Below are 136,732 nucleotides of genomic sequence, written 5' to 3'. Positions count from 1 at the left end.
AAAGATTTGTTTATATTGCTCATACCACTGTTACAACATAATGTTGTAAAGTTTAGCAAAGTAAGTTTTTGTAACAAATGTTTCCTTAACTACCGACACTGTTTGATATATTAGATTTTTAACGTTTTTTATTTCACCACTTTCCGCATTTCACATCTTGTGTTTTATTTTTTAATTACTCTGCCAAGTAAGTGTTATCCTGGCTTGGCTGCTCCTCGCCGTTACATCAAGCGCTGTGTCTATTTGACTAAGAAACTCACTTTTATTTAGTTCGTGCTGGTTTGCTGTTGTGGAAAGAATAAAACCACAAGAAATCTTGAAGGAAACTTTAGTTGGTGTCGCGGTTCACCATTACTGTGCCATAAGCTTTCTCCAGTTACACATTGTTGTAAGGAGCAACTTCCATTTGCATTAATCTTTGCACCATCTTACCTACACATAGCACCATCCATCTTTCACCTCTGTCTAGGCTGCGTATTCCACGTGGGACTTCCAGACCAGTTCAACATAGAATGAAAGTGAGAACAGCCAAGTTAACATTGATGTCGTCACATAAACCAACTGAGTCACATATTAACTTGTTCACATAATAACCCAAACTATCAAACTCCAAATTGAAATTGACTTGTTTTTAAAGTCTTGCCTGTGAAATACTCATAGTTATCGTTTAGAAACAAGAAAAAGTGGTAATCTTGACCGAAATTTACATTGTCAGGAAAACCAATACAAAGATTAAAGTTACTACTTTCGACAGTTTATCCAGAATTCACGAGAAGTATCACTTCAATATGTCGCCATCTTCCGTCATCTATTCTCTTTTGAAGACCTTTGCTTTAGTGAGATATTTCCATCTTTAAACCATCGCTCTGAAGTAATTCATAGCGTGCATTGTTACACTTCATAGTCTTGTAAAGTTCCACCGCGCACAGAACCTGTGTTTGAGCAGTTATAAAAATAGAAGGTCAAAGGTCGAATTTCATTTCATAGTTCACACAATGTTGCTCTAAACGTCATCGTTATGAAACGTCAATCATCAGACTTGTAGCGACTACTGGGTCCTGGCCCAATACACCAATGTTTGCTCAAATGCTTTGGTTTAAATTCTAACTTCTCTTTCAATATTTGTTCTTCCAAACTACCAACAACCTCTATAAATTGCACTAATTTAATTGATTGATGAAGGCTGAAGCCCGAATAAATCAAATGAGCATTTATATGTGGCGGGTCCTCTACCAAGTTAATCAACGATTTAAGGTCAATATTAATAATTGGTCTAAAAATCTAAATGATAAAATGCAATAAAGTTTTACTAATATAGAAACCAATCTTTTTAAAAACGTTTCGAAATTTATAATTCAATATGGGACAGGTGCATTGTGACAAATATGTATTGGTGGTGTCATAAAATGAAATTACCTGGTTTCAGAGTTTTGAGGTAAATTATAAATCAATTGTCAATGATTATGGGTAATATGATGTTGCCAGTAAAACCACTGAAAACCTGTTGGAGTTTTTAATGGTTCAAGTGTGATGCAAAATGTCAGAAATATATAGAAAGGTCACGTTAACTTCCTGTCGTTCCAGATCTTCTGCTCTAACGCCCAGTCACAAACTATAGTAGGCCATAATGTAAATCAAAGCAATTCAATGAAACTACTTGAACGTTTTTAAAAATGTTCTCGAATGTAACGTGATAATCGACGCAGTCTCACAAGCAACAAACAGTTGCTCGAGCACCCAATCTAGAACGATGAACGCAGAATGGACTTGGAACCGCGCATCACACAAACAATCAGAGCAATTACGTTTCAACAAAAGCGAATCGAGCTCCCACCTCGGGGAGGAGATGGGTGAGTGACGATGTGCACGTGACACACAAACAAAGCTCGAACCGTGGGTTAAAGTTCAAACCTATCAGAGCTAAGATAAAAATAAACCGACAACTGGATGATACCAGTGGGGTAGAGTTAATATGCACTTCATTGTAAGAGAAATCTGTTACAAGTAAATGACCTAAAGAGCAGAGTAAAACACAAACATAAAAATACGACAAAAAGTCAAAAGTAAATATATTAACATGCAGAGACATATACAAAAGCACTAGAACAAATTCTTTGTGACACAAGTCTCATGTTTTCCTTTACAGGTTTGTCAAGTAAAAATATAAACACGTAATCTTCGGCCTATCTACTTGTAGTTCTATAAACAATAAACCTGCTAAATGTAGACAGTTTTGAAAACCAACTTATTTCAAACAAACGATATCAAACTCCACGGCGTTTAGTGCATTTATTATAGACTTGTAGTTATGGTTTTTAGTCAAAAAAATAACCTGGAATATTAACTGAACTATTATGACGTTATAAAAATTATGAAAGTGATCTTGTGACGTTCATCGAGATCTGTCGACTGCTTCATTTGAACATTCTGAACTTGTCTGAAGGCGATACCTTTATGCAGTAGTTTGGTCTTTAAATATTTGAAATTAAAACACTTTCCGGTGCGCGTTGACACATTTCATCGATTCAGTCGCACGATTATCACGTGATAGTTTCAATTTTCGTGATAATCGACGCAGTCTCACAAGCAACGAACAGTTTGCTCGAGCACCCAATCTAGAACGATGAACGCAAAATGGACTTGGAACCGCGCATCACACAAACAATCAGAGCAATTACGATTCAACAAAAGCGAATGGAGCTCCCACCTCGGTGAGGATATGCATGAAAGACGATGTGCACGTGACACACAAATACAGTTCGAGTCGTGGGTTAAAGTTCAAACCTATCAAAGCTAAAAATACACGGACAACTGGATGATATCAGTGGGGTAGAGTTAATATACACTTCATTATAAGAGAAATCTGTTACAAGTAAATAAAATAAAGAGCAGAGTAAAAAGCAAACATGAAAGGAAACGCGATAAAAATACGACAAAAAGTCAAAAGTAAATATATTAACATGCAGAGACATGTACAAAAGCACTAGAACAAATTCTTTGTGACACAAGTTTCATGTTTTCCTTTACAGGTTTGTCAAGTAAAAATATAAACACGCAATCTTATATACTTGTTCTTCAATAAACAATAAACCTGCTAAATGTAGACAGTTTTTCAAACCAACTTATTTCAAACAAAAATACCAAATCCCTCGGCGTTTAGTGCTTTTATTATAGACTTGTAGTTATGGCTTTCAGTCAACAAAATAACCTCGAATATTGACGCAATTATTATGACGTTATAAAAATTATGAAGGTGATCTTGTGACGTTCATCGAGATCCGTCGACTGCTTCATTTGAACATTCTGAACTTGTCTGAAGGCGATACCTTTATGCAGTAGTTTGGTCTTTAAATTTTTGAAATTAAAACACTTTCCGGTGCGCGTTGACACATTTCATCGATTCAGTCGCACGATTATCACGTGATAGTTTCAATTGCAAACCGCCGTGCATAAAAGTTGTGCTAGGACAAATAAAACAATTTTGGTCAAAGATCGATTTTTATTTCAGAGTTCACAAAAGTCAACAGTTGCTTTCATCTGTTTTGACAATTATTTATTAATAATTCGACTCGATGCATCTGGTTCCAGGACCCAGATAACAATGTTTGTTCAAATGCTTGAATTTAGATTTTAGCCTCTCCATGGAGTTTGTTGTTCTTGCATGAAATAAGCCGACGTTGTTGACATCGTGACCTTTGGTGAATGTTTTATCGCGTAATTATTGACCAACACTTACTGACGAATAAAATCGTGCAAGGTTCATAACAAAGTAATCAGCATTGTGAGAGCATCAATCGTTGTTAACTGAAACGTTATAGCAAGTTTAAGTTTTACTAAACATTCTCTTTGAATCTTTTGAGATAACTCGATTTCAAAATGGACCAGGTAAGTTGTGACGTAACTTTTTTATAATTTCATCAAAGGAGTTTAGCTGGTTGTGATTGTTCGAGGTAATTTCTATGTCGATTCACAATGATTAATTATGATTCAATGTTCGAAGCAGAAAATATCCGAACTTAATTAAATAAAAGTCAATAGAAAGGTTTTCAAATTTTCCATACATCTTACATCCTATGCTATAATGGCACAGCAGCTGCGTTTGGTCTATGACGAAGTCGAGGTCAAAGTGCGATAATCATTTTATATTTCACAGAATGTTGTCAGTAATATCAGTTATCTCACTGTTAGTGCCATGCCCGAGTACCTGATAACAATTTCTTGCTCAGTGACTTTCGTATATTCGTGAATTGTTTGATGATGCACAAAATCAACGACCTCGATTGACATTATGACGTGTTGTTTTATGTCATAATGAATAAATGTTAACCACATCCAAACCGGGCTTGCGACATCACTATCTTAACTAGGTGTGGCCGAAAAATTTTCAATCGCAAACTACTCGAAAACTATACGTTGTAAACTCATCGGATTTTTATAGGTTAGTAGCAAAAAACATCTGAATTCCTGTATACATCATAATTGTAAAACTTAAGAAAGTGCATTTAGTGTAAATTAAGTATTTCTAAAAGTGATACATTTCTAGAAGTTTTTTTTGTTACACCGCGCCCCCGCTGTGCGGAAAACCAGCCGACCACGAGAAGAGAACGAAAGAGAATAGTTAGTTGAGTTAGAGATGCGTAAATGAGTAAACGAAAACGATACGTCTCAATGCTTAGAGAGAGCAAAATTATGAAAATATGACAATATCTAAAAAGTTACAAAGTAGGCTGGTTTAGGAAAAAGTATACATTCTAGAAGGCGCTACCTTGAAGCCTAAACAATTTGACATGGTAGGAAAATTATTTAAACTAACGAGCGTAGGTGATAAATAGATAAATAAAAAGGTGCTAAAGTAAATAAATAGCGACAAGCGCTGTCGCTTTGATATCATCAAAGCAGGTTAACTTGTTACAATTTTGAAAAATATTCATTAAAACTTTTCTCGTGTCAAAACTGATATATTATGAAAGTTTAACAACGTAAAAAACAGATTTTGTTCAACATATTCTAGTAAAAACAAATTTTATTTTTGACATAAGTTGTCTACAACAAATTAAAGATGAAACAAACTTTGAGTTACCAAATTTACTAGCTTTCAACAATACGACTATGTCATTATATAACGCATCATTATACTGTATATGTCGTTATGATCAGGAAATCAGTTTCAAAATTATCAATAAAATATTGTATTTCTGCCGCAAGATGGTAGCAGGCAACCCGAGAAAAATTCGACAATTTGCGGCTTCTGAAATCTTGTGCAACATCAGAGGAAGCTTGCTGGGTAGAGGAAGTTTTGGAACTGTTCGGTTGGGACACCACCAAGTGTTGGGAAGACTGGCTATAAAATATCAACATCTGCAGGGATCATTGGCTGAGATGAGACAAGCAAAGAAAGAGTAAAACATTTCAAAAACATTGACATTTACTAAAATAGACGTCAAAAATGATTTAAAGAATGTTTTGTTCACGTGTATTAAACATAAAGTATGACATTAAGTTAAAAGAATATCTATTTTGTTGTAGATTGTTAAAAGAGGTTAAAATGATGTTGCTGGCTGCTCACAAACACGTCATCCGCATCGAGGGATTGATTGATGAGGAGGATTGGATTGGAGTTGTCATGGAGCACATGTCAGCCGGATCACTTTCTGACTTGATCTTCAACGAAGAGCTGGAAACTATTCCTCTTCCTCTCTTACTCCGGATGTCATACGAGACGGCTGATGCCATCACCAACCTCCACAAGATGCTCAAGGATCTCAGGATCGCTCATGGAGACTTGAAGCCCCAGAACATTCTTCTTAACTCGGACCTTCATTGTAAAGTGGCAGACTTCGGTGGAGCCGCTTTATCTCATCACACCAGGACAGCGACAGCGAGACCGGATAAAACAGGAGAAGGGAGCCAGTTCACTCTTCCATTTACTGCTCCGGAGAGGTTGGATCGAAATTGCGAGCGACTCACAACATCCATGGATGTCTACAGCTTCGGAGTGATCCTCTACATGATGATTGTTAGAAAGTATCCTGGGATCAGAAATGAAATGTTTTTCAGGATGACTGAGAAGTTTCAAGGCGTGTCCTTTCAACAAAAACTAATCAGCGACATCAAGGATAGACTGAAGCGAGATAAGGATGAGCAAGGTGTTCGGATTATTTCTCTCCTGGAGAGCATCATGACCAAGTGTGTGGACAAGAAACCTTCGAAACGACCAGCGATGATCGAGATACGTGACCAACTTCACCAACTGCTGGCAACCATCAAACCATCTACCATCATGCTCAATATAGCAAGTGTACTCGAACACGTGACCATCACCGATGACGCACTTGATAAAAGAGCCAGCAAACCAATAAGTCACGTGGAATTAGGAGTAGATGGTGAGATATGTTGTATAGTTTGTCATAAGTTGTTATCTTTCATATGCTAGCAAGTGGTGCAATGATCGTTGTCAACCAACCAAGTTTAATTTGTTGATGTTTCTAGAATCTTCATCAAAAAGATCGAGAAAAACAAAATCTTCCTTGGAAAGCTTCACAACCAATTCCGAAAGTAAAATACTTCAAGTTCATTTTTATGAAGTTTTGCGTTGGTAATGTTAGTGCATTGAGCAGTTGTGAAAAGTGAATATGCTAAGTTTATAATCTTAATAATTACGTCATATTGGAAAAGCTTAACATTAAATTTTTCCCTGACATAATACTAATAATAACTTTTCCAGACAATAAATTAAAATCACGACAAAAAAGTTTGAATCAAAACAAAAACATTTCATCCCTAAATATATTGAATATGAAGCACTTGCTACTTTATCATCTCTTTCAAAAATTACAGCTTCTACAAGTTCAACACTAGTTGGCGCAATAAAAGAAGTAGCGGGGTTAAAAGTTTCGGATCCGCTCACAACGAGTAAAACCCAATCAGGTTTGATTACGTCATTAAAGCGTTTTTCCAATCTTTAAAAAAGTCTCTTGCCAACATGGAGAGTAATATTAATGACAATCAAAGAAAGCAAAATTTGAAACTCGTTTTTCTGCGATTTTGCAATAAGTTTGTTTTTTATCGCAGGTTATGAGATTATTCAAAGCAAGATGAGATCGATGCGTGACATGATTTCAAATGAAAACTTTGACCGAGCACTCGACATTTGTGAAGAGCTGACCACCGCGATGAAATCCACTTCCTTAACCGAAGATGACGCAATCAACACCGGAGATGACATCATCAATCTGGTTTCGGATTTGCGCAAACACAAACTATCGTTGAAATTACTTCAACTTCTCAAATGTTGGTGCGACTTGAAAGAACAAATTGCCAACCCGCGTAAAAAACTTGAACTTATGAAAAAGTGTGCGGTGGAAAGTTATGACGTTGTACGAAGCACATCACGTGGTTCTGATCTAGCACAAACAGCGTCCAATGAAATCATTCCACGCATGAATGAGTTTCTTCAATCGATATCGTCAACGAGATGCGATGACGTCAAACTCGTCACAACGACGCAAGCTTATTGTTGGAATGCGATCGGAATATGCCATTGTCAAGTTCAAAAATACAAGGAAGCAATCGAAGTGAACAAGCTCGCCATAACCACCTTGGAATCGAAGCTGGGAGAAGGATGCAGAAAATTGGAAGTCTACTCAATATGCTGCACCAGTGCAGGTTGATACAATGAAGTTGACGACATTGTCGCAACATCAAGCTGATAGTGTTCACATTATTTTTCATTATTTAAAACTTTATTACGAATTCAACTTTGTCGTTTGTTGATTGTTACAAACGCAACAGCCAACTTGTTCATGCAATAATTTGACAATGATGTGATCACAGGAAGCTGACAAGGTTCTCATTAATAATTATTTTTAGGTACTTATTACAAACTCAACAACCAACCTGATGAATCTGAAACATTTTATATCAAAGCATTTCAGGCCGAGCAGGAAGTGGAAGATTACACCAGCGAGGAATGGAAGATGAAAATCATTCACTTCACAATTAACAGTAAACAATAAAAATACGTATTTATTCTAAAACAATAGACACTCAAATATATATTTACATTAATTTTGTTAATATGACGTCACAATAACGATGCAAATTTTAGAAATTAGTTTTCGTTTCCGACCGGATGACGAAATGCAAGTGCAATAAAGTACGAATGTGGCCAAAGTAACTTTTTGAAAAGTTTTACTTCAAATTTGTCACAAACACTATATTACGTGGTAATGTAGTTAATACTTTATTGTATTAATCTTTAATTTGGTGTGTGCCATGGGCCCCTTATCTTGTCTTTACTTTATCGAATACAAACTGAACTCATTATAAACGACCAAAACAACTTTTCTATTGAAAAATAAAAGGTAAACTCTTAAAAAGAGCGATAAAGGAAGCTGTGGGCACTTCATTGAACACACGTCACACTTGAGTGCTTTCTACGCTCTTGTCAACTGATTCGTGGATAAAAACGAACAAAAGGTAAAGATGAAGGAAAATTTTCAAATCCACCAACTCCAGCCTATACTAAAAATTGACATCATATTACTTCCATCGTTATTATTCGATAAAAAGTAATCACGTGTCAAGGTCGCTACAACCATGTCAGCACTCTCCACGTGTCTATCACCTGCTTTTCACAATTAGTTCCATTCACATATTTTCTCCTCATTTTTATATTTTCTCGAGTGAGCAGCAGGCAAGCGCATAATTAGTTCCCTTCGCTTTCATATTTTCTCACTTATTTTTCGAAATACCTGAAATTAAATTATTTGCATCAGCTCTGGCTCTAGGCTTTTAATTGTTATTACTTGTTGTTGACGATATTTTGTTTCAGTTTTCATAGCAATTTGTTTTGTTATCTCACAATAGTTTAAGTGACTTCACGATCTAAAACTGTTCCACAATCCTATTCTGAAACCTACAAAATTTGAAATGAAAATCTACTAATTACTACGATCAGATAAAAACATGATGTCATTAATATTGTAATTTTCAATTTCTTTCAGATATTTGCAACTTGTACCAAGATCATTCAACCATGACCAAAACGAAAGGAAATGACGTTTACAAATTCCTTCAAAAACAAAAGCAACTGACGGGATTTCCCTACTTTAAGAACAAATTGTTAACCTTATGTTTGATGATTCTTCTCAGTCTGGATGATGACGTGAAATCTATTTGCAAAAATCTCGCAACCATAGCAATGGATATAAGACCGCCACCTGGTGAATGCAATAACATGTGCATTAGACTCAAACAAACAGCTAAGCTCTTATTTTCGAAGAATGATGAGAATTCAGCGATGTCATTGATAAGATGTGGAATGAAGTTGAGTGAATTTATTCCCGATGCAGATGATGAACTTTATAAACTTCGAGACTTTGCATTAATTATGACAAAGCAAGCCAGAAAGCTCACATCTTCCACTCCATCTCATATTGCCACCATTGCAGGTGGATTCATTCCACTGTGTGAGGAGATCATTGAAAAGATAAAAAGATATAAAAACATCGATCAACAAATCAAGGACAAATGGTTAAGTTTAACATTGAACTACACCAGCCAATGTTACCTCACAATCAAGCTTTATGACAAAGCCCTGCAATTGGCCAACCAAGCCATTGATATCCTACCATTGGACATCGGCCAACATCAAAACCTTCGAGACAAGTTTACAGGCGAGATGTATTATGGCATCGGTGTTTCCAACTACAATTTAGAGAAATTTGATTTAGCTAAAAATGCTGTTTCTGAAGCGATCAAATTGTTAAAGAACTGGTCTGGACAAAATGATCGATTAAAAGAAGCTCGTCGATATTTGGAGAAAATAAATAATCTTTAATTCATATCATTGTGTAGTACAATGACGTCATAATCTTGCTTCATAACAATTCTGTGGCAAAATCTTGAAGATAATTAGGTCTGTTGTAGATTTTGTCATACTACTTATTGCTGTATCAATACAACTAGCTGCGTCACTGAATAAGTCCAAGTTTGCGAACTTGAGAAAGATGGCCATGAATCTACTTGTTCTGTTCGGGTCTACATACATTTATAAGCAAACATTTTCGACCATGAACATTAATAAGACAAAGCTGCGTTCCATTCTATTCAGGAATCCGGCCCGCTAAGTACTTCATTTTCTCATATCAGGCCCGCCGACCGAAGAAGTTGCCCGCCCCTGAACTAGAACATGATCTGACGGCTGGACTATTATTTTGATTTTCTGTTGCGTCATAAACGGATGTTTACTGAAGTGGAATCATTTTTGAAATCAATTTGTGTGTTCAGTTATTTGTAAATATTTATTAGTTTGTTGTATTTGTTTTGAAGTTTATTTCATTTAGTCATCACCTTCTTGGGCAATCTATATAACTTATGTAGTAAACTTATGATTGTTCGATATATTATGACTCAAAAATGTATTTTGTAAATATAATCTTTGTTCAAGTGAGAAACTAGGACAATAATAATGTTTTCAATTCATCGCAGTAAAAGAGCATTCTAAGTAAATGAGCATTAAGCCATAGTACGCAAATCTGTGTTAAATGTTGTTGGAATGGTGCAGTACATCGGGTAAGAAGGAAAGCTTGTCATAGACAGAATTATACCAAAAATATCACCAATACTGTGGAGTAGTAATAAGGTTAATAATGGTAATTGCCAGCATAGCACACAGTGATAGTTGTGCTGGACACAGTGATTGATGGAGGACATGATTGGACCTGAGCATTTTATTTCAACGAATTATAAGATCGTCAATGATGACGAAAAAACGAAACAATCACCCGAGACACATATTTTGTAAAGATTGATTGCTTCAGTTATTTTCCAGGTTTCATTGGTCAACTTTTTCAATATTTCAACTTTCCATGAAACAAACCATGAACCAAAAACACAAACTTTTCAAAACTTTATGTAACTGTTGAGCTGTGCGTAACTTCTAGCAAGCCAGTGTGTATGTGTGTGTGTGTGTGTGTCGTCATTTACATTTCTTCTCTATTTCGATGATTAAGGAATAAGTTTTTTATTGCTAGAATAACTTCACAATGGACAGAGTTTGGCGCAAGACATTAATCCATGGCGGATAAATTTGAACACTGTTCAAATATGTGCGCTATCCTTCTGTCGTTGTCCCTGCCCAGACATAAAAGTTTGAACAGGTTGGCTGCGTTTGATTTTATGAGGCAAATGTTTCAACTTTGACGCAAACTAACATCAGTTCAGAGAAGTAAGTCAAAATAAAACTTTCATTCGCATAAAATGTTGAAGTGCGAAGCCAAACAAGAGCTCATTTGTTGCAGAACGACGCATACGCAAAGTAGCTAAAGCAATTGAAAAATGCTACTATAAATGTGTTCAAATAAAGTGCTCAAATGGTATTGGACACCACATATGTTATCTGTTAAGGCTTCCTACTACAGCATAAATTCCTTAGGATCAGTTGATTCTGCAAGATGTTGGAGTCTTCAGATGATCCAAGATGCAACATTTGCAGACAACTAGGTGGCGATTGGTGGATAACTCTCCACCCGTTTAACTCGAATGTCAACCATAGAAGAAAGAGGTCAACTGAAACGACACAGAATCTATCAACGAACGATGTCGTGGATAATTAATCGTTTTATTTATGCTTGTGTAATTACTATTTATGTATTTGGTGTACTAGTGTCGTCAAGATGTTCTTAAGGGAAAAATTTGTTTATAATGATGATATCGCTGTTACAAAAGAATGTGGTTAAATTTAAAAAAGTAGGTTTTTGTAACAAATGTTTCCTTAACCACCGACACTGTTTGATATATTAGCTTTTTATCGTTTTTAAATTTCACCACTTTCCGCATTTCACATCTTGTGTTTTATTTTTTAATTGCTCTGCCAAGTAAGTGTTATCCTGGCTTGGCTGCTCCTCGCCGTTACATCAAGCGCTGTGTCTATTTGACTAAGAAACTCACTTTTATTTAGTTCGTGCTGGTGTGCTGCTGTGGAAAGAATAAAAGCACAAGAAATCTTGGAGGAAACTTTAGTTGGTGTCGCGGTTCACCATTACTGGGCCATAAGCTTTCTCCAGTTACACATTGTTGTAAGGAGCAACTTCCATTTGCATTAATATTTGCACCATCTTACCTACACATAGCATCATCCATCTTTCACCTCTGTCTAGGCTGCGTATTCCACGTGGGACTTCCAGACCAGTTCAACATAGAATGAAAGTGAGAACAGCCAAGTTAATATTGATGTCACATAAACCAACTGAGTCACATATTAACTTGTTCACATATAGCCCAAATTATCAAACTTCAAATTAAAATTGGCTTGTTTTTAAAGTCTTGCCTGTGAAATACTCACATTTATCGTTTAGAAACAAGAAAAAGTGGTAATCTTGACCGAAATTTACAGTGTCAGGATTAATTAACACAAATTAAAGTTAACACAAAGATTAAAGTTAAATTAAAGTTAAAAGATTAAAGTCAAATTAACACAAAGATGAAAGTTACTACTTTCCACAGTTTATCCAGAATTCACGAAAAGTATCACTTCAAAATTTCGCCATCTTCCATCATCTATTCTCTTTTGAAGACCTTTGCTTTAGTTAGATATTTCCATCTTTAAACAATCGCTCTGAAGTAATTCATAGCGTGCATTGTTACACTTCATAGTCTTGTAAAGTCCCACCGCGCACAGAACCTGTGTTTGAGCAGTTATAAAAATACAAGGTCAAAGGTCGAATTTCATTTCATAGTTCACACAACGTTGCGCTAAACGTCATCGTTATCAAACGTCAATCATCAGACTTGTAGCGACTACAGTGATACCTCGTTAATCCGGACCACTTCGTTTCGTCAAAAAATGTCAGTTTAGCGGGGTATCCGGATTATTGGAAAGTAAAAAATTAATCAATCTTGCAAATGCAGCACCGTGTACAAAACGCAGTATGCACCTTACTCCAATTCTAAGTACCAAGTTTCTGGCTGGACAGCAACTAAAATAAATTTATATTTTTTGTATGATCCGACCCAGTGTCGAACCCCAGAACCATCGTATTAAAGACGAATGCTCTAAGCAAGAAGTGACGAACATGCGGCCGCAAATCGGTTTGACAACCGCTCTTGCATGACGAAGCATTCCGGCGGGACCAGCAGTCTAGAACTTTCTTTGGCCTGTTTCCAATTTTTTCGCAATGCGATATCAGAAGCTGATAGCACGATTGAGTCGCAGTAGTATGTCTTCAATAGATTGCCGCACTCAACCTATGTAATGTACGTATTTTTTTGCGACCGCGGAAGCGTTGTTTGTTAGTGTTGATGAACAATTTATTTTTTCGTTTCTAAAATACTGTACAGTATTTCATAGTATGACTAAAAAGCTGTGCGGCTTACTCAGCTGTAACTGACAAAGTGGCTTGCCACAACGAATAGGCCCGTCACCGCTGCTACAACGTCATTATGCAACGCAACGTAATTATGCGTAGACAATAATCGGCTATTGTTTCGTCAACTGACTACCCAGTGTACATAGGATATTAGAACAATCGTGAATCATTTTCGCTTAACTGTTAATAATCCGGTTTAACGGATTTTATTGCTATTGATTTAGCACATTTGTTCCAAAACTTTTGTGTAGGAGTCGGACAGCGGGGTTTCCGGATTAAATGGGTAAAATGCATAGGAAGAAATCCGTTCCCGGCAGTTTTGTGTCGGATAGCGGCAAGGCTGCCACTCGTAGGGATTTTACCCTACGGTAGGGATTTTTGGCCCCTTGTAGGGTGTAGGGTGACCCTACGGGTTTTTCACCTTTATTCATAGATTTCTTTTTGTTTAAAGTAAAATAAAAATAAATTCAAATAATAAATTTACTGAATAATGACAAAAACATAGTCTAAGCCAGGGGTGGCCAAACTGCGGCTCTTTAATGAATTAGCATTGTTGAATTAGACATGCATTTTCCCGGTCTAGACGAGTTGTTTGATCAGATTATAAAACAATGCGTTCTATCTCATGTAGTAACAATAGACTCATTGTTGTAACAATGGACACTTTAGTTAAGTAAATTGTCAGATTGAAGCTGTACGTCAGGGATGACCTAGTTTTAAGTCTTGGTTATGGTTATACTAATAATTGTAAATTGCAAAAAGAGTTGGTGAAGCCCAGCAGGTGGAGACTGGAGAGTGAGACTGTGAGACAGCAGATGAGCAGAATCAGCAGATTGAACAGACAGGATTACAGGAATCAAGTGATCTTGTTTTGATCAAGTCAAGTGATCTTGAATACGATACTTTTATCATTAAATTACAATTATTCTGGTTGTTGACAAGTTGACAACGGTAATGCCCAAAGAGGTGAGATCCAAAAATTCTAGGTTTCGATCGCAAAGCTACAGAAAAGAATGGGAAAAGGAAAACTGGGCACAAGGATGGTTAAAAGTTTCGTCTCAGGAAGCATCAAAAGCATTTTGTCAATTTTGTGACAAGAACATTCTTGCTGGGAAATCAGAACTAATGAGGCATGCAAAAACTGCTCAACATTGTCAAAATGCTGCACAAGTTCTTGGAAGCACATCGATGGAGCAATATGTCACAAGTAGTCAAGGCTGCATCAAAGCTGAATTAAATACTGTGGCCTTAATTGCAAGACGCAATATTTCTTTCAATTTCATGTCATACATGGTACCAACCCTGAAGCATATTGCTAGTGATTCCAAAGCAATAAAAGATATGACCTCTGGTCGGACAAAAACAACATATCTACTAACAGAATGTCTAGCTGTTGATGCTCATGAAAGGTTAATTCAAGAGCTACAAGAAGCTAAAGGCTTTTCAATTCTCTGTGATAAAGCATCAGATATATCAATGAATAAAATCTTTTGTATAAACGTCCGCTACTTATACAATGGATCACCAAGAACACAGTTATACCAACTCATTAGGCTAAAAAGGGAAACACAATTAGTGGAAACACAAACGTCAGTAAATGTTGAACTACTTTAGTTCTGGTGCTTTTGAACTGAAACTAAAGTAGTTATAAAGTGCCATAAAACTGCCAAAATTTCTTTTTTTTTTGTTCAAACTGCGTAGGGAGATGTAGGGTTTTTTTAGGTGTGCTGGTAGGGTTAATTTCTTTTTTTGAGTGGCAACACTGGATAGCGGGGATTTCGGTTCATCGGGGTACGGATTAACGAGGTCCCACTGTATTTGGTCCTGGCCCAATACACCAATGTTTGCTCAAATGCTTCAGTTCAAATTCTTACTTCTCTTTCAATATTTGTTCTTCCAAACTACCAACAACCTCTATAAATTGCACTAATTTAATTCATTGATGAAGGCTGAAGCCCGAATAAATCAAATGAGCATTTATATGTGCGGGTCCTCTAACAAGTTAATCAACGATTTAAGGTCAATATTAATCACTGGTCTAAAACTCTAGTCTAAATGATAAAATGCAAATAAGTTTTACAAATATAGAAACCAATCTTTTTCAAACCGTTTCGAAATTTATAATTCAATATGGGACAGGTGTATTGTGACAAATATGTATTTGTGGTGTTATAAAATGAAATTACCTGGTTTCAGAGTTTTGAGGTAAATTATAAATCAATTGTCAATGATTATGGGTAATATGATGTTGCCAGTAAAACCACTGAAAACCTGTTGGAGTTTTTAATGGTTCAAGTGTGATGCAAAATGTCAGAAATATATAGAAAGGTCACGTTAACTTCCTGTCGGTCCAGATCTTCTGCTCTAACGCCCAGTCACAAACTATAGTAGGCCATAATGTAAATCAAAACAATTCAATGAAACTACTTGAACGTTTTTAAAAATGTTCTCGTATGCAACGTGATAATCGACGCAGTCTCACAAGCACCGAACAGTGTAGCTCGAGCACCCAATGTAGAACGATGAACGCAGAATGGACTTGGATCCGCGCATCACGCAAACGATCAGAGCCAATCAGAGCAATTACGTTTCAACAAAAGCGAATCGAGCTCCCACCTCGGGGAGGAGATGGGTGAGTGACGATGTGCACGTGACACACAAATACAGTTCGAGTCGTGGGTTAAAGTTCAAACCTATCAGAGCTAAGATAAAAATAAACCGACAACTGGATGATACCAGTGGGATAGAGTTAATATGCACTTCATTATAAGAGAAATCTGTTACAAGTAAATAACCTAAAGAGCAGAGTAAAAACAAACATAAAAATACGACAAAATGTCAAAAGTAAATATATTAACATGCAGAGACATGTACAAAAGCACTAGAACAAATTCTTTGTGACACAAGTCTCATGTTTTCCTTTACAGGTTTGTCAAGTAAAAATATAAACACGCAATCTTATATACTTGTTCTTCAATAAACAATAAACCTGCTAAATGTAGACAATTTTTAAAACCAACTTATTTCAAACAAAAATATCAAATCCCTCGGCGTTTAGTGTTTTTATTATAGACTTGTAGTTATGGCTTTCAGTCAACAAAATAACCTCGAATATTGACGCAATTATTATGACGTTATAAAAATTATGAAGGTGATCTTGTGACGTTCATCGAGATCCATCGACTGCTTCATTTTTACATTCTGAACTTGTCTGAAGGCGATACCTTTATGCAGTAGTTTGGTCTTTAAATATTTGAAATTAAAACACTTTCCAGTGCGCGTTGACACATTTCATCGACTCAGCTGCACGATTATCACGTGACAGTTTCAATTGCAAACCATCGTGCATAAAAGTTGTGCTAGGACAAATAAAACAATTCTGGTCAAAGGTCGATTTTTATTTCAGAGTTCACAAAAGTCAACAGTTGCATTCATCTGTTTTGACAATTATTTATTAATAATTCGACTCGATGCATCTGGTTCCAGGACCCAGATAACAATGTTTGTTCAAATGCTTGAATTTAGATTTTAGCATCTCCATGGAGTTTGTTGTTCTTGCATGAAATAAGCCGACGCTGTTGACATCATGACCTTTAATGAATGTTTTATCGCGAAATTATTGACCAACACTTACTGACGAATAAAATCGTGCAAGGCACATAACAAAGTAATCAGCATTGTGAGAGCATCAATCGTTGTTAACTGAAACGTTATAGCAAGTTTAAGTTTTACTAAACATTCTCTTTGAATCTTTTGAGATAACTCGATTTCAAAATGGACCAGGTAAGTTTTGACGTAACTTTTTTATAATTTCATCAGAGGAGTTTGCCTGGTAGTGATTGTTCGAGGTAATTTCTATGTCGATTCACAATGATTAATCATGATTTAATGTTAGAAGCAGAAAATATCCGAACTTAATTAAATAAAAGTCAATAGAAAGGTTTTCAAATTTTCCATACATCTTACATCCTATGCTATAATGGCACAGCAGCTGCGTTTGGTCTATGACGAAGTCGAGGTCAAAGTGCGATAATCATTTTATATTTCACAGAATGTTGTCAGTAATATCAGTTATCTCACTTTTAGCGCCATGCCCGAGTACTTGATAACAATTTCTTGCTCAGTGATTTTTGTTTATTCTGGGTGAATTGTTTCATGATGCACAAAATGAACGACCTCCATTGACATTATGACGTGTTCTGTTATGTCATAATGAGTAAATGTGAACCCCATCCAAACTGGGCTTGCAACATCACTATCTTAACTAGGTGTGGCCGACAAATTGTCAATCATTAATTACTCGAAAACTATACGTTGTAAACTGATCGGCTAAACATCTGGCTTCCAGTTACAGCATAGTTGTAAAACTAAAGAAAGTGAATTTAGTGTAAAGTAGGTATTTGTACAAATGATACATTTCTAAAGGTTTTTCTTGTTACGTCGCGCCCCCGTTGTGCTGAAAACCAGCTGACCGCGAGAAGAGAACGAAAGAGAAAAGTTAGTCTAGTTAATTAAGTGTAAATGAGTAAACGAAAACGATACGCTTCAATGCGTAGTAGAGAAAAGAGAACAACAGTATGAAAACATGACAATATCTCAAAAATTACAAAATCCAACTTTATAAAACAAACATGGACAGTTGACCGGACATTTGTTAAGAAAAGTCACCAAATTTGAAGTTTCTACTGCAAACACTTCAACTGTACGCCACGTTTTGCTGTGACTGTGTGCGGGAGAAGCCACACCTAGTGAAAATAGGGTTAACGCTTAGGAAAGAGAAGTATATTTGTTTGACATGTTTATATGGTTGTTATCAAACTAGTAGGCTTATTAGGACAAAGTATAAATTCTAGAAGGCGCTACCTTGAAGCCTAAACAATTTGACATGATTGGAAAAGTATTCAAACTAACGAGCGCAGACGAAAATAAATAGCGACAAGTGCAGTCGTTTTAATCTCATCAAAGCAGGTTAACTTGTCGCAATTTTGACTAAAAATCATTAAAACTTTTCTTAAGTCAAAACTGATATATTATGAAAGTTTAACAACGTAAAAGACAGATTTTATTCAACATATTCAAGTAAAATCAAATTTTATTTTTGACATAAGTTTTCTACAAGAAATTAAAGGTGAAACAAACTTTGAGTTACCAAATTTACTAGCTTTCAACAATACGACTATGTCATTATATAACGCATCATTATATATGTCACTATGATCAGGATATCAGTTTCAAAACTATCAATAAAATATTTTTATTTCTGCCGCAAGATGGTAGCAGGCAACCCCAAAAGAATCCGACAATTTGCGGCTTCTGAAATCTTGTGCAATATCAAAGGAAGCTTGCTTGGCCGGGGAGGATTTGGAACTGTCTGGTTGGGACACCACCAAGTGTTGGGAAGACTGGCTATAAAATGTCAACATCGACATGGATCATTGGTTGAGATGAGACAAGCAAAGAAAGAGTAAAACATTTCAAAAACATTGACATTTACTAAAATATACATCAAAAATCATTTAAAGAATGTATAGTGCACGTATATTAATCATAAAGTGTGACATTAAGTTAACAGATAATCTATTTTGTTGTAGATTGTTAAAAGAGGTTGAAATGATGTTGCTGGCTGCTCACAAACACGTCATCCGCATCGAGGGATTGATTGAAGAGGAGAATTGGGTTGGAGTTGTAATGGAGCACATGTCAGCCGGATCACTTGCTGACTTCATCTTCAACAAAGAGCTGGAAACTATTCCTCTTCCTCTTTTACTCCGGATGTCATACGAGACGGCTGATGCCATCACCAACCTCCACAAGATGCTCAAGGATCTCAGGATCGCTCATGGAGACTTGAAGCCCCAGAACATTCTTCTTAGCTCGGATCTTCATTGCAAAGTGGCAGACTTCGGTGGAGCCGCTTTATCTCATCACACCAGGACAGTGACAGCGAGACCGGATAGAACAGGAGAAGGGAATCAGTACACCGATCTATTTACTGCTCCGGAGAGGTTGGATCCAAATTGCGACCGGCTCACAACATCCATGGATGTCTACAGCTTCGGAGTGATCCTCTACATGATGATCGTTAGAAAGTATCCTGGGATCAGAAATGAAGTGTTTTTCAGGATGACTGGGAAGTTTCAAGGCGTGTCCTTTCAACAAAAACTAATCAACGACATCAAGGATAGACTGAAGCGAGATAAGGATGAGCAAGGTGTTCGGATTATTTCTCTCCTGGAGAGCATCATGACCAAGTGTGTGGACAAGGAACCTTCGAAACGACCAGCGATGATCGAGATACGTGACCAACTTCACCAACTGCTGGCAACCATCAAACCATCTACCATCATGCTCAATATAGCAAGTGTACTCGAACACGTGACCATCACCGATGACGTACTTGATGAGGGAGCCAGCAAACCAATAAGTCACGTGGTATTCGGAGTAGATGGTGAGATATGTTGTGTAGTTGGTGATGAGTTGTTATCTTTCATATGCTAGCAAGTGGTGCAGTGATAGTTGTGAAACAACCAAGTTTAAATTGTTGATGTTTCCAGAATCTTCATCAGAAAGATCGAGAAAAACAAAATCTTCCTTGGAAAGCTTCACAACCAGTTCCGCAAGTAAAGTATTTTAAGTTTAGTTTAATGTAGTTTTGCGTTGGTAATGTTAGTGAATTGAGCAGTTGTGAAAAGTGAATATGCTAATTTTATAATCTTAATAATTACATCATATTGGAAAAGCTTAACATTAAATTTTTCCCTGACATAATACTAATAATAACTTTTCCAGACAATAAATTAAAATCAAGACAAAAAAGTTTGAATCAAAACAAAAACATTTCATCCCTAAATATATTGAATATGAAGCACTTGCTACTTTATCATCTCTTTCAAAAATTACAGCTTCTACAAGTTCAACACTAGTTGGCGCAATAAAAGGAGTAGCGGGGTTAAAAGTTTCGGATCCGTCCACAACGAGTAAAAACCAATCAGGTTTGATTACGTCATTAAAGCGTTTTTCCAATCTTTAAAAAAGTCTCTTGCCAACATGGAGAGTAATATTAATGACAATCAAACAAAGCAAAATTTGAAACTCGTTTTACTGCGATTTTGCAATAAGTTTGTGTTTTATGGCAGGTTATGAGATTATTCAAAGCAAGATGAGATCGATGCGTGACATGATTTCAAATGAAAACTTTGACCGAGCACTCGACATTTGTGAAGAGCTGATCACCGCGATGAAATCCACTTCCTTAACCGAAGATGACGCAATCAACACCGGAGATGACATCATCAATCTGGTGTCGGATTTGCGCAAACACAAAGTATCGTTGAAATTATTTCAACTTCTCAAATGTGGCTGTGACTTGAAAGAAAAAATCATCAACCCGCGTAACAAACTTCTACTTATGAAAATGTTTTCGGGGGAAAGTTACGTCATTGTACAAAGCACATCATGTGGATCTGATCTAGCACTAACAGCGTCCAATGAAATCATTCCACGCATGAATGAGTTTCTTCAATCGATATCGTCAACGAGATGCGATGACATCAAACTCGTCACAACGACTCAAGCTCATTGTTGGAAAGCGATCGGATTATGCCATTATCATGTTCAAAAATACAAGGAAGCAATCGAAGTTAACCAGCTCGCCATAACCACCTTGGAATCGAAGCTAGAAGAAGGATGCAGAAAATTGGAAGTCTACTCATTTTGCTGCAACAATGCAGGTTGTTACGATGAAGTTTACGACATTGTTGCAACATGAAGCTGAAAATGTTCACGTTATTTTTCATTGTTTAAGACTTTTTTCGAATTCAACTCTGTTGTTTGTTGATTGTTACAAACGCAACAGCCAACTTGTTCATTTAATAATTTGACAACCTTATTTTCGCAGGAAGCTGGCAAGGTTCTCATTATTTATGATATTTTAGGTGCTTATTACGAATTCAACAACCAACCTGATGAATCTGAAACATTTTATATCAAAGCATTTCAGACCGAGCAGGAAGTGGAAGATTACCCCAGCGAGGAATGGAGAATGAAAATGATTCACTTCACAATTGACAGTAAACAATAAAAATACGTATTTATTCTTAAACAATAAATACTCAAATATATATTTAAATTTATTTTGTTTATTTTGACGTCACGATCACGATGATAATTTTAGAAATTAGTTTTCGAATTTGACCGGTTGAAGAAATGCAAGCGCAATAAAATATGAAGGTGGCCAAAGTAGCTTTGTTAAAAAGTTTTACTTCAATATCGTCACATTCACTATGTTACGTCATAATGAAGTTAATGCTTTATAGTTATGTTTTGTTAATTTTGTTAGTGCCATGGCCCCTTTGTCTTGTCTTTAATTTATCGAATACAAACTGGATTCATTATATGATCGACCAAAACAACTTTCCTATTGAAAAGTAAAAGTTAAATTCGTAAAAGGAGCGATAAATGAGGTTGTGGGCCCTTCATTGAACACACGTCACGCTTGATTGCTTTCTACGCTCCGGTCAGCTTATTATTGAATAAAAACGATACAAGGCTCAAGATGAAGGAAAATATTCAATTCCACAACCTCCAAGCTACACTCAACATTGACGTGTCAAGGTCGCTACAATCATCCAAATTAGGGTTTTCCAACCTTTTAATGACTGCGCGGGCCACTTGAGTGTTTACTGGTAATTTCTAATTAAAACCCATGCGCCAAAATTTTAATCTTAGAAATACGTATTATCCTCTTTTACAACAATAAACGTACCAAGACATAGTAAATTCAACAAAGTTTTTACTACACGTTGACATTTCAATGTGAAGTTTCGCATTTTTATTTCTACTAGTATATTTAGTATTTTATTTCTAGTATTTTTTTTATATTAACTCATACCTAAGTTCTAATCTTAGAAGTACGTATTATCTTCTTTTACAACTATAACAACAATAAACATACCAAGTTATTGTAAATTCAACAAAGTTTTTACTACACCTCGACATTTCAATGCGAAGTTTGTTTTTCTCAAACAAGTTTGGCAATATTCGGTGAGATGGACGATGTAGCAATGGGAAGCGAGTTTTCCATATGGCTGTCAGAAATTAGTAAACAAACAATAAATGCCAATTTCTCGGAATGTAAGTTCGCTATAAATTACGTAGGCAATTCAGTTGATAACATTTCGAAAAATACAGCGCGGGCTACTCAAAACATTCCTGCGGGCCACGGGTTGGACTATGGACACCCCTGATCTAAACACTCTCCACGTGTTAATCACCTGCTTTTCACAATTAGTTCCATTCGCAAATTTTATCTTCATTTTTATATTTCCTCGTGTGAGCAGCAGGCAAGCGCATGGTTAGTTCTCTTCGCTTTCATATTTTCTCACTTATTTTTCGAAATATCTGAAATTTAATTATTTGCATCAGCTTTGGCTCTAAGCTTTAACTTGTTATTACTTACTGTTGACGATATTTTGTTTCCATATTCATATTAATTTGTTTTGTTACATCACAATAGTTTAAATGACCTATCAATCCAAAATTGTGCCACAACCCTATTAATCATGCAAAACTTGAAATAAAAATCTACTAATTATTGCGTTCAGAATAAAAACGTGATGTCATTAGTGTTGTAATTTTCAATTTCTTCCAGATTTGTGCGACTTGTACCAAGACCATCCAACCATGACCAAAACGAAAGGAAATGACGTTTACAAATTCCTTCAAAAACAAAACAACCTGACGGGGCTTCCCCACTTTAAGAACAAATTCTTAACCTTACGTTTGATGATTCTTCTCAGTCTGAATGATGACGTCAAATTTATTTGCAAAAATTTCGCAACCATGGCAACGGATATAACACCGCCACCTGGTGAATGCAATAACTTGTGCATAAGTCTCAGACAAACAGCTGAGGTTTTATTTTCGAAGAATGATGAGAATTCAGCGATGTCAATGATAAGATGTGGGATGAAGTTGAGTAAATGTATTCCCGATGCAGATGATGAACTTTATAGACTTCGATACTTTGCATTAATTATGGCAGAGCAAGCCAGCAAGCTCACATCTTCCTCTCCATCTCATCTTGTCACCATTGCAGGCGGATTCATTCCACTGTGTGAGGAGATCATTGAAAAGATAAAACGATCTAAAATCGTCGACCAACAAATCAAGGACAAATGGTTAAGTTTAACATTGAACCACACCAGCCAATGTTACCTCACAATCAAGCTTTATGACAAAGCCCTGCAATTGGCCAACCAGGCCATGGATATCCTACCATTGGACATCGGCCAACTTCAGAACGATCGAGACCTGTTCAAAGGCGAGATGTATTATTGCATCGGTGTTTCCAACTACAATTTGGAGAAATTTGATTCAGCTAAAAATGCTCTTTCTGTAGCGATCAAATTGTTAAAGAAATATTCTGGACAAAATGATCGAAAAAACGAAGCTCGTCGATGTTTGGAGAAAATAAATAATCTTTAATTCATATCATTGTGTAGCATAATGACGTCATAATCTTGCTTCATAACAATTTTGTGGCATGTAGCTGAAAAAATAACGTTTTTATTGATTTTGTATTGAATTTTGTGGTAGGTTCCTCAAAGAAATTAAGGTTTTATTGATTCATCATTGAGTTGAAACAAATAGAACGTTATTTATCGGCTGAAATGTTACTTGTTATTTGTTACGTCATAAACGGATGTTTGTTGAAGTAGATTTATTCTTGAAATTAATCTGTGTATTCATTTATTTGTAAATATTTTGTAGTTTGCTGTTTCTACTTTATAGTTCAACTTTAATTTTATACAGTATACTTATCACTCATAATTCATCATTGTTCAATTGATTACACTGGTCTACAAAAACAAAAAAAATTTTTGTTGCATGAACTTTGATGATTAATTTAGGCTAAGTTTTGGTTGATGAATCCAATTCTGAGCTCAAAATTGCTCTATCACGTCAGGTGTTTTCGCTGCGCATTTTCCCCAATTTCATAAATTGATCAAATTTTGACTTTCGTTAGTGACGGTACGGTGAACGTATAACAGCAACAAATCAAATATTGTTATTGAAATCACCTATGATGAAACCTCGACTGGAAGTTTTGTTGTAACACAGAATGACAGGGTTTTCAGTAAACTTTAATCTAGTGGTTTTCAATCTTTCTTCAATCACGGACCTCTTTTCGAATTTCGAAAATATATGTGAACGCATTCATTTTTTCTTTCGTATCTCATTACTGAGTTACCGTCTATATCTGTATACATCCGCCCTGGAGACTTAAAAGGCCAATGCTTTTTGTGACAGCACCCTGCTCTTTAGTAAAACGTAAACATTGTCAACAATAAACATAACATTGTTCGTATAATGTAAAACAAAATTGACAGCTAAAAATGAAGCCTGAAGTGCGTGGTACTTCACAATGGAAATAAATATGCATCAATTCCAGTAGGACATTCTGTGACACTCAAAGAGACGTATGAAAACATTAAGGATGTGCTGGAAACACTGAAGTACAGTGAGCATGGCTGGGCATTATGTGTAGACATAAAAATAATGAACCTTCTGTTAGGACAGCAAGGTGGTTACACCAAATACCCTTGTTTTCTCTGCTACTAGGATAGCAGAGCCATAGATGAGCATTGGATAAAAGATAAGTAGCCAGAAAGGAGCAGTTTAACACCTGGTGAGAAAAATATCATTCATAACCCGTTAGTAGATACCAAGAAGGTCATCCTGCTGCTACTTCCCACCAAACTTGGGGCAATGAAATGGTATGCTAAGGTTCTTGATCACAATGCTTTGGAGTTATGGAGATTGCTTTAAGTACATCTGCTAAGCCTTCCCAAGTCTCAGTGAAGAAAAGAAAGAAAAAGGCTGTAGTTTGTAGTGGCCCAAAAATAAGGAAGCTGCTCAGAGATCCAAACTTTGCAGCATCAATAAACAGAGTTGAAGCAAGGGCTTGGAATTCTTTTTCTTTAGTTGTTAGTAACTCCTTTGGCAACAGAAAGGCAGAGAACTATCGAGACCTCTTAAAAGAAATGTTATTCAGCATGCAAGAGATGAAATGCAATATGAGCATAAAGCTACATTTTCTGAAAAATCATTCAGATTACTTTCCTGAAAACCTTTGGGACGTCAGTGAAGAACAAGGTGAGCGCTTTCACCAAGATATTAGAGTTATGGAAGAGCGCTACCAGGGCCGATGGGACTGCCACATGATTGCAGATTACTGCTGGAACTTGAAGAGAGAAAATTACACCACTGCCCATAAACGAAAGCCATTAAAACGAAAATTTTCGAGCTCTTAAAGATTGTGGCAGTTCTGTATCATTACATTGATTGTTCAACGGCTAGTTTCTAGTGATGTTTTTTAAATGATTTCGAGGCTTTGTGTTCGTGTTTTGCATGATTAAGCGTTCCAGCAGTTTTGATTAAAACAACCTCTACATTTCGAGGCGGTTTCTGATTTGCGAAATTATTTATACTAAACATATATATTATCTCAAAAACGTGATGTGATAGAAAAAAAATAATGCCAGATTCGGATTCAGCGTCCCAAAATTAGGTAGAAAGACCCCAACACAGTCTGCCGCAAAAATCGTGTTGACCAGTGTTATGATGCAAAAAATTATATTTCATAAATTGTTTGTTTAAGCTTAAAATTACACCGACAACAAAGTTAATTCATTGCAATAAACAAATATATTTTGCGTATACGTTATTTCTATAGAAATAAGTTAAAACCTAAATCTGAAATAAATCTTTCAAATCTTTGCTGACATATACATACGAGTTTATGAACAAGATTGTGCCAAAAATGCCACTAGTGACGTGTAAGGCGGTAATACATACAAAGAATGTCTTCACCTTGTTTGAAGTTTTAAATATATCATCAGAGCTACTTGTCATAACGATAAAAATGAAACATAATCATACAATCCTACTTTGTGTACAGAGAAGGAAACTCCTTATGTATAAGAACTACCTACATAGAGAGGGAAATGTGGAGTCTTCAACTGCTTCAAGTTTGACACAGATTAGTGGTTTGAGCGCTGGCTTCACTATATATATCAGTTTTGTGTTCCGTGCACGACATGTAGACGCACTATTACGTTGTAATGACGTAGGGATCCTGCAAACTATTAAGGCAAAATTATATTTTGCACAACTTTCCGTGTTTTCACCTGTGTTTTCTTACTATTTGTTAATTTTGTTAGTGTTACTTTGGTTATATCACATCATATCACTTTTTTGCCTACCGGGTCATTTAATTTTGCATAACGCTTCAGTCACTCGAAATAATTGAACTGGCCATTATGTGCGATTTTCCGATTGGTGTCCTACATTTACTTTACCTACGATTAGTTTTTCTGAGAAAAAAAGAAGGTGGCCTTTAGAGTTTCGACTTTCTTCGGTTCAGAGTTAGGAGTTTAGGACCTGTCTTATTTTGGTTGCTTCGGTCTGCTTTTGCAGTTTGCATTATATTTTACGATATTATCATTATATCGAAACGAATATTGCTGTCAGGAACATATAACTAAAAAAATGTATTCAGCATCACTGTAAAACTACTTTGATTGAGAGAGAAGCGGATTGCGAGTTGTATGGTGACAGACTCGCTTGAAACAGAAGTAATTCAAACCGAAATAACAGGTAACAAGGACCAAAATGTTGGTTGTGTTGGTGTTGTTGGTGTTGTTGTTGTTGGTACGTTGGTGTCCCAGGCTGGTAGCTTCTGAGGCGGAAGCTCCGACCATTTCAGACAAATTTGCCGCCAGTGGCATGGGATGTTGGTATGTTCCAGCGTGTGTACCTGCAAGAGGTGACTTGCTCTTATCAATCTCAGGCAAAGATTTGTTTTGTTGCTTTGAATGAGAACCGTTTCGGTTGTTCATCTTTATCTGCGACTTACGTTTGGATGCTGGTAAATTTGTAAAACTTCCTTAACAACACTGCTTTCAGAAACACTTAACTCAAAATGATGCTTTTTTAAAACTAAAATGATTAAAGAGAAAAACGCATTGTGTGTTGTATCGTGACAGACCCGCTTGAAACGGAACTAATTCAAATCAAACGCGCTCGGAACAAAAGCCAAAATGGCCAACGTTTGCAAATAAAACGCAAAAAGAATACCAACTAGCAGAATTAAAAGATTATCAAAGCTGCTCAAGTATTGTGTTAAAAATAAGGGTAATTATAACAATTATCACAGAAGTTCTTTGTGCACAGTGCATCTCAATAATCGTGACCCATGTTGTAAATCAGTGGTTCCCAACCTTTTTTGGTGTCGGGGCCGAATTTCAAACTTCAGAGTACGTATGGAGCCGCATGAAAACACTCAAGTAATTATAACGAAAATTTTAAAGCATGTAGCAACGAATAGCAACACTAACAAGAAAAATAAAACAAATCAATTTAATTTGCAACTTCGCATTGGCTTTGAACTTTAACAACTTTGTCAAAGCGAGGCGCAATTGTGGTTTAGGATTCAGGAGGCCGTTTATGATTCACAATAAGTAGACAATGGGCCATTCACAACAGTATAAAATAGGCTACAAGGTGTAACTGTATGGTGTAAAATGAAAAATTTGTAAACAATTTTGACCTAACGCTGTAAATTTAGACCAAATTTTGACTTTTTTTGACAAGTCAAAATATAATCGCCCTAATTATTATTAATAGATTTTTTATTTTTTTGTGGGATTTTCAGGGCTCATTGAGAGCCGCAAGAAGGCTAGCTTGGAGCCGCGGCTGGGAACCACTGTTCTAAATGCTGAAAATACAACCAAATCATCAACTTTTAACCTGGACTTGATATCAACGCTTAGATTTGTACTGGTTCAAAACTTGTTGCCGCCATTTTATTACTTTTGACCAAAGTATGAATATTATCAGAAAATTTTACCAGAGTTTAATATTTCTATGGCGCTGTTCGCTATTGTTTTGCAAAATCAGCTGACGAGAGCGACGGCGACACCAAAGGTTTAGACAAGTCTGGGTTGCGGCGTGGAATGTTTCTTGTGTCTGTAAACAAAGAAACTTACGTTCTGGGCAGCTGGCACGTGGATAGAACAAAGAACATTCAGATATTTATGAGGCTTTGTCTCTCGCAATCCTGTAATGCTCGATTGCATTGATTTTAGTTGCTTTTGACAGAATATTTTGTGGAAAGTATCGTTAAGCTTGACCTATAATATAACCAGTTTGTTACCTCTTTGCAGAAATGTTTTGCCTCTGTTTTTTGGTTCTCCTTTGCTTTTGCGCTCCTATATCGGGTTCAAGTATTGCGAAATCATTACTGCATAATTTCTTTTCTATGACTTCATAACTCTTTCTCAATCAGGCCTTCAAGTTTGTTGGCAAAAGTAAAACAATCCCGTTTATTTTATTTGCTGCACTTATTCTTTCCACAGTAAAAAGTTATTACCGGTAAGCTGTCTTACCTCGAATAGCTGTTAGCGGTGACCATATAGGATTAGGGCTTGCGATCTTTAAATTGGGACAGTTCATCTAACCGCTTTTTGCCTGACAGTGTTTGTATCATTTTAGACACCCATTGTCTGATAGTGGAGTCAACAAATATGTCCGCCGAAGATTTATGCCGCAGCAGTCACCAAAATATTTTTTGTGAATATTAGTTAGAATATATCAATACAGTTTATTTTAACAGTTTGCGGACTTATAAAATGCGTATCAAATTCAAAATTTTACACGAATCAAATTTGTTATCAAAAGTTTTTTACGCCTTTTGTCCAAAAAATTGCATTTATTTTTTGCAGTAGATTGTAGGCTAAAAGGCGCTAGATTCCAGCCGTAGCAGAAAGTGTTACTCAAACGAGAGATGCACGCCAATTTACAATAATCAAACAAAGAATAACTGGTTGCTTGAATGACAATTGAGATTTCTGTTCACGTTATCTTGCAAAAGTTTGCGTCTTTGTACGTGCAAGTTTTTGTCGAAAACGTTCTTACTTTCCACTCGGGGATTCCAATCTTGTCAAATTCTATGATTCATCATGATTGTCTGTTCTCTTATTATAATCTATGGCATTCTGACCCATAGTGGAAAGAACGGCAACTGCATCTTCGAAATTTTTCAAGTCTGTGCCTGGTACACCCAAATGTCTCCCTTTCTACCACCAAAAAGAGGGTCCACTGACATTGTGTTTCCGCTAATATTCATTGCAGACTGAAAAATGCACCTAGTCCACCATTTTGCACCTGGTGCACCTTGATTTTAGCCGTCGTGCACTTGGTCACCCCATTTTTGGTTATTCTGCCCCCTATTCCTTCTTTCTTTGCATTTCTTCTCCATTAAAGATATGAGGCTTTTGTAACAATGTTTGCTATTTTAACAAACGCCCACGTTTTTTTGCCTTCACTACCCTAATCAAATATTATATATAGGTTGTTATTATTTACGACGTCTTAATCTTATTATGCTGGGATTAAACTTGCTGTGTAGTGGTTGGAAAGAGTATGATAAAAAGTAGTTTTAACTCTACATGCGTCAATTTATAATAATAAATGCTGCACATATTTTACAAACGTACATACATTTTTAGTAACTTGATGATGACAATCTGTTATTTTTAAAAAATATTTTCAATTTGATTAATCTGTGATTGTATAAGACTACTTTCGTTGAAGCAATTTGCATTTTGTAAAGGTCGGTTTAAAAATGAAGTCTTATCCTGACCTAATAAATTGCCTCTTGTGTTCTTCTTATCTACATAACTCTTACAGACTCACTTTATTATACCTTCTATATATGATATAATATTTCTCGAAGCCGCTTGTACCTGCCGTTTATGACTGACTAGTTGCAACATTTTGATTTTGCTGCACATAAGTCATGTTGTTTTCAATCGATAGAGTCGTCTCTGTATCCAGTGTTTGTAGCATGTTGAGTGTTTGTAATTATTCCATGAATCACAACAAACAAACACAAAGTCATGCACACCAACAAAGATTGAGTCCTTGAAACGCAAACAGTGACAGTTTAGAGCCCCAGTTTGAAAGGATCTGATTGTTTAGTCAGTAGTTAGGATATTAATGCACCAATTAAGTTTAAATCCCCAAGGTGAATGTTCTATTTCAAACTATTTCTTTATTGACCTCTTTCTGTTCTTTCTTCCTTTAAGTAACAGTTTGAGGATGGCTTGTGTTGCTTTTTCCTCTACCAAGTTTGAATCTGGTTTGTTATTCAAGTTCATTCAAACGTGACCATCAAGCTTTCTCATACAAACAATGCCCAAATCTTTTTTGTCGGCATTTTTTAAAATATTACCTCAGCATTATACCCCCATTTGGTATGTAATCCCTTCATGATTTGTATTGCTTATATAACATGCAGTGAATCAATGTGTCAGACCACAACGTAGTTTATAGAATGATGTGCAGTAAAAGGCATTTCATTCCTAACAATGCTTTTGCTGACAGATTTTATGATAATGTTTAGCAAAACTTTGAGTATTTTTGTAGCAAAGATATATTTCAGTGTTCTGTGTTGGTCTTTTTGTTTGTAACCAGAGTCATTTAGCTCTTTATTTCTTGAATCTGTTCAGTTTATATTGTCTTATTCCTATTGCTGTAAAATATAGGTATGTATTATGATTTGTTTGTGTGTTTCTAAATTGTCTTTCTTTAGTTCTTAATGATTTTGCTAGCCAAAACTGCCCTCATCTGCATATAAGATGTTTACAAAGTTTTAAATGTTCGAGCCACTGCGTAAAAAGAAACGGAAAGTTGCACATTGTGATAACGTTCCTTCTATCTGCCCTGATAAGACTGAACCAGAACTCATTCACCCGTTCTCCACTCACTCACTCATGTCGTCGACAGGAACTATTCGACAGAAAATCGAGGTTGGTTTTGTGAGCAAGTCAACCCGTTGCATATTGTTGGGTTTATATTTATGTTTTTTATTTTTAACATAAAGCGATATGTGTATTGTGTATCATATGTGTTGTACTATGGTGGCTTGCTAAATCAACCTGTCCGACTTGCCCTGAAAGAAATTGCAACTGGCAGCATTAACAGGAGTCTAGTTGTCATGGCGACAGTACCATGACATGACATGACATACACTGCTCTTATTAGGCATTTCTGGACAATGAGGCAATGATCAACCAGAAACTGCCAAAAGAACTTCTTCTTCGTATTTTCTCGTACCTTGATATCCCTACTCTTGGCAGATGTGCCCAGGTAAGGTAGAAAAATATCACTGTATCTCTGCAATGTTGTTCCCTGTGCAATGTCTGTCATTCAGCCAGACTATGCTTGGTGTTTGGGTTGAATGTGGTGTCATACATTACGTATTTTGAATGAGCATTTTGTATAAGTATTGATAAGCTTGTTTTATATGATTTGAAAGATATTTCATACCATTTAAGTAAACATAAGTTTCATACAACTTCAAGTCTTCAACGTTGATTGCTTATTTGTAAAGTTCAGTAAAATAACTTTCCCGTCGAACTTACCCAGGTGTCAAAGAATTGGAATTGTTTGGCCCTTGATGGTAGCAATTGGCAAGATGTGGATCTCTTTGCTTTTCAAACAGTTATTGAGGTCAGTTATTTCCTGTTATGTCCCATCCTATCTACATTTATTGGTCTTTTTGTTGTTGCACATTTTGAAAACTGTTTGCAAGTGATGTTATGCATCACTATGTGAAGCGGCCTGTGATGTTCTAGTCTTGGAATAAGTAATGACTAAGATTTTTTGGTTTCTGAAACAACATGTGTCCAATTTAATCTATTTTAATGTGATTTTGTTGTTATTTTAGGGTCGTGTTGTGGAGAATCTATCAAAGCGCTGTGGGGGTTTTCTCAAAAAGCTGTCTTTGAAAGGCTGCGAGAACGTGGAAGACAGAACCTTAAGAATCTTCTCGCAAAACTGCCAAAACCTTTCTCAACTTAACCTTTTCAAATGCAAGAAGATTACCGACCAGTAAGCGTGAAACATAAACAAATCATAAAAAGATTTGTTCATTACCACAAGCATTCAATTTTTCTTGTTGAAACGTTCTGTGTTAGGACCCTATCAAGCCTGGGAAAGAATTCTCCATTGCTAAGTGATCTCAACATTAACTCATGCACACACATCACTGACCAAGGCTTGCAACATCTCAGGTTAAAAGTTTTACTTGTTTGTTTATGTATGTATGTATGTATGTATTATGTACATTTCTACTTGCTATGCAGTGATTAGTGTAGTGTATTTTGCCAGTGCTCTGTCAGAAATGTATATAACTTTATATACTGGATATATATGTTCATTGAGGCACTGATTTCTTTAACGATTTTAATTTACCCCAGCCAAGGATGCCCTTTTCTTTCGCATCTTGACATGTCGTGGTGTGAAAATGTCACCGATCGGGGAATACGTCACATTGCAGCCGGCTGCCCCAAGATCAACCATCTTCTCATGAAAGGAATGAGAAAGGTGAGATTTTGAACAAACTCTACCAGTTGTTTGCATGGTAATTGGTTATGTTATGTAATTTAGTTCATCTTTAGGAACATTTCAAACATTTCATTTCAAATATTTCAAACAAACATTTCAAACTATTTCATTAAAGCCAAAATCCAAAGTGGTCAAGTTTTGTTAAATCAAGAGATTTTTGTAAACAAATGAATAAATAGATATGAATACCTATTAAAAGCACAGGTCCACATTCAGTCAGTTGCTATTGCCAAATCACTTATTTACATTATGCACAGCGGCAGCAAGGCTGTATCTTATAAGCAGTGTTTCTTCAAGTCTTCAACTGGCAGACAAAGGACAGGCATTCAGGCTTACATTAATTATTTATCAGCAGCTGCGAGTTAGCGTCTAGGAGCACTGATATACAAACAATTCAAGCTATTTCCATGGCTATTGCCTGCTGTGTAGATAGTTCTGCGTTCTGACTTGCAACAACTCACAATGATTGTGACGTCATAATTAGCATGTGATAGACACCCAACACCACAGGTCATATTCGAAATCACCTGTTTATTAAACCTGTTTGCCAGCCAATCTGTTGCTTTGGTGAAATATTTCATAGTTGGACTGAAATCTTGATTTTCTGTTGTATTTCTGTAAAATGGTTTTGTCAGCATTTTTATACCAGCGTAAATTGCATGGCATCATTTTAAAGAACTATTGCCCAAGGACAAGGTACCTGTAAGCATTTAGTAATTTTGCTAATAATTGCTGTTACTCAGATTTAATTGATTTCTATGATTTTCAGCTACGGACTAACGTTGTGTTTACATTGTCATGTTCCTTGCAAAGTATCTATTAATTGTAAGTTTGTTTTTAAGATGTTTATGGTTATTTGCAGTTGACAGACAACGCCCTCGAAGAAATCGGCAAAAATTGTCCCAGCCTTGTCCTACTTAACCTTCACAAGTGCGGGGTAAGTTTTTATTGGGAGATTCTTTCTGGGTTGAGTTTGTAATATATATGACCTTTAACCTCTTTATCACTGTGCTTGTTGTCTTAACAGTCTTTGCATTATGGACAAGCTTCTTTAAAAGTGGACAATTACTTATGATCTATTTGAATAGACTGCAGGAGTAAACATACATTTTCCGTGCAGCTTTAAATGGTAGCCCATATTAAATTATTCCTTGACTTGGTAGAACATAACAGATGAAGGTGTGCAGCATATAGCCAAAGGCTGCAATAATTTAGAGTCACTCTCCTTGTCGGAATGCAGTGAGCTAAGAGACAACAGCTTACACGCACTTGCCCTCTATTGTCATTCCCTACGAACATTGGAAGTGGCTCTCTGTGCTAATTTGTCCGATACTGGCTTCATAAACCTCGCTAAGGTATTGATCCACTGCTGTAATCTTGTTTGCTTTTAAATGTCTTATAAGTTTCGTCCTGGTACCGCTTTTTCAAAGTACAGACATTCTGCAGTGTTACCAGACAGTCAGATTTATAACCTTTGATTTTTTTCAGTCCTGTCCTGAATTAGAACGCATGGACTTGGAAGAATGCATTTTAGTTTCTGATAAAACGCTTCGATACTTGTCATTACACTGCGTCATGTTAAAAGAACTGGTGAGTATGACCAGCAGCATTGACTAAGGAAGCTAATTTTATCTTACTTTCCATCAACACAGTGATGTAATGTTAGCACAAGCATAAAATTCACGACCTTCTTACTGAAAGCGAATATGGTGACTGCTATCTCTAACTAACAACTGTGTTCAAGTCCAACTTTCTTCCTGCAGACGTTATCCCATTGCGAGCTGATCACTGATGAGGGAATTCAAGATCTTGGATTTGGATCTTGTGCCACTGAGCACCTCAGCGTCCTGGAACTCGACAATTGTCCTCTTATTACAGACTCCAGCCTTGAACACTTGGTGGGGTGCCGGGTAAGCTGTGAAATCGAAATTGAGATGTCTATGTTTGTGCTTAATCGGTCTACGTGCATTTTTAATTTTGCTGCTGTGTTTTGTTATTTTGGTGAGGCTTTTCCACCCCATGTAATTAACATGTAATATCTTATCGCTGTAATGCACGCAAGAGAATTAATGATATTTGCAACTTTCTTTCCATTTTAGAACTTAAGTCGTCTTGAGCTATATGACTGTCAACTAATCACCCGACAGGGCATTCGAAGATTGCAGGTATGCAAGGATCTATGACTTCATTATACAGCAATTTGTAAAAGTTTTGGTATTCACCTCCGACGAAATGCACGCATTGTTTTTAAGTTAGCGGTTAACACAATGCAATGTTTTGAGATGGTTTAATTACAAGTATAGCATGATGATGAAATTGTACCAGCATGGTTATTGTATCGATTTCCATATCAGCTTCATTTGTAAATCAAGCTTAATGACCTCATTCAATAAATGATCCATTTCAATGCCAGCTCCTCATATAGTGGTTTCATTTTTGTTGCTTTTCTCTCGCTAGAAATGAGTATTTTTTGTTTAAATTTCTGTTTACACTCATTTTCCTGCCTTATTAACATAATTTTTAATAAACATAAAACATTCAATAATTCGTGACTTAACGGTGTTGAGTAGAAACTAATTGAAATTTTTTTTGATTTTTTTCGGTGTTTTTCTGTCCCTGCTCTAATGCGTTTTGATGCTGATGTCACGATCACTTCGTCCTTGCTGTAACAATGACGTCCAATGTGATGTAACAATGACCTCTGCTGCATGGGCTCGTGATTAACAATTGAAAACTTGGACCTGTGATTTTGGCTTGGTTGCAATCTTTTGTTTTCTTTGTTTATTTTGCTAAATTTTTTTCAATTGACCTAATAACCATTATTTTGACTCGCTTAATATAACCTCAAACCTATTAAAAATCATAATCATCACCACAACATCGCGTCCCTTCAACCTACCCCACCCGCAGTCTCGCAACTCTAAGCTTGCCATCCATGCTTACTTCACTCCTGACACCCCTCAACCTTCAGCCGGTCCCGCACCTCGTCGCCTCTGCCCGGAGTGTAATTGCACGATACTGTGACGTCATGCCAGGTGTGCACGCGCTGGACGGTTGATGTTTTGTTTCACCCAATCTTTTTACCTTATTTAACCTTTCACCTTTGACCTACTATTGTTTGCTGACAGTAATTTCAAGTTAATAATTGTGGCACAATCTTTGCTCATCTGGCCGCAATATCACTACATTAGAGTCGCAGTCTAATTCGAAACAGTTGAAATCCGAATCGGTGCCGGTTTAATTGAAAATTCTAACCTGTGAAGCCTTATGTAAAACGCTCTTACTTATCTGTATTTGCGTTTTGTATTGTCTGCCATCGAATTACACGACAGTTATTTTGCCAAAGGAATAACTGTATGGATCATTTTTTCACAGAACGCGCTTCCACGCATCCAAATCCATGCTTACTTCGCCCCAATCTCCCCAAATCCCTCCGTTGCCAACAACAACCGACGAAGACGCCGGAAATATTGCCGATGCTGCAACATCCTTTAAGATTTGGCATCTGAGAGCTGGGACGGACTCAAACAAAGATGATTCTTTGAACTCAGTGAAAAGCTCAGAAGATCACTTTAAGAGACCTTGACCGGCTGGTGTTCCGGAATATTTTTTATCATTTTCATTCCTTACACTTAACAAAGCGTTAGAAATCGTTTATCGCTGTAACGTAGTTCTTGTATAGTTAGGGTTTTTACTTGGTCTTATTTTTAAACATTTTCGAAGTTAGCAAGATTTATCATGTATTCAAGATTTCATCAAAGATTTTATGATCATGCCATAACCGCTTACGCCTGGAACTGTACGGCTCTAAGCTCAGGCTGAAATCATTTTGGTTTTCAGTGACTCGGTCTTAATGAGACAACGACACATGGTCCTGTACAAATCATTGCTAATTTTTCTTACCATTGAGCTTAACTATTCTTACGAAATCGTGTAATCGCCTTTTCTTCGCCCCGACATCTTTTACCGTGCACTAACATAACGTTGACAGATTTTTGCAAGTTGCCTTCCTGTCGCAAACTTGTTAGTTACGTTTCCTGATCGTCTTGTACCGCGATTCAGCGCCAGCATACTACTGTGCCTACCACCTTCGTGATATTAGGTGCATTCAATGCGTGTTTTCTTGTTGCTCGTCTGCGACTGGTTTTGGCTCAGTATTATTTGCGTAATAGATTGTTATAGTGACGTAATACATTTTTATTGTTATGAAATTTTACGCTGCAACGGTTTAGTCACAATACGCTGACGTCATATCGTATGAAATAGCTTGCATGATATAAATGCTGAGGTGGTGTATTTTTTGCCAATGTTTATGTAACTCGATCCAAACAATCTATCACTCAAACAACAACATCTCTCATTCTTGCAGTACAATTGTCGTTGTTGTGTGCTTAATGTCGTCGCTAACCAATAAATGTGCCGCTTTTTCATGCGTCGTCGTCTTGATTGCCAAGCACAAAAGAGTGCTTGGGACATTTTGTAGCGCATGCGCACTTAGCCTTTAGGGACGGGTCTCACCAACAGCGGAGTCCGTGGAAGATTTTCGTCAATCTCTCGGTTGTTATAAATACTTAAAATAGAAATTTCTTGGCTAATATAAACATACCAACTGGCGCTAGAAATGTGGCAATTGCCACACGCCACTACGTCAGTCCGGCCCTGCATGCTACAGTAGTATTGCAGCGAAATAATATAGTCGTTGTAGAAAGTTTCAAATGATATGATAAGCCTCGAATGATATAGCATAGGCTAGTATTTCCTCGGACTGAGAAAAATCACGACTTGAAAACTGGCGACGTAATAATAATTCTAAGCATTTCTATAGCGCACAATACCAGATTGAAACCGCTAAAAGGCGTTTCACAGAACACAGATAAAAACATAAAAGATTATAAACAGCAAAATGTTCTAAAAGCAACATTTAAAGCGTTAAAACATAAAGGCACACCGGAAAAGTGCGTTTTTAATAATTTTTTAAAAGAGTTTTGTTTGTCGGAATTGCGTTCGTTTTGTGGCAAGTCATTCCAGGCCCTGACAGCCGCAGCAAAAAGCCTTTTGTGACTTTTGTCACCATATATTTCTGTCTGACGTGATGTGAATTGCAATTATTTCTTAGATTGTGACCATAGACATCTTGTAGGCTGATAACGGCACAAACGAAGAGAAACTGGAAAAGACCACTAATTCAACACTCATAAAAATTAAAAAAATTATATTTTATCGAATATTACACCATCATTATAATGAAGTTACAAGAGATTATTTACGGAATCGTAATACTATCTCAATGTTATAAAATGTTAAACATGAAACGTAAACAAATAGCCTACATTTAAAAACCGATGGAAGGCAGGTTATTTGCATATACGGCGTTTCAAAATTGCAGCATGCATTATAAATACCGCTACTATTTTACATGTATATTCGAGAATAAATTTTTCCACTTCGATATATTTTTAAGGGTTTTTAGATGTAAAACAAAATTTGTTTTGAAAATTTTAGCCCGATTTCAACTAAATTTAAAATATGGCACTGGAAATGGGTAGCAATGTTTACTTCATCTCATGAAGGCAAAAAACCAGGCTACGTTATTATTTCAGTTTGTGAGAATAAACATCATGTGGTGTCAACGTGATCTGGAAATTAAAAGTTGATAGCCTGAGCGATCTTTAATCTCCCACTGGTTATGAAAGCTATTCAGCATTTTCAATAACAGTCCCTTGTCAAATTCCGAAAAAGCTGCCTACACTGCGTCAATAAAAGCTTGCCTGAAAACGATCAATCTAATTTGTCCTTGAAGCGCATGCAACATCAAAATACATTCTTTTCCTCGCGAGTTTTCGATTCCTCGTTTATCATTGCACTCGTGGAAAGCGAAATTCCAGTGACGTCATTAATAGAGTTTGACTTTAATTTGACGTGTTCCAACCACCAACACCCTTGAGGGCGGTATGTTGAAAAACGCACGAGCTTTGCGTGACGTTTACGCATAATTTGACCAAACTTACGTAATATGACAAAATATACTGAATGAGTAGACGCAGTTAAGTGATATTAATGACTAATGTAGTTTTTTGGTCAGTCCGACAATTTTTATGTTGATGTTTGTAACCCGACATCATCACAACAAAACATTCGCCCTTTCTGCTGACGTCACAAAGGTGTTATGTCAGCTGACAGGCTAGCTTATAGGTTCTGTGTCACAGCGTACCGTACCGTAGAAGAAGTTGTTTGCAGCCGTTTTATGTTGTTCTGTGATGTTTGACAGCATTTGTATATCTTTTACGTTGGCATAAGAGAAGAGTCATAATTTGCCTACACTGTAAGGTGAACCCGTTTTGTGCTGGTCGTTGTGAGGCGTCGGAATCAGTAGGAAAGTCAAGGCAATCACTGAATCACACACTTGATCAGTGCACTGAAAGCCTGGACGACTGCTGATAAGTTCGACGAAGCGAAACAACTGCAATACCCATAACTGGACCAGCAGCAAAGCCAGAAAACGTTTCATTTCAAGATAAACTGTTTTTAATTCAATGGCAACAAAAAAATCCGAGGAAAATCCAGACAACAATGACGAACCATGGACAAAAAAGGTTTTATGCAGGTATGAACGTTGCATGATAAGCTTGTCTTTAGGCTCCCCGATGTAACATAATCTAGGATAATTTCCATAAAACGTGCAGTAAAAATTTAAGTGTGGCAGTAGGCTAATTACCAAATACCATCGATACTATAAAAGCGCTATATACCACTATATACCATATACCACTAGCCTATCGCACTGGATTGTTTTGGACTTTTTGACAAAAGCTTGTGCAAAAGGTTTAGTAGTGCAGGTTTAATTAAGTTGTGTATTTTGATGCTTTAACAAACCTCTGCTGTCTCTGTACTGCCTGTTATTTAAAATATATTAAATAATGTAAAAATGCTTAAATTATGTCCCCTATTGATTTGCTCCACCTAAAATGCGCTACATATGATGGTGTAGTTTCACAAAAATTGCACTTGGGAATGCTCTTGCAGACCGGCATGCATAACACATATGTGCATCAGTCAGTCTTGAACTTCTGCCATTCTGAAGAAGTTAATTTAAAGCAGCAGAGAGATCATAGAGGTTTTATTGTGCTGGTCATTGGTGCATTTTGAAATGAGCTTGAAGGTCCCAACACATGACATGACTGTTAATTGTAGAAATCCTTCAACCTATAAGTCACAAAGTGTTGATGTTAAATCCAAACCTGTTTAAATACCAGTGGCGCAGAGAGGCAGATGGCAGACATGTGTTAGGATTAAGGATGTTATTAATTATTTGACCTGGCTGAAATGTTTAAAAACAATCAGAACATTAAAGTTAAAAGAATTTGTTCTGAATTGTCAGAATTATGCGTAGGTTAAGCTTGCCAGATGATTTTCTTATGCTACTGCATATAATGAAAGTGATTTTGTAATATTCTTCACTAAGCTTGGTCCCATTCAGTGGCTCTAATAAACTATTCCAAATATGGTAAAATCGCATAGCATTTAATTAATAAAAAAATGCTTCCATTTAGTTGGTGCGGTGCTTGGGTGGTGAACATTTATGAATGAATTTAAAACTTCTCATGGTTATATCCATGATGTCGGTTGCTGTTAACTATAATTTTGCTTACACAGGTACTTTCTTCATGGGATTTGTAAATATGGAAGCTCATGTCGATACTCACATAACAGAGATACAGCCCCAGACTTAGTTTGCCGTTATTACCAAGATGGCCATTGTAGTTATGGTGAACGCTGCAGGTATAACTTTTGTCTTTTTTTGATCGTCTATATCTGAATGAATTGTATTTTCAACCAGTTCTTTTTAGCGTATTTGTTAGCATTTTGTTGACTTATTAAATTCCCTGTACCGTCCGACCTCGTTAATCCGGACCACTTTGTTTCGTCATAAAATATCGGTTTAGCGGGGTATCCAGATTATCGGAAAGTGAAAAATCATTCAGTCTTACAAATGCAACACTGTGTTCAGAAAGCAGTATGCACCATACTCCAAATCAAATTATCGAGTTTCTGGCTGGACAGAAATTAAAATAAAATTGTGTCCTTAGTGTCGAACCCCAGAACTACCGCATTAAAGACGAATGCTCTAAACATTATCTCAGCGCCCTTAATGCATAGATAATAATTGGCTATTGTTTTTGTCAACTAACAACTGTTTCTAGGACAATCGTGAATCATTTTCGCTTCACTCCTGATAATCCGATTTATTGGATTTTATTGCAATTGCTTTAGCACGTTTGTTCCAATGCTTTTGTGTTTAGTCGGACAGCGCGGTTTCCGGATTAAAGTAGTAAAATACGGATAACAGGGATTACGGGTCTTTGGGGTCCGGATTAACGGGGTCTGAATGTATTAATATAATTTATAAAAGTGGCTTTTATTTTTTATATAAATCCTAAAGGTTGACCTGTTTGTGATAATTGAAATTTATGCACTTAGTAAATTCACTAGGCTTGTTTGTAGGTTGTTTGAGCTGGATTCATAGCTGCACAACCACACCCCATTTCATGATTTCTTGATTTATCATGACTCTTGTTAATTTTCTGCAGATATGATCATGTTAGGGTGGACAAGAGAAATAAAAGCAACAATGACACGTCACAATCAAAAACCTCTGAAAGGTGAATTTTTTTATTTTACCGAAAATGTTGTTGTTTGGGCTGGTAGATTGTATGATAAGGACCAATGCAACTCTGTGTTTCTTCATATTTATGCCTTTGCAATAAGTTGGTGAGAAATGTTTAATTTAATGTAGCCGGGTCTTCAGTGTGTCCACAAAGCAAGTTTAGCTAACACCCCCATAAATAACGCAAATACGTCACTTAACATTTTACATCTATACCAGTCCACAGCAAAATGCAAACTATCTTGTAGTTGTGTGTGGATAAATCGGTATTTCCACCAAGTGTTAGACATGAAAAGAGTTATTTACTTAATACTAGTTACCACCATTGAAATTGTTGACATAATTATACATAGTACTGCCAGTTAACGTCTTAGGCCGCGTCAGGTGGTTGCATTTCCTGTGTTATGATGACAGAATGTATAACACTCTGCTTGTAACATGATGAACAGTTAAAAGCTACTTACTAAATCTTTGAGATTTTCTTCTTCAGTTCACCCTTCCATAGTACATCACACGATGTTGATTGGGTGAACGCCGTAGAATTCGTCCCAGGGCAACAGTATTCACCAAGAGGTAAGTTTCACATTGTGCTCAGTTCAACTGAGAGTTACGTGATACTTTGAAGGAGAAACTGTTAGAAGTTTGGTTGTTTCATAATGACGATATTTATAGATCTAATTTCACTCAATACCATACATTGGCTCATTGTTTTCAAAAGCCTTCACGTTACAGTTTGTAAGGTCGATAGTAACAGTCCGATGTTTATTTTGGTGATTCGCCAAATATAGCTTCTGTTTTACATAACATGACCTTGTTTAAAATTTGCTGTTAACGTGGCTTTTTTCATTGTGATTTGCTTTTGCAAAATTTATTGAGTAACTATTTTCAAATTTCAGACTTTGGATCTTACAGCTCTGTCCTTAAACAAGGACTTGACACATCTCCTGACCCAGGGCAAGTGTCGGCTTCTCAAAAATTTGACGAGATTTGCCCATTTGCATTGAATGGAGAGTGCGAGTAAGAAAAATTTGGCCTACACTCGCTAGCTAAGCTGGATTGTTTCTCAGAAGATGTTTTTGGTTGCAAAAGCAGCTTTTTGAAAAAATAAAAAAGCTAAACTAGAACAAAGCATTTTACTTACGTACTGTCGTGATAGTGTGGAATAATGTCGTGCAGCGTAATGAATATAATATGGTGGTGAATGTAACATAATTGCTAACAAGGTCTTAAAATCATCCAAGGTATGGCGACCAATGTGCATTCGTACACGGACTTCTGTGCGACATGTGCAACTTGTACATCTTACACCCCGACGACTTGCACCAACAAGCACAGCATAAAGAGGTGAAGTACCAACAGACTTGTTGTCAACTGATTTACAATAGAATTATTTAAAGTTATAGAATTGTGAGATGTTGCAATGTGATTCACATTATCCTCTGTGATGTCACAGGAATGTATGCAATATCACGTTGAAGACCTGAAAGAATCGTTCAAGATCGCAGAGAGTCGCGACGCCGTCTGTGGAATCTGCATGGAAGTGGTGAGCGTATTGTCAACTAACTTTGCACCATTCACGAGATACCCGCAGCTTTGGGAAGTCTTGCTTTCTCATCTCAATCGTTGCAGGTTTGGGAGAAAGATGAAAAGGATCGCAAGTTTGGGATTCTTGAGAATTGTAACCACATGTTCTGCTTGGATTGCATAAGGAAGTGGCGAAGCGCAAAAGCTTTCAACAACACTGTTGTGAAGTGAGTGTCGAACTGCCCGATCTGGAAAGGAATATTGATTTTTGAATCAAATTTACTTACATGAGATATTGAGTTGGAATGTATATTATATCAATTTGTGGTTTCTTTTTCGCTGTTTAACAGTAATTTCTTGCAACACCAGTAGAAGTCAAATTTGATTTTAATATTGACCCAAATATTTAAGCAACTACAAAGTAACCTCACCAACTTAAATTTGACGCTTTCACGTGCAGGGCATGTCCCCAGTGCAGGGTCTCATCATCATTTGTCACTCCGAGTAGCACCTGGATCGAAGACAAAGAAGAAAAAGAAAACCTGATTAAAGGCTACAAGGACCATTTGAGGTTTGACAGAAATGTTTGCCCGTTTGTTCTTATTCCTGGTATGTTTGTCATGTCACAAGGAACCAAGTCCTGGTTGATTGGTGGTGATTGTGGTGGTTTTCTTAACCTAGCTGTGAGTATTTGTTCTTCCAGCAACAAACCGTGCAGATATTTTGACCAAGGTCGTGGAAAATGTCCTTTCGGTTCAAATTGTTTTTATCTTCACGCCTATCCAGATGGCAGCAAGCAAGATCGCAGTAAAGTGGACTCAAAGAATGTCGAAGGAAAGAATGGCAGACGGGTGAGGCTTTTTGTAAAACCTCAGCACCCTTATATTTTAATGGCGCAATAATATGATGTTTATAGAATACAGTATCACCACTCAAAACAGCTCAGCTCTTATTGTCTGATGTAGGGGGACATTTCGTTCGTATTTTGTTCTGATATTCTGGTGGTTCCTTTTTATTGTGTTTTTATTTGTCATAGTAAGTTTTAAAACTTACCCGAAAGAGGTCAAATTTTCTTCAGTGCATTGAAAGCAAATGAGTGAATACTTGATAAAGAATAAGAACATCCAATAAATACAGAATAACTGCTAACAATGGTACATTTGCCAAACAATAAAACTTTCCAGACCATCGATCCAAACTCGCTGTGGGATTTTATCGGAGAACGAAACGAGGGAGGGAATCATTCCTCCAGTCTCATGGAACTCCTGCAGCATGACTTGGAGCTCCTGGATGTTGTTTATCTTCTGGGAGAGGACTCCTTCTCATCGAGTGAGGAAGACTACGATGCCCTCGAAACACTCGAGCATCGATTTCTTTATGGGAGCGATGAGTTTCTGGATGTGGATGATTAAGAGGTCAAAGGTCATTATTTTATGTTCAGTTCATTTAAGATTTCTGCTTGGATTTGATTAATACAAAATCTTGCCACCGTGCAAGTTATATAACTACGAGGCGTTTTCCATTTTTTCTGTGAATTCTCCTGGTTCCAGTTGTCTTGAGAAAAATGCATTAATATCAGTCATTATTTCCAGGTATACTGCGTCATGTACATACAGACTGATGTGTTGTGTGTCCCTGTATAACCTAAACATTGCAAGATAGAGTTTTGAGTCGAAGATGTATTAACGTTGATACAATGTGCCCTTATTGGCTACAAAAACGTAAATGGACATGACGATGGTCACATGATGAGTGGGTTGGTAATTAATGTTCGTTGCCTGCTGCCTAGGATGGATTTCAGGTGTATGTGTTTCTCCAGAAAACTAAAGGTATTTCGTGAAAAAACAAAGACTTGTGCTTTTATCGAAAAATATGTACATACCAAAATAGCCGCCACTGTTTTTCGTCTGTTTTTAATTTTAAGCTTTTACGAACTTACCGCAAAAAATTACCGATAAGCCACCAAACGCTTCGATAACCACTCTATGCAATATCATCCAATTTGTGAAAATTGCCAATCAAACCGATACCGCTATACAAGTAGCTGCATTGTCACTGTGTTTGCGCACGTGATATATTTCCTCAGAAAACCATGTTTGTGCCTTTTCCTTTGCTTGATTTTCATTTAAATTTCACTTTTCGACGCTAACCAACTTTTTTACACTCCCTAGTATTCAAATTGTTATTGGTTAATATCATAAGCGAGTTGCAATAGTACTGTCAATTTTCATTTGTGTAAAATAACTACCAGTATTCTGTTACAAAAATTTGCACCTAATTTTTAAGATTCATATTCTTTTCAAAAATGGTCTGTTTGCTCGACCGCGCTCAAATCAAGATTTTTTCAATGGAAACCCTTTAATTAGCAATCTTTGTTCCGTCAAGTAAACTGCCCAAACAGAACCCCTGTTCAGAGTAACGTTTTTTTCTTTTTGAGCTATTGGCTATTTAAAAGATCACATGCAATATTGCAATTCAGCAGGCTTGGGTTTACCAGCAGTGTGCAACCTCTTGATTTTCATTCGTTCAACGTAGCTACTTGTCTTGTGTACCCCTTTTTATCGATTCCAGCAATATATGAATTCTAAGCAACTCACCTCGCAGCTAGTTGCATCACGCGATGTTTCATATATCTTCATGTTTTTAGCCTTTTATCAAAAGTGTTCGATCTTTTCTTGTCAATTTCAACGTTAAATGTGTTCTTGCCGCCGCAAACTTTTCCTTACGAGCTTCTCCGAGGAAATTTTAAACCTGACGTGAACAAAACCCCGCGCCCCCACTGTGATATCTAACTGGTCAAGAAATTGCAAAACGGCGCCAAGGACCTATTTCTTTGCACGTCAGCTGTGCTGCTTTTATAAACCTAAACCTATATAGGTGTTCATTTTCTTTGAAAAAGTTTTTATCTGTAAATTCCACGCAAAATCGCACTGTGATCTAACTAATACAAACAGGTGGAAAAACTGCTCTGACGTCTTTGACTTCAAATTTTGTGCTGAAAATGTCGCTAATTAAGTTATTTAAAGTTGCCTTTTTGACTAGAAACGAAAATCCGTTTGCCGCTTGGTGGTAGCAACGACTTGTTTTTCCGTTTTCTCGGTTCGCGCACTGCTGGCTCCAGACACGAGCATTTTCCATTTTTTATTCGATGTCACCGATCTTTAACAAAAGCGGTTACAACCCCTGTTCATTGGCGCTCTTCCACTCACCACTAACTCGCTTGGTGCAAATTTTAGCCCAGTTTCTTGGTGGCTTTTCGGTCTATTTCATGGACGTATCCAGCTGCGGTGACACTGGCAGTCCCAGTGTTGGTGGGCTCGCTCAAGCATAATCGAATTTACATGTGTTCGTTGCCGTAAAAACACTTCACACGTATTCAGACTGACTTCCGCTCCAACATTAAGCCAGATGTCACCCAGGTTGTCATTGTGTATTTGTATAATGTTGTGTTTCGTTGTGAGTTATGAATTGGTGATCGTATATGCGGCAATTGTTACTGTAACACTTGTATCTTGTACAGCTGTATCTCATGTTTTAACCTTAGGCTATTACTTGATGATTTCTGTGTCTGTTTTATTCAAGACCACTTAAACCGTGCTTGGTGAGGACCGTGTGTGTGATGTTGTATTTACTCGTAACTCAAGATAATGAAAATAAACTGACGGAATTGAAGTGCGGCTTTGTATTAAATAAATTTGTTAGCTATTAGATTTTTCACCAAAACGCTGCCCAGCGAAATTTACGGTGTTAAGCACATGCTCGCGAACAACTAATGAACGTTACTTTTCCAAAATTAAAAATTCACTGACATTTATAAATTAAAGATATTGATGGATAGCGACAAATACATTGCACACAAAGTGCGTCGAAAATATTGGGTTAAATTCCACAAAATAAACTCCATTCTAAAAGCTTTAGTTTCATTTTGTGGCCAAAGGATATCTTGTCCCTCAAGTAAAAGATGAGCTGCTAATCGTTTGGTTCAATGGCTTGCGCATCCCGGAGTACGAAAACCTCTTTAGTAGCACAATTCACTGTTATTCTACAAATATTTAGTTTTTTTCTCTGTCGATTGGAAAGCTTGCGCCATCGGTAAGCCTGTCCAATAGTTCACATTGTATCAGTTGCAGAATCATTCGGGTAAATTACAGCGCATGTCTGACGAGGTCAATGAAACATCGGTTTATGGATAAAAAAGTATAGTGACAAAAACAATACCCGTTGTTGCCTCAAGCCTTGGGGAATGAAGTTGATTTCGAGTGGTGTCAATTATAGTAAAAAATGAAGAAACTTGACATGTTGTTGAATTACTAATTTACAAATGAAAATTTCCACGCTCGAGAAAAAGATTGGCCTTATTGCAGTGAAAGAATTCGTTTCCTGGAAAAACCATAAACCAATCTGTGGATAATGTACCCGTCGTCAACTACTGCCAGCATTTCATTTAATTACCACTAGATGCCGGTATTTTACATATTGATTACCGCTTATTTGATGTTGTCTGAACCGAGTTGACCAAATTCTTTAGTAAAATAAAAAAAACAGGATCTAGTTTGGCTCTCAAAAAGGTTAACTTTGTATTTTTCCACACCCCACCCCTTATTTAATGGAAGTTTTTCTCAAGTCAGTACAGTAAATGTTGTAAAATTGAATACAACATTTTTTAACATATTGCACGGTTGTTCTTTCAGCTCACCTATTTTTTTTCTTAGGGCAAAAATTTTGCGGTTGCAATTTTGCGGTTCAATTGCAATCGAGCTCAATGGGCTCTGTCAGTACCGGCCCTCGCCTGGTGGCTTCGGCCCAATCAACATTGCCCGCTTTGACACCGAGAGAAAGCACACTACAAACTGGAGGATCACTAGCTGTCGCTCCGAAAGTGCGTGAATTGAGGACTCAGAAGACTTGCTTCTACTGTGGCGGTGCGCTACATAGTCGTAATTATTGTCCCGCCCGTGATCGAGAATGTCGTAATTGTGGAAAAAGAGGCCATTTCTCAAATGTCTGCCGCAGTAATCGCTCTTTTCTACAAACTTCTAAGGCTCTAAGCAATCCAAGGAATCAAGAATCAGAGTATCAGAACGGTATTCTGCCATCGCCGCTAAAACATCTGGGACCTCATTTCTGGCAGGTGCTCCCGGCTGCCTCCAACGTACAGTCGTCAACGCTGTCATTGAAGGCCGACTCGTTAAAGCCTTGTTAGACTTCGGCGCTTCAGAAAATTTTATCGATAGCTCTTTAGCTGAAAACATCAATTTAAAACCGGAAGGAAAAGTGAGTGATATAACCTTGGCTTCCACTGAACTGCAGTTGGAAACACAAGGTCATGTTAAAGCAGCCATTCAACTGCTTGGCCGGAGCTACTCTAACGTTGTGCTGGACGTAATGCATAACTCTTGTGCCGATATTATCTTGAGGCAGAAGTTTCTACAAAGACATGAGGCTGTTACTTTCGAATTTGGTGGAGCTGAAAATCCTCTTGTAGTGTCTGCTGCTTCGAAAAAGGTTTTCGCGGTAGCGGCAGCCGATGTTGACCCACCCAACTTGTTCGAATTTATGCAAAAGGATTACTACCCTGTCGCTTCTCGCACGCGTTCCTACTCGAGGGAAGACTCCGCCTTCATAAAAGCCGAAATTAAAAGATTAATTTTCGAAGACATCATTGAGCCGTCGAAATCGCCTAGGAGAGCTCAATTACTAGTGGTGCGAAACCGAGAAAAATGTCGTTTGGTGGTCGACTACTCGCAAACTGTCTTACAGGAAGGCCAAATATGTAGGTCATATGAATGGTTACAAAATGGTGACTTTTCAGTCCTTAGATCTTGAATGTCTTGCCATTGAACAATTGTTTTTGCACTGTTACCTCTTTTAACTAACTTTAAATGAACTCACGGTCAATTTTGTAAGGTTTGTCAATTTTAAGATTACCCTTTTAACATTGTTGTTGGAATAATGTTTTGTTTAATCGTTGTTTGTCAAACTAACCGGGATTTAGTTTATCATCTGGCCTATTTACATTTTTTGTTGTAGTTTTTACAGTTATTTGTTGGAAGATAAAATATAACGATACGTCATTCATATTTCATCTGTGCATAAATTATTGCAATGCCTAAGCTGTGTTCAGTCCAGAACCTTGAGGACCTAGTACTGGATGTCCTAGCTAAAAACGTTTGGATGCTGGCGACTTCAGGTGGAACTCAAAATATCTGCAATAATTGTAACTATGAATTAATTGGTCAGTTTTTGCTGCCAAACGACAAGTTTGGTTTTTTATTAACAAACAAGATCCATTTTATTTTGTCAAAATTTTATGGGCTTCATTGGCCTGCTGTTTGTTTTTTGGGTGCTTATTTAACTGAACTAAATTTTTCTTCCCCACCGCTGTTGTTTTCATCAAGTTGTCAGGGTGAAAGTTTCATTGATCCAATTCTTAAAAACTGTCCCCAAGTCAGATCGTTGAATTTAAGTGGCTGCATTAGTGTTTCCTCCTTTAGTTTAAAAACAATTGTGGTAACGTACAAAACAGTTTTGAAAAAATTAGTGCTAAAAGATGTTGCTTTAAATGAGAATGTTTTGATGGCAATTGCAGAATGTGGTAACCTCTCATACTTGGACATATCAAGAAATAAACAAAATCATCTATTGCTTGGTTTTGATTGTTTAAAGAAAGTGTTTACTCGCTCAGAAGGACCCACCGAGCTTAGTCGTAATTTGCAAGTGTTGCTCATGGAACATGTCTACTGTGAGGATTCTCCCAGGTTCATTGCAATGCTCCTGCTTTATTGGTGTCCACGTCTTTTGATATTTTTCCATTCTGAAGTATGGAATGGTTTAGCTCGACTCTGTGAATTAAACTGTGGACCAAAACAACTTTGCCTGACAAGATGTATCAGCATTTATGGTTTTCCTGTCCGTGCTAATCAATATGACATCTCCATGTTACTTCGGTGTGTGCCCAAACTGCAGTCCCTTGACATTAAATATGATACTGGCTCAAGCACTATCCTCGCATTAAAAACTCTGGGATCAACTTTAATTAATTTGACATGTATGAGCTACACAATGCCTTTAGATTTTCTGCAATATATTGCTTTGTTGTGTCCTAATTTACAATCACTTCAATTGAATCGGGTGTGCCCATGCGGAAATGATGAAGCAGCTATGAGAAGAGATTTTGAAAACGCTTGCTTGGATATATCAAGAAACTCGGGTACACCTTGGTCAAATTTAACCAACCTTTTTATGACAGGAGGCTTAAATTCCTGGGACGACGCATCATCGTCAGTACTGAAAAGAATCATTGAAAGTTCTTATATATCTCTGGAAAGTCTGACAATTACTGTAATTAGTGGTGGTTTACAGGTTTTGACAGAATGCTTTCAGTGTGGCAAGCTGAATAATCTGAAATATCTTTGTTTAGAATCAGCTGGTATTACTCCAAATATAATTTGGGCGTGGCTCGAACCAGCAAACAGTTTAAAAGTTCTTGAAATTTATGATTCTCAAATATCAGAGCATGATAAAAGTGAGTTTCATCATTATATCCAGGAAAAAAATTTAGATCTTAAACTTAGTTTCGAGGATTAATTTCTTAACCTTGTCTACAGACGTATAGTTGTGGACTTGTTGTAACTTTAAACAGGATTTTGGACATGAAATGACCTTATATGGCAGGTATTTTGGTTAACAAGATTTAAAATATTCAATGTGGCCTTTAAGCCTCTGTCTGTTTCGTGGCTCGATACTTGGACCTTGGGAAGGGGACAACAGTATGCTTGTGAAATAGTTTATTTTATTCAACTTCAGTTCTTGCTTCTAACATTTTAATATTGTCCAACGACATCTTCGTAAAATTATATTGACATTTATTGCTCATAAATCTGATAAATTGCTTGTTCAACAAATATTTGATAAATTACAGGTGCATTTAGGAGTAATTTTTTATAATAATTTATTTACTCTTTTGTACAATGCTGTCAGCTTCCAGCTCAAGTTTTCAGAAGATTTATACCATGACGAAACATCAAAGTGTTGAACTATACAAGTTGTAACAAATTGCCAGGAAAACTTGTTGAGCGTCTAGGTCATGAAGTAGAAGCTGGTTGGTAAAATAATGTTTCAACATCGGCAATCCAGGATCAAGACACCCGGAAAGGACTTCTTGATTTTTTCAAGATGACTTTTTGATTGTACGCAGATGCTCTGAACTCGGTTGGTCCAGGAAGGTAAAAAATAGTGACCTTGTTGATTTCAATAATGAACTGAAAAACCAATAGTAAGTAGAAGGTATTCATGTATATTGCTGGAACCTTGGCAGTTGTTTGCTCAAATATTATCAAATTAATATTTATAGAAGTTAATTTGTGTTGATCCTATAGTTCTTACATATATAGTAGTAAGAGTCACAAATGAGAAGGACGATGATATTATTTTATGATGAATATTTCTACTTTGATTCAGTATCTGCTATAATACTTCTCCATCAAAAACTTGTACTGGTCAAAGCCTAGTTTGTTAGTAATATTTCCGAATTTTTTTTTTATGTAATGATTCTTTAAGTAGTCTTTTTTTCTATTCCAGGACAGACAAGGCAGCTCGCATTAGAACAGCTCAGCTGAAGAGTAAACCAAAAAGATGATCGTTGACAATCACACTGATTCAAGCGCCAAGTTATAATTAGTCACTGGCTTAAAAATTACCAACTGTATTTCATAATATCCAATATTACACATTTGCTTGTTGTTCATCCACACCCTACGTTCTACATCAGTACCACTGTCCACTCTACTCGTCCAAAGGAAAATCCGTTTCAAAAAACAGTTTTTGACATGACACAGATCATCCCTAACCCTAACGTTTCCTGTAATGGAGTTGGAAGATGAAATGTAGACACGAAATGCATCACCGGCGGTTCTATTTACACTCTGTGGTAAACCTGTAGCCCAGTGATCTTCAAACTTTGACAGGTTCAGCTCAGCTGTACGATGGTGTACGAGGTCACCACCATTTAAATCATTTGTAATTGTGTTGATGAAATTCCGCTCAATTACCAAATCATTGCACCAGCGCACAGTTTGCTCTCCTCGTTACAATAACACTGCTAACTACTTAGATCATTGAATGACTTACTTCTGTTATTGTTGAATTAATGATGTGTTGCTTTTTAACGTTTCCACAGAATACGTTTTTGTGTTTACCAGCAACGGTTTACCAACATGTACCAGCATTTATTGTATCTACAACTGTCTGTGGGGCGGCAATACGGCAGTCGATGCATATTTGAATGTCAATGCACGTATGAAAAGGCACAGCAAAACATAACGAAAACTGCAGGTATTTCATGCACCAAGTAAGCATCACATTCGCTTACCGAAAGTTTTTCGGACCAGATACGACTTAACTAGAACAATCATCTTCCATTTGCCTGTTGTTCAGGCCTGGTCTTCATCCCGAAACAAATTCAGGGTCGACCAGTTGTCTGCAGCGACGCCTCCACTTTCCCCTGTCGATGGCATCCTCGATCTTCAAACCTTTCCTTTTCATATCATCCTTCACCGTCTCTTCCCATGTTTTCTTTGGTCTTCCCCTTTTCACCTTTCCTTCAATCATCTTATGTTGTACTCTTCTTATTAAGCTCTCCTCATTCATTCGCTCAACGTGCCCCAACCATCTCAGACGATGTCCTCTCAGATGTTCTTCAATATCTTCCACACATGTCCACCTTCTTATCACATCATTGGTAATCCCATCTCGTAGTGTCTTACCACACATCATTCGAATCATCCTCATTTCTGTCGTCTGCATTCGCCTGATATCAGCCTTCATCGCCCAGCATTCAGCTTAACTAGAACAATGACCAACGTTTATCAGAGTAGCTACATATGCACAAATGTGAAAATGAAAACGTGTGGACTGTGGAGTGAATATTCACCATTAAGAAGTTAACAAATGCTTACAAAATATACTGTACGCAGAAACCTCAACGAAATGCAATTTGATAACAACATACAAATCCAATACAAGTGTAACATATTCCTTAATTCAGTATTATCACAAAACAACTTAGAACTTTCTACGGTGCTCGTGTAAGATAAGATGCACATAAATGATAAAATGTAGGGCAACATGAGAATATTAACCACAAGCGCGACCAAACAATAAAAACCACGCGATGACGCACAAGCCAAATCTGGCAAAACAAAGTAATGATTTACGATATAACTAGAATAGTTTCCATCTCTTGATTTGAAGTCGGTGGTTAAGATAAAGAAAGGTTTCATTTTATTAAACTGGTGATGGATAACTAAATAAGCAAGCGCGTAGTATTGAAATATGTTGTTGTAATTATTCGAACGTCTGAAATACATAATTATACACGAGATCAAATAACATAGCGACTTCATAAACGAACTGAACCCAACGATTCTGCAAATTAAAGTCTGTAATTAGGTGGCGGATGTTCCATCAGTCTGGTGTCACAGTATACGAATTCTTGCGTATTGTGACTGGATGGAGTTGGTTACGTGTATGTGGTTGCCAGAGTTAAATTCATTGCATTGTTAGCTTTCTTGCACTTATGTTTTCTTTAATCAACTGGATACTTTGTACAGAAACATTCAGAAATTTCCAGTTTGAGAATATCATCTTCAACAAGCATATTGCAAACTTTTAATATTAAGTGCTTATCTATTGTGTGATGAAATATTGCTTGTTTCACTTTCAATAAATGTCTTAAAACTGGTGTCTTTTCATAAAATTCAATAATTCCAAGTGGTGCCATTGCTCAGAAGGAGATGTGGGGTAACTGTTTTAGGCGCAGGAAGTTGTAGGTTATTTAGAAATGCACGCGTTTTAAGAATTTTGCAGGAGAGAAAGAATTCAAGTCGAGTTAAAATGAAAAGTTGGATTAAAACTATAAAGGTGGTGTTTGTATTGTACAACAACGATTTGCGGCTCTAGGAAATATTTCATCACTTATCTGACTGTTCCAACACAAAGTAGCTTGGTGTAGTGGCAAGGAAACAGTTGTATAAACTATAGGTTCTAGATTCGAAACCCACTGCTTGCAATTGAGGATTGAGTCAGAATAATTTGGAATCGTATAGATAGGATCATCTGTTACATTTGTCATAAGGCAGCTTGAAGTTTTAACTGGAGCAATCGTCGTACTCTTGTGGCCTCATCTTGTGCGCGAGAATGAAATTTCAAGTCCCAGTCACTTCTCCTTCAACGTCCTTCTAATTGAAACGTGCTTAGTTAAAACACTGGTGCAGGCCAGTACGTCAATAAAATAGGCTCTCCAGCCAGTAGGCCTAATTAGTTCATGACGTACATAGCAAGACTTCAAAAAGAGCTTCCATAAATTAAAAAAAAATAACTTAAGTGTTTGCTCTATTCATATAAGATAATAACTCACGGGTGGGTGGGAGTCTGCGGGTGGGTGGGAGTCTGCCCTGGCTTGGTGGAAAAGACAGCGATCGACAAACGATAGGTTGCTTGTTCAGACCAGCGAGATGCCAAGACGATCTCCACCACTCAAGGCCAGTCCAAGAGGATGAAGCCGGGAAACGGCCGCGAAGCGGCCGCAATCTCCACTACCCAGGGCCAGTCCAAGAGGGTGAAGCCGCGATCTCCACTACTCAGGGCCAGTCCTAGTGTCTAAAAGCCGCGAAGCGGCCGGTCGAGGCACGAAGCGCGAAGCGCGGAGTGCCGAGTAAATTACCTTTTGCTTAAAAAAAGTAGATAGAAGTCGGCAAAGAATCGAGCCTACTAAGTATTTTTTGTATTTCCTACTAAGTCTTTTTTGTATTTTCATAGTATTGTTTATACTGCATTTGTAAGTTCGCGTATGTTTAAGTTCTACCTGTTTGTATTGTCCTGTAACTCGTTTAGTCACAATCTTCTTTCTCTGGGCAGGAGGAAGCGCTTAGTTTGAGGATTGGCGATGACCTTATTTCTGTCACATATACAAGTACGGCCAGAAAAGCTCAAACTAGATAAATTATTTCATAGTTACTTGCCAATGCTGCCATCATCCGCGTATTTCAAGTCTGACACGTCATGACTCGAGTAAGAATCGAACCGACAATTTCCACCACAACGTGCATCCGTGTTAACGTTGTTTAGGTGCCTCATGGACCGTTGGAAATTGAAATCAAATCGAATGAGGCTCCAATGGGAATCGAACCATCAACGTCAACCATAAACTCCTTGCTTACGCTTTAACGTAAGTGACTATCGTACCGGTGGTACATCGTTTGGTAATTTACACTCATACCTAGCAAATTTCGAAAAATTAAGTGCTTTTCCTACAATTAGGAATTTTCGACAAATTAGGTACTTTCTCTACTTCTAGGACCTGTCTAAAAGTAAGATGCTATTCCGTGGTTACGTGATCAATCAGAGTTCTCTTAATAGTTTTCCAACTTTCATTTCCTACTACTAATTAGGTACTTTCCCTTTTTACAGCAGTCACGGGTAAGAAGATCATCTTGGTAAGAAAGTTCGCATTTTATTCCCAACACAAAACACTCACTGGTATTTCAAACAAAACAAAAAAACTAAAATAATAGGAACATGCGCTTTTTTAAGTAAGCTTGAAAATCAGTAAAAATTTAAAGGCACCAGTACTCACGCACCCAAGTCATAGTGTAGCGGAGACACAAGAATAATCAATACATAAATACAAGGCAGGTTAAGCATCAACACCAAGCTCATTTGAAAAATTCTGATAACGATCGAGTTGGAGTTTTCTTAGCAAGCAACTTCACTCCAAGTCTCGGTCGTCGATAAAAGAAGAGTAAAATGAGACTGTAGCGGAGATGGTCCTCGCCTGCCGCTGTTAATCTTTTATCCAAATTGGGGTTCAAATTCACGAACCTTGTCACCCATATCGAACAGGCTCTGGGGCAGAAGAGTGCTCTACACTGATCTTTGCTTGGTGATGGTCTGGAGCTTTGGGTCGCGTTTTGACAAAATTTTCTACGGTAGAAAGTCCATAATCATTGCGTCATTTTCTTTCACCTTTGTTGCATGTTCAGTGTTTCCCATGCTGTCTTGGGCCAGGCCTCGTAATTCGGCCAAGACTGGATAACAAGCAGCTGGTAGTAAGGATTCAAGCCAAGGTAGATCGGGCAAATGTTGCTACAAATTACCAACAAGTGGGACTCCTCCTATCATGAGGAGACCGGTGTGAAGTAGGGCTATGACTCAAGCCAAATGGTTGATAAAACAGTTGGTATCTGAAACTAGGTCTTGTTGTTTAACAGAGACAGTATGTCCAAGTTGTATTTGGTATTTTCTCTTTTCGTGAACAAGTTTTTCTTTCTGCGATGAATCGCAGAAAGCTCTCAACTGGTATAAATCATCATCATGTCTGGTTTCCCCTCTGAATAAACTTCTCGGAACTCCACAACATCTTCGACGATCTGGTTAAAATAAAATCATAGCTAATTTAGTACAGGAGAAAAATTTTCCCTAAGATGACCATGAAAGCATTTACCGCTCCACAAGTAGTAGTACTCTGTCAGTACCGTCAGTACTCCACAAGTGACAAGCTTATTCTTGCAAGGAAACCATGTTTTCAATCACTACCACGTACCTGGCGACAACAAATCGATTGGATGGTAAATATACAAGAACTTACTGCAAAATAAGTAACTACTGTATTTGATGGTGTATAGCGTTTGGTATTTCCTAAAAAAAATGATTTCACGGTGATTAAGCCACGGTGATGGCGATCAGTGTGAAAATCAAAATAAAACACCATTTCCATAAATTTTCAACAAAATAAAACACCATTTCCATAAATTTTCAACAAAATAAAACACCATTTTCTTTAGCATTCATGGAAGCATTGAATAAAATGTGGAAAACAAAATCACCTTATAAGCTACAGTTATGTTGTGAAGCTAACATATCTTCCTTACTTAAAATCCTTAAATGCAAGCAGTAATTGCTCTATCTAGTTTCTAAATCTAGGTTCATGTTCAGTTTGTGGCAACGGTGCAAGTCCAGAAAACTCAAAGCCTTCTGGTAAACTGACCAATAGAAAAGTTTTTAGTGCTTTAGTAAATATACTACTTCATATACAGTTAATATACTATTGGTGTTAGTGTTTTAGTAATAATTTAGTCAAAGTATGTTTGTGTCTGGCTGCTATGTTATTGCTAGTGAGAAATATAAAATTAAAATCTGTAAAATTTATTTATTTTGACTTATGATGCCCAACTGTGGGCAAAGGATATTTGTGTTTTAATATATCAAGATGCGAGTTAATTCTGGTTTTTATTTATGTTCTAATTTAAAAGTGCCGGACTGTTGATAAGTGACCGCATGTAATTTACCGACCACTGTAAAGCTGATCAAATGTTCATTTAAGAGTTTATTCCAATCAAACTTGGATATGTAATTGCACTGAAATTACCTCTTGGAAGTCCTGATGATTGTTTGTAAAAACCCAAGTGATAACTCGAGAAAAAAGTGATTATTGTTGCAAAACCAATTATAACAATATGTGTAACTAATAATATAAAACTTAACTCAGCCAAACTGGACCAAATATCACATGATCTGTAAAATGGAAAGAAAATTTTTTCGGCAAAACTTGCAACTGTCTACAGTGAGACCTCGTTAATTCAAACCCTAAATAACCGGTATCCCCGGCTATCCAACACAAAACTACCAGGAATATTTCTTTCTATGCATTTTACCCTTTTCATACCAATACCCCGCTGTCCAACTCTGCCACAGAAGATTCGGAAAATGTGAAAAATCAATAGAAAAAATCTCATTGATTCCAGATTGTAAAGTGCAGAGCGAAAAAATGGTTGCAAATGCAAGTTTTTGAACGTTTGTAGCAGACAACAGAAACAATAGCCAATTATCTATGCATGATAAAAGCAACAGTCTCACTGGCGATTGTGTAAAATCCTTGAGCGTCAAGTACTGTAGCCCTACAGTCAAAGTTCAGCAGCATGGCCTGACATTGAACATGATTCTGATTATCCAGATATCTCAACGACATTCTGCGGCGATGCAAAGTGGTCCGGATTAACGAGGTCTGACTGTATTAAAAAATTAACGTAAGCATTGGCAAAAAATTTCTGCGCTTACTGGCATTTCAGGTGCTCCAGAATATATTGCCCACAGCCATTTACACTAATTTATTATTGTAAAAACCAAAACCCAAATTCTACATTTAAGACCTGCATTGGTGGAAGAGATGTGGAATTTGAATTTTCTCGAGTCTCAAGGTCTCCTGCTGTTGCTGATAATTCTTCACCGTGAGTTGATCTGGGATCTTCATTGTTAAGAACCAGGAAGAAACCAGATAATCTTCTCCTGACTTCAGATGCTTCATAAAGTAAATTTAAACAAACAGTGTAAGAATTGTGTGTAAGAGGTTTTAAAATACTTGCATTGAAATGGGTAGTTGCAAGCAATTGTTAAATGGCGCCGAAATGCTTCATACTTTTCTACAACTTGTGATGTCGTTGTGGGTGTTTTCATACCATTGCTTCGTCACGCTGCTTTATGTGTTCAAGTTAATACAATGCGAACGAGTCAGCTTAGTCAAAGCAAAACCAAAAGGATATTACGCTAGTAAAAACAAACAATACATTACAAAAGTAACTGAGAAAACTACATAAACTGTTAGTACTCTGAAAGCTATTTCTGGGACCTCTCTGTCTGCATCATCAAACAATGCAATAACGCTTTCCTGGGCTGTTACTATAGCATTTCTAGCACTAGCGAGACCTCGAGCGTAATATTACACGACATCGAGCTTTCGTTTCCTTTGAACTGGGAGCAAAGCAAGTTATATTATATTGTTTATATTTCCGATGTCTATGATTATAGGTTAACAAAATACTATTTGTAGCGGTTTTTAGAGCTACCAAAATATTTTCAGTGACCCACCGTCTTTTTTGGAAAGTTTGAAGTTTAAATATAGTCATATATATAGTATATAAAAAAATATAGTTTAGATAGTTTAAAGAGAAATATGATAATCTCCCTCGAATTTAACGCTAAGGCGATTTTTTCTTGTGATCATCCTGTTTGCCAGTTTACAAGTTTCAACCATAACAAAGTCATAGAAACCAAACCCACGATATTTTAGTTTGCACATGCATGTATTGGTACAACAGTAATTTACATAGATTACATTTCGAGTGAAAAAGCACAATTTTTAATTTTCCTAACAACCGCAATCCGCAGTTTTACTAATATGTTAAAAAAATTAATTAATTTCGTTGAATACAAGCTGGATGTCTGGAACTGGTGCAAGTCCTGAGCCGAATGATGATAACAAGCAACTCTTTGAAGAACATTCTTCCATTTCTACTGTATCTGTGCAAAGAAATGAGACAACGAGTCACGTCACCGCACGATTAGATTAGTCGTTCCCTGCAGAAGAGAATTTGAAATTTATCACACGTTGTTCTTAAGCAAAACGACCATACCTGAGCGCTTTTACTGCTTTCCCTTCCTCTTACCATGTGATTTTGACTTTTTTCTAACATACTTATCAGCTTTGTGTGACCTTGCTTCCACGTATCTTGGGGAGCTCTCCTCACTGGAAGAGTTGTCGCTGCTGCTGGACGAAGAAGAGCTGCTGCTGTCCTCCGAAGTTGACGATCTTCGCTTTTTCACCATTTTCTTCTTTTGTGAAACTTTCTTCTTCTTGCGATGGGCCACCGAATCACTGCTATCGCTGGAAGAATCACTGTCATCATGACGTGGCTTTTGAGATGCCTTTGACCGCTCAAGGACACCGCTGCTGCTGTCAGAGTCATAAGACTTTTTGTGGGACTTTTTTGACTTTGTATCCTTTTTGCTTGACTTAGGGATCCTTTCTTCATCGAGATGACTTTTGCGTGACTTTTTCCTTTCCGGTGATTTGTTGTGGCCTGGAGAGGCGTGTCGGTCACGCTTTCTTGACAACTCTTTTTTCACTTTCTTTGCCTCGCTGTGCTGCAGCTTTCTATCTCTCGAGCGTGAACGAGTCTTCTTCCCATGTTTTCTGTCACGAGAGCGACTCCTCTCCCGTCTTCTTTCACGTGATCGTGAGCGACTTCGGTAGCTTCTTCTTCTTTCACGTGAGCGACTTCGGTTTTTTCTTTTCTGCTCTCTGGAACGAGAGCGATTCTTCCTTTTCCGCTCTCGTGAACGACTTCGTTCAGATCTTCGTTTTTCACGTGATCGTGAGCGACTTCGTTTTTCACGAGATCGTGAGCGACTCTTTCTCAAATAAGACTTTTTTTTCTTTCTTTCCTCAGAACGAGAACGACTCCTGCGTGATTTTTTGCTCTTGCTGGGAATTGCCTCAACCCGGTCGAGAGAATGTCGCTTCTCCACGACACTTTCACTTTGCAACGAAGTTGATTTCGTCAGCGATTGTTTTGGGACGGGACTCTCTACGTGATTGTTGGCGACAGGTGTTTCAACTTTCGATAACGAGTCACTTTCTTGGGCTAAAGTCTGAACATTTTCGACAACCTCAGTGGCAGCAAAGACAAGGTTGTGGCTTCCAACAGAGTCAGAAGTGTCTTCTCGAACAGGCTGATCATAGTCATTCTCAGCCTCCACGTCATTGCTCTTGTCATTGATTTTGACATCATCAAGACTGCTCTCTGGCTCTGAAGTGAAATCAAGTCAACGAATTTAATCGCGATAAATAAACGTTGTGGCACCATAACGGCTGATAGAAAATAAGAAACATGAAGAATTTCCACAAAAGGGCGACAAAAACCATTTCACAGCTTGCATTCCTTGTTGTAAACAAATACGTTTTTCCTGAAATTTTCCTCAAAAGCGTCTTCGCAAACCAAAACATAAAAATCTTAATACCTTCAAGTAGTTTTATTCGGGTCAATTGTTTTTTATTAAACGCTTCTACTTTCCTTTCGAGCTCTTCTTCATCCAAATCGCTGTTGGCTTCAGTTGCAAAATTTTCAACTTCTACGTCAGATCCTTCATCGGAGTCGTAACCAGCAACGATACCTGGATAATTACAAAGCACACAAGTGTCAGTTGCAAAAAGAAACCGATTTAAGGTTGAGCTTTGTGCTTTTGTTATTTAACTGGCTGACTATTGCACAATATGCTGGCTGGTAACATTGAACAATCTGCTGAGATGTTCAACGCACAGCCCGGTAATAAGTTGTGGAAACTACGAGATAGAAACTTACCAAGTTGGCTTATGGAGGACAGAGCACTGGATCGCGCTAACTGTTTAGCCGGGGCTTTTCAAAAGAAAAACAGATGTTTTGAGACTTAAATAGCTCTCTGTATACTTACATCAACAGAAGGGTAAAATCGATAAATTCATGACATAAAGGCCAGATAATATTCGGGATAATTTCAGATTCCACTGATTAAGAAAAAATAATTAAATTAATCTGCGAGAAGGAAAATTATTTCCAATTAGAAAAAAGTCATTCAACATCGACTAAAGCAAATTATTTAAGCATGGCTTACCCAAGGTGGTGCCAACCACCTACCTACCTTTACTCTCTTTGTTGAATACCTCCAGGGCAATTGATTTGATTTCGTCATTTGTGACATCAAGCAGAATCTCTGTGAGATGTCTTCTTACTTTTAATAGCTAGCGAGAAGAAAACATCGATGAAGAAACGAACGCATTACCTCGCTTGCGTTACATACCAAACATTTCTGCACGACTTCTACCATACAAAGAAGTAGAACTTGGGACTGGGGGTGTGCCAAATTGAAAAATATTTGCTCAATGCACGTGGTAAAAGTTACTGATGGTGAAGAAAACAATACCGCTTGTTAATGAACAACTCGTTTTTTGTTTTTGTTAACCGGAAAAAATAGAATTTTAATGTTTTGCCGTTGTCAATATTTACAAAATTATTTCGAATCCACCCGCAACATTAAGATTTGTGGGAATAATAACAAAAACGTCGATCTTCAAACGTAATATTTAGATTCGTGTTCAATTCGGCACAAATTTGTTCTGAACAAACCAACCATATCCTGGCTCTTCTTCTCCTCCGATACTTCCTCCTCCTCCTTTGTTTCATCAGATGCTTCTAGAGGTGAATTTTCCTCCTGTGGAAGCTCTGCGTCGGATTCCTCTTCACTGCCTGAGTCCTAAAAGGAAAGTTGTGCATCACTTCACAATGCCTCCGTCTATTTAAGCCTTACCATTTTTTGTGGTTGTTTATGTAGTGGTTATACACATGTGATTATCTAGATGCTGTCCAAATAGACAAGTCGTGATATGCCTTGCAGACTATAAGCTAAAAAACTTACAAATTTGCTCTTTGTCACACTTTCACTTCCACTGGATTTCCTCCGAGGCTTTTCTGTTTCCAGCATCGCTTGTTCCTTCTCCGATTGCTTTTGCTTCTCCTGCTCCATCTTCTCCAGACCGGCACGGATCCAAGCGGGGAGGACTTTACGCTTAGAGGCATCTATTGTTTTTAACAATTCAACCGTTTTACCTTTGTCAAGGTCAACATAAGCCTTGAGTTTTGAACTTAAGAAGATAGCGACATACCCGTACCAGCACCCAAGTTATTGTTCATCATACCCAAGCCCTGGTCTTGTTGAAATTGGTTTGTTTGTCCTCCTCCATACCACTGCCCCATATTTTCCCCGGACCACTGGGCTGGCGGGGGTCCACGCGGACCCCACTGTGCTGCTTGGTGCCCTGGGGAATTCCAGCCTTCATTCCATGGTCCGCTTGGTCTTGGTGTTGTTGGGAAATTCTTCATAGAAGTAGGATTAGCAAAATTTTAACAAGAAATTTTAACAAGCACGACCTTTCAACACAAATCTTCACTTATTTTGTCTTCGATATTCTAAAACCGAAACTTAGTGACTATTAAAACTTGCACAGCTAGAATTTAATGTTAATAAGGGTCGCATTTGTACCAAAAGAGGCGGTCTTTGCCCTTGATTGCTTGAATTTTGTGGTGGCGTATCAAATCCGCCAGCTGCTGATTGTTCTCCATTATCTCTGTTGTCCCTAAATAAAATTAATTTAATCAGATTTTCTGTTTATTTAGCAAATTAACTAACTATTAACTACGTCAGTTAAAAAATTTTGATATTATTATTATGGTTGTTAAGATAATTTCGAAAGACTAAACTACCTAGCAGTGTAGCTTACAATAACTTTATTACAGATTTTGCAAGAAGATAGCGCAAGAATAATAAATGCACCGTACCCTGCTTCTATTGTAATTGCCATATGGGGTGGTGGTGATGGCATGCGTGTGTCTGAAGATATACCGGTGTCCGGTCCTGGAACAGTTCCAGGCGGTGCATCTATGTCACACAGATGTGGATTAAGCTGGGTTATTTGTTGCATAGTATAATGTACAGTACGAGACTAAGTTTACATTTCATAATCTGACAAAGAAAGCCAGCAACGTCCCTGTAAACACCAAAAAAGTAACAACACTGATGCCATTTACAACTGATGAATGAGGTCATGACCATAAATGCACGGCTCACTAAAAACAAACCTAGGTCAAGTTGTTCTCCAGGAGGGAATGGGGGAAGTGGTGGTGGTTTCATATCATCACCAGGTGGTGTTAAAGAGCTTGCATTGGAAACAACAGACGCAGCTTGCTGCTGCGGTGGTTGCTGTTGCTGCGGTGGTTGTTGTTGTGGTTGTTGTTGTAGTGGTGGCACCCATTGCGGTGCACGAGGAGCATTGAATCCTACTACACATTGTTGAAATAAGTTTGTGACGTAATAACAGGAATAGTTGAAAGCTGATACACTGTATATATTGGATAAAACATGTAGTACAAGTATCACTGCCTTAATCTTAAAATCTTACAGAACCATACCAGGAGCAGCTTGAGCACTATTCCAGTTATTTCCGGCCCACTGTGGGTTGGTCCAGCCTGGTTGTTGTTGCCATTGCTGGTTGTTCATGTGCATATTTGGACCAACACCGGGCATCTAAAAAACAAAATTATGTATATTATCTTGTTTTCTTTGGCCGTTATTAATGTGGTGTTACATCACCTGTTGGACAGAATTTGACTGGTTGTCTTTGCTCTGTCTCCAAGCTTGTGCAAGAGCAGCCCAATCAACTTGGCCTAAACAAATTGTTGTAGGAGAATAACAAAAAAAATCTATACAATAAACTTTCGAAATTCACTACAATAATCTTCAAGTCCATAGTAGTATGGGGTCACCTGGGTTTTGCTGGTTCGGTGGGTAACCCCCCATTGACCATGATTGGAAATTTCCTTGCTGCCACATCACGAATCTATGATACTTTACACTGCTGTGTCCCAGATAGAAATGTTTAACAAAATCTTTCACGCTTCATAAGTTAAAACAGAACTAATCTGTGCAACCGAATAACATTAGATGATTGGTTTCTCTGATTATATAATCTCTTATGGTTGATTTAAAACACTATGGTCAACACCAGTCACGTTACCTTCTACCTTTCACAAAAATATAGATCAACAAACTGATCAAGATAAACACTGGGTGTCAAAGTTAAAGCTACGGCAATAATATAAAAAGTGGATGAATTAAAATACAAAATTAAAATTTTTCTAACAAACAGTCAAACTTTCCAATAAAAACTACTAAAATTGAAAATAGTTGAATGACTAAGTGCTCAGCGGTTTTAAATTTATGAGCTTATTACCAAGTATATAAGTTCATAGTAAATACAACGCAAAGCACAGTAATAGGTGATATGGTCCGGATTTTGAAATAGAGTTTTGGAAATAAATATTGTTATTAGCAACAGAAAAACTGGGCGAGGCCAAAAAAACAGTAATGATACAAATGCAAGGCAGGTTCAAATGTATGTGAACCAAAGGAATTATTCTGGGAGTTGGGAAGAACAGAAGCAAATTCCATTTGGACCGATCTCTACAAATTGACATTTACAAAACAAATACTTTAACCCACAAGGTATCCAGCATAACGCCAGTTATGCTAAAGTAGACATTTGTTTTCTCAATAGGATGCACATAACAAATAAAAGAAGTGACACAGTAAAGGCAAAATATTCTAAACAGGCATGCAAATTAAATAAGCATCAATTGTACTATTTGATGATCGTTATCCACGTAATGGAACTACACAAACTCTCAACCTGAGCAAAAAGATTTGAATGCTATATTTACAAAGCTTCGAATGGACTGATATAACAATTATGCACATATATCATTATTCATTACCAACAGTGACGGTAGACAAATTAAATATCTCAAACACAAAATTGAGTTGACTAATTGTTAAGTTTATTCCACTTTTATATCAGTGTTTCTAGCATAACTGTTAATTGCTTCGCCAATGAAATAACAAACCCATGTAAAGACCAGTTCAGCAACAATGAACAAAACCATCCACACACCATGTAAATGGTCCATGAATGGATACACCCAAAATCCTGCTTCATGATGAATCCAGAAGATGGCAGCAACGTACAGCAAACCAAAGAAAGAGCAAACTGTGAGGCTCACGCGACGCCTTGGATACTTGTGGTTGTTGAAATAACTTTCGGCGATGGTTACCAAGATGGCAGTGTGCCACATATGATTGGCCCATTGCGGGATGAATTCATCCAGCTCTTCTGGATGAATCATCTCACGATCGATCAGATAAATGGCCCAGAAAGACACAAATACTGTGATTGTGGAAGGCAATGCAACTGCAGCGTACGCAACATCGTTTATATTCTTCATTACATTACTTACATTTCTTAACTTCAAATAATCTACCAAGTCTTTTCCGACGCAAAGACTAAAATAAATGAGCTGCAGCACCATATTGAGATAAGTGAGATACTTCCATGGTCCTCCATATCCTTGCTCACGATGGGTGAGAACAAAATAGTGATAGCTGTGAAGAGCAAGGAGAGACTCTATCCAGGCAAGAGCATGAAAAAGTGCAACTCTAGAGAAAGTCATCTTAAACTGTCATATGACAGATATCTTGTCCTACAACCTGCAGTAATCAATAAATCAAAATTATGACTTAAAAAAAAATTTTCTGTGACTTCATAACTCCTTCCCATGCAGGGCTTTCAAAAGTAAAGGAGATTCGAGAGTCCAGTGCATAGTGCTTAATCCTGTGGGGGTGATGCATATGTATACTAGACCTCTACAACCCGAATTAATGACATGGTAACGTCATTTGGTTGTGCAGGTTCTGCACAAGGCCCTGAAATACGTTTATAATTAGACAACAACTATGCCAACCATCTGAAAAGAGTTGGCCTACTAACCCGACAGAAAAGTCAAATTTTCAACAACAAATCATCTGTGCAAAGATGTAGATTTTGGGGTCTAGGATACAAGTACATAACGAGATGATGTCACAGTTTGAGTAGATCCGATATATAAGGTTTTATGCGACTTCTACTGTATTGTCACCGCACAATGCGTTGTAAACACACGTGCTTGGAAGTTATAACGTTATTATAATGATCTGGGCTAATTATAGCATATTATTAGCGGCGGGAATACAGTGCTTCAAGCGAAACATAGGCCTATACATGCGCTTGTTAACAACAGGTTCGCGGAGGTCATTAAAATTAGAAAAACCGGTTCCCAGAAACCGGTTGAATCCAAACACTTTCTCACTTTCATTGCGCATTTTTGCGTTCCCGCACTCGTCATTTTTGGATGTTTGACGCACGCAAGATCTTGCAGAAAAAGGCCATAGCCTATATACTCCAGGTGGATCATAAAGCTTAGCAGAAATACCAATTGTGAAACCAACTAGCCCTTACGCAAATTGAATAGCCTAGCTAAAGCTTAGTAACCGAGTACCAGTACCTTATTATAATCGGCAGCGATGAAATACAGATTTAATAGAAGCCGCCTTCCAGTTTCAGATTCATGCAACCTGATATGATCCGTGATCAACCTAGGTACTTGGTGTGAATTGGTGTTGCCAAACTATAATTTAAGAAAGCCACCTATGTCCGCTTTAAACCGCGCTAAACTGTAGGTTAAATACTGTAATGAAATTTGTTTGTAATAAAGAGAAAATTTCAACGCACAAATTCTGTGTAACAGATAAAATTTCACGTGTCTAAAAATTTCCAAAGTGCACTAAATTTAACATAAAAAGCGCTTCACGGACAACACTGAGTTGGATACTTTCACTCGTTTGAATGGCGGAAACACTGATTACCTTCAAAATTACCTTGCAGTAGCCAGTCCTAGCATCCCTCCTGCCAACGCACACCAATCTTTGCCTCCCAAAGCTCTGGATAGGTAAAAGGTTTTGTGTACTCAAAATGCTATCCTGCCAAGTTAAAAAATCGCGAGCGGCAAGTTTAATTTCTGACGGTTTTGCAGCTATTTGTTACATATTTCCAATACACTGGAAGTGCTGCCAGGTTTTTACCCGAACATTCCATGTTTTAAAAAAAAACTTTTAAAACCCTACAATTAAGAACTATTCATCACAACCACTATTTGTATTTCTATGTATTCAGGCCACACAAAAATGGCGAAAGTTCTGATAAACTAAAAGCTTTGGCAAAGGAGGCATATTAAAAATATGGCAGCTGGTTCCACGACATATGACCGCGGGAAAATGACCGCGAACAAACTCACCGGGGACAACTGAACGTGACGTAAATTGACCGCGAACAAACTGACTGTGATGTAAATTGACCGCGAACAAACTAACCTGGAACAGACTTACCGGAATGAAAATTGACCGGGAGGTAAATTGACCGTGGGAGTCCTGATGTACAGCTTCAGTCTGACAATTTACTTAACTAAAGTGTCCATTGTTATTGCAATGAGTCCATTGTTACAACATGAGATAGGCTACAACGCATTGTTTCATAATCTCATCAAACAACTCGTCTAGACCGGGAAAATGCATGTAACAATAGGAAATCTATGAATAAAGGTGAAAAACCCGTAGGGTCACCCTACACCCTACAAGGGGCTAAAAAACTCTACGAGTGGCAACCTTGACTGCAATACACATACTAAATTGGATAGTGACTAGATAGTGAATTAGAATTTTGACCTTTTGACGGCCAATTTGTCGCCGGTTAATTTGATCGCCGGCCAATTTATCGACGGTTAATTTCATCGCCGGCCAATTTACGTCACGGTTAATTTGATCGCCGGCCAATTTGTTGCCGGTCAGTTGTCCACTACGGCACTACCAGTTGTCGCCGGTGAGTTTGTTCACGGTCACTTCTCGTGATCCCATGGCAGCTATACTGTAGAGACTATAACTGTACTCTAATACATCTCGTGCTTTCTAAACATTCTAACATTGACGGAACATGTTGAACACAATAAATTTTAATCACAAAATGGCATAAAAAGTATATTTGCACTAAACTACATCAGGGAAACATTATTTGCAAAAAGCTTCATTAGACGAACAGGTTTTGATGGCAGCTTTTGTTCTATTGTAACAGTCTGGCGGTAACGACTTTAATTGTGACACATGTTATGGTCTGTCAGTGAATCCAAAAAATACTTCAGGATGCCATGTTGAATCATCCAAATATACATTACAATTGAAAGTCACTTGATAAATATCATAAATCAAACATAGTTGCTCTTGCATAATAAAAAGCAGTAGTGTAATGTGAAGCTGTCACAGCCATGATAAATTAAAGAATAAAATCAGGCGGTTAGCGTGATTTTCTTCCACGATTTTATGTTGTTTACAGCAAACCAGAATAGATACTTTTCACTGAGACAGAATTCTGAATACGTGAATGACAATCTCACCAAAAAATAAAACTTTTAAAAAAGGTCAAGTAGGTTAGAAGGCAGCGGCAGCAAGCATTATGAAGGGTAACAGTTGCTCAAAAATTACGATATCTTTACAGGATATAATTAAAATACCTAACATTTTTTATCATAGCGAGTCGTATGATGCCACCAAATTTTTAGTCACATTGTAAAGCAAATGTATGGAGCATAGAAATGGGAAAACAAACCCAATCAACCACCTAAAATTTCACAATTTTCAGCAGTATGGAAAAAAACTATTGCCATTAAGCCCAATAAGGGCTTTTCATATGCGACAGCATCAAATAAATATAAAACAATTTAGATCAAGGTACATCAACGCTTTAACCTGCAACACATATTACTTGCTTTGCTGAGTTTAAATACGTGTTAAGAACCGAGCCTCTGTTCACAACGAGCAAACTTTCGCAAACATTGTCGATATTTAAAGTATGTTATCCTGCGAAGAGTTGAAAAATACCTGCAAAAACACAGAAAGGTTTGCTTTGTTATATGTATTATACACTTTGATATACTCACCCGTGGACACAGATTTATTAAATTCAGTCTATACATTAGGATGTTTCATTTTTTCACCATTTTGGAATTTAAAAAAGCTTGGGGTCTCCCTAGGCCGTATTTTGGGCACAATGAAAGAATCTGAATTTTTTTTTTATTTATGACGTCATTTTGAGGTTGCACCCCCTTGTTGAAGTTTCGGTGGGGGTGCATTTGTGTGAATTGGCGATATCTTCGTAACCGATTGAGCTAGAGCTATGATCAAGGTCTCAAAAGATGCAGAACAGCTGGTTTCCCATAACCACTCAATACATTTTAACTGTATTTTTGCTCTAGAAAAAAAGTTATTTGAGAAAAACCGAAATTTTGAAAAAAAACCTAAGTTTTGACATATTTTGTATGCAAATCACAATGTAGTTCCCAACCGAACCTTTATTTTGCTTGGTGGTGATTGTAAACTTTTAGATTGGGCTTCGCCATGAAAAGTAAGCAAAATATTTTTTATGTAAGCTATACAAACATATATCTAAGATAAACTTAAAATTACAGCAGTTTGTGTAAATAACTGCTACATCGGTAGTTCTGGAAAGATCGAGTAAACAATCATGTTAAACTGCGACTTTGATTTCTACTTTAGCGTTACTCTACCGTGTAAGAACAGTTCCATAAGCCAAATAACAAATTGTATTTTTTATTCAAATTTATTTTTGTTCTTTAAACTAACAACAAACAACAGTTCATGTTAACCCAAAAATTTGCTGTCTTCACTAATTGTTATCCATATTGCACAGGTATGCTTGCAAACGAAAATCAGTACGCCTCAAAGTAGATTTGTTTTCACGAATTTTCTCCTGCGGAATATTTTTCAACCATCCAATTTTCCTTTCATTGCACCTATTATTGTTTTCAATGGCTTTCCAAAATTCTGGATCAACATCATCTGAAGCAATGCCATGAGCTTGTTTTCTGTTCAATGTGAAAAATTGTTTTAAACCAGCATTACGATTCATAAGCAAGTTGTTTACATCGATGGATAGCGGCATGGAAGAGGATACTTTAACAGCCTCGATTGGGTAAGGTGGCACCTCAGAATAAACACTTAAAGCCACATTTTGGGGGTCAAGCCATTGTCCCGCATGATCCAAGTAATACTTCATTACCATATCAGCAACATCTGGCTGGATTTCTCTATAAGCAAGAAGAAGGTTGCGTTGGAAAAGAGTAAGAAAAGGACCATCACAAGCTTTTGGATGCAAATGTATCATTACAAAAGAGGGTACATAGACTGAAACAATGTATGAAACAATTTTTTCTAATTTTCTTTTTTGATTTGTGGACATTTGTTGACTTCCAATGTTGAAAAGCAGAAGACGAAGGTAGCCGCTGGCAGTTGTTATCCATCATGAGTGACTTATGCTCTCCTGTTTGTATGTTAAAAGGTTTTTTAGATTTTCCGGAACATTCATCAGCAAATGAGAAGCTAACACTAACAAGCACAATTCATCACTGCGGAAACTGTTGTCTACCATTTTTTCCTTTTTTTATGTGCAGTGCTGCAATCTTTGTAATCGGAATAGTTACAGTGTCACATGGAATTAAATCGTTTAGAATGGGCTTCTGTATTGTTTTTATAATATTCAGTAATGCACCATCTTCAAGTGCTCTGGGACCTTTTTTTCCACCTTCTATGAAACGCATAACATGGGACAGATATATTTCATTGACATGAAATAAACATTCCAAGGTATGAATCCCATGACCAATGGTCAAACTAAAATAATCTGCTAAGCGTTTATTTACTCCTGACACCCTGCCTGTGTTAACAGCTGTAGTGTCCGCCATGACTGAGTACACCTTATTTAGAGTATCACCGCATACCTCATCAATAATTGTGGAGGAAAGTATTTCCCCTGTAACTGATGTTCCTTTGGGAAAGGTTTTGACACCAACAATTCTCTCACATTTTTTATTCTGGTCATCCAACAACTGACCAACAAAAACATACCGGTCAAGTGAGTTAATCACCCTACCATCATATCACAGTTGCATTGCACTACACGACTTTATCTCTAATTGGCATCTTTCTAATGCTTTCATTCGTACTTTCTCTCGTCTGCGAAAAATAGTTGTTGGAGATGCTGCGATTTTTTCACGTGCCAAAGATCTCAGTTGGTCTGAGTGCTGGCGTATGGAAGTCATACGACGGTCAGCTAGCATGCACATCTCCTGATTTACAGAAAACGTATGAATTTTTTTATAGAATTTTCCACCAATTACTTTCTTGATTTCAAAATCTGGGTCTGATTTATGATCTCCTGAATCTGATTCCGAATCTGACATGACGTTGAAATTTTGGATTCCAGACTTTTTTCTTATTTTATCAGCAATAACATACTTTGAAGATAAGCTAGAAGACGAACAATTTTCAGTAGACTGCTCAGGGTAATATTTTCGCTTATGACGGTAACTTTTACTCAAACAGTTGATCTGACATGTTGACTTGTAGGCAAAATATGTCAAAATTTTGGTTTTTCTCAAATAACTTTTTTTCTAGAGCGAAAATGCAATTAAAATGTATTGAGTGGTTATAGGAAACCAGCCATTCTGCATCTTTTGACACCTTGATTATGGCTCTAGCTCAATCGGTTACCAAGATATCGCCAATTAGAAAAATGCACCCCCACTGAAACTTCAACAAGGGGGTGCAACCTCAAAATGACGTCATAAATTTAAAAAAAATTCAGATTCTTTCATTGTGCCCAAAATACGGCCTAGGGAGACCCCAAGCTTTTTTAAATTCCAAAATGGTGAAAAAATGAAACATCCTACTATACATAAAGCATTTCAAACCACTTATTATACATCTGTGGTTCGTCACTATTTATATGGGATTGCACAGAAATTTTTCATGTTTGGGAAGGTTTTTATGATATTTGTACCAAACTTTTGAATATGAAGTGCCGATGAAAAGACGAACACCAATAATTATGATTGTAATCTTTGTTAGTTACTGAATCGTTACATACTGTGAGTACAGCACTCAAATATTTTGCTGAAAAAAATGGTTTCACCCAAGTATCTAACCAACAAATAACTTACAAAATTTCGGTAAGTCGTATGTTCCAGGGTTGAAAACCCCAATGAGAATAATATGGACCAAATGTGATGGCAAAATCAGGATCTTCCAAACTTCCATTTATTTCTATACAACATAGTAGCATAATGATTTAGGACGTATTACATGGACTCCCAATATAAATATATGCATAAAAAATCATATTAACAAGGTAACTTAAAAACCAGTTAAAGGCTGAGCATAGACTTTATGTAAAGCTTGGGTATTCATATTCAACGTGTTCTACGATCAACTTTCCAAATCTACCTTTGAGTTTTTGATCAAATGATTTTGCATCAAATTTATTCTTTAATTCTTTATCTGCAGCAAGGTTCTCACAGAGATTTTGAATGCAGTTCACAAAATTATTGCGACCGTGTTGAAGTGATGTCAAAACCACGTTGCAAGTGACAGCGGAATAATCACCTTAAAAAAATTCAAATTTCAGACATGCAAGTTCAAAATACACAATAACTGCATGAGTTATACTTTCACAGCCTTGCTTACCGGCATCGCTATATTGACCGGCGTGAAACCTGAGGTTTGAAGCCTGCGATGGAGCTTGGTTTGACACCTTGAATTTATCTTCAAATTCTTTTTGCAGCTTGATGCAATTATTTTGCAAAATACCTACATGACATAGACATATAATATAAAATAAATCAATTTATCAAACTCCGTGTTGATATTCAATGTGGAAAAAAATGCATTCATGTCATATACATCTACACCAAAAACAAATCACAGTGGAGAGTGTGACCCACACATAGGAAATAAATTCATCAGCGTACTCTTTCAACTTTTCATGCACACAACATTGCACATGTATAATAAACAAACAAATTTGGCCTCTTTAATGCTAAATTATAGTTAAGAATAACAGCAGCAGGACACGACGTCACACCTGAATGTTTCCGCTGCATGTTCTGTTTAAAACAATATCATACATTCCAGTCAGGTACACAGACATAAAATGCACACTTTGTAAGTTTGTAGTGCAATGAAGTTTCTTTATTTCTAAAGGCGCGTATTTAATCTAAATGTGACAAAGTTGCCTATGTAGGAGTCTATGAAGATTGTTATTCCTCAGAAGATTTGTAATTTTAATGAAATGCATCACCCAACGCTAATTACTTCGAAAAAAGTTTAGTCTGTATCATAGTACGTGACAAAACTGATTCATGAAAAATGAAGAACGTAAGGATTATTATTAACTATAAATAGATTTTATCTTTTCAAAACTTTGGAGATTGGTTTTGCATCTGTGGCAATTAGCATAAATTTTAGATTAGAAACTTGAGCAAAAAGATAAACATTTTTTCTAAAAAAAGGCATTTTCTAACAATATTCTAAAACCTGTGAGTCATGTTTCCAGTTAAAATTCGGGCAAATAAATCTTTTTCCCAGCACAATGCACTTTTTTATTTAACTATTTATTTTTTTGATTTTTATGGTACATGAACTTATGTTGAACACAACTGTGTATTATCGACTCGAATTGATAAGCTTATTTATCGGCGTCTGTTTACTGAGTTCAATAATCCCAATACGATATTCGGTAAATGTTTTCCCAATGGTTTAAAATGATCATTTCTATCAGAAGCAGGTGGCTCCGTGGCCTAGTGGTAACTAACATCGGTTATTACACTAAAAATTCACCGACGTGGTAAGTGTGGCTGGTACATGCACTCACAAGATTTATCAATGTGCACGCCACATTGTTAGGGATTGAGGAGAAAAGTTTTAAACTTAGTTAACTTGTGAAAATTATATATAGTTTGTCATTTCAAGAAAACTGTTACAAATATTCCAAATCTGATAAACACGATATAAGCTATATATATATTTATATATTAATATAAATATTTCACAAACCAAAATCAGCAAAAGATACCTTTTTTATCTGCTATCGTTATACAGGGTATTCCCATAAAGAAAGACCAGTATATAATGTTTGTGATATCTGCAAAGTCGACCTTATCTTCATTGATGAGCAAAGTCAAATGCTTAGGTGTTTTGGCTAGTTTTTTCGCATCTTGCATAACTTTAGCCGCTGAAATGGTTTTCTCGGGAAACGATAAATGTAACGTTGACAAGAAATGAATAAGTGATGCTACATGGTGCATTGCAGAAACTGACACATGGACAATATAAAATAGAAACGCGTTCACTCTCGTTTGTAGATTGCTTCCAAACGTCCAAAGCACACCAAGAGAAAGGTCTTTTTTAGAACTGACGTCCATCCTGCATCAGTTAAAACCTTATACAAGCGCTAAAACAATGGCTGTCCGTCGAACTAACGCATTAATGGTTTCAGGTGAGAAGTATCGCCGGTACGAATTTGCCGCTTGCCATGTTGGAGGTTTTTCGCTCGACACTTCTGGGTACGTTTTCGCAGAATTCACATGGTAGGGCGTCACCTAGCGTTAAGTATAATTCCGTTGAATGTGTGAAACCCGAAAACATTTGCACGTAAGTCGGCGAACTTGGTGTTGAACAGAAAAACTTTCATGAATTAAAATGGTTGTTATTCATGTCGAATCGCACGTGAAAACGTTTCGTAGTAGGCTTGGTAGCTGAGTAGTTAGTGGGCTGAGCTTACAAAAAGGTGTTGCCGTGTTTGATGCCCAGAGATGCTACTGTTGGAATTCCTTTGGGCACTTGGTCCTGGTCAGTGGTCCAGATATTAGATGAAAAGTTCGGAAAACTGGCACAATGATATAAAAATTAAAAATATAAAAAATGAGTTTCCATCGTAACTTGCACCATAGTCGCTTGTTAACCGTTAATTCACCGTTAAGAAAGACTTTGTTACTGTACGATGTGACAAAAACGGTCACTAATGATTGACGACTGGAAAAAAGCAGCCAAGCCTAAAGAACCTAACTCGGACAGAGTATCGTGATGTTTTCCATTGCTGCCAATCGAAGTTTAGTCGCCAAAAAAAGCACTGACAATGCTAATATTCCCGATTTAATTTAAAATTTTTCATGACACTATTTCAAGACCCTTCGAAAACGTTTAACCTTGAGTGGTGCGAAAACTTAGCAAACTTTGTTATGTGGCACAGTTTATTAAATGCCAAAGCAATGGAAATGTGTGATGATAAAATGCGTAATATGTTGAGTGTCAACAAATAGAAATGGGTGAATGCAAAGCAGATAAGAGAGATCAGTAAATATCTTGGTTAGGATGAAGAAAGAAATTTGAAGCTATTTCGATATAACTCGATGATGAAAATATGTTCACAAAATAAGAAAAAAATTGATTTTTTCAGTAAAATCATTCAAAAAAGCTCATACTGCACAGGTAAAAATGTCCTTGATTAAGAACAGAGTAAAGCGGTAGGTACCAGCACCATAGCAGAAGTTTACAGTGAATATAATCGAACAGACTTGTGGTTGGTTCAGCAGCATCACGTGATCATGAGCTAACAAACAAAATTTCAGAAACTTCCAGAAAATTTCAAATTGAAAAACTACAAGGAAGTGTATGAATCATTCAAAATACTGTAATAGCATAGTTGTACTTCAAAACGAATATTCTTAAGAAATTTTACAAAGAAATGAGTAAATACTAGAAAACGCTGGTGAACAACTGACACCCTACCAGCACTACATGCAATATAGTACCAAAATAAAAACAATGTGCATGAGAAAGAATCAGCTTTACAGCTGTATAGGTAATGCAGGCATATGTAGATATTCGACCTCATAAAATAGTGGCGTAAATCATGAATTATATGAAATTCAAGTATTGTGATCATGATTTAGATAACAAGGTGTAACAATTTCTGTTTTGGAGGAATATAAACCTGCCATCCTTGTTCATTGTAAAAATGCGAGTAGAAACGATGTAAAAACCATGATAGGAAACTGTGTAAACGACATCAGCAAAGTCATTATTAAAACATGGAAATATTAGACAGTACATGTGAATGATTTTGAAGTAACAAACAAAAAAATGCAAAAACATGGCATTTAAAATTTTGAATATGAGTTTGGTATATGATTAAGAGGCCTAATGCAATAGGTAAACACCGATTTATGACTTGCAACCACGAGCGACAATCAATACATAGAAATAATACAAATGTGTATAGGATGCTTGTATAGTGAAGTGCAGGCGGCCATTTGTCATAGAGCGTCAATCTTCACTCAAATGAAGTAATTCGACGCATTCGTGGATGCTGCTCCCTCTTTACTTTGTTCGTGAGAGTGCAAGCCTGTGAAGAATTTAACTTGTTCAGATTCTTCCTTTCACCAGGAAAGAACAAAAAACATTAATGGTCTTTAATAGCCTATAATACTGCTATGTTTTTTTGTAATACTTGGCCATGTAATGTTTTGATATTTTTGTTCATTTTATAATCTGATTTGAGGTTTTATTTCATTTCTATTGTGAAATCTATTATTTATTCATTTTTATTTCCGTTTCGATTTTGAATTTTAGATTCATTCAATGACTTTCTATTATTTGCATTCATACATACAGCACTTACTCAGCAAAATCCAAATCTAGATCTTCATTTTCAGCTGCCTGTCGAAAAAAGTATGAGTTGTTGAGAAATATCAATGTGATAGTGAAACAAGCAAGCACAGACACAAAATTAGCTTCAGAAATAGCTGACTTCAATCAAAAATAAGCCGTGAAAGAAGAATAGAAATATCTGTAGGTTGTGGTTTATTCTTGAACATTTTTAATTACTAAGGCAGCACCAATAAGCAAGTTAGCCGATTAAAAATTATTCAAGCCTTAACCACATGGTAGTAAGTTCTTTTTCAATTATTTCCAATAATATCAAGCACCTGGTTAAAAGTATTCATATGGCACACAGAATGCAAACAAGTTTTTTATGAGCATATAACGAGGTATTGCTTATGCGAAGACAAGCATTTGATATTGCTGCGAATAAAATCTGCCAAATAACCAGTGCAACCCTGGTAGTTACCACGGTACCTGTTTGTCTTCAGAGAGATTTTCTTTGTCGATCTCAGTGCTTAGAGAAATATCGATAAGATTAGCCGTGGGTGTCACCCTCGAACGTGACGATGCTTTTCCTATTTATAAAATGATAGAATTGTTTATTAACTACAACTTTTTAGCTCTTAACCATAGATACAACAGCAGCAGATACAACATAATACAGCTGGGAGAGACAGCATGAGATGAAATTTAATGAAGCTCCACCACATTATAAATTATACCTTCGTAGAAATCAATGTATTGACTATGCAAGAACAATGCAATCTGTTGCTTCAATCACTAACGTTTTCACTTCTCATGGGATTTATCAGTAAATAAGATGTTGATGGTAATCAGCGTATCCTACCACTTCTATGATTCTTAATCAGACATGACATGAAGTTTGGTTGATATCAGACGAGCTGTTTTATTATGATTTTTTCCTGGATTCTATTATGACCAATGTTCCCTCTAAGCTGCGCGCGTGCGCAAATGCGCACTGCTGACACGGTCTCCGCGCACAGAAAATCTGTGTTGCGCACAAGAAAATAAGCCAACCTGAATTAAAAATAGAATAAACGCATAATAATGGCCACAGTGCGCACGTCTGTCTGATGTTGCTCACAGTGGTCCAAGGGACCGCTCAGGGAGTTAGTGTGTTTGCTCAGACTCGTGAAAAATTAGAGGGAACATTGATTATGACTATTTTTGTTATGTTTAACATTGCCTGATAGTATTTCTTTAAATGTGAAACCTCCATTACAAGTTAATAATAACTGCCACAGTATAACTCAAAAATGTATGTTGTTTGCCGAAGCTGACATGAAAAATGTCACGCGACAGTCAAAAATAGCAACAAGTGCTTTTTGTTGATACACTAACAGCAGAAGGTCAAAGTGAGCCAGAGTATAGGTGAATGGTAGCAGACAAAAGCCAATAATGACGGGTTACCTTTTGTGCTCGGTGGTGGAACTATTGAAACAGGCGGACAATTTGAGCTCTTTTCCTTTGCAACTTGCGCAGGTTTCATTGCAAATCTTGCGGGCAAAGTTATCTCGCTCTCTAAAACCACAAAGAGTTTGGAGAATTCTTAAGTGGATGGCACCAACAGAAATACGCAACTTCAATTTAAGGATAAAATAACAAATGTCCACCATGGGAATTTCATTTGACAACAAAACACAAGATGTGTCACGATGTTAAAGTAAATCGAATTAAATGATGGTAAAAACGCTATAGACTTAAAGAATTAATTAGAACCACAGTTGATTAATCTAATAATTTGGATTGCTAATATATCAAACATATTTAAAAATGCAAATTACAGTGTTACAATGTTTTGATCATCACAAGAGCCTTCATTTTTACTGAAGGCCAACCAGTATATTTTTAAACTACAGAAACCACGCTGATATTTTTCATAATGGCAGGATGTTTGTTACGGTGAGGACGACCAGGACAATGGATAGGTAAGTAGACATAGAGCAGTCAAGCATAACCTAAAGCACAACACACAATCTATTACCTTCTAGTGAAGGAGTGTCCTTTGCGATGTTGTCTGTCATTGTTGTATCTTTTGCAACTACCTGGGCTGAGACTTCAAAGGAATCTGATAATCTGGAAATATCGATTCAAAGCATGATTTGGCTGTCGTACTAATTCAGCTTCGGAGGTTTGATCAAAATAATTAATATTTCATGAATATTTTATTACAAATGTAAATACATCAATTTTTAATTAACAAATTATTCCAGATAAATTCTCACCTTTTGTATCTGGAATCTGCGATACTGTGATAGATGTTGTGCATCGGCCTGAAACGATAATTAAACTCCAGCATTTTGATACGATTAAATTTTTACAAAATAAAAAGCTGTCTGCAATGTAAGAAAGAAATTTCGACATTAAACGTCTCAACACAAACATGCTGGACCCCTCAACTAGTTCTTTTTCCTTTCAACCATAAAAAACTGAAACCTGCTTGAAGAGCCACTAAACCTTTCCTTAAAACATGATAAAATGAGAATGGTGTTGGTTTTACCAACTCACTTTTTTTCACCAGACACACTTGGAGAAGAATCGCCGGATCTGTGATTGGTTGAAACAAGAAGGTCGGAGACATCTTCGTCGTTTTTACAAACGTCGTAAGCGATACGAAACGCCTGAGCGACTGTTAATGTCAACGACTGTGCCTGTTCAAAAAATAGCGAATGAACTTATTTTATAACCTAGTTATTTGAATGACAAGTATGGTTATTGACAAGGTTTATATGCGTAATAAAATGGCCTCCACCTCAATCATTATCCCTACTTATAGCGAAAATCATAATGACACGCCTTCTATTCTTAAAATATCCCTATGTATGGTTAACAAAGGCACAACGTCAACACGCTTAAAAGCCCATGCTAGGGGAATCATCACACTGGTGAACAGGAAGCACCATATTCAGTCATAGAAATACAATCGTGCAAACTAATATACGTCATAACTGTTTCAATTGCATTAGAAAAGAAATAAGCATAGATATAGACACAACTATAGCCATTTTATTGTCAAGTAAAACATTACAGATATATATACATTATATCCTTCAGTATTCCATACTTAAGTCCTTGATGTGCATTACAGAATATGGCAGTATTCACCAATCATCTCCAGACTGTATTAAATTTTTACAACATACAAATCAAACCTCTTTTCTGTTTCCTAACATGTAACCATGACATTCAAATGCTTCAGTTGAGGGATTTTGAGCAACGTACCCAAACACTTTGCCATGTATCTTGTCAGCAGTGCAGAAGGATATTCTGAAAGTGTGGTAACAGTTTTTAAAAAATTTTGGCAGACAGTGTGGTGTAAGCAGAAAAGATTTATATGAACTTATATCATAAAAATAGAAATGTCACGGTTAAACAAAAACAAAAGCAACCATGTGACAAACCGTGTGATGTCAATGTCATACAACACTTCATCATTTGTTGCGTTTTTGACGTGAATTCCTTTTGGAGAAATGGTAAGCAAAACAATTTCAGAATTCTTGCCACACGCCTTGTTCTATAAGAACACAAGAACAACATCTTCACACAAAAACCAGTTACCAAATATAGTTGCCAATTTACTAAAAAAACAAACCGTGTCAACGATTCTTTTGATGGCAGCAGACGCTATCTCTTCTCCTTTGGGCGAGTCAACCAAGGTCATGCCGATGTATTTTGCAGTGAATTTTAGTCCTTCTGCAACGGCAGGTTTTATTTCCATCCAATTTTCATTTAGTTCTAAAATGAATGATCAAAATGGTTTTCACTAGGTTCACTTGAATTGACCGTGCTTATATAGATCACAATCACTATGTGCAGTTTGCTTTCAACACACACATATATATGATATATATGTATATATACACTTATACAGTATTTGCATCATACTCTTAAATACACTAGTATGTAGTTCAAAGTAAAAAGTTAAGTTAACTATATATGTAAAAAATGAAGAAATGTCTGGCTTATTTTTGAAAAGACTCAGGTTCATGTTGTAGTCCGATAAGGTGACAGAATTCATAAAAGTTTTACCATTTCATAAGTTTCAATTCAACACTAAACCCAGAAAAATTTCAAAGCGCACATTTTTTTGCCAATGATTTAGAAATCTGTCCATAATGTGGAACACATGGATCTAAGCAGATGCATACCGTGCATTTGGAAGCATATGAGGATTTATGACCTACATGCAAACAACTGAGTTTCCAGTACAAGCTGTCCAGAGTACAGACTGCACAGTTTGGCAAAGGCACACCCAATACTGTTTATTCGTTAGCTTCAGTGGGCACTTTGAGATTTAATTTAGCACTTAATGACTTGAACAGAACTTTTTTGCACTCCACTTTCAACCTCTGCGTATATTTCCGTAAAATCCTAAGTGTGCACTTCTCGTGCGTTCCAGCATTTCTGCGTCCTCAAACTTGTCAGTTTTGCTTGTTTTGCACACCCAAGATCTTGCGGAAAACGACTATCCTATGCAAACCGGCACGCAGTCATGCCAAGATTTTAGCTTTTGCCTGCACGCATGATTCTTCTTCAAAAGTTGCTATATATATATTTTCCAACCATCACACATCACAACACTACTTTGATTTCCATTTTTGATTTCTTACTAACAGTACAACACACAACACTACTTGCTTACTTTTGTGTTTTTTCTTTGTTGAGACAAGTTTTAATGTAGAAGGCATGTTAATGATTTCTCAGTCAAAATTTTGTCAAGCTTGTTTGCCAAAATTTCAAGAGCACTATAATATATATATCGCTTTCACTTATCGCTTTCTGCATTGAAATAACAAATGAATTATTCCATGCCTTGAAACAAAGCAAAATAAAGTTCAATACTTCCCGGCCACTGAAAAAATCCACTAGAATAACAATAAACATGCGAGTTGCTGCACAAAGCTACAATTTCAACAAACTGTTTGATGTGAACATCCTCAAGTGACTGAAAAGTACAGTAGTTTTCGACGAGAAATCGTATTTGCAAAGATAGAAAGAAGCAAGTTTTGGCATAACGGTAGCTATAGGCTTTGTGCTTATTACCGATAACATAATACACTTTCTTGCACATAGATATTAACCGTCTTGCATCCCCGAAATCTCATTGAAAAAGGCCACGGTTTCCGGCCTAGGCTAGAAATTGTGATTCATTGTTAATTCATTATAAATTGGCGTGAAGATAAAAAAGTTCAGTACGCACTTTACTGAACCTCGTGATGCTGTTGCTACACTTTCTACTATGGCCACACTCTGAACTCTTTAGTCTTTACCGCAAAATAGAAGATATGTTTACAAAAATAAAAAGACATTTTTTCACGTCTTAATCGGCATTCACTAACTTTTATTGAAGACCTAACTATTTATACACAACGGATCATATCCGCATAATTTCTAGCCTACTAAAATGTTGTCTGTTTACATAATTGTTAATGTAGCGCATAATACTGAAAGCAAAAGTCTTTTTAGTCCTAGCTGAAATTTGTTTACGAATGGCGGAGACGAGCACAAAACGATACTCCCCTTTGCTCTGTCAATTTTATTATTTTCAATATTCTTTGTACAGTAAATCAAATCTTCATCGTGCTCATAGATATCTTGTACTTTTGTAGACACAAATTCCCTGAGTTTATTTTCTACATTTCGTGCTATCAGTGGCTAAAATGCTAAATGGATTAAAAGAGCTTATCTGTTTTCTATTTTTCATCAAACACCTTGCCTTCAGATTGTCCGAGAATATTTTGAAATGCTTAAAATCTTTCCTAACATTTAACTTTGAATCATTTTATACCTGTACCTTAATAAAAATTTGTCTTTATGTAGAAATAACGTGTTAGGTTCAAGGGTGTCTGCAAAATATTTTTAACTCTTTTGCTACTTGCCTACTTCCTGTCTGACTTAATAAGTTTTGTTTTAAATATCATTGCCCCGAATATAAATTTTTGATTCTCGGAAAATCAAAAAGTTAGCACGTGCGTACTACGCTGTCGGCTTTTGAGGTTGCGAAATTATGTGGTTCGAGTCCATTGCCAGATTTTTGATGGAAATGACACCAATATAGCGTCTGTGCTCTCAGTCAGAAACTTTTGTGTTGTAATAGACTACCTTCGAGTGGTCATAGTTCTACTGCTTATGCTTTATTTTGGCCTATCTGGAAAATGTGAAGTGGACGCCCTTGCTGCAGTCTGACGGTAGTTGAATTCCATTTGTACATTGGTTGGTGCACAGGATGAAATAGATGACATGATTTACAATAAGCAACACTTCAATGCGCGTCAACTATTACATATTGTCTAATACGTTTGAAAATACCATCAACAAAGTGTTCACGCAGTGTAAAAGTAATACCAATGACTATACAACGCAATATATTTGTGTACTGTACAAAAAACAGAGTTATTTGGTGGCCAAGCGACCCGGTGTGATAAGTACGGCCGGTATTCCTACAAACACGCAGTACGACGAGTACAAAATGTTTTTTTACAATATAAGCAAAACAACTTGAAATGGTGAAAAGAAGGTACAGAAAAATTAACAAAAAGATAACTCAATACGCGATGCGTAAAAATGTTCATGCCAACAGTAAGACCACCGTCTAAATAGTTTAAACTGTGACTATATGTTGTAGTTACAGTGCGCATGCGTTCAACTCGAGAACCGGAGAAAACTGTAAACACAAAATTTTAACTTTAATAAACAAACGTTTGGATCTTATAACGAAAAACAAGCCGAAATTCTAGGAAATTACATTAATATTAGAAAATACACCACAAACTTTGGTCGATTTGAAATTGATCGTCACAAACGTAAGTGAAAAATAATTTTCGAAACACAAAACTCTTTTTGGCTTGTGAAGACTGGTAGATAAAATCAGTAACCACGTGACAGCCTGTTAAAAAGAATCATCATCAGGTATTTGTTCATCAAACTTGATCAAAAACTAGAATCTAAACAGGAAAAGCAGCAAGCAAGCAAGCAAAGGGGTCTCATGATTCAAGTTTAAACAGAAACGGCAAGTGATGTCAGAAACACTAAAAGCATAGAAATTTGCAACGAGCCTACGATAAGAAGAAAGCAGAAGCAAGGAAAGGCAGCCAAGTCTTAATACGCAAGTTTCAACCCAACGCACAGGATTAGTATTGGTATCAATGTTAAAATCTAAGCGCATGTCAGCTAATATTAGTAGAAATGCTATAGAACAAAGCACTAGAACGTATTCACAGATTATGCAAAGCCAGTGTCACTGCGAATTGTTAACTAACAGGCAAAAAAACGGAACAATAGGTCTTTAACATGGCAAGCTTCCTCTATATTTAAGCCTATTCGGTTAAACCGCTAAGGTACATCGGGTTAGGCTTATGTCCGCTAATCTGGTGTTGATCTTTAAGCAGAACTACAATTCAATCTTCGACAAATTGTTGAACGTTGCGGGATTTCCGGAGCCCTGTGACAATCACTTTCCATAGAAATTGAAAGGTTTAGGAATAACACATTTTCAGAAGAAGTTTGTGTCATAATGACGTTGAAACCATACATGTGTATCTTAAAAGACGATACAACTACAAGCAGGTTTGTTCCGGTTTGAAGATGTGGTTGTGTAAAAAGAGGTACATTACACCTTACAGCAAACCTCGTTGAGACAGCTTGGTAAAGAACCAAAGAAACGAACAGAGCAAAAATCGTGCAACAGACGAAAGGTTACTACAATTTGCGGAAAGTATTAATGGTTAGAAAAACACAACATATTAAGCTAAAGACGCATCCGCCGCTACGATCATTTACAAGGTGAAGAACAAACGTTACCAGCCCATCTTCACTGCCTGGATGTCGCTGATGAGGTTCTGGGCGAAGCAGATGGGAATGATCTGGAAAAGTGATGATAAAACTTGAAATTTTTGCAGTTTTGTTCGGAAAAACCACAAAGGATGCATGGAATGGTCGATTAACGAGTGCCCGGGCATGGAAAATCACCATATTCCGATTAATCGGCTGCCTACAATCTAAATTTTAATTTCACGGTGAAAAAGTTCTGCTTCTTTTAGTTCAAATAACACGAGGTTTTGTTGAAAACATTCGCATGGCCCCAGATGAACTCGCAAAACAACAACGGGTGCATTTTATCCAAAAAATATCATAATGATGTCATAATGATAGGATCCTTTCGTGAATGACCAACAATTATTATTTATTGGCAAAATGGTTGTTAAAGCCGATTGTATGTTGTCTATCAATCAAACAGTGCAACCCTAATTTTTATAATTAATTAGTTCTTAACGTAGCCTACAGTGATACGGTACCGACTTAAAATATGGTTCTATTACCTGCATAAGTGCCACGCCTATAAAGACACCGGCCACCGTGTATAAGTTTGTTCTGAGAAACTCCTCAAAGCTGGATATACATCCTGTCGTGTAGATACCGTCCTGGTTGAAGATCTGAAAGATAAAGGCGAGTATATGGGCCCGGGTTAGGAAAGTGTTGAGAAGACAAGACGTAGTTGCACTAGACACCTGCTGTTAGGTCAGCGTCAAATGGACCCTAACATAGCGTTATTAAATTGAAAGCCACTATTTCCAAGCGGCAGTTAATTCTATCTCTTTCAGTTCATCGCCAAATTTAAAAGTTTAATGCGTCGTAAATGCAAAAGATCAAAAGTTGACATGGATCGTATCCAATGTTCCCTCTAATTTTTCACGAGTCTGAGCAAACACACTAACTCTCTGAGCGGTCCCTTGGACCACTGTGAGCAACATCAGACGTGCCACGTGCGCACTGTGGCCATTATTATGCGTTTATTCTATTTTTAATTCAGGTTGGCTTATTTTCTTGTGCGCAACACAGATTTTCTGTGCGCGGAGATCGTGTCAGCAGTGCGCATTTGCGCACGCGCGCAGCTTAGAGGGAACATTGATCGTATCTTGCCTTTAAACCGATTTCGATTTATTATTAAGCTGTGCACGGCCAGTCACATGGCATCAAAGTAAATCGCATTATATGTTAACAACAATGCATAATGCGTAACAGAGGCATACCTTACACGTGCATGTTGCGTCACGGACAGCACCAGTGACGTGCGCTAACGCACAAGTTCGCAAACAGTTTGTTCACGTGTCTAGCGAAAACGGTGGGAATATATGGGAAACGTACAACGAAAAAGTAGCCTATAGGGCAAAAATGTGTTTGAAACGGGATGAACGCGGTTCCTTTAGTCGAAAAAGGTGAAACTTACTTTCAACTTTGCGCAAACCCACCTCGTCATCAAGTCGAACGCTGTAACCACACTGAGTGTTGATGACGTCGGCTTGGGTGGACGGAAGACAACAAGAGAAGGGAACCCCGCAGGCTTCGACAGGGGTGTAGTTGAGCCCGTTCACCATCACGACCGAATTGCACTTGAAATAGACGTTGTTGTCCCAGTCCGATGGTCCAATGTCGCCGCCACAGCATTGCAGCTGCCGATAACAACAGTTTATTGCTGGCGCGTTAATCCAGTACGTTTAACAAGTTCTTTACTTTTGGAGAAGACAGCAAATATTCGTTGAATGGGAGGCGTTTGTTTGTCTTGCAATTGGCATATATTTGTGGGCTTGTGTCTTAACGGCAAATCACAACTACTTGGTTATTCCGGACAGGACGCATTTGATGGAAATTAGCCAAGTACAGTAACTTTTCAGGACTATATGATGTCAGATAGTTAGAATTATTATCACGTGTGACTGCCATATGGCAATAGCAGCACCGTCCTATTAACATTTGTGCCCGTCGCCGTTGCACTTTCTTAACCTTCCCAGATTATCCAGCACTATAATTACCACATGGGATCCCCGAAAATGGGTCGATCCTGCAGATAGGAGTCGGGTTACAACACGCATACAGCGAAACAACCCCTAAATGAGCGAAAGACAAGCTCACGTTTTCCTGGAAAAAATCAATGATGTTCTGGAGATCGACGTCATCTCTGTATCCCTTGATAGTTTTGTTGACGAATCCGGCGAACTGCAAGTGGAACCAATCCTTGTAAACGAAACCGAGAATACCGGCTATCAGCTCAGCGAAGAAAATTACGCCGAGACACACGGAAAACTATAAAAGCAAATGGAAGGGTGAAAAATTTGAGCGGAAATGGCAACATGACATGCATATATGTTCACGCACTATCTTTATAGTTTAGCTTATTTGTATTAGGTAGAGCTAGTATCTGACTAACATTAGCGTGTTGCAATTGACGTCAATGTTTGATGAATGAACCAGGTTGCAATTGTCCTTTAAATGGAATGTTTTACTGTCTAGCTATTTGAAATGTCAGATAGGGAAACTTGCAACAGTTTGAAAATATTTACGTGCAGTCAGGCAATTTAAACAACATCTTCTCTTTCCCTAAATATCCGCCTCTTTATTATAATAAGACGACACAGCAAAAGAAGCTGCGCTGCCCAGACAATTTATCTCACTGGACCGTTGTGATAAGACTAGCCCAATATGAGACATTATATGCTTCTTGTAGTAGTCTAATTATAACTTTTTAACCAATTGTGACATCAGGCGTCTCATGTTATTATGTGCGTCATACAAAGACCTAGTCTACCTAGATCTACTGCTTGGGCGTCAGCTGGTATCAATAATTTTAAATGAAAATAGGACTGTTAATATTCAACAACTTATTCGTTTAGAAGGGTAGATGGCTTGGCTTGAGTAGATAACCCAAACGCTTAACGACATAATTAGATTGGGTCTAGCGCAGAAGTGCACAACCATGTGATGTATTTGCATACTAGTCCCCTGCTACCCCAAGCGTGACGACATTTGGTTGCACATTTCTGACTTAGACCCGAATACATATAATGAAAATAGCAAAACTACAACTCAGTTATAAGCAATGTTCTCAAAAACAACGAAACCAACGTCAAAGAAATTAATCACATTAGTGTCTAACAGTCTACCAAACAAAACAATTATATGAGATTACCACAGATTTATTGTTACATTTAACCAAAACCTTGCTGCGTATGCATCATACATGACTTTCACAAAACAAATATTAGGCCTTAAGTATATGTAGTAAAGTTTCCTAGTTTGAACTTAACTGGGTTCTTACAAAGACAACAACATCCTACACCTAATACTTTGATGTACAAAAAGTTAAAGCACTGATTATACCAAACTTTTTTTTGCCAAAAAAACTTTCTCTGCCAGCTATGAAGATTATTAGATTGATGGAAGCAAAGAAAAGTTGTCTTACTCATCTCACCAGGCCATACTATTAATGAAAGTGTACAGGAGTTCGCGAAAACTGCACAGAATGAAACTCGCTGTGTTAAGCCACAACAAGACTTTTCGGTACTCACAAATTTCAAAAAGCAGATGTTCTCCCTGAGTGCTCCAATGCAGCCTCCGAAGCTAAGAATAAACATCACAACAGCAACAATAATGATGATTAAGACCGGATCGATCGGGAATTCGCTGATCGTTTGAATGTTGTCAAAGAATCCCTTAAGAACATATACCAGTATTTAATAGATCAATAATCTTTTAAAAGCAAAAATGGTAGGAAGAACAAGTAGTTTGATGTAAAAATACTGGACACATCTTGCATCTACTCTTGCTCTAGTACTTTTGCTTCGAGTAACCCTTCAGATTTTAAAAGCCATACATACTACATTTGTGAATTTGCTTTTGTGGGACATAACCAACCTTCTCACTCCATGCCCAAATGCCAGCTCCAAGCAAGCCCAGTCCAATTAACTGAAATAAAAAGGCTTGTGAGTGGTGAATAAGAACATAACAACAACAAATGTATACCGCATATATACACTTCTTTCCAATCAATTTAAATAACTTTTGATAATATCTAATTTATAAAAACGTTTGAAAAAATATGGTCTATAGCAGCAGTAGAACTAGTATACTTGACAATTGTGGAAAACTACATTCATATCTTTAAAAATATCTACTGTATATATGATGAATTTATGACTCACCCAAAACAAGACATTAAAAACAAATAAAAAATATTTTGTACAACAACCCACTTCATGAGGCATAGTTTCAAATTAAGTTCTAAAATATTCCTAATTCTGCAAAAAAATCCAGGTGCTTTATTTTCATCAGCTCAAAAGTGAAGATGGTAGGGAGATGGCCAGCAGACAGATTTTGATAATTAAATTTCTTTTATTATACATCCTAACACCAACACAAAATATCTGCTGTTTTGTCATAACATTTGCTAGGCCTATTGCTATGACAGTTTTTCCCAATCTCTGGAATATGGTTGCAATACGTCAGTCATACGATTTTAGTGTTGAAATCTGCATCAGGAGAAAGGTCAAAAAGTGCTTAAATGCCTGGGATTTTTGCAAAATTGGGCTTATTTTCGTTAAGTGGAAAAAAGGTCTAATATTAATAAAGCAGGAAGTTGTTGGACTAAACAAATGGGGCAATTCTGTGCTTTTTTCCCAGTGACAGTAATGCTGTCTTGCGGAAAAAATGAGCGTTTGGATTGGTAAGATGTAAGAACATATTGTAAAATGCCGAATAGTGACTGTTTGGTGTCGCGAAAGTTGGTCATTAAAACCGCCAGGAATTTGGCTTTTTGGCGCACCTAAGAGCACTTCCATTGCATCTAAGCATTTTTGCACACCAAATTTGTCATTGTTGGTTGTTTGGTGCACCCAAGATCTTGCTGAAAACGGCCATACTCTGCAGACCAAGCAAGCTCAATGAGCATTGCACTCCACACTTTGTAGTTCATATAGTGTGGCTTAAGCCAAGCTAGCCTAGGCTATAGCTTGCTGATGCACTAGTTTTAAAAAATGAATGCCTGACAAACATGAAAACTTTACATTTACTCCATATCTAAGTTTAATTTACATCAACATAGGCAATTTCGTTAACATGTTAAGTTTAAGTGAGTGGTCGCCGGCCATCTGCGCAACTCTTCATTTTTAGATACCTGCCTATTTTTTGGAACTCGCAGATTTCCACTCAGCCAGTGTAGTGGCTGACTCTGCAGTATATTTGGGCTTCATTAAATTGTTATGATTACTGTATTATGGAACATGGATACAACAGAAACTGGGCTACCGCGACGTTTCGTAGCCTACACACACCCAGACAGTCAGATAAGCTACTCAAGTCTGCAACCACCGTCATCAGTCTGGCAGAATCCATAAAGATCATAAAACCCAAAATAACCAAAGAGCGACGCGACGCCTCATTCAACCAAAAAGCAAGGTAACATGCGTAATTAAAATATTCAAACCAAATGGTCAAATAAAATACGGCAAAGTAATGTAAATTGTAAGATATAAAATGCTAAACAAAACAAAAAACCTAAATGAAAAAAAACTTTAATAAGTGTATAATTAACAGGTGCTAGATCGATTCTTTGCCTGCACAACGGTGATTCCATCATTGTCATAATCATAAAAGTGGTACTTTATTAGCAGGTATACACGCTTGTACAAACATAAGCGCGACGGGATGTCATCATGCACTACATCAGGGGTCACTAAACTTTTTTCTGTGAGGGCCGGATTGCTGCGAGATTAACAGCTGCGGGCCGGATGCAAATTGCGAAAAGATATACAACTATTTAGAATCTCCATTGACAATCGCAAATAACAGCACGTGGCGGGCCGGTTTCGGCCCGCGGGCCGTAGTTTGGTGACCTCTGCACTACATGACAGAATCAACTAAAACTTTGAGCTATTTTGCTAAGAAATCAAGCCGAGTCGAAATCGACACTTTATTATTTGCTCATGTTAAAAGCAATTTCTTTCCCATGACAATGATATTTTTTAAAACTTGGTTAAAGTGTTGGAATTGCAAGTCGAGTTAATACACTCCGCGTAGGCTAGTGTGTACAATTGACAGCAAAATTAGCTTAACCATTAATATATTGTGCTGGTTGTTATTTTTTAGCACTAATTTCTAAAAGTTTTTTCATGTTGTCTAGCGCACGCGGATCAGATAATATTTCAATCTTAATATTGGTGATAATCTTGTGTGTTTTACATCTTGAACATTGTAGCCTACTATTTATTTGGCTCGTTTGGTTCCCATTCTCTATTTGAATTACTTCTTGATTAGTCAATCTGCCAACGAGCCCCTACTATAATTGCACCGTAGTTAACTCGCACAAAACTGTTCAAGAACGCAGCAGTCAACGATTCTTCCAATTCACGGCCAACTGCGTAAGATCAAAGAAAATATTTTGAAAAAAGTTTATTGGTTTTAATAAAAATTTAAGCAGCCAATATCGCATTCTCAAAATACATATAAAAGGCAATAAAAAATATAGATCTTAGAGAAACAATAAAAATATATTAAATATCCAAGTACAAAAACTACAAAAAATGTTCTGAAAATATTTTGTATCACGATTGTGTCAGACCAGGTGGTGAACGTCGACAATCTAGCAACCAACCTGGGACAGATTGACAACGTTGGGACACAAACACAACAGTATTTGCTCTTTCAAGTTTCAACACCGAATACAATGAATTACGCCACAAAACTGGAGGGAAAATATCAAAACCAGCAGAATGAACCCAAGCGATAGGTGGAGTGTTAATTACAGGTCAGGCCTCCAGGGACGACGAAGTGACGACACGAGAAAAGAGAAGTGCAACGGTAAATAAATTAAAAATTAAAATCAAAAAAGAAAGTGGAAGTAAAAGAGGTAGATAAAAAATTACAAAAGGTAGAAAATAGAAAGCTACTAGCGCTCAGGAATGTCACAGTATTCCCAAACCACATCAGGGTTGAAAGTGAGACACCAGGGGCGCTCGTCATGGTCAGAACTTCAACAGTGGTTGTGGGGATCAATCTTCCGGTAAGAAAAGTTGAAAATTTTGCTGCCAAGATAATTGAAAATGACGTCATAACAGACATTGTCACCAGTCGATGGGGGGGGGGACTCTACCACCTGTAGGAGTATTTTAAAACTTTATGAGAAAAACTCTTGTGCTTGAATAAAACATGGTTTGCGACTTTCAACTTTCAAAATTTAATCTAACCTTCAAAATATCTTGGAACATTCCTCGATGTTGCATCTCTCAGCTTGTACCACGTCGCCGATGCAGGAACCTTCGCCGACGGCTCCTTGAATACAATTTCTGGTTCGGTATTTGAAGCCGCCATCACATGATGCTGAGCAAGCTGACCAACCCGAGTAATCAGACCAATACGCACCTGTATGACCAAGCCAGTGAAATAAATAAGATACACAAACAACTCCTTGACTGATATCACATTCATAGAATAAAAGTAACCAAAAGAATTTAAGGAAATTAATCATTTTACCAGTGTTTTGCAAACACTTCACGTTCATCGGGACAAATTAAAAAAAATTATGGAGAAATGTTTAAAACTGACAGCTTAAAGTATTAAGGTTTTTAGAGTAATTGTTTGTTAACGCTACAGTTAATGTCATTTGACAGTCTGCCAACGTACCACTATTCTGGCACTTTACAGGTGCACAAGCTTTTGTCTTCCTCTTCTTGACGAAGCAAACTGGACCATCGCTACCACCCAGACTGCGGCAGTAATCGTTACGCAAATCGGCGTTTGGAAACACATCAACATTTCTGCAGACACAACCCTTGATAAATTTCGACGTTCTATTCAATTTCAGCTCCGCACAAACCACATCTTACATTTTTGCGTTTTTCCATGGAATGCAGCTTGCGCCATTCTTTGCAACGGAGAGAGTTCCTCGGTACGCAGCGGGGTTGTTCTCATTGAAGCAATCGCCGCTGTCATCTGCGCATTTTAAGTTGATTCAAGAGGTAAGAAAAAAATACAAGATGACGTCATAAATAATTGTCAGTCCGACAAACAGTCAGCTTATATGGGTAAACGAATGTTTGACGAATTGTAACCACAAGCGAAACAAAAAACGCCGGTTTCATGAATTAGGTTTCTCAGAATGACTCAATTATCTTTCCATGAACTTGTATCAAAGTCAGTGGAACGCAAGTCATTCAAATGGACCCTTTATTTTGTTCGTGCAATTAATAACTTCACTTACAGGTCGGACAGCTTGGTTGAGAGCACACTTCTTCTTCTATTGTGTCTCCTTCACAGTATTCACTGCTGCAAGCACGCACGCGATATCGGTGTCCGCTGTTTCCTTTCACACACACCGCGTCACACGCTGACCACGACATCCAAGGCTGCCAGTTTCCTGCAAACAAATAAGTTGATGGTCATGCTGCTCCTAACAACTAGCTCCAACAAGTAAAACATTGAATTATAAGATGTCTTCACCTGTGGCGGGAGATGCCGGGCCACTAGGGCAGGGGGCACCGCAAGGATTACTCTCCCAGTGTTCTCCAGGACATTGCTCGGATCCAACATCAGCTCCGATGCAGCGACGAGTCCTGAAAAAGAAGAATTAAACCGTCACGAATTTCAAAGTGACTACTTCAGTGGTCAAATGCATTGTTACGGATAGGAAGACGGGTTATGTAGCTCAGGCAATAGGTAGGGTTATGTTATTAGTTATTACACTGGATATTTCATGACAATATTCATTCATTCTATGAATCCATTGCATATGTTTGTTGCCAATATGGAGCAAGAAACTGTTCATTTAATGTACAAATTGTACACGTGAAATCAAAGTTCTTATATTCAATTGGAAGGAAGAAATTGCAAATAAATTGCCCTCAAATTGCTTTCTGTATTAGTAGCTGATACAGAAAGCCAACTTGAATAAAGATTTTGATGCGCTCTGTATCGCTGTATTACATAACACACAAAAAAGAGCTTTGAATGAAAAGGAATAAGCCAATTTTTCTATGTTCAGCTAACCTGTATTGATTGCCACTTCCGCAAGTAGAGCTGCACTGTCCCCAACTCGACCAGTCAGACCAGGAGCCACGATTGTTGGTGGGTGGTTGAGGCTGGACAAGCTCTGGAACTGAAAACAATGTGACCATTACTTTTGTGTTAGGTCATGTTTACTTTGTAGGTGATGCTGTGAAAAGAATAGGATACAGTCCACTCTTCAATGTAAATTTACTTCTAACTAAAAATACAGAGTTAGTCTTCAGCAGAATAATTTTCTTTTAATTAGTAAAACAATAAAGAAACCAAGCGAAGCTAACCTGCATTGTCACAAGTTGGGATGGAGCAATATTCCCATTCCTTATTTGGGTTCGTGGTGTAACACCAAGGCTTATCTTTGATGTCAGGATTGCGACAGTAATTATTCTCTAATCCGGCCCCAGTTATGTGAGATGGATCACTGGAATACAATTTATAAAATATTTTAACAAAACATAAATAATATTTTACATGCAAAGAAGGAAAAAATTTAAATAAAAACCAAAAACCCTGGAAACATACAGATATAAAATACAGCTGTGAGATTCTACATCCGCACAACAACAGAATTAGGTAAGAAAAATTATTTTCAGTACAGTTTAAACAAAACAAGACTCACAAGCCATGTGAATGTGGTGATTGGCGATCCCATCGTTGACAAGCGTACCCGCTTTCCGTTACTGAAGCTGTGCCCCTATAACTAGCCCCTTGGTCCAGAGAGTGCATGCAGTCTGTCGTTTCCGGGACTCTGCGCTTGCCATTGCAGTTGTACATGGCTCGAAGCTGGTATTGGTCCTCACTGGACAACATGATCCTTTGACTGACCACAGCTTCACCAGTTTGTCTGCAGATTTAAGTGAAGTATTTGTGAACAAGTTCGAGGATAGCGGCGATGATAAGAGCATAAAGCTTGTGATTTTGACATTGTTATAAACTCAAAAACATGAGAGCTCAGGTAAATTAATTACCTCTATGACTACAGTAATTTCATGAACAAGTAAAAGTGAACGCATGATATTTCGTAAAATATTTTAAGCTTACTCTGCAGCCCAACTCACAAGTTAATTATCGTTGGATGGTTGTTTTTCGAGAACGAGTAGCCACTGTAGTGCATGACAGAGTTATAATCGTAGCCCGAGTTAAACGATTCAACAAGAGACGGATCCTTCTTGAAAAAGTTTTTTCTCATGCCTGGTAAAATTTTGATAAAATCCATTGAAATATGTTGTTGTTGTGAATGGAAAACAAATGGAAACACTTTTAAATAACTCGACAATCGCTTACCGGATATAATGTTCTGCTTTAACACTTCAACGAACACGTCCCTGTCACCTCGTGATTGTTCGTGCCAGAATCCCAAAGCATGCATCAGTTCATGCAAAATTGTTCCAGTGCTATAGCATCCTTTGTCAATAGATACCTTATAGAAGCAAGCAAACTTATTAATGATTGGAGAGATTAACCTGTGCCAGGGGAAAGAAGTTAATTTTTTGATCTCGATCTCAGAATGAAACAAAAGCAATGACACATTGTAATATCTGAATACTAAACACGTTTTGAAGTAGAACTGAATCTTGACAAAAGATAGTAATTGCAAACTTTTCAAATCTACTCACCTCTTGTTTGCCACCATTCCTTCCAATGTAAGACCAACATCCTCGACCAACAGTAAAATGCAGTTGGTCTCTGTCTACTTTCGTTGCTGGTTGAAAGTCGATGCATGTCAGCGCGTTTACAATTGAAAGAGCTTTTTTGATGCTGTTTTGGTGTTCAGGATGAGAAACTGGAAATAGCAGTTAACACAAATCAACCAGGTAAACAAGTAAATCAAAAACTCTACAATCCTTTAACTAACAGTATGATGGTGTACACTCTAGCTCTGAGCTATCGCTACCATGAAGCAAGATATGTGATCTGGGTAATTCTCACACAAGTATGACAAATATCTTACAAAGTTCGTCTGAATAACTGAAGGGGATCCTGTAATAACCATCAGCTGTGACGTCGTTCGTCCATTTTCTGACCACTGATGACGTGTCTCTTGCTCCACCACCATCATATTTTCCCTGGTTATTTGCCCAATCTACTTGTCTTTCTGTTAAGACATTTAAGAACGCATTAATTTATTAAAGTATTTAACTAGCATGAAATAATTTCACATTATAACCGGTGTTATTCTTTCTTGTCAAATAAAGTGGAGTAAAATTGCACAAAAATTACATTTCCACAAAACATTGGGAGTTAATTCTTGATTGCTGGAGACCTCTTATCAGTAGGCCGACAAGAGATGTGCAAAGACACAAAATTTGACGTGATGGCATTCACAGAGGGATCAATTTTTGTTGTTTATTGTGAATCACAGACGGATCAATTGTCTGTTTATTATGAATTGGAGTTCACGTAACCAGTTCTTATTTATTTATTATAAATGGGCGTGAAGAAAAAGAAATTCGGCGTACACGTTGACCTCGTGCGTGCCACTTTCACTATGGACTATAGTTTATCCATTAAACTTAATATAAAACATAATACGGGGCTGATTACTGTTTGTACATTACCAGTAAGAGGCAAATAAAAGTCGTTACAAGTACCTGTTAAACGTAGATCTCCAAAATTTTCCGTACACCTGCAAGTCATGCAACCATCTTCGTCTCTTTCGCGTTGTTCGGGTTTGCATTTGTTGTCACATTTCAGTTCGGGGCATTCACCTAAATCTGTTGACAAACGCCAAGTTGAGAGAAATGATATCAACATAGATATCTTACAGACTTACACCAACGCAAAAATGGAGCATTTATTTCGAATCAGGTAAACCTTTATGTACACTGTACGCTGTACAGTGTACAGCGTTATATAACATAAGTAATTGTTCGACCTAAATAAAACAGTTGTAGAAATTAAATTCTGATAAAAACGTAGATATAAACGTTACAGTTAACTTAGGTGGTTGATCAACGACATTTTTACATTCGGATTTAATTTTTGTTTAACCTAAATACGAGTCATTTGCTTTCAGATTCCGGTGCGAAATCAACTTGATAGGAAACAAAACTTCAAAAATTTACTTTTTGAATCAAACTCCTTCGCCGGTTTCTTACACTTGCAAGTCCAGCAACCGTTATCGTCTCTTTCACGGTTTTTACTTTTACACCTCAATTTGCATTGCCGTTTGGGGCATTTACCTAAACAAACAATTATTTCAATCAAAACAATTAATAGCAAGATAGAAAAAATATTGACGTCATGCGGTAAGTGATCTATAGCAAGCCATGGATTGATTTTGCACTTTAGCGCCACCATCACTTCGACAAAGATGAAGTAGGATGGAGAAAATTCATAATTATTGAAAACAAGTCAATGCTACAACACACATAGATTGTGAAGCGTTCTTGAATTAATTAAAACCTATTAATCACAAACTTACGTGCTTCTGTGTTCACCAAAGCGATGATAAGAAAGGCCACGACGTAATATTGCATACGCATGGTGAATTCAAGAGCAATTCCTATGACTACTCTCTGCAATTAAAACAAGATTTTAAAAGATAAAGAAACGTGGTTTCCTACATCCCCTAATATTCAAACAATCTAAACAAGAGCGCACTCGCTTCTCGTTCCTTGCTTTCCCCAGGTCGGATATTTGCAGTCTGCGACATTATCTCGTTCCTTCCTATTTATATCAGTCGATCATTCAATCAAATTGTAAACAATCGACTTTGGTCTTCGTAGTGATAGCACGCGACATGTGAAATTTTATGATTTCTTATTAATCACCTGTCAACATGGCCGCTTATCCACCTGGCCATGGTTATGTAACATATGCTGGTTTATTGAACTGGCCCGGTTGGTGACCGCTGTGGCCTTGGCGGTTATTTCTATTTGCAAAATTGTTTTTTCTTAGTTTCGAAAGATAACCCATTGTTTTCAAATTCCATACTTTAATTATTATCGTAAGTTGTGGCCGTTTCAGGCCGTGTGACGTCACAGTATGAACGTAGAGATTGAACTTTTGTTTAACATTCCAATTTTTTCTGTAATTGATGTAAAAACACAGGATGTTTCGAAGACCAATTAAACTGACGGCAAACAATGCGCTTTGTTATATCCAGTTACATCCGATGTAATTTTGAAAAGATCAAACAAATGTTTTGTTTAACAACACAATTTACTTTCTATTACTTTTGTAAATGCATGACAGATTTCTTGCCTTTAACACACAGTATTTACAAGAACTTATATCATTTTTGAAATATACATATTCTAACTGTGTTAATGAAATATTTTTCATTAAATTAAGTAATTAATTTATTTAATTAAATAAGTATTTATAAAAACAGTTTTAACTGCAATTAATAATTAATTTGAAATAACTGAATTATTTTAATATATATTTTTCATTGATATTCTTTGGTTCATTTTCAGGTAAAATACTTTGAGCTTGTTCATCTTCATTGACAAATGATTTTCATTGTTTTAAGCTGATGTGTATTCGACCAATCACCGAGCGAGTTTCTTTGCGACGCGGTATCCTTCCATGCCTGGTATTATATGATAAGAAATCGTTAGTTTAAGATGATGTCACTTTCGATGTCTTTGAATCTCTTACTTTGCTTTCTCGTGCAAGAGAGAGATCGTTTAAATTTACAGAAACCAATAATCCCCGTTTTGCGTCGTGAGCACAACAATTTCCAATATTACAATTTTCATTCCAAAACATTTTTAATTTTTCTTTTGTTTTTGTTTTCTGCAGTTCAAAGGAGTTCATGACGGTTTGTTAGGTTTCAGTTCATTTCCAAAAAGTTAAACATTACGTAAGATTTTTTGGGAATTGTTTTACACCGATATTAGATCCAATTGAATTGATGACGGGTATTTTTATTCGTGTCTCAGGGCGAGTAGAATTAGATGTGATTAGGAAAGTACCGGAACAAACCAAACCAAAATTGTGTTACGCAACGTCTGTTACGAAACAATTGTTACGCAACTTTTAGGCTACAGATAAAATGACCTTTGAAAGTAAACAACAGTAAGCGGGTTTTGAGGTTTGGTTTTAGACAACGTGCAATTCTGTTTGTCACGTGATAAAGCTGATCACATGACCTACACAGCACAGAGTTAAACTATATCTGCTTTTTGACCCACTGACACGTACACATAAGTGTAGGCTAACGTTCATACAAAGCAAACGAAAAAAATCTAAAGAATATGCTGATAATTTAGCGACAATTTGTCCGAAATTTCTGGGTTTGTTTAAAAATAAATTGTTGTGCTCAAGACGGAAAACGGGGATTAAACAACGAAACAACAAAAGTTTCCACCAACTGAAAAATCAATGAAAGTTTGTGAATAAGCAATAAGTTAGACGTTTTTTTTTAACTTGGAATTTAATTTAAAGCATATTATATAAATGTAATTGAGTAATATATGAATTTATATAAAAATACTTTTGAAAAAATATATTTTAAAATCGAACACTTTTTCGCGGATCTAAAATTGTAATCGTAATAGCGTTGTTAAAAAAAACCTATCAGGTATTTTTGAAACTATGAGAATTCTACTTGGTCGTCAAAATGCATTATTTATCTTTGCAATTATTTTGAAATAAATAGGTGTGGAAAATTTTTAGGTGTATATAGTTCAACTCAAAAGAAAACTGTTCGATTAGAATTCAGAAATTTTAAATTTTACTTTAATTGAATCGAATTCATGACAAAGAGTAGAAACATGGAAGAAAGTTGGAAAATCTGATTCCAGATTATGACGTCACGCGCTTTGAAATTGTCATAGTCTACGATAATGATTAGATTTAGGAAAACGGAGAAAAATAATATTGGTGATCGAAACTCCGTAAAAAAATTTTGCAAATAGAAATAACCGCCAAGGCCACAGCGGTCACAAACCGGGTCAGTACAATAAACCAGCATAAGTTACATAACCATGGCCAGGTGGATAAGCGGCCATGTTGACAGGTGATTAATAAGAAATCATAAAATTTCACATGTCGCGTACTATTACTACGAAGACCAAAGTCGATTGTTTACAATTTAATTGAATGATCGACTGATATAAATAGGAAGGAACGATATGATGTGGCAGACTGCAAAGACCCGACCTGGGGAAAGCAAGGAACGAGAAGCGAGTGCGCTCTTGTTTAGATTGTTTGAGTATTAGGGGATATAGGAAACCACGTTTCTTTATCTTCTAAAATTTTGTTTTAATTGCAGAGAGTAGGCCTAGTCATAGGAATTGCTCTTGAATTCACCATGCGTATGCAATATTACGTCGTGGCCATTCTTATCATCGCTTTGGTGAACACAGAAGCACGTAAGTTTGTGATTAATTAGTTTTAACTAATTCAAGAACGCTGCACAATCTAGCATTGACTTGTTTTCAATAATTATGAATTTTCTCCATCTCACTTTATCTTTGACGAAGTGATGGTGCAAAATCAATCCATGGCTTGCTATAGATCACTTACCGCATGACGTCAATACTTTTTTCTATCTTGCAATTAATCGTTTTGATTTAAATAAATGTTTTCTTAGGTAAATGCCCCAAACGGCAATGCAAATTGAGGTGTAAAAGTAAAAACCGTGAAAGAGACGACAACGGATGCTGGACTTGCAAGTGTAAGAAACCGGCGAAGGAGTTTGATTCAAAAAGTAAGTTTTTGAAGTTTCTTTCCTATTAAGTTGATTTCGCATCGGAATCTAAAAGTGAATAACTCGTCTTTAGGTTAAACAAAAATTAAATCCGAATATAAGAATGTCGTTGATCAACCACCTAAGTTAACTGTAACTTTTATATCTTTGATTTTATCATAATTTGACCTGTAAGGATGTTTGTGTGTATTTTCTCCTAACCAGCCATTTCATTAGAACAACGTAACCTGCCAATAACTTGGTCATTTTAAAGTGCTTACACTTTGATGTTAATGTTTTTATTATTTTATTGTCCTTTAGAACTCTCAATGATTTAAACCATTCTCGGTTTAGGTAAATGTCCCGAACTAAGCCATTACAACAATTGTAAAAATGAACACCGCCAAATATATGAAAAAGGCTGAATGACTTGCACATAAACGATGACAAGCGAAAAACCTTCGTTTAACCGGAAGCATGACGACTTTTCGTCACCTTGGTACCGGTAACGTACAAACGATTTTAGAAATCAAAGTTATGTTTTATTCGAGTTTCGAGTAAAACAACTATACAACTGACACTGTCGTTAGCTTATAGTGGCGGAGTCATCCGGTAGTGTCAGGTGTTCCCCCGTCTCTCCGACAATTTTGACCTGTCTTGACCCAGCTTTAAACGTTCCAATAAATAACGTTACATGGTTTAGTGAATCTTCGAATGTTTTTTCTTCTGATTTTATTCCATGTATCCACATTTTTGGTATTTTAAAAATTATTAGAAAATTAGGAAATAGACACCCTTGCAGTGTTCAACATGTTTAAGTGAAAACAACAGTAGCCGCATGTAATGAATGATCTAATCAGTCTAATGTAATGCAAGCCGCAAGTAATGATTAATGGAACTTACGCATCTACAGTGAGCCGCCCTTGAAAGTAAGCCCGAAAATGACGATGCAAAGTTCTACATAAACTGCGGCTTATGCAATGGAGTAAAAACAGTATGTTCGCGAAAAATAAAGCTTAGCCTAATAAACTAAACGTACGGCAGATGATCAGTGAAAAATTGTTTTTTAAGCCAGTCAGAAAAGAAAGTTTTGGAGAAATTCTATACGAACACAAACGAGGAATGTGTCATAATACAAACTACGAGGCCTATAAAAACCCTTTCAAAAATCTCCGGTTACAAGTTAACAATTGTTTCAATAAAAACAATCAATGAAACAAGTGGCTGGCGACGACTCAGCTGTGAACATTTCCAGGAAAATCTTTCAAAGTATATTCAACAAGAAAGTTAAGCTGGCGATGTCTAACTAGTAGAACAGTTCTGCTCAGACGTAAAAGCAAAAGTTTTTCACGGACCAGTTAGAAACATCGACAGTTAACATTATTAGAGTTGTAAGTGTTGTAGGTGTATGTCAATCAAGCGTCATGTCTGTAACTGGAAGCACATTATCACGGAAGATGTACGGTCTTCGTGGAGACATAGAGGTACTGCATGGGTATACAAAGTGATATTGAATATTATTAATTAGTATTAGCAGCAATTTAAGGTTTAAATAAAGTCAATATGGTTAACCTAACTCTTACAATCAACCATCTCAAATTAAATTCGTCACTGCCGGTTCAATATTAAACGCTAGACAGAGCAAACGGGCTGAAATTGAATTTGCCACAAGCAATAATTTGTAGCACGAACGATATGTAACAAACAGGGTTCACAAGGACTATTTAAATATAGTCTAAGTCTTTTTTTAATATTATCTGAACGATTTTAACAATGAATTAACTGAAGAAACTCACAAAACCTCGGAATCCCATCACTTTATACCTTGCCATACGTAGTGGAATTGAAGGAATAACTACAGTACATAACAATAACTAATTAGCACCGTTACATTGCTGATTACAACATGAACCTTGACTGGTCCTGGCAGTGAGGTTTATAAGCATAAAATATTTATCACATTGTTAAAGGACACTTTGGAAGACTTGGAAGAGTCTCATCATTACCTAAGACAAGATACCCGACAAGTAAGACGTTTATACCGGCGCTTGAATCTGGTTGCTCCGGCCGACTACTGGCAAGCTGAATTGCCAATTTACGATGAAGACTTCTACGATTTGATTCCAGTCAAAGGCCAGACTAGAACGCACGAAATGTATGGCATGATGTAACCTTTACGTTGTTGTTGTTGTTGTAACAAAACAAAATATGGTCTAGTAACTTAATAACTGGTAACTAACTAACTAACTTAATAACTTACTTAGTAACTCACTTAATAACTGGTCTTAATAACTTGCAGAGAAATCAAAACCTTACCTGACTTTAAGCAGAAAAGAACCAAAACCAGCATGAAATTTAAAGAAACAGAAGTTAGCGTGAGCTCTCCGCCAGCCTTGGGCCGTTTCAACTCTGATATTTTAATCAATGCATCGCAAGTCAAAGTGGGATTGAAACTGGAGAACTTTAAGTCGAAACCGACGCCGCCTGCGGACAGTTCACCCTTGTCGTTGTGCGGGATACGATTACTCTCTACAGACTAATGCAATTAACATTTGTTTGATAATATTTTTAGCATTTTACTTGAAGGTATTACTGTGAAAAACTAGCTGTTTGTATCAAGTAGTTCTACTTTTTAATACAGCTATCCATCTTATAACTATGTATGCAGCACAAGTGAAGAATCGTGCACTCTCCTACCTTAAACATGATACTTTGGACTTAACCACTCTGACACCTGTATACAGCAGCTTGTATCAAGCGTTTTTATTCTACAACGTGCCGGAGACTTAAACGCAGTTATTGCATAGCTTAGTAAGTTGCCGCAGTGAATCCGAGACTGGTTGCGAGGAATTTTAACAAAAGTTAACACGCAATCTGCGTAACCGCTAAAGGATACTAGATGTACTATGATATGGTATGTAGATAATGTTGTTGCTAGCACATAATAGCTTACCGTTTCGCTTTTTCTACTAACTTGGTAGGCTAAGGTACAACTAGTTTTGTAACTCTATCTAATTTTCTAATCAAAGGAAGCAATTTTCACGATCTTGCACCCATGTCAGGGACACACAGATCAGTGTTTATTCAACAAGCGCCAAACCACAGTGACAACAAAACAATTACAAAATAATAATCAGTATCAAGAAAATTAACACAGTGTTTAGATACCTACGTACAAGCAATAACGAAACAGACTACCGTTGTAATCGATATTGAATATCGTGATGTTGAAATCAATATGAATTCTACGTAAAATGATAATTAACACTGGTCTGTAGGTTGTCTTGGATAATACAAAAAGTCATGTAGAAAAACAGGTCTAGCATGTGCTTACACGCATGTACATTAATATCTTAAATGCTTTAAATGTAAATAGTCGAAAGAAAATTCGAAAAACTTGCTGTGATAGAAACAACCATGTGCAATAGCAAATAACTGACACTTTAACTCACTTAAAGATTTTACTTGATATTTTACAGCAACATACTGTAGAGCGCAATGGCACAATTATCTCTAAAATTAGATGTCTATCGCAGTCTTTGAACCATATCGAACCGGCATCATTAATCTTCTTCGGTTGTCCCTGGCAACTGAATTGATTGAACGTGGGGTAGTGAAGGTCTATGTTTTCAAGCAAAAGCGCGATTAAAAACTTAGTGAATAATTCGTTAAACTTAGACTGATTAAGTAAAAATATCAAGTTAAAAACAAAAGCGTGCTCAAGCCGCAAAAGTATGGGTTAGTTAGAAGAATACTGGCCACGAGCTGTTGATACGGAGTTATACGTAAATTCCTATCAAGACATTTGACACAATGTATAAGCGGCATTGAAGAAAATCTACAATTTTAAAGACTAGTTTAATAACTATCGCTTACTAACCTGGTCCTAATCAATGATGGTAATGAGTTCGGAATAAAAGCATCAGCAGGGTTGGGATACAAAGCTTGTTCAGATACGAAGCTTAGCCTATCGGAAGGTGCTGAGAACAACCTAATGTTAACAAGAAACAACGTAATTCGAGTAAGACCTTTTCAGTTTGCTTCCTATTTATTGACCGTCATTTTTGACTTGATGACAACGATTTCCGTGGTTTTGCTCATTATTATTCGGCTTAAAGAAAAAAAAGGACAATAAAAGGTAATTGAAAGCCAATAAATTGTGGCAATTGCACAGTTATGCTGCTGCTACAACAAACAAATAAAAGTGAGGTCTTGTAAACGTTTGATTAAACCTATAACTGGTTATTTTCCCCAGAAGTATACGTGGCAGTTCATGTTTTTGTGTTACCTAGCTGGCAACCTTTCCAAATGTTCTTCTGAATAATCTTCAAACGCTCCTACTCTTAATTCTCTAAGGCTTCTTTGCTGAGACCTTGTCTGTATCTGAGCAAGCTCCAAAATTAAAATCAAAATAACATTCATCAGTAAACACTTAATTGTATAAGCTGCACAGCGCGTCTATGTGAAAGATAACTGATGTTTGTGTATCTAATTGTTATTCAATGGAAGATGCACAAATATTCATATAAGATCAAAAAGTGCGCATAACTGTAAACACTGTTCACACCTGCAGTGCCTTCAACTTAGATGACATCACATTCATTTTATGAAAGAGTTTGTCCATTCTTGAAAATAGTTTATTGATGTCTTTATTAGACATCGGACCGTCTGAAAAGAACAACAGCTTGCATAGTTATTGCCGGTGGTTTGAGTTTTGCATTAACCAATGCCAATCATATGCTCAGTGAATAAAGAAAGTGTTTGCAAAACTTGCAAAGTTAACTTACCAACATATGTCACGGCTTTATTCATCTTGGTTTCGAGTCTCCTTAATCCCTGTAAATTATTAACACTTCTTGAAGGTTGAATTATAGCCAAAGGAACGTTTAAGTGGAATATAAACTCAAAGGTAAAACTACTCAACACCAAGGCATTAATGAAAGAAAATAAGTTTACTAACAACAAAATAAGTGAATTGAGATCAAACTTAAAACTAAAGACGGCTTTACACAACACTGGTGACCAAAAAGTTAAGGTTTTATTCCTGGAATAAGCTTTCTAAGTGGCCAGTAAAAGAACAAGGGCAGTTGCAATGAATACGCTTATACAGTTTGCTATTGAAGCTTACCGCATGCCTCTCCTCAGTTTCCGCCTTGCGTACGTACGTCAGCAATTCGTTCATTTGTTCCTTTATCTGAATCGTGACCTTCTTTAGATCAGATCCTTGCTCGATGGTAAGGTCATCGTCATAATACTTTGATTCTGGATTGCAGTTTTCGTCAATATGCCTGAGAAAATTTTGATACGTTACAAAACAGAGTGACTCACCGTATGTAGGTAGTGCAGCTCGATGTTAAAGACAGGCGGTTAGCTTAGGAGAATGGGTATGCCAAAGGCAGATAGTGATTAATTGGAGTTAGATTTAGAATAATAGGAAGGTTTAGATTATTACTTTATAAAATTGAAGTTATGTTAACAAAACACTTCCAAAAATAACTTCAAATTTACAAATTTTTCCATTAAAATGGTGGTAGCCAATATTAAGTCGTATAGGCAGGCTTGTCCATGGGAATGGGATTACCACGGGAATCCCATGGGAAATGTCCCATGGAATGGGATGGGATGGGACAGCACGAATTGCAATTCCCATGGCATTGAAAATTTGCTAAATGAGCACAGTGACTCGGAATATGAGTACCAATGATAATAAATTGTCATAGATAGACAACTTTTCTGAACTTTAAAGTTAACAAAGTCAATAAATTTTGTCGTTTTGTATCTCTCTTTGTACATGTAAGGTACCTGTACCGAATAAGGCCCGGTCCCTAATAAGGCCCATTGCTCATATTTCGCAAACCCGTGCAAATAAATGAAAGATTTTGTCCCTACATAAAAACTAATATAAATTCATGATGGTTTACCAGATTTCATCCTTGTCACGTGATCAACCGATTCGCTAGAGCACAACAAAAATTTGATATTTGCAGTTAAGGTGGTTTTGTTAATTTAGAAAAAAAGTAAGTGAGAATTTGGCCGGTTAAATGAACTGTTGTCAGCCGGCTGAAGTTTTCATGTAACAACCAACTTAGTATTGAAAAGGATAATGCACTTTTTTTTGCTAAAATTTTTCTGATGATAAAAATGTGACATTTTTTTCGTGGATGCCACATGCGTTTAATAAGGCCCATACAAGATGCTTGGCTAATTGATGTCCAGACTTCAAGAGTGGTTCCAGTCATCAGTTGGCAAATTGTTGCAGTTACTTTGATGCGCCTAGTGGAATCTTTTTAAATGTTTGTACAACTTAAAATGTGAAATTTCTAATAATGTTATATGTTGTCTATTACTATGTTTTGAATCAAAATACTCCCAAAATTGGTGGGCCTTATTAGGAGCCTATGCTCCTAATAAGGCCCATTTTTTGGAATTTTTAATTTCTTTATAAAAATTTTTTGGGGGGTTGTCAGGTATTGTGGTTTTAATATGTTGTAGTCATATACCCTCACTAATAGAATACGATTTTTCAGTTTATTCTCATTTATGGTTCTTGAGTTATTTTCAAAAAAATGTTAGGTGGGCCTTATTCGGTACAGGTACCTTAGTCAATTCTAATAGACATTAGACTTAAATTTCCATAAATTTAATAACATTTATTGAATTGTATTTTGATGGGATGGCATGGGATGGGATGGGATGGGACAGGCATGAATTGCTATGGGATGGGATGGGATGGGACAGAAAAAAATGTCCCATGGACAAGCCTGCGTATAGGACTGCTGTCAATATTCAGCAAGTTAATGAAAACCATTCGATTTTTAGCTGTAAAACTACAAAACAACACTAGTAGTAGTACTTTGTGTATTCCTGTTTAGCCTTTCCAAGATTCTCTTCAATACTAAGCAGCAACGAAGCCTGTTGCATAAATGCGTTTGCTTTTGCATTGTCATACACTCTGGAGAAATTCATCGGAATAAAAAAAGTTATCCACTAATTTCGCGAAGCTTTGCCAACAACTCCAATATTATCATAGTCACCTTTGAAACGTGTCGGACAAAAGTGCTATAAATAGGTTGATGCAAAGGATAGCGGAGATCCCCAGGAATGTTCCAATCAAAATGTACGCCATGACCACATCGAACGCGCGCATCTCATCAAACTGATAATCGTCAACCAGTGTTATCCGGTACAATGAGAAGAGCATTTGGTCCACAGTGAACATGCTCGGTATGCTTTCAATATTGCCTAGTTTTTGAAACAAATCTTATGCGTAGTGCTAACCAATTGATAAATCAAATTTATGTCTAATTGCAAGAAAATATTTCTTAGGACATTGCATAATAATTAACCGATCACAATAAACTAAAATTGTGCAACTCACCAAATATCATCCAGAAAGCACAGGCATAAGGGATGTAGAACTCCAGGTATAAGTAGACGAAACGCAGGATGTCCCAAGTTATTTTTCCCAACATCACAATGAATGGACCGAAAAATCTGAAAGGAAATTTTTACTAATTTGAAAAGAGCACAAAAGTAAGCCAATGTTTTAATGGTTGCACCAGCAAGCCAACTAAAACTAGAATGGACTAGAACTAGATTTTTCGTAATAAACAGCTTCACCGAAATGCTCTGGTAAACTTCATGAGTCGAAGCCAGAGCAAGATAATGGTGATGACGAAGATTCGATTGTTCCATGTGGTCAGGCTCTGGTTATTCACGAATCCGGTAGAACAAGAGTTAACAAAGCAGCTGACAGCGGGTCCATCGGCATTACAACATGGTGAGGTGGGGTTGGAAACAGATAACACTACGTCAATCACATGAGTTATCTATAAAAAAAAAACAAAGTTATTCTGTGACGAGAATCTATTTTTGCCATGGTATACTTTGACTGAAATTAATTCAAACATCACGAATGTAATTAAATACCTAATAGATTTATAATTGATAATTTCGTGACGTAATTAAAACTATACCACGACAAGGGAAATGAGGGAGTAAACTGCCCAATCGAAATAATTCCAGGAATCCTTGAAGTAAGATGGTGATGCTTTTTTAACTTTCTCTTTCTGTTGTTTCAAGTATTCTTTTTCCTAAGCGCACAAACTTCTTCATGTAAAGAGTCTTAATACAATTATTATGATGATTTTCAGCACACAAACTTGCCCCATTTAGCCTAATCTTATTCGAGATTGAGTTAGTTAACCTTTTTCCACGTCGGGTGACAAAGCCTTATGTCATGTTTTATTTGTTCTTTCCGCCATTTCTGCCAATCAACAAATTTCGAATTGGCCAAGACGATTTCTTTTATTTCAAGAACAACAAAATAAAGGGTCATGCAACATCCCAGCACCAGAAGCACCACCCTCCACGCATCCTGAAAGCACAAGTCACAATGGTCATTATTGACGTCATCAAGGAAACACTTAGAAAAGTTGGTTAATTTACATCAAAGAAATCGTCATCCGAAAAATTTCTAAACGTGGTGAAATTTAAAAAAGTGTGTAACAGACCTGGGGGAAGTTGTATTGGTTCCGCACATACCAAGGCACACCTACACCTAGTATGGTCCAGATTAGGTTGAAAACGAAATTCTGAACAAGATGAATGATTGCTGTTCTCCTGTAAAAATAACAGAAACGTCTCGTCTTATGTAGACCTATACAAAATAAAGACGTATTGAAAACATATTCAGGAAAATTAAACGGAAAAACAAACATTCACAAAATGATTCAGATAAAAACGTTTTGCATTCAGGTGCGTTGTTGTTGTGTTAATAGTCAAAGAATCTATGCTGAACTACAAGTCTAAATATTGCTGCTCAGTATGTTTATCACTTTTTTAGTTCTTTCGTCTTTTACAAAGCAGTTTTTTTCCTTCTAAATTAATTTGAAACCACAATGTCTGGACCATATTCTTAAAAACATGCCTTTAATGGCGTTGTCTGCATTACCTTCCAAATTGCTCCCATTTCACGTCAATCAATCTTTTAATCACTGGATGCATGATTAATTCAAGCTGTCTGTACTGTACAATTACTTCAAGCTGTAGAAAAATTACAGTTTGTCCATTATGTGCCAGTACTGCAATTTATTTAAACTATTTATTAATGACTGAAATGTTACGACATAGAAAACACAAAAGTTTTTCCTCCATTACTCACAGGGTTCTTTGCCAAATTTGGTCCCGAGCCTATTTAAATCAATTGGAATAGATTTCATGTGCATATAGTATATATAAAATAAACTATTTTACATTCAAAAAAACAAATTAACGACGATGAGCCATTACACGTTAGTCTCATCACCTCCAAGATGCTTCACAAGTGTATCCGCCTTCGGCCTATTCTTCTGGTTTAAGATTTCTTGCTTTTCTGGCTTCAGACAAGTTTCAGATTCAAGGCGACTTAGACGAAAATATTGTTTCCTATTCGCCCTGTCCTTGTGATGAAATTGGTCCAGAGCAATTACGGACTGTTTTTGAATAAACTGGATGAGAGCGTTGTGAGGAAACAAAAAATATGAAAATCATTTTTCAAAAAAAAAACACAGTTTACCACTGGGCCCATGTTTATTATCATAAAGGTTAAACAAAGTTGGTTGTAGTTGTTGATCACAGAAGCATCGGCACCTTCTTCGAGAAGATATTTGGCTGCTACGCTGCGATCTGCAAACAGGAGATTTAAGACTTACTTTGCAAAATCATTTTTAATCACTGAAGCATTAAATTCAGGTTGTCATATTCATCCAACATTGCGGCAAAAGAATAAGCCACTCATGTGTAGTTATTGAGACATCCAGAAAAGTCCCTGATTTAGACGATTTTAGTTTTTTTATACCATAATTTGCAAGTCTCTTTCGTGTCAGTTAACTAAAAAAATCAAATTACAATTATTTTGCAAGTGCGCCAACATGGGAACACGAACAAGCTTAGGTTGATGAAAATTTGTATGTTCAAGTAATTGTCATACAAACCTAATTCGGCAGCAACAAACAGTGGCGTCCTCCCTTTGTGATCTTTCGTTTCCATTTCCGCTTCATATGCTAAGAGGACTTCTAACGACGAAGCAGCATCGTATCGTGCTGCATAATGCAATGGCGTCTGACATTCCGTAGTTTGCGCCTCTATGTCGCCTGAAATCAGTAAATGTCCGTGTTTTAAGACGTTTCATTTATACTTCAATTTTGTTTTCAACTTAAGGTATAGGAAGTGATATTCAGTAACCATTTACGACGATAAGGTTACGAGATAATTTGAATCCTTATCTAGAGTAAATGCGCCTACATCCTCCATCAATCAGCAGTTCTACCATTGTTGGACGATCCACAGCAGCCGCGATGTGTAAAGGCGTTCGGCGTAACCTGAAGGAAAAAACATTCTATCAATGCTAGAGAAAATGTTTAAAACTTTTATTGTTATTTGACATCTTGCATTTAGTTACAAAGAAAATTTACGATTGGTTTTTGCTTTTCTGCTTAATATTTTAGAATTCGTTAATATCAGAACTATTGCGCATATTTACTTTTAAAAAAATGTGCATCATCTGATCAAATTTATGTAAATTCAAAACTACGTTTTTATCAAAAACAAAGTTCAACCAATTGACCTGTCTTTGATGTCAATGTCCGCCCCACGTTCAAGCAGAAACTCCAAAATGTCCTGAGGCCATTTTCTTGCCACCTGTTGAGTTTGTTATGAAACAAAATATAAACTTATGTCAACAGATTTTACTGGTAGTGGTAAGTGCTTGCTAGACATCGTCTACCTCATGTAACAGGCCTTGTCCGTGTTTGTCGCGGCAGTTTATGTCAGCTCCATCGTGAAGTAACTTGTCAACATATTTCAAGTCAATCTAATTAAAGTCACTGTAAGGTTAAAGCTCTTTTGTGGCAAAATCATGATCACTAATGATGTCATATCATGACTTTGAAACCAAATTGACCGGGATCGAATGAAGTATTAAGACAAACTGACTTACTTCATCCTTCTTGGCGAGTTTAACAAAGTATGAAATCAGTTGTTTGTTGAATCCTTCCTTGACAACATTTGCTGAAAAGTGTTTCATTTTAACTTTAAACAAGAGACCTCAACCAAACAATGTTTTTATGATTGAGCAATAACTCATAAAACCTTCTTTTGTCCTTTGAACTTCAGACCCTGATGTGGCTTGATCTTGCGTGTCAGATGTAATTGATCCATCATCTAACCCGCCATCCAACACACCAGCGGCTACATGCAACATAAGCAATGAATTTAAATCCTAGCATGAGGTTTCTAACGTCATGTCCATAGATGTTGGTGTTGGTGTCAAAAAGCTGTTAAGTCGTTATTTGAACACTTAAAGGTGAAAATAGACATTTTTGAAAACTAGCTATTACTCCCTCGACCATTAATCCTGTCAAGAATTTGTCCTTCCTTTTAATAGGAAAGTATTGACTCGTACTGATGTGTACGGGTCAGCTCAAACAGTGTGTTAGTGTGACCAGAATGTGCGTTTAGTTTACAACACGTACTCCATTGTAACCCAATACAGCTGCTAGCGATGGCACTCAACTGCTCAGGTAAATTCAAACGCTCATTAAAGTTGATTCAACATTACAGTGACGTCAAAATTAAAGTCATTTAAATTCTTTTTCGTTTCATAAGAAATAGAAGCAAATGCTGTATCTCTTACCGTCGTTTTCCGGAGTTCTTTTTGTCAACCGTGAATTTTGCCATTTTTGTTGTTTTGTGTTCTCTCTGCTGTCAGGAGGTAAAACTTTTGCGCTTTTCTGAAATGTGAGATAAGTGTTGATGTTCAAAATAAATCAACAACTACTAAAAACAATTGTAACGTAATTATTGCAATGCTAATAAATAACTTCGTAATGTAAAGGGTTGTAACACGCTGGATCAGGAGAAATGTGGCACATCTGACATATGCACGCCATGTTCTAATAATCTAATCGTTTTACGTATTGATCGACCCTTGAGGCTCTCTTATGATCGTTAATGTAAATATTTCTTTGCTTTAGGATGCCGTTGAATTGTAATAACATTTTTTCTCGTAATAAACACCAAAAAGCTAAAATAATACAAATGCAACAAAATAGTACGGTATGTTACATTTCCTACGTTTTGGCCGTCTGGCTTGAACGTGTTTGGCGAGTTTTCAGTTTCACTGTTTTTCACACCGTTGGTCTCTAAAAAAAAAAAATCATGCTATGAATATCAATTCTAAGTTTATTTATTTTATCATATTTAACAAAAACTATTATATTTAGGATTGAAATTAAACTTTTGAGAAGACACAAAATGCGAACCAGCGATCGTTTTTAAATTTTTGGCAAGAGCAAAACGATCCATCACTTACGACGTCTTTTATCTCGTGAATTACGCCGATTAGTTTCGTAAGTCTGTCCGTCAGCATACACGTGTTTCGACATTTTTCTTCACGTTGTAAACCCAGTGGAGATTTAGTAATTCATTCAATCAATAGTAATTTGATCGCCTTCTCCACTTTAAACCTGTTCAATCTTTGCTTGATTTCTTGACTGGGTACAAAGCTTTACAGGGTACAAAGTTTTCTACACAGAGATTTTACGTTTGCGCCGGCCAATCAAATCACTGAACAGTCAAACTTCAGTCATAATCGATTTGCATAAAAGCGGTAAACAAAACGTAACGAAACAAATATATTTTACTTCTCCAAAATCACGGTTAGGCTGATGAAAGTTATATGACATAATTCATATAACGCCCCCACCTTACGTCTTGATCTAACCGATGACGACGATACCATTCATTACATGAACCTGAAATGCGCACGAGGCGTCCTTTGGCTCGCTAAAAGCATCAAACCCTTTTCGAATTAATTCACACAAAATCCTGTGGCGACGTCACAAGTGATAATTATGTATTAAGCAAAAAATGACGCAGATGACGTAGGAAATAATCCACCTGACCAATGGAAAACTTGCAAAGTTTTTGTAACAATCTTTGAAAAACGTTTAACGACTGAATAGTAAATAATTTTGTCAATGAGTAGCATAAAACGTTCGAAAAACGTGTATTATTTTTATCAAGTAACGATAATTTTTAAATTCATCGTAAGCTGCATCAAATATCGCCAAACGCGGCGCGTATCGTGACCAGCTTTGTTGGGTTGTAAAACGAGACAAAAAAAAGTTCGATACAAGACGTCGTAAAGAATTGTTCCAATGAACAGAAGATAATTACAAAAATATCGTACATTTAGGACATCGCGGTCAGCGCAACCTTGCCTTTGTTGAATCACATCCCTACCGGCGCTTGAACGGTTTCAAAATGGCAAAAATTTTTGAAACGTTTGCAATTTATCGTTGTTTAAGATCGGCGACAGTTAGATTCGTGCAAGTCTTTTAATTTGGTTTGCTGAAGTGTAAAAAGTTTTACGTGGCTACGTCGATATATGCTGTTTTATTACTGCTAGTCGCATTCACCAGACCTGAATGGAATTGGGCTTAATGAAATTTTAAGTCCAATAGCTGTGTATTATAAATGCTAAATTAGAATTTTATTTGACTTTGCTATTTTGAAATAAACTTGATGAAATGGTTTTTCAGTTGTTGCAACTCATACCACTCTCCACACATTTCATGTCTTTTCTTTAATGTTAATACGGTATATGTGCCTCGTTCTCGGAACACTGCACTAAAATTAACCTTCACTGGTGAAATGAGTTGTCGCCTGCCTGCAAAAGGCTAATTTTGCCAGGATAATATTAATATCTTAACAATCTTAATCGATACCTAACCCCCTATCACGTCACAAATCTTTCCCAGTTGAATAAAAGTATAGCATAGCTGTCCACATCGTTATTTGATTTCAATCGCAATATCAAAGATGATAGTTTAGGCCCAACACATCACATCCGCTGAGGCGTGGTAATTCCCGAATTCGCTTGTGATTTGATCCTTGGTTGCGCGTGGTACATTGTTGGGTTCTCGAACTTAGGTATTCGTTACATTGAGCCGACCAAATTCGAATCACGCACAAAAGAGTTTCGAAGAAAATGTCCCGAAGAATATTCGGCGTAATTTAGATCAATCACAATAACTACAATAACAGCTTTTTTCATGACCATGTAACTACTACCAGACGGCTACCAACCTTGCAATTATTTCTGTACGCTTACAAACGCAGATGCTCGTGTTGAACAGACTGCTTCTGCAAGTACAGTACACCAACGTTACAAGTTTTTTTTTATCCAAAACTTACGATTTAACAGCAATAGGCGCAACAAAATGAGTTATTTTTCCAGTTACATTGGCAGAAAATAGTAGAAGTTAAATATAAACACAATATTTTGATTGGGTTACAGAGGTCTCACACGCACATACAAAACAGACCGGTGTGAAGCTGTCTGTCTATTCACTCCATTGTGAAGTAGTTTTTTGCAAACTCTACAACAGGGGTCCGCGAAATGTTATAAATATAAGCATCGCATTTGCGTAATAATGAACTTCAGCTTCTTTAAATCTTTAATTATTGCTGCATTGTTACATATTGACTATGTAACAATGCAATAAGTCGAGCATACGTGTGAAAGGAGTCATGCTTTTTGTTACAATTTTGCAATGTAAGGTTGGCAGCAGGTGTGTTAATCACTCGAGTATCGTTATTAAATGACGACTCGAGTCTCAAGAAAGTAACTTGCCGCTAATCATTAAATCTTAGTTGTTAATTTATTGACCAGCTGAATTACAAACATTTGATTTCTTTGCGAACGATTGGTTAAACAAATTTGTTTTATTAATTTTATTGGATAACATCGAATGCAGTCGCAAGAATCACTTTTTAATGAGAACCTTATCCTTGCTTTTTCTTACTGAGCTCTGTAGTATTAGGATTATATTTAGACACTTTAAGTAGAACACATGCTTCCGAATGATCTTCCGTAAGTCGGCTGCGATGTGGACTGAGAATAAAATTCATGTGCGAAAATAATTGTTCACACAAGTAAGTGGATCCAAATGCAGATAACAAAGTTATTGACATTTTCGTAAGACAGCTAATTGTTTCTGGCAAAGATTCCCAGCAAGTCAAAATGCTTGTTTGATTGTTTTCAATCATTTCCAGCGATTTCCGCAATTCGACGAATTTCGATGTCCACAAAAAGGATGCTTTGAAATCGATCAGCTTCATCTGGAATTCTTCGATGTCCATTCATTCAAATGCAGATAAGGTCAAGTCTTCGCTGCTTTCGGGCTTGATGAGAAAAAATAATGAACCAAAATGTTGAAAATCTTGAAATCTATTGCAAAACTGAGACGTTAGATCCCTCATGTACATACCAATTTGAACTATGTTGACTTGGTGATCCACTGAGAAAACCTTCAGGTATTTAAAGTAGCGAAAAGTTGCAGTTTGGATGTCCTGTGTGTAGATATCCATTTTAGCTACAAAACCTTTCCATGCCTCAAAAAGATTCATCAGCGTTTGTAGCGGACCCTGCAGACGAAGATTAAGTTGTTAAGGTGGGTGTTGATATCGGCAAGAAACATAAGTTATACAAGCCACTTTTTATCCTCCAGTTCACGGTATACCTTGTCCTGCCAAAAAGACCCTTATCTCGACTAGAAATTCTAAAAATTTCAAGAGAACCTTACCGCGACTTAACCACCTGACACTGCAGTGCAGGGGCACGTCGTGGTATGCACTGTTCATCACTTCAAGCAAAGATCGAAACTGTCTGATTGTTATTAAATTCGTTACGGTTGACATTACATCATTAAGAGCTGAATTTGAAATCTTCCCACAAAGGTTTTCTTAAAGAATAATGAAGTGCAATTTCATAACAAGGTGCCCAATCTTTTTCTCAACAAGAGTCACAAATCCAGTGTCGTCCTATCATAGCAGGTGCACCCTTTGTTGTAACTGAGAATACCTTTTTTATATCAATCATCAATCTTTACATCTAGTTATAGTGGCTCATTAACTCATTGAAAGCAGGCAGCTTGTTAAAATGATGTTGGGTGGAAAACTTTCTAACCAAATTTACAAAATAGGAGAAGATCTGATGTAAGTATCATGGACATACCTTGCACGTGCACATGAATGCACATGATGCATACTATCACATGCACGTGCACATGAATGAAAGAGGAAGGTTTGAAGCAACACGGTCGGTGAAATCTTCGTGCTAAAGTTTATTGGATGAGAAGTGAAAAAGTTTTATATTTTCCGAATGTGGTTCTAGTGGAAACCTTTAAAGGATTCTGTTTAAAACGTGGGCAAGACAATCGCTACCTTTAATCGCTACTAAGCCTATTTTCTTCATTTCAGCATTTTAGTGAGATCCAATTTATTTCTTTCAATACCCTGCAAGTTTCAGATTAATAATACAGTATATATTAGTTATGGGAAACGCATGTAATTTTTTTCATGTGGATGACTCGCCTTAGAAGTAATAGATACTATAAATCATATACTGCTCTCTCAAAACAAAGAAAATAGGCTTGTTGAAAAAAAAATAGCAGCAGAAAAAAAAAGTTTATAGTTTAGAAACAAGCAATATCACAATTATTTTCGAATCCGATTTCATCATGTGTTGTTGGAATTTTTAAAGTTAGCCAACTAAACGAAGAGTTTGAAGTCATTAATTTTTCAAAAGATTTTATCAAATGTTTGGTTGTTCCATATAAGGGAAAATCTTTTGTTGCCATAACATTGCTTCACTCAATTGTGTGAAAGTTTCATTCATAAGTATTTGATCGAAGTTATGTGCTTAAAACGTCTGTTATTACTAAAAATGTATCGTTCTTATTTCTTGTGGCTCATTATTAGGGCCCGCAAAAGTCAATAAAGTCAAAAAATTTTAAGGACCTCGTCTGACCACGAATCAAAGAATAAAGTTGTTTTCAGCACCTAGGGGATTGTTTCTAAGAAGTTTATAGGTCAAAATAAAGTCAAAATTTACAATAAAGTCAAAATTTGTCAAAATATGGCTTTTTACAAAGTTTTTGTGTTTCTTGAGAGTAATTCTTGTAAAATCCTCGTGGAAGCATTGTAAATAAGGAACTGCGACACAATTAAAACATATTAACCCATAAAAGCAGGAAATAAGTCACAATGCCCACTTGGATCAGCAGTAACTTTTATCGCAAATTGTCCATTGTTTATTCATTGTTACGTATTTAAATAATTCTTTTTTAAACACTTCCTCTTCATAAACGTGGTATTTTCGAAGATCAACAGTTTGGATTTTAGGAATAGCCTACTGACATTCTGTAATACAAAAATGCCTAAGCAAGCTAAATCGTCTTCAGCAAAAGTTAGACAGATTTGTCGAGATTTTTCTGATGAATTTAATGCAACTCCCGGGGGTGATTTAAGATGCAATTTTTGCGAGGTTATAGTGAAGTGCGATAAAAAGTATTTTGTTGAAAGCCACAGGAAAAGTAAACGCCATCAAGCTGGATTAGAGCAACAACAAGCATTCCCTGTTTAATTTGCTGTTTATTAGAATTTACCATGCGGAGAAAATCGAGGCAAAGTGCCATTTTCACAAGGAAAAAATAACACAAGCTACCTAAATCTATCGCCAAAAAACACGACACACTTTTTTTAATTCATAAAACACCTTGACTTTTCGACAAATTATTACGTTTGGGTCTGAAATCGACAAAATATTATGTTTGGGTAACTCGAGGAAGAATTGTGGCCTCTACAAATCAGCAATTTTTTTTAGGTCAAAATAAAAATGGCCCTACTCATTATATATAGTATTGAAATTGAATACTTGAAAATGAGAAGGGCCCAAGTCCACATTTTGGCAAAAATGAGTTATACTCACCAACGTAATACTAACGCCTAGCGCTACCTTATAAGGAAAAGAAAGCTCCAAATTCACGCTTTGAAACGTGTTATCGACGGCAAATAATTTTGTATGATTAGTCCAGGACTTCGGCCATTCTTTCATACATATTAGGTATTCTTCCGCACTTTTCTGCTAAAAAAAATACAGTTTAGGCTGTGTTTCTAGCATATGTACTGTGTAGTAACTTTTTTGTTAACTAAAAGTTTAGTCTACTCCATCTTTTAACGTAGTTTCTGTAGCAACCATCGGTAACGGTCTACAGCACAGTTCAGTTTTTTCATACACTGGTAAAAAACGGAGATTTCGATGCTATTGATCATAATCTGCCAATTAGGGGTCACAGTTTTCTACCATGTGACTGGCATTTTGCTACGATTGAGAAAATGAAGCGGCGGAGAGAGAAGATGGAATGGTATGATGGATGGATGGATCAACATGGTTGAAGAACAGTTTGAAGTGGTTCGAGTTACCCAAGACTTGATAAAAGACTATCGTGGACCCTTGGCTCAATATTTCAAAAAAGCGACGAAACGGGTAACTGAGAAGTATCTCGTGTTGGAATATAAAAGCTTCCGTTTCAGGAAGGAGCATTTGTTTGAAATTGACGTTTCAAAGAGTATGATGGGACTCGTTCGAACTAAATTTCGGATCCTTAAGCCTGACGTTCTTCCTACCTTAGAAGCTAGTCAGTGCAATACTAGCCAAGTACCGATTAAGGCTGCGAAGAAGCAAGATGTTATCAAACTGAAAAGATACTTGCGCCAAGAAACAAGAGACATGATAGACCACCTCGTTACAACGGAAGATGCATTATTTCAGGCATAAAACTCACAGACTATGAAAACTAAAGAGTTACTTTTTACACAAACTGCTTTTATCTGACGCAATGAATTGAAAAACTGCTTTTACTGTACATAACAAAAGTCTCAAATTTCTTTCATGATGTTGTTTGTTCCATATTTCCTTCATGATATCCCAAAAAAGTTGTTTTTCAAAACAAAAAAAAGTCTTCAACCTCGAGAGGGGGCCCTTAAACGTGGGGCTCTTTAGGTACGGGCCCCCCCTTCGACTGCAGGTATTGCAGGGGGGTTCCTACGCCAGTGGGCAAGGTGTTATCTGTCAAGATATCCGAGCAAAGCGCAGTGCATTACAAATTTGTGAGGTCCTGAATACAAGAATTGCCCAAATCCAGTGAGTTTGATGTTCCGCACCGCATAAAGTATAACGCACAGCAACACACAATACAGCTTTTTTGTTGCCTATTCCCATGAGTAACTACCCACGTTAACCAGGCTTTGATAACTTTAACAAAAAAAAAATTGTGAAGTTTTTTTTGATTTTCTCGAAATAGTATCACTTGGACTTGGGCCATTCTCATTTTTAGGTATTCAATTGTTAGTTGGAAATTTTTTACCTGTATATGTCACGAGAATATCTTTACACACTTGTTTTATTATGTAGCACCGCACATTGATACGTTTTAGTTGTATATTCCACGATGTGTTTTTAGATTTATATTAAGATGTATTTCACCCGTATTGTTGTGGCCATAATGTGTGACTGCGTTTTTATTTAGTATTAGTAACTCATCGATATTTCACTTGTGACTCCTTTTATTGTTTGTAAGTTTTCTACACACGCATACGTTTTACGCCCCACAACTCCCCCCGAGGTATGTTACGCCGCCCGTAGTTTCCATCCTCGCATGCTAATGATGATTAATTGATTGCGCTGTGGTTTGTAGGAGAAGTGTTAAATCAGTCTACTTTTGGTTTTAATACAAGAAAGACCTTTGTTTTTATTCAAGAAAGAATGCTCGTAAATATAGGTGAGCAGGAACTGGCTAAGTGACTAGCCGTTAGAGCGGGAAGATTCCTGGCTAAGGAAAATCTTGGTTACATATATACTTCATAACAAAAATATTTCTGGTTAGAAATAAGTTAGTTGAGACGTAGCATTCTGTAATATATAGGCCTAGCCTACTATGAAGGAATTTGTGTTTGTCAAATTCCAAGATGGCACATCTGATGTTGTCCACAAGAAGTGGCTTCATGGCAACAATAAATGTTATTGGCCACCAAATGAATCTGATGTGCAGTTGTTAGTGAAACAGAAAGCTGATAAACCAGAGTGACAACTATTTTTCTGTGGAATATTGTGTCAGTCAAGTAAGTTTATGTTTTTTTTTGTTTGCCAAGTAAAATGCAGTTTTAACATGAATTTCATAAAAGAATATATTTACCAGTATATATGTTTTGTTTTTTCAAGAAACGTATGAACGTTGTTTACGTAAAGCTTATTCAAGTGGTCATGTTACATCAAGTCAAAGTGATTCAGATGGAAACACAGCTGAGACCAGCAACCTAGAATTCAACAATAGACAAGTCCAAACGCAAACAATTAATTTGAACCATCGGAGTGCTCCCAAAAGGTATATACAAGTGATTTTTTGTATGTGCAAACAGGTGGCATAAGCTAAGCTAAGCTGAACTTGTCCTTTGCTTGCACCATTATTTATTACAGAAGGACAATTGTGTTATTTTAGTACAGTCTGTAAGGTTTGTGCAAATCATGCATATTTGTATATATACTTATTGTTTTAAACAACTGAAATAAACCAGTCAAGGTTTTTTTGGAGAACGGTTACAAAAAGAGCATGTTGGTGAAGATGAGCAGCACTGGTACTATAACTATATATACAGTATATTACTATACTGCGGTACTTCTCCCAGCGCAATTTTTTACACCACGTGACCAGATGCAACTGCCCAACACAAATTTTGTGGCAGAATTGTCCCAGTTCATGACGACAGTGAGATACAAAGCTCCTCGTTTCCCCACGAACAGGAAAGTTCACGTTGACCCTCGCTTATTCACCTGCTCTCACGTCTTTCTCAGGAACGATGCAACCCAAAAATCCTTAGACAGACCATACCGAGGCCCATTTAAGGTAGTTTCGCGTTTTAAAAAGCACTTTATTTTGGACTATCGCACTCACCAAGACAGCGTCAGTATCGATCGTTTGAAGCCATCTTTTATCGATATGCTTACTGATTTACAACCAACTGTTAACGAAGGTCCTTCGGGTCTAGATGACGGACATCTCGAAAGCGTGTTTTTGGATCACATCAACCTAAATAACAGTGACGAAGAAACGGCGAATGTTGAACCACTTACGAGACACGGCAGGCCAGTCAGGAGACCTGCGCGGTATCTGGACACTCCGTAAAGCTTTTGTGTTTGCGTTTGTTTATTTTAAGCGTTTCCATTTTGTTGTGTATTTTTTTCCTCACGCCTACAAAGGGTAACTTGAGTGTTACACCGAAGATTATTGCCCAGCTGTAACTTTGTCTTGCCTATCAAAGGCTTATTATAACCTTTGATAAAAATCCACACGATCTGGTGTTACGGGTAATAGCGTTATATTGCCGATTGTGCTTATTTTAACGGCCCTAATTGCCAAGCTTACCGATGGCCTTAATTGCCATGCTCTCTGACGGCGAACTCCTGCCGTGGAGAATTATTCCTTTGCGTTCTTTTGTTATGGTGTACACTGTACACATAGTGGCTGTTTTGGAAAGGTGATGACCTACCCACTACTGACGCTACTACACTTGTCCTTATTTTTTTGCACGATACTTTAAGACTGTGGCGCTGAGATGATACCCAAATTTACTGTTGTACAATTTATGACCGTAATACCATTTCTACAAAAGTTTTACATCTGATGATTCATGATACATGTTTAAATTTTCTTAGTTTCGCAGTTCAGCCCATATATGCATGCTACGTTCAACTTTTGCAACTTTTGTGTGTCATCATAGTTGTAGCTGGTGTAGGCTATATGTGAAATGTGCTTTATTCAACGTTCGTCGAAAACGCATGTTTTGTTAGATCGCGTTTTGTTTTCTTCATCGCTTCCCACCCCTTTTTCATTCTTGCCGGGAAGGAAAGATGTATGTAGCGGCCGTTGGTTTTCTGTTTGTTTTGTCGCTGGTTGTCGCCCTCACAATGCTCCCAGCACATGTTGATTTAAGCACTGCTAGTTTGTTTTACCGCCCCATTCCGTTTTGCATCGCTTGTGCACAGGACAAAAGATTGAGTAAAGGTTAAACTCAGAACTGCATGTTCATTTATTTTAATATATGAGTGAAGGTAACAACCAACAGAAATAGCAACCTTCTGAGTAAAGGAGTCAGCATCGCAACAGCAACGACAACCTACCCTCGCCATATATTCTCTCTCCTTCGCTCATATATTAAAATAAATGAACATGCAGTTCTGAGTTTAACCTTTACTCAATCTTTCGTCCTGAGTTGTTGCGATGCTGACTCCTTTACTCAGAAGGTTGCTATCTCAGTTGGTTGTTACCTTCACTCATATATTAAATGAAAAGCACACAGCATTCTTAATTTAAGACTTTACTTAAACTGATGTCCTGCGCGCAGGCAGTGAAAAAACGAATGGGGCGGTAAAACAAACTAGCAGTGCTTAAATCAACATGTGCTGGGAGCATTGTGAGGGCGACAACCAGCACAAAACAAACAGAAAACCAACGGCCGCTACACTACTTTATATGCTCGACGTGTGTGAGCATAAGCGAGATGACTCATGGTGATACATTACATGTTCGTAAAACAATCTTTTAATTTGACGTCAAGCGTTTTGGTCACTTGTCAACAAGTCATGATTGAATGATGGCTATCCTAAGCCATAATTCGGTTGTACTGGCGTTATATTCGTTATATAAAAAAATATTTCGCAGTTTACTGTCTTATTCTGGTCTTGACTAAACCTGGCACAGCAATTACAGAATGATTTGGCTTGTTCTATGTTGCAGCAATGATCATGCATCACAACATGTTTCCCTTTCACATGAACTTTAGTTCTGCAATTATACATTCACAAACCATTAGCTTGCCTATTGAGTCTCATTAAAAATAAATGTTATCAGGGTGTCATTAACTGTAAACTGGTTTTTGCATTTTAAAATAAACAGAATTAGTTAAAGGTTCTACTTTAACCTAACGCAATGGAGTTTTGTATTTCGCATTCTCTTGAATAATTAAGATCGCAGTAAATGATTTACTTTTAATTTTGATTACTTACTTTAATTTTTTAACCATTTTTGTATTAACATTTTAAAACTTGCTAAATAGATGTGAAAAACAAAACAATAAATAATGCAACAGCTTGGGCACAAAAGTGAAAATTTATGCCTAAACAAAGTGGAACACAGAAAACGTTACTCAAGAACAAACCATTTTGAACACTTGCTTTAAAATGATGATCACAATGAACTTAGTAATGAGTAATGACACATTTTTTTTCTTTTGTTTTTTTTTTCTTTTCTTGTTTTGATATCTTTTTTTTTATTATCTTTAGTTTTCACTTTTTCATTTTTACATATTTTCATTTTTTTGATTTCCTTTTTTCTTTTTTTTTTTCAACAACACTCTGTCACAACTTAACACAATTAACATTTACAGCTACTCAGAAAAATACACTATATTATCATATTCTGGTTAATTTGGTTGACAAAAGAGAAAAGATAGAAATACAATATCAGCACAACAACAAAAAACAATGACAGTCCAGTCCGTTGTACGGTAAAATTCTGGGTAATAATGAAGCCAATGGCAGTACATCTTATCGCAAAAATTTGCCAACAACAAAGGCAATGACAGCCTGGTATCTGTTTCACAGTGAACAAAACCACAGCAGAAATATGGCAACAATAAAGTCAAGTCAAAAATCTTCTTTGTTTTGAAGTAAAAAAGTGGCAATAGTAAGCCGTGATCCTCTTCGATTTGAAGGTGAGGAGTTGCAATAATAAGCCCGCGATCCTCTGATTTGAAGTGAAAAAGTGGCAATAGTAAGCCCGCGATCCTCTGATTTGAAGTGAAAAAGTGGCAATAGTAAGCCCGCGATCCTCTGATTTGAAGTGTGGCAATAATAAGCCCACGATCTTTGTTTTAAAGTGAAAGTGTGGCAATAAGCCCACGATCTTTGTTTTAAAGTGAAAGTGTGGCAATAAGCCCACGATCTTTGTTTTAAAGTGAAAGTGTGGCAATAATAAGGCCAACGGCAGCCCGCCATCATTTTTATTTGCACTTTGCAGTAAATGTAATGAAGTGAATGGGAGCTTGAAATCTGTTTCAAATCGTACAATAATCAAGGCGGTGAAGAGGCAACAATAAAATCATTGGAAGCCCGGAATTTCCTTTGTGTGGCAATATTCTTAGTCCGAGAAATGTTATAACACCGTAAAAGAGTAGATAGCAGTAAAGGTGTGGAAATAATAGAGTCAACAGCATCTGTTTCACAAGGAAAGCGGGAGCATTGATGATCGTGGCAGATTGCATCTTCCAAACAGCAAGGAGTGCATCAAATGGGTCTGAGTCTTTATACCAAGTTGTTTAGGACCAAATATTTTAAAAGTGTGGCATTTACCTATTGCCGCGAGTGGTCACTTAACTTAATAGCTTAGCTAATGCTAAATACTAAAGAAGTAGAGAAAACACAATCCACCCTTCAATGTATCAAGCTTGGGAGTTGCAGAACTTGGAAAGTAAAAAGATCACACAAATTGAAAATAAATTATCAGAAACAGCAGAGCTGTTACAAACAGTAATAAAAATGCTGAATCTGAAAACTCACAAGATGAATTCCTGCAGACATACGATAAAATAGAAGAAAATCCTAAAGAAATAATTTTAAAACATTAAAGAAAATGTTTTCAAGAAAAAGAGGTTTCAGTAAAGAAGAAAATAACACAAACAGCAAGTAAGAATATTTTCACAAATACACATAGAAATCATACATCTGTGTTCCACTTCAAAAGTGCATTATAGCAACTTGTGTTTTAGTTTTCTTGCTTTTTTACATGTTAACTTTTTAAAATCACGCATTTTTAGGATATTTTATTTTACATTTCATACAATGTCCACCAAACTTCTAAGTTTTAAACCAGGGTTATGCACAAAACTTGAAGCTTTTGATGCTGCTACTAAGTCTATGATCTTTTTTCTCAGTTTTTTGTTTTTTAATTTGGGCATTTGCGTATTTTACTTCCTTACAAATCTCACCTAATTCTATTAGCTTTGATAATGTTGGAATGTAAAGTTAAAAACAGGAGTTTTTAACATAAGTTGACCATTGTGTGTTATAGTAACTTGTACTTGTTAATAGCACATCAAATTCCTTTAAAAGAAGTCAGCAAACAGCAAGATATGCCATTTACTGAAATCTGACACACTGTCATTTCAACAACACGACATCAACAAACAACCAAAGCATGCTGTAATTATGGTACATGCCGTATGTTATTTTTCTTGTCCCTGCAAAAACTGAAGACATACTATTTACAGTTGAAAAACAACATTTTTCCATTAGACGGTTTAAAAAGCAATTACTTACGTGGATTATATGTGGGAGTGGAATAATTACTGCTTTGCAAAAAAATGGTTTACTGGGTTTCCAGAAAATAATTATGCATGAATAAATGCCGCACTATTTTCTGTGTGCATTGATTCACAATGATTTCATGTACACACTTTTAACTGTGCTGATATTGTTGCGAGTCGATTATAAATACAAAACAGTTTTTGGTCTAGTTTAAGTGAAAAAAAGGCTTGAGGCTGATCATACAAAGGACGTTCGGCCATCGCACGTAAACTTAAACATTAAACTGCATTGCTACTGAGGCATATTTGTTTATATTAAACCGATCATTGTAAAAGAAGTATTGTCAATCAGGATAACTTTGTTAGGTGCTTAGTGCTAGAAAATAAAACCCATCGATCATATGCTTCGTTCAGTGATGTCAATTTTTTCAGTTCAGCGAGCAAGTGACGTCAATTTGTAATGGTGTTTGCTGAGTCTAGGTCAAGTTCATGTCAGTGTTGGTTTAAAATTAAGGCTTTTTGGCTGCTTTTGTGAAAAGTATTTATTTGGTGGGAGAATTCCAGATACGAGAATTTGCTCAAAATACTGCATAGAGACTTATTTTACTCCATATCTCGGGCTAGTTTCTGTGAATGACTTTTGTGAGTTTTTTAAGACCGATGCATGCTATAAAAATTTATTTCCAAATGTTCTGACCTTGCTCCGAATTTATCTGTCATTGCTATGTACCGCCTGTGAAGCAGAACGATCTTTCAGTACTTTACGTCGCCTGAAAACTTATTTGCGTACGACCATGTCTCAGAAACGGCTTAATCACGTTTGCATTTTAAACATGTTAAAGAAAAGAGCAGACAAACTTGACTTAAATTCTATAATCAATGAATGGATTGGTCGCAGTCCCTTTCGCCAGAATACTTTTTCCAAGTGATATTATTTTAACTTCCCAGTGCATTTTATTATGTTCTTTTCGTTACTCTTGTTTTGAATGTCATGTGTGTGTGTGTATGTTTCAAATGAATACAGTTCGAGTGAAAAGGTTATATATGCTTTTGTTGGAAGTGTTTTCTCGTCTCTGGTGTTACGGAAGTTACCCCTGTACAGACAAACATAATGACCAAAAATTACCTTGGGACGACAGATGCAAAAAGAGAATAGCGAAACTAAAGATGATGCGAATAAATTAAAAAATGAATAATAATTAAATAATAGACAATGAATGAATAGTGCGTATAAGAATGTTGTTAATTTTTTGCCGTAAAACTTGCAGCATGGCTGTTGTCACAAATAACGTTGATTAGAAGGATATGTTATTTTATTATGTGTTTTTACAACAATCCTTGACACGGGGAATTCCCACCTATTAACTTTTAAAACCAACATTTTGTAAGCTTTGGCGCCTATGTATGAGGTCATACACATACTTTGTCCGTGTTTGCTACAGAGCTTCTAGTAGCCCTTACGATTGCTGGAAATTGTTTGTTGGCAACTCTATTTTAATCCCCATAAAAACACATACAATAAGAGAACCTACCTAACATGAGCCCAACTTCCTTTTACCAATGGAAAAGCTGGAAGCCTACATTTCCTTACAGTACGCAATGGGGATTTACGGTTAAAGCCATTCTGTCGACTTTTTGTGGAGTGAAAAGTACGGCCCTCCTATCTTCAGGGAAACTATGTCAAGAGCTGACTTTGTAGAAGTAAAAAGATATATTAGATTTGATAACAAAGATTGCTTAAGTCAGAGACTGTTAACCGATAAATTTATACACATTCGTGAGCCTATGGAAGCATTGGTCTCTAATTGCTTACGAAGCTACAGGCCGGATTGGAGTTTAACAGTGGATGGGCAGTTGTTTCCGATGAAGAACGTCCTTTCATTGTTTTTATGCCAAACATACCGGACTAATTTGGGGTGAAGTTTTGGGTACTAGCTGAGGTGAGCTCCAAATATGTTTGTAATATCTTGCCGTACCTCGGCGCTCTGGAAAAAGATCAGCGAAATGGCAGACCTCTTGCCGAAGATGTTGTGATAAGACTTACAAGCAACTTGGATAGAAATGGCAACATCACAACAGATAACTTTTTTACTAGTGTTCATTTTGCTGGTTTGCTAAGCCAAAGAAATATGAAATTATAGGAACGGTTCGACCCAACAGCAAAGGACTTTTAAAAGAGATAACAATAGGAGAGGAAGAAAAGTTTTCACAATTTACAAGTTTGCAAGTTCTTTACAATTTACCGAAAACTGCATGCTTGTGAATTTCCAGTGAAAACAACAGAAAAATGTTAAACTTTTATCGACAATGCACAACAGCCCAAGCACTGATGCAACAGAAAAAAAGAAACCTACTGCTATGGGTGCACAATACAGAATATCGAATCTTAGAGATTCGAATCTCAATGTATTCGAATCTTATTTGCAGTTTATTTTCGGAGATCAGGATTCGAAATTAAATCTGTTAAATGAACAGTGTGCGACGTTAAACAAATGTATAGTTGATATTTTCCGTCTTGCGCGCCACCTTTTTTCTTCATACACTGTTTGTTCCAAGCACCTACTTTCTTCCTTCATAGGGTTCACGCAGTTATCAGAACTGCAGACACGCAGTACGTTCCCGTGTTTAATCATCCGTAACGCAAAACAATGAAGCCAACGAAAAAGCTGAAGTGTGCACGCGCTGCATGTGTGTGCGGGCGAATGATTCATTACGTGTGCTGTACAGTGCAGTCGCGCGCGCATTGATTCACTCACCAACCATGCGCATGAGATTCTAAAACAATTAAGCAGTAGACTGTACGTAAGTGAAGAGGAATAAGGTAATCTATTAATTATCACTGCGTCATGTCGACTGGTCGTGGGCGAAAAAAAAGTTCCAGCGTGTGGGAACATTTTATAAGCCAGATGAAAAGAATAGCGTGGTTTGTCGCCATTGCAAGGCAATTTTATCATATTGCAACAGTACTGGCAGTCTGTTGAAGCACTTCAAGAAAAAGCATGTGTTCTTAAATATCAGCGGTATTAAAGGCAGTCTCTCTGCAAGCGCAAATAACAACAGTAGGAAGTAGGGACAACACCAGTAGGAATTACAACTGTCCAAGGACTCGTGGAAGAATTGTTACCTCTAAAGGTGGCCAGTGACTTTATTGAAGGAGATAAATATGTGACAACTGCAGCCATTATACCATTAATTAAAGGGCTGTCGAGTAACTACTCAAGCTCCTTCTCTACAAGCAGTGCTAGTGTGCATATTTCTGCATTTAGACAAAATATTAAATCTTCTATAGAATGCAGATTTGACTTTGCTGTTGCATCTCATGATGTTCCATTTCCATCTTTATTTGATATGGCAACATGGCTTCACCCAGCATACAAAGAAAAGTATTTTAAACCTCATCATGCAACAAGGGTTCGCCTGCATTTAAAATCAGAAATGATTTCTGACACAACCATAGCAGTGATAGACCACCCCATAATCCCATTCCTGTTGGCGACAGCACCACCAGTTCTGTTTCCATGATGGAAAATTTGTTTAATTTAGGAATGGAGATGCAACAAAGCAACCAAGAAGATGCAGATGATGAGGGAGCTGACATTGACACTATTGTAACTAATGACTAATGAGGTTTCAGCCTACCTAAAAGAGAACTCCAATAAAACAGACGTGTTGGAGTATTGGAACTTAAAAAAAAGAATTCCCTATGTTGTACAACATTTGCCAGAAATACCTTTTGCTGTCAGCATCATCTGCAGCATCAGAAAGGTGCTTCTCCAGCGCAGGTTTAACTGCAACCGTCCTGAGATCTCGACTTACCGAAAGTCACTTACAAGCACTGAATATCCTACATTGCAACAAGCAGCTTCTTGATTAATTCTATGATTCGATGTGTAAATGTGTTACCTCCGAAAAGTATGATATTAAGACTGTTGGTAGTGCAGGTGGCAAGAACTACACGGCTCTATGCTTGAATATGAATCGTATGATGCTTGATTTAGCATATGTTATACTGTTTGTGATGTGATACTAATACAATTCAAAATAATGTACAAATATTTTTGCTTTTTGTTCGTTATTCTTTGGAAAAAATTGCCTAGAAAAAATTGCCTCGTAATTTCAGAATAGATTCGAAATTCTGGATTCAAAATTAAGTATTCTAGAATACCTAGGTATTCTGTATTGTGCATCCCTACCTACTGCTATACAATTCTACAACCAAAACAAGGTAGGCGTGGACCTTTTCGACCAAATGGCAAGAAAATACACAGCCCATGCAGCAAGTAGACGATGGCCTTTGGCTGTTTGGACAAACCTACTTGACATAGCAGCGCTAAATTCCTGGATTCTGTACAGAAAAGGTTCGGGTAGCAACATCAGCCGACGAAGCTTCATACTCAAGTTTTTTGAGGGGTTGAAGGATGTTTACGTGGTGAAGCGGAAGTAAGTGGTCCAGAAAGAAGTGAACCCAGCACAGAAAAGACCATCTGGAAAACGAAGGAAATGTGCGGGACAAGGTTGCAAAAATAATACAGTTACTGTTTGCAGTCACTGCAGCAGGTTAACTTGCTGAGTGTGTGGTAACGGAGACTGGAAGCTTACAGAATGCAAAAACTGCACGACGTAAATTGATTAACATGGGTCCTGCTGTAAACTCAAAAGACTTTTCATATTGTGTGTAGGAATCATATCACCTTTATCTACAAAAGTTAACGTTTTGTTAAGATACTTACTATCACAATAGCATTTTTTTTTTCAAATCATAAATGTTGTTTTTTTTCGTTCCTTACAAATCTGTGCAACGTCATAAAAGATCGACTTGCTGTAGCTATTCTAGTTTTTGTTTTAACTGAACAAGTAAAATACATCCTAAATTCATTACTTAGTTAAAGTAATGATTAGAAGTAATAACTAATAAGTAGTAATTAGAAGTAAAGAGTTTTTGACTAAATTTAACCAAAAAGTACATTTTTTAGGATGGTGTTGTTGCTGTCATGTCAGTTGATACTGGAGAAGTATTGGATGTGGAGGTCCTTTGCAAAGACTGCTCCATTTGCTCCAGAAATGTAAATGCAGATGATCAGTGGAAGAGAGAACACAGCGAAAGTGGTTTTTATGAAAAGAATTGCGATGGACCGAGTACAACTGTCTTGTCCGATGGAGACAATAAAACAATTTCAGCTCTAAATGAGCTAATACCTTATGAAAGTGTCACAGCTATTGAAAAGAAAGACTGTGTCAATCATGTCCATAAAAGAATGCATGCTGGACTGCGTACTTTGGTCAAGAGCAACAAGGAGGTGAAGGGTGGCAGAGGAGGATTGACCAGGAAGAAAATTGAGGCCATGGCATCTTTTTACAGAAAAGCTATAATGGATAATACCACAAAATCAAAAATACAAACTGAAATTGAAAAAAGTGTTGAAAACATGCAACAAAGAATCATCGCAAATCTCCATCATTCGGTTTTCAATCCAAATCCAAATTTACAGCATAGCTATTGTGACTCAACTTGGTGTCCCTTCCTCAAAGACCAAAAAGAAGGCACTTCTAATTACAACCATGAAGAAAATAAGAAGAAAAGACTTCCTCAATCTTTTTTGCCCCATTTGCTATCGGTGTATCAAAGACTGTCTGATAAATCTCTTTTGAGGAGATGTGTGGATGGCTTCACACAAAATCAAAACGAGGCCTTCAATGCCACAGTATGAAGACGATGTCCAAAAGAACGTGCTTTTGGAGCCTCAGCTGTAAAAAGATCTGCCCATTTGGCAGTTTCGTCCTGGAACAGTGGTAAAATCTACTACAAACAATTATTGAATGCATTGGGACTAGACTTCAACTTTTTCACCAATAAGCTTTATCAAGCAAAAAATGATGAAAGGTTGTCGCGAGCAGAAAATTATGAAGAAAATTGTGCCAAAAAAATCAAGCTGAAATGGCCAAAAAGAAACAGTGTGGTGATGATTATCAGCCAGGCAACTATTAACACGTTTCCTGCGATCCCGAATTTTCGTTGTTTTCCTGTGTTGCGATTCCCTTTAATTTTCTGTACCGCTAGTTGCCGCCAGAGATTTCCCGCCAAATTTCATCCACTGTTGCGACCACCACAGGCATGGTAGATGGTAATTTTGGTTTAGCCTCGCTTCAAAATAGTTGGACTGCTACCAGTGTTGGGCAGAGGAATTTTGGGTTCACTGGTCAAGAAACTCTGTGCATTCAGGCTGAACCTTTACAAGGCAAAATTTGGCCAATAGACGTATTCAGTCTATTTATATCAGATTACATCATTTGTCTAATGGTGAGAGAAACGAACCGAAGCCGATAAAGGTGCTTGGGTTGTTATGAAATGAATTCTTTGAACGAAGGATCACAGAAAGCATCGAAAACGGCTAGAAAAGTATCAACCTATTGTGAAGGCTGCGAGAACAAACCATATTTGTGCTTGTCCTGCTTTCAAATGAAACATTCTCACTGAAAATTATGCGACAAAGGTTCTTTTTCAATGTAATAAAATAACAAAAAATTTCACTATTTATATACATATTGAATTACTATACATTAATTTATATACTATACAGATTGAAACAGGAAAAACGGCAAAAATGTAGTAACAGTAATTTTTTTCGTAAGAACCACCGGTGGGTCACAACTTAGTAGCAAAATTTTACGCATGACACAATAAGTCGTATCGCCGTGGACGTAAAAAAAACAGTTTTTTTTTTGTACGACCCACCGGTGGGTCACAACGCAGGGAACGTGTTAAAAGGTAGCTGAATCTAATACACAGCTTCATAAGAAATTTTTTTGCATCTTACTACATGTATTGTATTTATCTTGTTTTAAATGCGATTTTCTCGAATTGAATATTTTCTGCACTAAAAATAACTCTACTCAAAAACTAGTCATGGGATTTGTCCCAAATTTCACAGATATTCTCTATGGGTCATATTCTTCAAATTAATGTAATGATTTTAAATTTCTATAAGTGGTTTGGATGTAACACTCTAAATTGTTTCCAAATTCATACGCATCTACCCTAATTCAATGCGAAAGTGCCAAGTTTTTTGTTAGACTGAGTTAGGCAAATGTATGTCATTAATTTATAGCCTAATGTTGGGGCTTTCTATAAGTGGTGTTGGTTCTACAAAATATTCCTTTGTTTTGTGCAGAGTGATTGGAAATGTTTTACATACAAATGTTTGGAAATGCCTGTAATTAGCTGGATGTTGGTTTTACAAAGTCAGTGTAAAGTTCTTTAGATAGAGATTTTCAAGACCTTTCTGGGAATATATATATTGTGGGGGGTTGCATCAAAGATTTTTAGCAGAAGATAGTAACTTGCGATATATGCGCTAAATGTGTAGTGACACCTTAAGCACCTACCACTGAAAATCCAAAAAGAAACCCGACTCAATAAGGTTTTATAATATGGATGGAATTAACGATGCATATTCACGATCACGCAGCCTGTTGTTAAAGATAAGCTGAGAGAATGGGTATGCAAAAAGTTGATTTGTGTAGTTTAACATGTATTGGAATTGCACTCAGATTAAAAGGAAGATTTAAGGTGAAGATACTGTATGTACAGCATTGAAGCAATTTTCATTCATTGCTTGAACCATAGACACCTTAAATAGAAGGACTAGTAACTCGCACTCTCGGGTTACGGAACTTGGGTCCCAATCACAGATACTAGTGCGCCGTCACAGATTCTCAGGTGTGCCGCGAATCTTTTGAATTTTGGAAAAGAACTGTATAAATATTTAAAATAAGGCATGCAGACAAGCATATGTGACTTTAAAGCTTTCTAACTGCTTCAATAGCTGATAAATAAGCACATGTGACGATGAAACCAATTATAGGCTATGGCAATGCCGATAGAGTAGGGTAATTTTTTAAAGCAACTTTTCTTTTTTTCTATTTCATAATCGGAACAAAGTTTTTTCAGGGGTCTCTGTTAATAACACACAATGCCTAAGAAATGTAATGTATATGGTTGTCGAGGCAATTACAGGGAGGAACCGTACTCTAAAGTGGTATCATTTCCAACTGATGAAGTAGAACGAAACCGCTGGATTGATGCCATGCCAAATGAACGTTCTAGTTTGCTACAGCTTAAGCAGATCTATGCTTGTGCTAATCATTTTGACTGTAAATGGATTTCAGTTAAAGGTGGAAAAAGACCAAGCCAACCACCGTCCATTTTCCCTGGAGTTTTAAAGTCATGCTTAAAGCAGGTCTCCTCAGCACCCAGACCTAGGCCTAGAACTGCTTCAGCAGAGGCGAGAGCTGAAAAGGAACGATTCCGTACTGAAGGCCTGGATAAGATAGCTGACTTTTCTTCTTTTTGTAATGAAATCAAGCAGCATTTCTCAAAGGATCATCTTTTTTTTTGTGATAGTGATGACATTTACATTTCTAAAACTGATGCAAAAGGACGTTCTGTTATTCAATTTCTTCATTTTCAACGCGTTCAATCGTCATTTGGATTTTTGCATCTTAAATGTGTTGAGAAAAATGGAAAGGACATACCTAAAACATATTTTTTCAAAGCTGGTTGTCTGCAAAAGAATAGCCTTCTTAGTAAGTGGTCACAGTTAGACAAAATTCTGTCATGCATTACTGAGTATGAGTTCAAAGATACAGACTATCTAAAAAGTGCTGTAGAGGAATTGAATAGCATGAGCTGTTCTGATTCGCCTCATTTCCAGTTTATTTATGCTCAGTTACAGTTACTGCTCACTCCTCCAGAAGGTCAACGTTTTGACAAAAATCTTTATATTCTTGCTGCCGAACTTCATAACATTTCTCCAGCTGCATATAAAATGGTACGAAAGTCCGGTTCAATTGTTTTACCGAGAGTGGAACTGTTGAAAAAACTACTCTCCTGTAGTTTCCATGATGAAAACTTAGAGCAACTTTTCCAAAAGCTTCAACCTCAGCAGTGTCTCGTCAACATTCTTTTTGATGAAGTAAAGCTCACAGAAACACTTAGGTACTCAGGTGGTCGTGTTGTTGGTTATGCGCAAAATGGTTCTGGTGATGCCGAAGTTCTTGCAACACATGCTTTGGTGATTGAAGTTGTCTGCCATTTTGGTGGCCCTAGATATATACTACGCATTTACCCTGTTGCAAAACTTAATTCAGATCAACTCAAGAAAATTCTATTGGAAGCTCTAGTAGCGGTAAAAAATGCTGGTGGTAGTATAATTTCTTGTGTAGGTGATAATTGCAATACAAATGTTGCAGTTTATGGTAAATTACATGGCCCTGGTAAAGTCTTTATTGACGCTATAAATTCTTATGCTTTCCTTGTTTTTGACTACGTTCATTCTTTTAAAAATATAAGAAATAACTGGATAACGGTGCATGATAAGGAACTTTCTTTCACAAAAGATGGAAACACATATATTGCACGATGGAAGGACATAGAAGCACTGTACAATGAAGACCGGAAAAACAGCATCCGTCTTACCAAGATCACATACACAGCTGTGTACCCAAAATCTTTGCAGAGACAAAGCGTGCCTTTTGTATGCCAGATCTTCAATGACAAGACAGTTGCTGCTCTTTCAACTCTAAAGGATAAACTTGGCATTAACGAGGGCACCATCATTTTTGTCAAACTCATCACTGATTGGTTTCACATGATGAATGTGAAAGATCGATATTCTGGTATTAACATGCGTGATGAGTGTCGTCAACCATGGACCAAGAACTGCACTAGTTTCAAGAAACTTAATGAAACTTGTGACATTATATCCTCTTGTGCATGGTCAGGTGGTCGAGGTCGGACGCAGAAGCTTACTAATCAAACTGCAGAAGCATTTGTAGTGTCTACAAGAGCCAACATCGAAGCCGCAGAGTTGCTACTGACTCAGCACAACTTCATCTACGTTCTACCTGGTGTGTTTGCTGATGAGGCCCTTGAAAAGTTCTTTGGTCAAGCCAGACAACGCAGTGGAGGTAATTTCTATATTGACATTGTAGATATCAAGGCAGCTGCAAAAACCAAAAATCTCCATGCACTTTTAAAATATGAGTCAACTCCGTGCGAGTCTCATGATGTGCCTTGCACCTCTAACATTTGCATTGATGATGATCAATTTGACATCACCATTGCTGACACTGAAGACCTAGTGCAATCTAATGACAGTGTCAAGCATAAATGTATTTTTCTAGCTGGATATTTGGAACACAAATATCCAGCTAATATCTTGTGTATCGAAACTGAAAATGATGACGACCATCGGATTAATTCGGAGTTTCTCACAAACTTAAATAGAGGTGGACTAACTGTACCTCTACTCTCAACAGTACATTTTGTACACTCAGCCTATAAACTGTTTGGTAAGTGCAACTTGCATTGCTGCCGAGCTCATCTCAGCCATGCTTTGCGTCGTATTGATAGTCCAATGGTTGTAATTCAAGGAGCATGTCTTACTTTATCAAACATTCTTTTGAAAGCATTTGTGCTTGACAACAGTGACAAAGAAAGACAACTCGGCTGTTTGAGAAGAAAAGAAAAACTCTCTACTAAAAACTGAACAAGTATCTTTAGTATGCCAACAAGTATTTTGATTACTCATTTCTACAAATTTCATTGTTGTTTGTTGTTGTTTTTCATAGTTGTTTCACAAATTTCATTGTTGTTTGTTGTTGTTTTTCATTGTTGTTTCACAAATTTCATTGTTCGTGTTGAAATATTCAGGCTAAACTGTCCATGAATACATTTTAATTCAGTCACAGGGGAACATACTGTGTGTTTCAGTTGTTTAAGTGGGAAAATATGCAATATTTTGAGTGATTTTGGACTATTTTTTCGTGATTTGACCTTTAGATGACCTTTAGATGACCTTCAGATGACCTTGTAGAAGGTTAAAAGTATGAAAAAGTAATTCCTCACCCTTCAAAACCCCCCAAGAGACACCAGAATGAAGGTTTTACCATGTATTTGACACAAATTATGATGGGACCCAAGTTCCAACTTGGGACCCAAGTTCCAGATACCGAGCATAGAAGTTACCAGTCCTTCTATTTAAGGTGTCTATGGCTTGAACATACAACCTGTTCGTCTGCTTAATTTTCGCTTTTCCAACTTACGCTTCA

General features: G+C 36.9%; 15 protein-coding genes, 1 long non-coding RNA gene and 1 pseudogene across 26 annotated transcripts; 7 read left to right on the top strand and 10 right to left on the bottom strand.

Annotated features, from left to right (window-relative positions):
* Positions 1–5,532: 5,532 nt before the first annotated feature.
* On the top strand, positions 5,533–10,398 carry LOC143471423 (uncharacterized). The gene is made up of 6 exons (XM_076969876.1): positions 5,533–6,383; positions 6,490–6,555; positions 6,838–6,927; positions 7,072–7,665; positions 7,870–8,004; positions 9,006–10,398. Exons 1-6 carry the CDS (start codon positions 5,546–5,548, stop codon positions 9,839–9,841), a joined length of 2,559 nt encoding a protein of 852 aa, XP_076825991.1. The 5' UTR covers positions 5,533–5,545; the 3' UTR covers positions 9,842–10,398.
* A 2,185-nt stretch (positions 10,399–12,583) lies between these two features.
* On the bottom strand, positions 12,584–22,779 carry LOC143471090 (uncharacterized). 2 transcript variants are annotated; one of them, XR_013119475.1, is made up of 3 exons: positions 22,643–22,779; positions 22,360–22,456; positions 12,584–12,685 (listed from the first exon to the last, which is right to left on the bottom strand). It is a non-coding gene; the product is annotated as an uncharacterized LOC143471090 (long non-coding RNA). The 2 variants fall into 2 exon arrangements; XR_013119476.1 differs by lacking the exon at positions 12,584–12,685 and adding an exon at positions 18,681–18,776.
* Positions 17,036–24,141, top strand: LOC143471089 (uncharacterized). The gene is made up of 8 exons (XM_076969437.1): positions 17,036–17,153; positions 18,641–18,834; positions 18,962–19,818; positions 19,925–19,990; positions 20,273–20,362; positions 20,507–21,100; positions 21,305–21,439; positions 23,020–24,141. Exons 1-8 carry the CDS (start codon positions 17,145–17,147, stop codon positions 23,853–23,855), a joined length of 2,781 nt encoding a protein of 926 aa, XP_076825552.1. The 5' UTR covers positions 17,036–17,144; the 3' UTR covers positions 23,856–24,141.
* Positions 24,142–28,356: 4,215 nt separating this feature from the next.
* Positions 28,357–37,275, top strand: LOC143470467 (uncharacterized). 2 transcript variants are annotated; one of them, XM_076968622.1, is made up of 13 exons: positions 28,357–31,243; positions 31,479–31,583; positions 31,863–31,946; positions 32,164–32,327; positions 32,414–32,509; positions 32,696–32,822; positions 33,706–33,780; positions 34,007–34,198; positions 34,332–34,433; positions 34,607–34,753; positions 34,943–35,008; positions 35,754–35,878; positions 36,219–37,275. In XM_076968622.1, the coding sequence occupies exons 1-12, from the start codon at positions 31,091–31,093 to the stop codon at positions 35,865–35,867; spliced, it is 1,425 nt and encodes a 474-aa protein (XP_076824737.1). In that variant the 5' UTR covers positions 28,357–31,090; the 3' UTR covers positions 35,868–35,878; positions 36,219–37,275. The 2 variants fall into 2 exon arrangements, with proteins under 2 accessions (XP_076824737.1, XP_076824735.1); XM_076968620.1 differs by lacking the exon at positions 35,754–35,878.
* Positions 37,276–39,034: 1,759 nt separating this feature from the next.
* LOC143470180 (E3 ubiquitin-protein ligase makorin-1-like) lies at positions 39,035–46,704 on the top strand. Of its 2 annotated transcripts, none has more exons than XM_076968131.1 (12): positions 39,035–39,447; positions 40,497–40,622; positions 41,432–41,503; positions 41,999–42,081; positions 42,405–42,525; positions 42,750–42,852; positions 42,962–43,051; positions 43,138–43,259; positions 43,493–43,603; positions 43,736–43,883; positions 44,217–44,447; positions 44,625–46,704. In XM_076968131.1, the coding sequence occupies exons 1-11, from the start codon at positions 39,377–39,379 to the stop codon at positions 44,442–44,444; spliced, it is 1,275 nt and encodes a 424-aa protein (XP_076824246.1). In that variant the 5' UTR covers positions 39,035–39,376; the 3' UTR covers positions 44,445–44,447; positions 44,625–46,704. The 2 variants fall into 2 exon arrangements, with proteins under 2 accessions (XP_076824246.1, XP_076824245.1); XM_076968130.1 differs by having other exon boundaries at positions 44,217–44,454.
* Positions 46,705–49,137: 2,433 nt separating this feature from the next.
* Positions 49,138–52,750, top strand: LOC143470179 (uncharacterized). 2 transcript variants are annotated; one of them, XR_013119315.1, is made up of 2 exons: positions 49,138–51,257; positions 51,613–52,750. XR_013119315.1 is itself a non-coding variant. In XM_076968129.1 (2 exons), exons 1-2 carry the CDS (start codon positions 49,138–49,140, stop codon positions 50,645–50,647), a joined length of 1,428 nt encoding a protein of 475 aa, XP_076824244.1. In that variant the 3' UTR covers positions 50,648–51,526. The 2 variants fall into 2 exon arrangements, 1 of the variants encoding a protein (XP_076824244.1); XM_076968129.1 differs by lacking the exon at positions 51,613–52,750 and having other exon boundaries at positions 49,138–50,557; positions 50,640–51,526.
* Positions 52,477–52,857, bottom strand: LOC143471422 (uncharacterized). The gene has a single exon (XM_076969875.1). The coding sequence runs from the start codon at positions 52,855–52,857 to the stop codon at positions 52,477–52,479; it is 381 nt and encodes a 126-aa protein (XP_076825990.1).
* Positions 52,858–55,527: 2,670 nt separating this feature from the next.
* LOC143470177 (uncharacterized) lies at positions 55,528–64,423 on the bottom strand. Of its 5 annotated transcripts, none has more exons than XM_076968124.1 (18): positions 64,221–64,423; positions 64,048–64,121; positions 63,867–63,981; positions 63,537–63,737; positions 63,237–63,336; positions 62,941–63,034; positions 62,564–62,774; positions 62,317–62,477; positions 62,032–62,154; positions 61,543–61,642; positions 61,227–61,280; positions 60,886–61,038; positions 59,499–60,674; positions 58,505–59,385; positions 58,239–58,387; positions 57,946–58,097; positions 56,534–56,632; positions 55,528–56,459 (listed from the first exon to the last, which is right to left on the bottom strand). In XM_076968124.1, the coding sequence occupies exons 1-13, from the start codon at positions 64,285–64,287 to the stop codon at positions 59,509–59,511; spliced, it is 2,619 nt and encodes an 872-aa protein (XP_076824239.1). In that variant the 5' UTR covers positions 64,288–64,423; the 3' UTR covers positions 55,528–56,459; positions 56,534–56,632; positions 57,946–58,097; positions 58,239–58,387; positions 58,505–59,385; positions 59,499–59,508. The 5 variants fall into 5 exon arrangements, with proteins under 5 accessions (XP_076824239.1, XP_076824242.1, XP_076824241.1 ...); XM_076968127.1 differs by having other exon boundaries at positions 62,597–62,774; XM_076968126.1 differs by having other exon boundaries at positions 63,537–63,734.
* On the bottom strand, positions 64,376–66,019 carry LOC143470181 (androgen-induced gene 1 protein-like). The gene has a single exon (XM_076968133.1). It carries the CDS (start codon positions 65,958–65,960, stop codon positions 65,292–65,294), a length of 669 nt encoding a protein of 222 aa, XP_076824248.1. The 5' UTR covers positions 65,961–66,019; the 3' UTR covers positions 64,376–65,291.
* A 2,295-nt stretch (positions 66,020–68,314) lies between these two features.
* Positions 68,315–74,766, bottom strand: LOC143470176 (dehydrodolichyl diphosphate synthase complex subunit nus1-like). Its single transcript, XM_076968123.1, has 5 exons — positions 74,300–74,766; positions 72,913–73,035; positions 72,673–72,831; positions 72,390–72,492; positions 68,315–69,252 (listed from the first exon to the last, which is right to left on the bottom strand). Exons 1-5 carry the CDS (start codon positions 74,646–74,648, stop codon positions 69,162–69,164), a joined length of 825 nt encoding a protein of 274 aa, XP_076824238.1. The 5' UTR covers positions 74,649–74,766; the 3' UTR covers positions 68,315–69,161.
* Positions 74,767–75,458: 692 nt separating this feature from the next.
* Positions 75,459–81,825, bottom strand: LOC143470971 (low density lipoprotein receptor adapter protein 1-like). The gene is made up of 11 exons (XM_076969269.1): positions 81,554–81,825; positions 80,504–80,646; positions 80,313–80,425; positions 80,064–80,178; positions 79,420–79,562; positions 79,137–79,184; positions 78,896–78,987; positions 78,322–78,432; positions 77,365–77,465; positions 76,907–76,944; positions 75,459–76,630 (listed from the first exon to the last, which is right to left on the bottom strand). The coding sequence occupies exons 1-11, from the start codon at positions 81,597–81,599 to the stop codon at positions 76,606–76,608; spliced, it is 975 nt and encodes a 324-aa protein (XP_076825384.1). The 5' UTR covers positions 81,600–81,825; the 3' UTR covers positions 75,459–76,605.
* Positions 81,826–83,087: 1,262 nt separating this feature from the next.
* On the bottom strand, positions 83,088–89,017 carry LOC143470906 (tetraspanin-5-like). The gene is made up of 8 exons (XM_076969199.1): positions 88,887–89,017; positions 88,600–88,650; positions 88,254–88,397; positions 86,821–86,991; positions 86,160–86,360; positions 85,230–85,343; positions 84,712–84,773; positions 83,088–83,797 (listed from the first exon to the last, which is right to left on the bottom strand). The coding sequence occupies exons 1-8, from the start codon at positions 88,947–88,949 to the stop codon at positions 83,779–83,781; spliced, it is 825 nt and encodes a 274-aa protein (XP_076825314.1). The 5' UTR covers positions 88,950–89,017; the 3' UTR covers positions 83,088–83,778.
* Positions 89,018–91,116: 2,099 nt separating this feature from the next.
* LOC143471421 (uncharacterized) lies at positions 91,117–97,543 on the bottom strand. The gene is made up of 18 exons (XM_076969874.1): positions 97,512–97,543; positions 97,332–97,407; positions 97,163–97,256; positions 96,804–96,920; positions 96,330–96,452; positions 95,690–95,833; positions 95,355–95,521; positions 95,023–95,158; positions 94,797–94,929; positions 94,358–94,582; positions 94,020–94,159; positions 93,724–93,832; positions 93,178–93,290; positions 92,939–93,094; positions 92,565–92,670; positions 92,362–92,495; positions 91,926–92,100; positions 91,117–91,834 (listed from the first exon to the last, which is right to left on the bottom strand). Exons 1-17 carry the CDS (start codon positions 97,541–97,543, stop codon positions 91,928–91,930), a joined length of 2,178 nt encoding a protein of 725 aa, XP_076825989.1. The 3' UTR covers positions 91,117–91,834; positions 91,926–91,927.
* A 4,067-nt stretch (positions 97,544–101,610) lies between these two features.
* On the top strand, positions 101,611–103,067 carry LOC143470945 (uncharacterized). Its single transcript, XM_076969243.1, has 3 exons — positions 101,611–101,862; positions 102,349–102,533; positions 102,678–103,067. Exons 1-3 carry the CDS (start codon positions 101,803–101,805, stop codon positions 102,916–102,918), a joined length of 486 nt encoding a protein of 161 aa, XP_076825358.1. The 5' UTR covers positions 101,611–101,802; the 3' UTR covers positions 102,919–103,067.
* Positions 103,068–103,445: 378 nt separating this feature from the next.
* On the bottom strand, positions 103,446–113,073 carry LOC143470330 (uncharacterized). 2 transcript variants are annotated; one of them, XM_076968388.1, is made up of 26 exons: positions 112,731–113,073; positions 112,493–112,560; positions 112,053–112,149; positions 111,509–111,607; positions 111,357–111,427; positions 111,144–111,230; positions 110,985–111,058; positions 110,663–110,739; positions 110,353–110,511; positions 109,935–110,044; positions 109,686–109,851; positions 109,542–109,570; positions 109,332–109,423; positions 108,892–109,000; positions 108,585–108,755; positions 108,355–108,471; positions 107,999–108,207; positions 107,757–107,872; positions 107,413–107,620; positions 107,232–107,330; positions 105,507–105,666; positions 105,166–105,214; positions 104,946–105,046; positions 104,667–104,770; positions 104,259–104,369; positions 103,446–103,999 (listed from the first exon to the last, which is right to left on the bottom strand). In XM_076968388.1, exons 1-26 carry the CDS (start codon positions 112,801–112,803, stop codon positions 103,942–103,944), a joined length of 2,814 nt encoding a protein of 937 aa, XP_076824503.1. In that variant the 5' UTR covers positions 112,804–113,073; the 3' UTR covers positions 103,446–103,941. The 2 variants fall into 2 exon arrangements, with proteins under 2 accessions (XP_076824503.1, XP_076824504.1); XM_076968389.1 differs by having other exon boundaries at positions 104,667–104,761.
* A 1,991-nt stretch (positions 113,074–115,064) lies between these two features.
* Positions 115,065–122,259, bottom strand: LOC143471346 (uncharacterized). Of its 2 annotated transcripts, none has more exons than XM_076969802.1 (3): positions 118,194–122,259; positions 115,693–115,849; positions 115,065–115,606 (listed from the first exon to the last, which is right to left on the bottom strand). In XM_076969802.1, the coding sequence occupies exons 1-3, from the start codon at positions 118,317–118,319 to the stop codon at positions 115,569–115,571; spliced, it is 321 nt and encodes a 106-aa protein (XP_076825917.1). In that variant the 5' UTR covers positions 118,320–122,259; the 3' UTR covers positions 115,065–115,568. The 2 variants fall into 2 exon arrangements, with proteins under 2 accessions (XP_076825917.1, XP_076825918.1); XM_076969803.1 differs by having other exon boundaries at positions 118,221–122,257.
* A 6,909-nt stretch (positions 122,260–129,168) lies between these two features.
* On the top strand, positions 129,169–131,742 carry LOC143471420 (uncharacterized; annotated as a pseudogene).
* The last annotated feature ends 4,990 nt before the right edge of the window (positions 131,743–136,732 follow it).

Source organism: Clavelina lepadiformis, chromosome 9 (assembly GCF_947623445.1).
Source record: "Clavelina lepadiformis chromosome 9, kaClaLepa1.1, whole genome shotgun sequence".
NCBI lineage: Eukaryota > Metazoa > Chordata > Ascidiacea > Aplousobranchia > Clavelinidae > Clavelina > Clavelina lepadiformis.
This window is presented reverse-complemented; position numbering and strand designations above follow the sequence as displayed.

Excerpts from the sequence above, each read along its gene's own strand:
- LOC143471423 (XM_076969876.1), top strand. The coding sequence starts at position 5,546 with ATGATGTTGCTGGCTGCTCACAAACACGTCATCCGCATCGAGGGATTG. Across the intron at positions 6,556-6,837 it reads CTTCACAACCAATTCCGAAA|CTTCTACAAGTTCAACACTA; the intron begins GTAAAATACTTC and ends CAAAAATTACAG. Across the intron at positions 6,928-7,071 it reads AACGAGTAAAACCCAATCAG|GTTATGAGATTATTCAAAGC; the intron begins GTTTGATTACGT and ends TTTTTATCGCAG.
- LOC143471089 (XM_076969437.1), top strand. Across the intron at positions 19,819-19,924 it reads CGTGGTATTCGGAGTAGATG|AATCTTCATCAGAAAGATCG; the intron begins GTGAGATATGTT and ends TGATGTTTCCAG. Across the intron at positions 21,101-21,304 it reads ATTTTGCTGCAACAATGCAG|GTGCTTATTACGAATTCAAC; the intron begins GTTGTTACGATG and ends ATGATATTTTAG.
- LOC143470467 (XM_076968620.1), top strand. The coding sequence starts at position 31,091 with ATGTTCGAGCCACTGCGTAAAAAGAAACGGAAAGTTGCACATTGTGAT. Across the intron at positions 32,823-33,705 it reads TCATGAAAGGAATGAGAAAG|TTGACAGACAACGCCCTCGA; the intron begins GTGAGATTTTGA and ends GGTTATTTGCAG. Across the intron at positions 35,009-36,218 it reads AGGGCATTCGAAGATTGCAG|AACGCGCTTCCACGCATCCA; the intron begins GTATGCAAGGAT and ends ATTTTTTCACAG.
- LOC143470180 (XM_076968131.1), top strand. The coding sequence starts at position 39,377 with ATGGCAACAAAAAAATCCGAGGAAAATCCAGACAACAATGACGAACCA. Across the intron at positions 42,082-42,404 it reads GCAACAGTATTCACCAAGAG|ACTTTGGATCTTACAGCTCT; the intron begins GTAAGTTTCACA and ends TTCAAATTTCAG. Across the intron at positions 43,604-43,735 it reads GGCTACAAGGACCATTTGAG|CAACAAACCGTGCAGATATT; the intron begins GTTTGACAGAAA and ends TTGTTCTTCCAG.
- LOC143470179 (XM_076968129.1), top strand. The coding sequence starts at position 49,138 with ATGCCTAAGCTGTGTTCAGTCCAGAACCTTGAGGACCTAGTACTGGAT.
- LOC143471422 (XM_076969875.1), bottom strand. The coding sequence starts at position 52,857 with ATGAAGGCTGATATCAGGCGAATGCAGACGACAGAAATGAGGATGATT.
- LOC143470177 (XM_076968124.1), bottom strand. The coding sequence starts at position 64,287 with ATGTGGCAGCAAGGAAATTTCCAATCATGGTCAATGGGGGGTTACCCA. Across the intron at positions 63,982-64,047 it reads AGTCAAATTCTGTCCAACAG|ATGCCCGGTGTTGGTCCAAA; the intron begins GTGATGTAACAC and ends TTTGTTTTTTAG. Across the intron at positions 61,039-61,226 it reads GTCCTCCATAAGCCAACTTG|GTATCGTTGCTGGTTACGAC; the intron begins GTAAGTTTCTAT and ends GTAATTATCCAG.
- LOC143470181 (XM_076968133.1), bottom strand. The coding sequence starts at position 65,960 with ATGACTTTCTCTAGAGTTGCACTTTTTCATGCTCTTGCCTGGATAGAG.
- LOC143470176 (XM_076968123.1), bottom strand. The coding sequence starts at position 74,648 with ATGGACGTCAGTTCTAAAAAAGACCTTTCTCTTGGTGTGCTTTGGACG. Across the intron at positions 73,036-74,299 it reads AACGATAGCAGATAAAAAAG|GTATTTTGCAAAATAATTGC; the intron begins GTATCTTTTGCT and ends TATGTCATGTAG. Across the intron at positions 72,493-72,672 it reads ATTTGATCAAAAACTCAAAG|AAATAAATGGAAGTTTGGAA; the intron begins GTAGATTTGGAA and ends TATGTTGTATAG.
- LOC143470971 (XM_076969269.1), bottom strand. The coding sequence starts at position 81,599 with ATGCCTTCTACATTAAAACTTGTCTCAACAAAGAAAAAACACAAAA. Across the intron at positions 78,433-78,895 it reads GGACACTCCTTCACTAGAAG|AGAGCGAGATAACTTTGCCC; the intron begins GTAATAGATTGT and ends TTGTGGTTTTAG. Across the intron at positions 77,466-78,321 it reads TCCACCACCGAGCACAAAAG|GAAAAGCATCGTCACGTTCG; the intron begins GTAACCCGTCAT and ends TTTTATAAATAG.
- LOC143470906 (XM_076969199.1), bottom strand. The coding sequence starts at position 88,949 with ATGCCTCATGAAGTGGGTTGTTGTACAAAATATTTTTTATTTGTTTTT. Across the intron at positions 88,651-88,886 it reads TTTTTAATGTCTTGTTTTGG|TTAATTGGACTGGGCTTGCT; the intron begins GTGAGTCATAAA and ends TTTTTATTTCAG. Across the intron at positions 85,344-86,159 it reads GCGTTCGACTTGATGACGAG|ATCTTCAACCAGGACGGTAT; the intron begins GTGGGTTTGCGC and ends TTTATCTTTCAG.
- LOC143471421 (XM_076969874.1), bottom strand. The coding sequence starts at position 97,543 with ATGGCCAGGTGGATAAGCGGCCATGTTGACAG. Across the intron at positions 97,257-97,331 it reads CGAGAAGCGAGTGCGCTCTT|AGAGTAGTCATAGGAATTGC; the intron begins GTTTAGATTGTT and ends TTTTAATTGCAG. Across the intron at positions 92,671-92,938 it reads TCAACCAAGCTGTCCGACCT|ATGACAGCGGCGATTGCTTC; the intron begins GTAAGTGAAGTT and ends TAAAATGCGCAG.
- LOC143470945 (XM_076969243.1), top strand. The coding sequence starts at position 101,803 with ATGTCTGTAACTGGAAGCACATTATCACGGAAGATGTACGGTCTTCGT. Across the intron at positions 101,863-102,348 it reads GTCTTCGTGGAGACATAGAG|GACACTTTGGAAGACTTGGA; the intron begins GTACTGCATGGG and ends ACATTGTTAAAG. Across the intron at positions 102,534-102,677 it reads CAGACTAGAACGCACGAAAT|AGAAATCAAAACCTTACCTG; the intron begins GTATGGCATGAT and ends AATAACTTGCAG.
- LOC143470330 (XM_076968388.1), bottom strand. The coding sequence starts at position 112,803 with ATGTCGAAACACGTGTATGCTGACGGACAGACTTACGAAACTAATCGG. Across the intron at positions 108,756-108,891 it reads ACCAATACAACTTCCCCCAG|GATGCGTGGAGGGTGGTGCT; the intron begins GTCTGTTACACA and ends TTGTGCTTTCAG. Across the intron at positions 107,873-107,998 it reads AAGTTTACCAGAGCATTTCG|ATTTTTCGGTCCATTCATTG; the intron begins GTGAAGCTGTTT and ends ATTTCCTTTCAG.
- LOC143471346 (XM_076969802.1), bottom strand. The coding sequence starts at position 118,319 with ATGAAAGAATGGCCGAAGTCCTGGACTAATCATACAAAATTATTTGCC. Across the intron at positions 115,850-118,193 it reads TAGGCGTTAGTATTACGTTG|GGTCCGCTACAAACGCTGAT; the intron begins GTGAGTATAACT and ends CTTCGTCTGCAG. Across the intron at positions 115,607-115,692 it reads AGTCAACATAGTTCAAATTG|CCCGAAAGCAGCGAAGACTT; the intron begins GTATGTACATGA and ends TTTCTCATCAAG.